General features: G+C 36.7%; 1 protein-coding gene across 3 annotated transcripts; it reads left to right on the forward strand.

The window, feature by feature from the left end:
* Window positions 1-30294: 30294 nt before the first annotated feature.
* On the forward strand, window positions 30295-104636 carry LOC121030650 (xin actin-binding repeat-containing protein 2-like). 3 transcript variants are annotated; one of them, XM_040475277.1, is made up of 9 exons: window positions 30295-30455; window positions 54719-54879; window positions 59490-59627; window positions 81585-81695; window positions 82273-82345; window positions 83273-83403; window positions 84053-93362; window positions 95267-95400; window positions 102752-102861. In XM_040475277.1, exons 2-8 carry the CDS (start codon window positions 54823-54825, stop codon window positions 95359-95361), a joined length of 9915 nt encoding a protein of 3304 aa, XP_040331211.1. In that variant the 5' UTR covers window positions 30295-30455; window positions 54719-54822; the 3' UTR covers window positions 95362-95400; window positions 102752-102861. The 3 variants fall into 3 exon arrangements, with proteins under 3 accessions (XP_040331211.1, XP_040331212.1, XP_040331213.1); XM_040475278.1 differs by having other exon boundaries at window positions 54719-54830; XM_040475279.1 differs by lacking the exons at window positions 30295-30455; window positions 84053-93362 and having other exon boundaries at window positions 54723-54879; window positions 102752-104636.
* The last annotated feature ends 26284 nt before the right edge of the window (window positions 104637-130920 follow it).

Below are 130920 nucleotides of genomic sequence, written 5' to 3' on the forward strand. Positions count from 1 at the left end.
TCCTTCAGTCTAGCCTACTCTAGAACAGTGTGCTCTCAACCAGGCGTGACTTTGCTCTCTGCACAAGATTTGGCAATATCTGAACACACTTTTGATTGTCATGACTATGGGGGGCAGTGCTATTGGCATCTAGTGGGTAGAAACAAGGAATGCTGTTAAACATCCTACAATGCATAGAATAGGCCCCCATAACAAAGAATTATTTGGCTCAAAATATCAATGATGCCAGTGTTGAGAAAAACTGCTCCAGAGGTAGATTGAGATTTTCACACTGCAGGCTTGATTATGTCATGTGTGCATATGCACACATGTATACACATACATATACACTTGTGTAAAATTTTTCAGTAATTCCCTATTTGACTAAGACCACAATAGTTAATATGGCCCTCCAGATACTTCGTATTCTAGCTTCTACCTACCCCTACAAGTCATCCAACATCTTGTTCTCTTTCAGGCACCATGCTTCAGCCCCATTTCTATCCACTGAACTACCTCCCAATGTAGAGCATTTGCATATGTTGTTCTCTCCACCTGAAAAGTTCTTCACTCAGTTAAGCCCCATTTCTCCTTCAAATATCAGCTGAAGATCTTTTCTCCAGGGGAGTTTTGCAAGACCTTGCTTAGTAGTTTGGTTCCCCCATTTGAGGCACTCAACGTTTATATGTCTTTCTTTTCTGACCTGTGTGTAGTTGCATATTTACATTGATTTATGTGCTGTATTACTCTTTGTCTCCCTCACTAGACTCGAAGCTACAATGTTAGACATTTAGTGACTAAACTCTTTTCATAACATATGAGAAAACTTAGATACATCAAGTAACAAGAACAAGGCCACACAGCTTAATAAACAGTGAAGGGGAGGCTTAAATAGAAGTTTTCCATCATTAACTACTACATATTTTAACTCTAAAAGGATGGTTTTTCAACATTTTTTTTGGGGGGGGGGACAGAGAGAGGCAGAGCATGAACGGGGGAGGGGCAAAGAGAGAGGGAGACACAGAATCGGAAACAGGCTCCAGGCTCCGAGCCATCAGCCCAGAGCCTGACGCGGGGCTCGAACTCACGGACTGAGAGATCGTGACCTGGCTGAAGTCGGACGCTTAACTGACTGCGCCAACCAGGCACCCCATAAAAGGATGGTTTTTTGTATTTGTTTAAGCCTGTAGATTTTTACTCAAAGTAAATCCTTTGTGGAAACTGCATAAAACAGATTAAAAGAGATGAAAGCAGATCACTGCTGTGATTAGAGACAGCTCAATTCAACCTCGTCTAAGAAGATCTTTTATGTCCCTACACAGACCGCTCCTTACCACTTGACATAAGGAACTTATTCTAAGGAACTTGCCACCGAATCACTTGGATTTGAAGGTCGAGGCTTAGGAACAGGTCTACTGCATTCATGTGTTGACTCGCTCTGGGGTTTTTACCACCTCAGTATATGATGCACTCTTGGTGTTTGTGAATTTGAAGTTGAGAATACCAATATAGCAGAAGTTAGTGTCATCACTGGCTGAGATATTTGCTTCAACCACTTCATCAAATTATATATTTCTGTATGAAACAGAAAGGTGGTCTTTTCATGTCATCAATCGAGTCCATGGACTATATTTAGCATTCCATCTTTGGTCAAAACAAAAATTTTCTGAACAGGAGTCACTACTTTTAGGCATCTTCATTTTCTCTTTATTTATCTTATTTTATTTTTACTAATGCTAGGAGTTGGGTTAAATTGCTAAAACAAAAGCAGATGGATACTGTAACCATTTCTTAGCAATCACTTTACATGACAGCAGGAGAGGATACCAGAATGAACTAAGTGAGGACTCTGCCTGTTCACTAGCTAAGCTTAGAGCTCATACTCATGCCATGCATGTCTGCAATTGTGTTTCAACAGCATAAACGTCACTACAGTTATGAACCTTTGGGTTTTTTATAATAGTTGAAAACACAAATGTTAAGGGCAATGCCCTGAAATAAAGGAAACTCCTTTTTCCCTGTTTTTCTCCTGTGAATGTTTTTAGTTCCAGTTTAGGTTCACAGTAATGAAGATAGTATGCATCATATATTTGGGAGGTATTTGAAGATGAGATGATTAAATGCATACCACTATTGTCTAATTATACATTGATATATATATTTGATTTGATAATGTATATGTAAGTGGGTATGAAAATGAAAAAACATAAGCATGCTAAGAGGTTCTTTCCAAAACCCTTGCCTTTTCATTCATACCATAGACAGAGAAAATGTATCTACTCTAAGAAATGTTCTAGAGTTTTTAGCTGTTTCTCAAACTTATTCTTTCAGTGTATTTTAAAAGTAAAAAAAGTGAAGAGCAATTCAGCACATCATTATTTGAATTGCTTCTGTTTAGAAAATATAACTTCAGGGGCACCTGGGTGGCTCAGTCAGTTAAGCATCTGACATCAGCTCAGGTCATGATCTCGCAGTCCGGTCCGTTGAGTTCAAGCCCCTCATTGGGCTCTGTGCTGACAGCTCAGAACCTAGAGCCTGCTTCTGATTCTGTCTCCCACTCTCTCTGCCCCTCCCCAACTCACATTGTCTCATTCACTCTCAAAAAATGAATAAATGTTAAAATTTAAAAAGAAATATATAACTTCATATACAAAAATGTAAAACTTATGAGTAGATATTGAGACAATTTTCAGTATATTACTTGTATATATATACTTTTGCTTCTTGAGCTGTCTTAGATCATTTATTAGCTTTTTACCATTTTTTATGCAAAATGGTCTGATTGACTTGGTTTTATATTATATTACTTAATCCATAAAACAAGGAACACTAGCTTCCCGTATTTGAAATACACTTTATCCTTTTTCCTTTGTGAAATGTTTCTCTCTTTGATGTTAAATTACTATCTCAAAGAAGTAATTTCACAATCTTTATGAATTGCCAAACTGTACTTACTATATGGTGGCCAAATGGGTTGGTAATTTGGGAGCTCTGTAATTACTAAGATTATCATTACAGGGTGAGCATGACATTAAAAAAAAACTCATTTCCTTCTGTCTTAAGCATATAATGTCAATATTTTGCTATTTTTTTTGAAGTCCCTCATGGACATTTCTCATGTCTTAGGAAGTTGCATCTATTAACATATATTACATTGTATTGTGACCCTTATTTCCACTTTCTGTCTTTTATGAGAGAAAAAAAAAAGCCACATGAAAGGAAAGCTAATTCAGAAGTGGAACTAGTGGCAGGAAAGTAAACTATGTGTCAGATATATGTTTGCAGTTCTTGGCTAAGTTATCAAAATTTTACCCGGAGCATATTAGAAAACATCACTCATAGGAACACCCCTCCTCTCTCATCATTGCCTTCTAAACCCCCTGAAAACCACATCTGTTTCCCACTGATAGCTTTTAACATGTATCCCTTTAATGTCTTCTAACAGGAAGTGGAAATTGAGAGAAGTTTATGTTCACCAAAATTTAAGAGTCACCCTGGGAGCCAGTCCGATGATTCTGTGAATGATTCAGACAAGAAAGGCGAGGAAACATCTTTTGACAAGATGTCACCTGAAAGTAGTCACAGCCACATCTTGGAAGGTTAGCACAATATTTTGATGTGATTACTTGGGATCATATATTGTACAACGTGTTAATAAGAATATATAAAAGCTTCGTTTTAAAAATTAATAAGAAAAAAATGAGAGAATATAGCTCAAGAAACACAATTTAGGAAAAACGGTAGTATAATTAAATGTTTCTATCTCTATTTGCTTTAATTTTTAAAACTAAATAGATTTAATTGATTTTAAACCAGTACAAAAAGCATTTTCAGTATTAGGCTTTTTGAACAATGCATTTGACCATCATCTGACTTCTCCTTTTGTGAAAGAAAGGAAACATATTTGTGTCTCTGTCTGTGGGATAATAAAAGGATAAAATATAAGTTACTGTCAGTGGCAAAATTAAAGAAAAATAAAAATGCCTTCAGCATCTCTTTTTTCAGCCAATTAAACTAAATGTGCTTAATGAATTTGGAATACAAAGTGACATGAGAGTGTCATAATTTAGGAGAAAACCTCATAAATTTGATTAATGTTTTACAAATGTCATTAAAAAGTTAATAGCTCATATGTTAGAAATTGCACTATTAATATAATTTTCAACTATGACAGAAGTGCAAAGTATAAATAATTTATTGGAAAATACAGATACCATTTATCATTTCTGATTAGTAACATTCTGGATTTTTCCATTTTAGCCAAGTAATGCATATTATACTATTTGTGATATTTGTTAAAGATCATGATTAGTATAGCTTTTAGAATGTCATTTCGTGTGTGTGTGTGTGTGTGTGTGTGTGTGTGTGTGTGCATACACATATGTATATACATAACTGTGAAGTTTCCAGTCAACATCAGCAGTGTGGAATATAATAGGCAGTTCACAATTTGGGAAAGCCAATAATGCTCTCCTTTAAAACCTTGCTATTAGGATGCCTGGGTGGCAGTCAGTTAAGTGTCCTACTCTTGATTTCGGCTCAGGTCATGATCTCACTGTAAGTGAGATTGAGCCCTAAGTCAGTCTCTGTGCTGACTGTGCAGAGTCTGCTTGGGAATTTTTCTCTCTGTCTGCCCTTCCCCTGTGGTTGTGTGCTTTCTCTCTCTCTCTCTCTCCCTCTCTCTCTCTCTCTCCGTCTCTCTCTCTTTCAAAATAAATAAACTTTAAAAAAAACTTTGCTATTCAAAGTGTCCTCTGTGAATCAGAGTATCAGCATCATCTGAAGGCATATTAGAAATGCAGAACTTTGGGCCCCACACGAGCCCTATCAAACAATAATCTGCATTTTAACAAGATCCTCAGATGATTCATGTGCACATTAAAATTTAAGAAACTTTAAGCTAGGCCCCTCTGGATAATTTACATATGATTCAGCCCATTCTGATCCCAATTGGTTAAGTATTGTAATTTGGAGTGGGAGGTGAGTGTGGGAAGAATAAAGGGGGAGTTTGCTAATGATGAACTGGATGGACATGGATTTCTAAATACAGGTAATTTGGGATCTCAATTCTAGTTTTCATTTGCAGTTCATTTTTGTATGCCCAGTCGATATCCTCATATGATTAGTATCAATCTTAAGGAATTTATTCCATGTATTTCAGGCTTGTGATTAAACTTTAGGAGCACTCGGCTGAATGCAAAAGAATTAGATTAGCAGAGGCCAGAAAAGGGAATTTTTAGGGATGATTTATGTTCGGATGATGTTGACCTGCCGAGATCTTACCATAGGGAGGCAAATATGAGGTTGGCAAACTGACCGGTGTTACATGAGACAAAAACCTTCACTCAACCTGCCTCGCTTCTGTCCTGTGTTTTCTTAGGTTCTCATGCAGAGATTTTCAAAGCCTCTTTATTTTACACACTTAAAAAGATATTGTGGAAGGTAATCATTATTGAGTGTCAAGATATGACTTAAATTTAAGAGTGACCTCAGATTTAAATTTCCCAGTATGTTGAAAGTATCAAGAGCTAACCTGAAAAACACAGGTTATGAGTACTGTACTGGGGATGAACACAGCAGCTAACTTTACTTTTATCTGTACAAGGCACAAGAACTATATTTCTATGTGTCACTACTTGTAAAAGAAAGAAATTTCTTTCATTATGGGATCCTGTTAATTCTTCCATGGTGCCCAAAATTTCTACCTTAGATGGGACGATTATGAACCCTTTGAATGCAGACAGTTAGCTTCGACAGGCTTTATAATAAGCTTGACAAAACCTACACAACTAAAAAGTGTATCGATGTTGCTCTTCTATTGCAAAGAGAATTTATTCCAAGAAGACAAACTTGTGCATCTGAATAAAATGAGGTAACAAATATGTCAGAGTATGTGATTATACGAGTAATTGTGATGGCCTCAAATACTAAACATCTTAAGGAGCCTCAAGAGTTTCATACTTGAAGGCAATATTTATTTAGAGCTCTTTCATAAACAGTAGAATCTTAAAATGAAACTTAAAAAAATCATTACAGTGTAGCTACCTAATGTCCTGCCTTCCTAGAGTTTAGTAAAATCCACATAAATTGATCAAAGGATGCATCTCAGGACTCAAGAATAGCAATGGCTGTGGATTAGTTCCTGCCCCTTATCCTCAGCTGCAGGTCCTGGGTATCTGCACAGAAAGGCACTGGGATTCCCCCAGATTTCTTTCTACACTTTTCTTACCAATATATTTGTGTCAAATAAATCGTAGTGCTTCATGTGCATGTTGGTGCATTCCATTCACATTTTCTCTGGGGTGTATTCTAATTGTTAACTGTTCCAATGATGCTAGGAAGACTTGGCTCATTTGAAATTAAATGTCAAGCATGAAAAATCCAGAATTTGACAAATCTGGGTGACGTAATAGATACAAGAGAAAAAATAAATTAATATAAATGGTTTTGATTAATGCTACCACAGTGATATAAAATGTCTGTGAAATTTCCTTTAGATATCTAAAAACCAGTTAAACTGGAAAGTGATTATTGGGAGTCTTAGATACTGATTTACATGGTTTGATCTACTTAGGTTTGATCCACCTGTATGTAAAGTAAAAATTTATTTTTTCTGCAGAAAACTTCTGAATCAAAGGATGCTTCACATAGAACAGGTGATTGGTCAATGCTCATCAAGTCTAAATGTTTTAATGGGACAATTACCTACTTTTCACTTTTATTCCCTAAATCATAAGTTTAATATTAATCTTCTTAGCCATCAACATGTAAAATGCTGACAGATTAAATATACATTAAAGTCATTCTTTCAAGGCTTTTGTAATAAACTATAGAAATTACCTGCTGTTTTCTCTTTTTATTCTATTCCATTAAAGCAGATCCATTCTTTATTCTTGTAATGGCCATTCATCTTCCTTGGTAGATTTTACATATCAAACTGAGGGTCCTGTTTTGTTTTGTTTTAATTTTCTACTACTCTCTGAGTAGTGGGATCTTTTCAGCTATTAATGTTTCTGAAATACTGATGGATGTGCAGTATATGTATTTGTGTGTCAACTATTGTTGTTTATATATCTTATTTTTTTCATTTAAAATCAGACATTTTAGAGAAATATTTTCTGTATTATAAAAGTGTTCCATATGCCCAATGTTCCATATGCCCAATAGCCACTAACCACTGGTGGCTATTGAGCACTTGAAAAATAGCCAGTGCAACTAAGCAACTTGTTAATTTTATTGAATCCTAATTAATTTAAATGTAAATAGTCACCATTTTGGACAGCCCAAATTTAGCAGATGTCATTTCTCCAAATAATTTATCTACCCTTTTCATAGGAAGAACTTCAGATGCTGGTTGTTCATTTTAAGTTAACCTTTCTCTGCAAATTTATCTTAATTAAAATGTATGTGAATTGGTATAAAGATAATCCATGTTTGTAAAATAAACAAATCAGTAGCAATAATCCACATATTAAAAAGATTGCCTTCAAAAGATGGTGATAGTCTCCTTTCTATGGTATTTCCTAGTGATAAAGAAAAAAATAGTTTCGCCTGTGTTCCCTTTTCAGCATATTAAAAAACAATGCTACTATCATAGGAACAGATATATCTATGCATTTTTCCATAACATCTTTTTTTAAAAAATGTTTATTTATTTTTGACAGAGAGAGAGACAGAACATGAGCAGGGAGGGGCAGAGAGAGAGGGAGACACAGAATCCGAAGCAGGCTCCAGGCTCTGAGCTGTCAGCACAGAGCCCCATGCGGGGCTCAAACTCACAAGCCGTGAGATCATGACCTGAGCCAATGTCGGTCGCTCAACTGACTGGGCCACCCAGGCGCCCCTCCATAACATCTTTTGTAGGGCTTAATTTTCTTGGGAATATGAATCCTTACAGGTGAGGAAGCACACCATTTTCTTAATACCTAAAGTCAACACAGTTAAATGAAATGCAGTAAGTGGATACTTTAAAATTAACAGAACTGTTCCTTTAATAAAAAGGGGCTTTGTTTGAAAACCTGTAAATAAATCAGACATTTAGTCACAAAGCCACCCTGGTGAAGGCCATCAGCACCACTTGTTCAGCTCTGACTGATTGTTCTTTCTAATGAGACTCAGACAACAGGCTTTAGACTTAGTCTCTGGACAAACACCACCATGGACCCAAGACTCCCAACCCAGTCTTCTGCTTCCAGACTTGCTTCCTTACCCATCCATACCTTCCTTCATGCCCCAGACAATCTCCTGTAAAACAAGCCATGTTATTTTCATCACATAGGAGATTTTTCATTAGTAGAAATATTGTCAGGGAAGTAGAGTTTAAAATAATTCTGAGGTAATGCCCTTTACAAAGTGAAGAATCCTTTTGTCATATGATATGATTGATTGATATGATATGATATGATATGATATGACATATTTCATCTGTTTACTCAGTTTGGGGGTGTTTCTCTCTCTTAAAGTGGGTTTTACCTGCAGTTTACAATGACTCCCACATGTTCCTGTTAGTTGCTTTTATAGTCAGTGAGTCAAAACAAATTCCAGAGTTAAATCATGGGTTCTACTGGAAGGGGCAGCTGGGAGTTTGCTATTCTGAGGAAATTGTAATGAAAGGTCTATTCATGAGGTCTTTCATACGGAAGCTATAAATCAGCACCTTGGAATGCTGGAAAATTTCTGTTGATTAATAATAAAAATCCCAGGAACTCATTTTGAGCTTATGTATGGTCATACTTAATTTTAAAGCAGGATGCCATCAAAGAAAGAGAGCAACAAATATAAATGTCCCTCTTGAAACTCATTCATTCATTTTCCTTCCTTGCAACTGGAAAGAACTGTTATTTTTTAAATATGCTGATTATAGAATCAGAATGTATATCTATTTGTAGAGAATATTTTTGATGTGGTATTTTTATTTGTCCATTTATTCATTCAGTAAATATTTATCGAGTGCCTAAGTCTGCCAGGTACTAGTCTAAGTGCTTGGGGACATCAAAGAATAAAACAGACCAAAAAAAAGAGAAAAAATAAGAAAACCTCTGCGCTTGTGTAGCTTGTACTATAACAGACAGAAACACACCATGAACAATAAAAATAGTTCAGAAGTAAATTACTTACCAGAAAGTAATAAGTACCATAGAAACTACAGACTGTGATAGGGTGGGGCACGGTGGAGGTTTGCATTTTCAATTAGAATAGCCATGATCAGACACAACAAAAATGTGACATTTAAACTAAGACTTACATAAAGTATTTTCCCTTTTCCTTCATTCCTAAAAGCACACAAAGCCATATTTTTGGTGTGCTCAAGACAAATATTTTTGGGAAAATTTGGGGCAGAATCCTCCCTAGGTGATCTTCTTCCTCATAATTGGAACAACTGTATTGCTAGTTCCTATGCAGTTCCTTGAAGCAGAGGAAGGGTATACATCAATAAACCCCTGATACCTTACCACTGTCTCCAATGCCAAGTTATGAAACTATTCCTCCTTTTGTTCCTCAATATGTGCCTTGCACATTTGGGGCATATTTATTGCTCTGTTCTGTCTCCAGAGGACAGACCCAGACAGGAGGCAAGGAGTTCAGGGAGAATGACAGGGCTGGCTGAAGAGCTGGGAGTCTATACATGGGAGCCAAACAAGGAATTGGTTATTCTAGGGCAAGGGACTTGAGAATTACCTAATAGGTTTGAAATTAGAATGTTAGTACAAAGGTGAAACACAAGAACCCTGCATCTTAAACTGAGTTTATGATTCAATGTGTTTATCCAGGTTGGCACAGCTCATATGACCATCAGTGTTCCAAAATAAAGACAACGTTAGAGGTTCACGAATGCAGTAGGTCCATACTGGACAAGTTTAATGACAGGTGTTGGTGATGCAATCCTAGCTGAGTTTAAGGATAAAACACCCTGTCACTAAGGATTAGCACGTGACTAAGAGAACACATTACTTTGAGGCAATGATTTTGATGGAAAGGAAGCAAGAGTGAGAGAGAGAGAGGAAGAGAGAAGGAGGAAGAAAGTGAAAGGGACAGAGAGAGAAACAGGAATGGAGGAAGAAATGAAAGAAGAGAATGAAAAAAAGAATAAAGCAGTTCTATGAAGATTTTGAGAGGTAGCTAGAATATGAAAGAGCTGTTTTTTGGTGTCAGAAACAAACACAGAGTAGAAGCAGTAACAACATCCATAATTTCAGCAAATATTTACTCAAAAGGAAGGGTGAAAATTCCAGGTAGAGCTAGCAAAATCATGAGGAGGCATTGAAAGGAAGGAATCTGGGGTGGGGTAGGGGGAATAGGAGTGCTTTCATATGTTTGATGCTTAGCAATTCAATAAATGTCAAAAAATTCAATAAAAAATTGAATAAATTCAATTCAATATCTCCATCAGATGGGATAAGAGAAAGTTCTAGATTCTAAATTGGGAGTAAAACAATTCAGATTAATTACACTCAGCTGCCAGACTAAGAAAGATGTCAGGTTTATATGAAAAGGGAACACTTGAATTTTATTCTTTCAGAGTTGATTAAAATGTTCACTGACATGTTGTAACAATGTTTACAAAACTGAAGGAATGAAATATTTGGCTATTTTTCACCATGATAGGAAATTAACATTCTAGGGGCAATCCTCTGCTCTAGATATCCCCAGATATGGGAAGAGGGGGAAATACCACTAAGTGTATTGTCTAATTAACAATTTTTTTAAACCCAACTTTCAAGGTAGATGAAATTTGTAATGTTTTTGTATTTTTAGGTTTTGAGCCAAATACTTTTATTAAAAATGTGTATTTTCTCTGCATAATTTTTATGGATATTTAATATTAAAAATACCTATTTACTTGAAATCAAAATTAAGTATACTTAACTTATAATCATAACTTCTTAATCCTGATTAATGCAGCTCCACATGCCCTTTAAAATATATAGTGTCCATGATGAATTATACGAATAACAACCTATTAATAATAAATGTGAAACACAAATAATAATAGCACATGAAACTTCCTCTTTGTGAAGAGCTACATGTTTCTATATTTGACTTTTTATCCACATCTACAAATATGGGGATGGGGCTAAAATAATATTCTATGAATAAATTCTGCATGTCACAGTTAGGATTCTTTATTTGCAACTTCCAAATTGATGAAATACTATACGACGCCTCAATTAGAAGAGTACACAAAGTCCTAGCCAGAGGGTCTCAGGAATCTTAAAGACTACCAAAAACTTTGTATTGCCTAAGACAAAGGACCAGTTGTAAAAAAAAAAAAAAAATCCATTCTTACCAAACTCATTCTGTTTAATAGTTTATTTGTTATAATATTTCAGCACTTAACATCCTAGATACTTCCAGATTATTAGTGTATATATAATCATTCTCTGGGGACTTGGTTAGAACATTACTTTTCATATACATCAGAGAAGAATTCAATACAGCACCTCCAACTATTTTATACCATCAGGTCACAATACTTTTGACTCACTGATTAAATTTCTTTATTCTCCATTCCTAATGCTGACATACTGCACTGTGGGAGATGGTATCAGAACATTTGGTTCATTACTTTTATTTATATTACAGATATTAACATTTAATGTTAATTTATAGTGGATCCATGTTGGTAAATGACTAGTAGAAGCAAAATATAAATCCTCTCTGGAGGCATATAACTTCAACTGGGGCCTCAATAAAATCCCAAAGAGAAAGTTCCAGTGAACATGAGCTTACAATCAAAATCACAAATAGATAAGAAATAAGGTTACATAAGAGCCAGCAAGTATAATAAAGCAGGACTATACTTACATAGATATCAGGTATGAATTGGAGATTCCAGAAAGGGAACTCTGTAACCTATGGAATTTAGTTTGTAAAACATATAGCATTTAAGTTAGTTGAAAATGTATAGACTAGGGGCACCTGCGTGATTCAGTCTGGTAAGCATTTGACTTCTACTCAGGTCATAGTCTCATGATTTGTGAGCTCAAGCCCCATTTCAGGATTCTTTCTCTCTCCCTTTCTCTTTGCCCCTTGTGGGATTCTCCGTCTCTCTGTCTCTCTCTGTCTCTCTCTCTCTCTCTCTCTCTCTCTCTCTCTGCCCCTTCCTCACTCATGCTCTCTCTCTCTCAAAAAAAAAAGAAGAAAGAAAGAAAAATTTATAGTCAGTAAACTAGTACTTGGATAATAGTCTGTCAAAATAAATAAATAAATCCTGTGTTTCATTATACACAAAATCCTTTCCAGATTTTGTAAAGTGCCAAACATAAAACTCAAAATTCTAGGAAAATTATAGAAGTATATATTTATACTTTCAGAGAGAGAAAGGAATTCATAAGGAACACTAAAAACAGAAACCAACAAGAGAAAATATGAGATCAATATCATAAAAATACTTCCGTTCTATGAACAATATATTAGAAAATAGTTTAGCATATATAACCAACGAAACATTAATTCCAGGATAGGAAGCATCTACCAAAGAAGAGACAACTAAATTTCAAATTGGGCAAAGCGTGTGAACGAAAGCAAAACTATAAATGGATAATAATCATTTGAAAATGTGAAGAGCACTACAAATAAGAAAATAAAATTAACATAATAAGGATCCTATTTTTCACCAAAATGAAGAAAAAAAGTTGTGTAACAATTTGCATTTTACGATATATAAAGAAATAGACCCTCTCACGGCGCCTGGGTGGCTTAGTTGATTGGGCTTCTAGCTCTTGATTTCAGATCAGGTCATGATCTCAAGTTTCGTGAGATAAAGCCCAAGTCAGGCTCTGCACTGACAGCGAGAAGCCTGCTTGGGATTCTCTCTCTCCCACTCTCTACCCATACCGGCTATGTACTTGCATATATGTTCAGGCATGCTCTCTCTCTCAAAATAAATAAATGAACATTAAAAAAGAAAGAAATAGACCCTCTCATATGTTGTTGGTGATAGTACAGAAATGGTATCATCTATTGGAGAGACAGTTTAATGGTGTTAATTAAAATTCAAAATGTCAACCAAAAAATTCTATGTCAATTTTTATCTATTTATGTAAAAGAAACACTGAGCATGACTATAACGATCAATGATGGAGGAAATTTACTGAAGTACTGATTTTATAAGAGAAAAATTGGGAGTGCCTGGGTGGCTCAGTTGGTTAAGCATCTGACTCTTGGTTTCAGCTCAAGTCATGATCTCACAAATTCAAGCCCTGTGCCAGGCTCTGCACTGGCAGCACAGGAGCCTGCTTGAGATTCTCTGTCTCCTCTTTCTCTGCCCCTCCCCCACTCATGCTGTCTCTGTGTCTCTCTCTCTCTGTCTCTTTCTCAAAATAATAAATAAACTTAATTAAATTTTTTTAATTAAAAAAGAGAAAATAGATACAACTTACATGTCTATCAATAGGGGAATGATTAAATAAATTATGGTTTACCCATACCACAAAATATTACACAGAATTGATAAAAATGGGATAGTTCAGTTGGTACCACATAAAAAGCTTTGTAAGATGTAATTAGATTGTTGTGCTATTATGATGTTTTACAGCAAGAAAACATTGTTTATGTATTCTAAAATAGTTTTTTAAGTTTATTTTTGAGAGAGAGAGAGAGAGAGAGCATGCGCACGAGTGGGGGAGGGGCAGAGACAGAGGTGGGGGAGAGAGAGAATTCCAAGCAGGCTCCACACTGTCAGCACTGAGCCTGATGTGGGGCTTGAACCCATGAAGCTGGGAGTTTATGACCTGAGCCAAAACCAAGAGTTAGTGGGGCGCCCCACTAACATAATTTTTTTAAAAAGAAAAATCCTTAAGAGTATGGCAACTTTCTGATGAAGAAAATTAAGATATTAAAATTTCTATAGTACTATGATACTAAAATTTTTATAGTCTACATACATATGTGCTTAAGAACTATAAAAACCTGTAAAAAAGTTAAGTTTATATTTTATAATGGCAACATAAACAAAAACTATTATATTAAAATATGTTCATTTGGGCAGTGAAACTGGCCTTTTGTTGTTTTATTCCACATATTTTTATTTTTATTTTTGAGAGAGAGAAAGGGCATGAATGAGTGAGGAGCAGAGAGAGAGGAAGAGAGAGAGAATCCCACACAGGCAGGGCTCGAGCTCACCCAAACAGGGCTCCAACTCACGAACCATGACATCATGACCTGAGCCAAAGTCGGATGCTTAACTGACTCAGACACCCAGGCACCCCCTCCACTTATTTTTAGAGACCACCGTTGTTTCAATTTCTGTTCAGTTTTGTGGCAGATTTTTAGAGATTTCTCATTTTAAAATAATAGTGAATAAAGTATTTTAGGAGAGGTAATAAAAAATCATATAGCTTGAAATAAAATTTATTTTTGAACACAACTCAATTTATGACTTTGAGTAATCTGAAGGACAAAATCTAGATTCTTTATTTATTTGTAAATGAGTGGATTCAGTGTTTATTCATTTACCACTAAGCAACTTGGATTGGGTCCCAGTGGCTATAGGACTTTGTCTAATTTTTTTGTGTTTCAACTGGCTTCTTAATAAACAATTCAGATATATTAAGTGATATTGGAAGTTGCTAATGGCATAAAGAAGACTTATTAAACATAAGCCAATAGACTGAATTTCTATTGAGGCCAAGCCAAAGCATAGGATAAGAAACACTAGAAAATGAATTCTGAGGCAGAAAAAGTTTAACAAAAGAAAATATGTCACCAAAAACAGATTCTCTAGGGAGCATAGACATCTATATTTTGAGGGAGAATGTAAACACCAATTATGTGTCAGGCATAGGCACTGACAATGCAAGGATGCATAAAACATCGTCTTTGAACTCTTAAGTCTTATGATCTGGTCCAGAGTTTCTCAAATCACCCTCCTAGCGGGATTACTAAAATTCAGATTTCTCTGTGCAACCTACAGTATAAAGCAAAAATGTAGCTTACTCTCATTGATTTAGACTGTCTGCATATCAGTGCATTTTAATAAACTTTCCAAGTACTTTCTTTGCACTCTGATCTAGTCTGGTAAACAGTATCATCTTGGATTTTTGTTTGCTAAGGGAAATGCCACTGAATTCTAGCATCTCATCTGTACCAAGATCTATCCTGTTTTTGGAGAGAGGCTGGAGTTGGGCTGGAGTGGGATCAAAGTTTCAAGTTTTGGATACAGGCCAGTCAACATGGAAATAACTAACAATATAAGGCATATAAACATGAAAAAGTAATGTAAAAATTCAAATGAACAAAAAATTTCTTTAGACAGAAATAGGAAAAAACTATTCTCAAGTAAGTCCTGGGATCCTCCCTCTTTCTCCATTATAGTTATTCGAGGACACTCCCATTTTATGCTGGAGTGTTTGTGTCAGTGAAACAATGTTGCAGCATCTGGGTGGAATTAATTCACTTAGCACTAAATAGTTGAATATCACTTTTTTCCCCAAATTTTTATTTAAATTCTAGTTTTATTTAAATTCTATTCTATACATATAGTATAATATTTGTTTCAAGAGTAGAATTTAATGATTAATCACTTACATATAACACCCAGAGCTCATGACAAGTGCCGTCCTTTTTTTTTTAATTTTTTTTAAATGTTTATTTATTTTTGAGAGAGACAGTGTGAGTGGGGGAGGGGCAGAGACAGAGGGAGACGCAGAATGTGAAACAGGCTTCGGGCTCTGAGCTGTGACGCGGGGCCCAAACTCACGAACCATGAGATCATGACCTGAGCCGAAGTCAGATGCCCAAACAACTGAGCCACCCAGGCGCCCTTGACAAGTGCCCTCCTTAATGCCCAAGCCATTTAGCCCATTCCCCCCACCCAAGTCCCTCCATCAAACCTCAGTTTGTTCTCTATAGTTAAGAGTCCCTTACAGTTTGCCTCCCTCTCTGTTTTTTTTTTCTCTTCCCCTATGTTCATCTGTTTTGTTTCTTAAATTACAGCTGTGAGTGAAATCATATGGTATTTGGCTTTCTCTGACTGACTTATTTCACTTAGCATAATATACTCTAGTTCCATCCATGTCGTTACAAATTTCAATTATACATTCCTTTTTTCCTCTTTCTTTTTTTTTCTCCCTCTTTGTTTCATTTAGACAGAGAGAGAGAGCTGGGGAGAGGGGCAGAGGAGGGGAGAGAGAGAGAATCTTAAGCAGACTCCACGCTTGGCACAGAGCCTGACACAGGGTTCGATCCCATGATCCTGGGATCATGACCTGAGCCAAATTCAAGAGGCAGATGACCAACCGACTAAGCCACCTAGGTGCCCCAAGTATTCATGATTATGTGTGTGTATATATATATGTATATATGTATATATGTGTGTATATATATATATATATATAGTATTCATCAAATATATATCAAAATAGAGTAGTTCTATTTTTAACTTTTTGAGGAATTTTTGAGAAATCTCCATACTGTTTTCCAGAGTGGTTGCACCAGTTTCCATTCCCACCAGCAGTGTAAGAGGGTTCCCCTTTCTCCACATTCTCACCAACATCTGTTGTTTCCTGTGTTGTTAATTTTAGCCAGTCTGAAACATGAGAGGTGATATCTTATTGTAGTTTTGATTTGTACTTCCCTGATGATGAATGATATTAAATATCTTTTCATGTGTCTGTTGGGCCATCTGGATGTCTTCTCTGGAAAAGTGTCTATTCATGTCTTCTGCCCATTTCTTCACTGGATTTTTTGTTTTTTGGGTGTTAAATTTGATAAGTTCTGTATAGATTTTGGATACTCACCCTGTATCCGATATGTCATTTGCACATATCTTCTCCCATCCCATAGGCTGCCTTTTAGTTTTGTTGATTGTTTCCTTAGTTGTGCAGCTTTTTGGTTGAGTATCTCTTTAGACTAGACTCAGAAGACACAAATACAAGACTATAATCTTGCTTTCGAGGAGCTCCTCTTTAGAAGAGAGATATGTATACAAAAATATTGACATAAATGCTAATAGAGCTACAAAATCACTATTCATTTATTCAAGCAACCAATTCATGTAATAACTACTGGGTACCAGGCATCAGCTACACCATGGTGAACAAAAACATGGTTCTTGCCCATATGGGATTTCCATTCTGGTGGAGAAGCCAGACAGTAAATACGTAATCCCATAACAAATAGGCTATTATAAACTGTGGGAGTAAAGGAAGAAAATTGGGTGCCTGGGTGGCTCTGGGATTACTAGGGACAAAAGAATCATTTAAATATAGTATTAAAATTCAATTTTGAACTGGATTTCAATAGGATTAGCTCTTGAATCTGTCAAGATATTTTCTGTATTGTTTATGTGTTAGTAAGCTGTCAGATGATTGTAGAGATGATATGAACTCTCTTTTTCTGCTGTCATATTTGTAAATCAATTTACAGCAATTCCTGAAGGAAGCTCCTATGCCTGACACTTCTTGCTGTGAGAGGAATGTTTCGACCATGTACTGTCATTTCATTCAGCTCAAGCTTGCTTTTTTAGATCAGCTGGGTACTATTGCTTATGGTTTTTATACCACTAATTTATATATTTATAATTGTTTACTTCCTCACAGCAATAGATTTGATATGTTTTCTATGCCCAACATACATACTCTGGACATGAATAATAAGAAGATAAGTCAAGCTATAGTTAATCAGGACTGGATAGACAGTATAATAGAAACCTCAGCTCTAGATATGTGAACAGCTATTTCAATAAGAGAAAGTAGTCAGTGGAAAATTGTTCACCTCTTTGATGTCCCCCTATGTAATCACTTTATGAAGTACAGGATTCTACAAAATAGAAAATGCTGAATGGCTTAAAGGAAGATTGGTGTTCTGAGCCACTGGCATTTGAGTGACAGATAAAATGATCCCAGAATGTCTTCTTCTGATGTTCCCTCAAATGCAACCCCTCCCTCAAATGTACAACCTCTACTTAATCTATATGATGATTCTGACATGTTATACACAGTGTTATGATTTGTCTTTTCACAATTATGTATCAATATGTGTCCTATACGTGGAGGATATATTCAAAATACTTACTGAATGAATATATTACTTAATTTTGAAATACGTAGAATCATCAAACACAGCTGTAATTTGTGCACATAGGAGAGTATGCTTTTTCACATGCAGACTCATGTGATAAAATTGTTGAAAATGTAATTTGGTGATGGGCAAATTAAGCACAAGTTAAATCATGTATTTGGCACATTAAAAATTGTGCAACCTTAAGAAGGTTACTTAACTACTATAGCCTTTAGTTTTCTACTTTTTAATACAATAAAGGTAATAATAGTATTTCTTGGGCATGTTGTGGGTATTACCTGGAATATTACATGAAAAGGATGCTGCAGAGCACTCAAAATGGCACTAGTTTCAATGGGAAATTTAGAACACAGATTTTATTTGCCAGCTAGGGAACATGCCTTCTATAAAACTTCCATAAGATATATTTATAATTGGAGTGAACTATTTTAAAGCAGCTCTGTAAGACGTTGGTTTCCAAGTTCTTTGAATCAATAAACAACTGTAAGTTAATCAAGCGCAGGGCAAGTTGTACTTGCCTACTCAGTGCCTAGTAGACGCACAAGGAATGTTGTTTGTGTAAGTACATGATTTCCCACTTTGGGGCAAGGTAATCAGCTATGGACTGTGCTTCTGAAACATAAATTTAGATGATAAGCTCAGAAAAAATTTTGTGTCAAATAGCCACAATATCCCATATTTCTCCAACCTATACAATACTAGAAAATAGTAGAATAAAATTTTTGGGTTTTGGGGACAGGGGATTAATAAATCTATAAAAAAAAACCTGAGTTGTTTCTTATGTATATAGACAACAGAAAAATAAGACATAAAAATATCTGGCCACAAAAGTTCATATACTTGTAAATATGTATTGTCTGATGGCAAATGACAGCATGTATTTGAAAAAATTTAAAGAGGGTTTATTGCTTTATTCTTGTTATAAATCCAGTATTTGATTTTTAGGAGACAGAGAAAGTTAAAAAAAATGACTGATATTCCTACTTAGAGTGAAACAGGGGTATTTCCTCCTAGTTTTTTTCTCTAAGCATATAGAAATATTCATTTTTAAAAACGTGCTCTACTAAATGTGTTGTGGTATTCTATATTCTAGATGCGTTGTGGTATTTGATTATGCTTCTATAGTTACAGTCTTTGAGTTTTTCAAATATATAGTCTTTTTTTTTTATTTTTTTTTTCAACATTTATTTATTTTGGGGACAGAGAGAGACAGAGCATGAACGGGGGAGGGGCAGAGAGAGAGGGAGACACAGAATTGGAAACAGGCTCCAGGCTCTCAGCCATCAGCCCAGAGCCCAACGCGGGGCTCGAACTCACGGAGCGCGAGATCGTAACCTGGCTGAAGTCGGACGCTTAACCGACTGCGCCACCCAGGCGCCCCTCAAATATATAGTCTTGTGATCTGTGAATGATGATAGTTGTACTTCTTCCTTTCTGATCATTATGTCTCATGTTTATTTTTATTGTCCTATTACACTGGTAAGACTCTCCAGTATGATGCCAAAATAAAAGAGGAGACACCTTTCGGGTTTTTTTTTTTGTTTGAGTAAGCTCTGCACGCAGTGTGGGAATTGAACTCATGACCCTGCCATCAAGAGTACATGCTCTACCAACTGAGCCAGCCAGGTGCCCCCATATCATTCCTAATACAGACAGAGCAATTGCTTTTTTGTCATTAAATGTGCTATTACCTATAGGTTTATCTGTATGTGCTATTTGTGAAATTTAAAATTTTTCCCTTTATTTATTTATTTTTTTTGTACACAAATGTTCTTAGCTACTTTATTCAGAATAGCCAGCCCACACTGGAAATAACCCAAATGTTCCTCAACAGCTTAATGGATAAGCAAATGGTAGCACATTCATGCAATGAAATACTACCTAGATAGAAAAGAATAAACTGCTTTTCTTAAAATGAATTAGAGACTTTTACAAATCAAACTTTTGTACTTGGTAGTTGGACAACAAATTACCACAAACATAGCAGCTTAAAACAATACCCATTTATTAACTCAGAGTTCTGTAGGTCATGAATGGGTATTGACTATTGTTAAGTATGTTTCTTCAGTTATTGAAATGATAAATAACTTTAATTTTTTTAATTTTTAATTATGGTGAATGACTTTATTTGCTTTGGTTATGGAAATAGATTTGCATCTTAAGTAAAAAAACAAAACAAAACAAATGTGGATATTGGGTATATAATTCTATTTGTATAAAAATGAAAAGCATATCATTTTATATATAGCATGTATTTATGCATATTATAAACACATATGTATGCTTTTATATACAGAGAACATTTCAGAATACATGAAAATTTTAACAGCAGTCTATTGTGTGTATGAAAAAGCATTGTGTGTCTGAGCTAGGAGAAAGGGTTTATTTTATGCTTAATCTTATGCTGTGTGAAATGTTGACTATATATAACCTTGAAAAAATACCTACTTCTATTTCTTGTTGTTATTTATTGCATTTACACTTAAGTGTTTTATTGGTTTGGAATATATTTTGAATTAGAAGGTGAGACTTTGAAATAATTTTTTTCCCCAATTATTTAGTTGAGTTTCCAAATTCTGTTCAGGAAATATCTTCCTTTTTGTTTCACTTACTGAGCTATGTTGTTTGATTCAGAATGGTTATTTTTATTCTAATAAAAGGGATGTTGATTTTAATGCTAATTTTACTGCATTTGAATTAATATATCTTTGTAAATTGTAATTTTTGTTGGAGCTAGTATGCCATATTCATTTATCAAGTTTTTTTTTTCACCTCATTCTTTTGTTTTTCTGTTTGTATTTATTCTTCTGATGAAATTTAAAACTTGCTCAACACCTTAAGGTGCTTACCCTGACCACTCAAATTAAAGTGTTTACTTTTCTTTTTCATACTACTGATTTCTTCTCCTTCATAAACATATCCTACTTTATATGTATTTGTATATTTACTTTGGCCCATGGATGTTTTGTTTATCTTATTAACACTGTATCTAGCACAGAACTTGACATACAAGTGCTCCATAAATATTTGATGACTTATTCACTCAACAAATGAATGCATGAATGTTTAAGTTCCTCAAACTCAAAAAAAAATTCAACTCAATTTTATTTCCCTTGCTTCTCTTCACCTTCGTTTTTTTAATTTTTTTTTAATGTTTATTTATTTTTGAGAGACAGAGACAGAGCACAAGCAGGGGAGGAGCAGAGAGAGGGGGAGACACAGAATCTGAAGCAGGCTCCAGGCTCTGAGCTGTCAGCACAGAGCCTGTTGCAGGACTTGAACTCACAAACAGTGAGATCATGACCTAAGCCAAAGTTGGCCACTTAACCAACTGAGCCACCCAGGTGCCCCTTCACTTTCGACATTTACAGAATCTATTTTAATCTGTGCTTAGAACCCTGAATTATTACATTCTTAAGATAAATGTCACAAATATAAAAATATATTCTTTCCTATATACATTTTTTCAAAGATTTTTTTTGCAATTATATTCAGTTTTGTAACTGCATTTACAATATTTGTTTGGTTTTAATTCAAATAATAAGTACTTTTATACAATAAATTTTCTATTCTTCTATTCTTAACTTTGAATCATCTTTGGAGGATTGCAGATATGTCTTAGTTTCTTCCCCAGTGAGGATAATATTAAGAATTTCCTTTATCTCAGAATTTTTTTATAATTTGGAAAATATCTCTATTTCCCTCATACATAAATAACAGAATCTTGTCTATGAGGAGAATTCTTCATTCAGATTTATCTCCACCATAAAAACAAAAGCAAAACACCTTATACACAGTTATCTACTCTATCACAGTATGTAATGTCTTGGTGAAGAACTTTGAGACTAGCTTGTCTTTTTCTCAATTGTTATTTTTATCTTTAAAATTCAAAAATTTAGGGGCGCCTGGGTGGTGCAGTCGGTTAAGCGTCCGACTTCAGCTCAGGTCACGATCTCTCAGTCCGTGAGTTCCAGCCCGGCGTCAGGCTCTGGGCTGATGGCTCAGAGCCTGGAGCCTGTTTCCGATTCTGTGTCTCCCTCTCTCTCTGCCCCTCCCCCGTTCATGCTCTGTCTCTCTCTGTCCCAAAAACAAATAAACGTTGAAAAAAAAATTTTTTTTAATAAAAAATAAAAAAATAAAATTCAAAAATGTATAAGGGCATATCCAGGTGTCTTCATGAGCCTTTGGTTTTTGTCCTCTCAGATCCTTCTTCAGCTTGAAAACTTTTTAGGTTTAATTGTATATGTCCTTGCTATTTTTCCCCTTCTTCCTTTGAAACAGTTATGTTCCTTTGATCATGTCTCTGTCCTTCATATCCATCATTATCTAGGTCATCATTTTTCATCTTTTGATTTTGCTCCTGAATACAGGAATATTTCTCAAGTCTTTCTCCACTTCAATGATTGAATTTATTTTTTTCGTAAGTGCTCTTTATTCTCTCAAATGCTATTTTAACTTTTCTCTTAAATTTTGCACTTTTTGCAACCTATTTTAGCCCTCATTTTTTCCCCATTCTTTTGTTTAATCCTATTCTTTCTTTAATAACACCCTGTAACAGCTTTGTAGAAGCTTCTCCTCCTGAATCTTTTTGAGCACATCAAGAATATAACACATAAATTCTTCAGCCATTTCAAAAATGAACTAATTTTAAAAGCTGTGTTATCAGTTTACCTCATCAGGTCAGTGCCCCTTATTATCCCCCAGCAGGGCCTCTTTATGATATCTTGACCTACTAATTTTACTTGCATTGTGTTAAGATTGATTCAAGCTTGGTATTTCTTTCAGATAGATCAGGCAACATTTTTTCTACCACCACTGAACACTTGGCCCTTATAGTTTCTTCCTTTTTTTTAAACTTTTTTTCTTCTGAACTGTGTCTGAACTCTTTTAATTTTTGGTCCTATCCAAACTTGCTGAGTAGTGGTTGAAATTTCTACCCCGTACCTTACAAGACTAACAGGTTGTCAGATAACAATGTGTAAACTTTCTTCTGTATAGCAAAAAGTGTGAAAAATAATACAAAGTTCCACCATGTACTTTCTAAAGTGCTTCCTTAAGAACCTGAGGACCCACTTCATCTTCTCCCTTCTATTCTGAGACACGTGGTACATGTCTAGATACATACCGAGAAGGGTAGGAGTGGAGATGAGTTAGGATAGCTTGGGTTGGTCCAGAAGATCTCTCACATGGTACTGAGGGAAGAATTCATAGTTTTGGTCAGAGCAACATGAGTCAAAGTCATTCTCTGTTATTTGGGAGATCTATGTGTCCTTCTGATTCAGAGGGGGCTCTATGCAATGTGTCATCGAAAACTGAGAGTCATGTTCATTCTCAATGATAACCAATATTAAAAATTCTGTAAAAAACTTCAGCATATTATCCCCCCTCCCTTTCTCCTCCTTTTCCTTCCTTCCTCTTCATCATTTTCTTTTTGTGTTCATCTTCTGTCTTACACAAACACAAAAACTTACAAATACTCTCTCTCATTATTAGCAATTCATACTATTTTGTGCTTTTTCTTTTTTACTATTTTAATTAAAATTTAATAAGAAGTCTATCAGAAATATCTGGTATCCTATCATTTTTTAACCAGGTAGTTCCCTAATTATAACATCCTTTTTTTTCTGAATCAAATTTATAGATTCCCTGGAGTTCTGTAATTCATTCCAGTCTCTGTTTAATCTAAATTGTATTTAAAAGATAACAGTGATCCACATGCCAAAATACCTAGGAAAGAACTTTTTTCCCTTTTATGCTGAAAGCCAGGTCACTAGAAATCTCCCTGCATGTGTACTCCAGTGGTGAGTCAAGAGAGCCCACATACGGCTTATTGTTGGGTGATTCCATGTCTGTGTTTTCCTTGAACTGTCCCAGATTGTGCTGTTGTGCTAGCATGATTATTAATAGTGCTCCACTCTCAAAAGCACCCTGGTTTGCATGATAAATCATATGATCACCCTACATAAGACTATGAGATATGATTTAAATATGAGTCATACATGCCTAAAGGCCTTATTCATGGGTCCTTAATGACATAATTTTAAGAGGATTAAAATTGAACAGGTGAAAATTACAGTTAATTAAATTCAGCTACAGTTCAGTTACTAATACCCTAATTCCGTTTTCATGACAACTGAATGGGGCATGTCACCAACGGTATCCAAAGAAGATTGCTCAACCCTAACTGATGGTCTTAGATAATAATGCACAATTTGAAATATATATATATATATATATATATATATATATATATATATATATATATTTCTTTAACTCTAAAAATTCCAGTATTTTTTGTTCTTCAATTCTAAAAATCTTAGATTGATCCCCCCCCCCTCATTTATCCGGGGATTACATCTCAGATTACTGAAGTAGAGTTGTCCCAACTTTAAAGTCTTCACTCACCCATTCTTCTGGTCTCTAGAGTGTCCACTCATAGTTCACTTTGCTACCATGCACAGTGAAGGCCTTGCCAGAGCCTACCCTAGGTCCACTGCAGACCTACCCTATGCCTAATCACAGTATTTATTAGTATGTGAAAAAGATGATTTAAAGTATATCATCCAACATACATAATAGTGATTGGATAGAACTTTTAGATTAAGGTCAGGATAAATAACATATCCCAAATAATCCAGATATTTAGAATCAACAGAATTGAGTCCAGTCCCCACTTTTGCTGATCCTTAACTTTAATCTTTGGAGGAGTTACCAAACTTCACTCATCCTCAATTTCCTTATGTGAAATGGAGATAACACCAGTATCTTGGGGTTGCTGTGACCATAAAAGAAAATAAATGTAAATCACCTACTTAAGTTCCTGGCAGAATTCCTTTATTAAATGTAGATGTTATTGTTAAGGGAGAATTAAAGGAAAAAGAAAGATTCACAAGCTTTCCTTGGAAAACTTTAATATTAATGAACAAGAAAAGAAAGTGAACTGAATGAATTCCTAGATGATGTCTTTTTTTTTTTTATGTCAAAGAGAATAGGCTTTCAGCCACAGATGGTAGTACCAGCAAAAGTAGAAAGGGGAACAAATTCAACATGAGTGATGAGCACATAGAATTTTGAAATCCCTTAACCAGATATATCTTATTTCAGGGTATCAAGAATACCTGAAAATGCAGAAATATAGGTCGACCTAAACTCACATATGAGTTTCCCCTGAGAGGAAGGTCTTTAGTAGTAGTATGACTTTATATATTAGTGGCTCTGTTCTGTTCAATATCCTTTATCATAGACTTAGATAAGACATATATTGCAACTATAAAGAGACAACTGTACTGGATGACAGAAGCAAGCAGAGATAAGGGAGTGGCACTATTGCCATCCACTTAGGCATAAACTAAAAAATACAAGAAACTGTAGATGTGGCTTATCACTAACATGTGCAAAAAAGAAAAAAAAAAGACTTAGATTTTAAGGGACTGTAGCTGTATGACTCAACAATCTCATATTGCCGTAGAAAATCTAGTAAGCACTTTTTGTTTTCAATATAAAATATACAAACCAAAGCTTTCTATTCCTTACCCATCTGTCTTTTAGATTACCAATCTTGTCATTTGCTGCCTCCAATCTGTTAAACTTTCCACTGAGTTATTAATTTCTCTTAATTGTATTTTTAAATTCCAGAATGGCCATTTCTATATTATTTTGTAATTTAAATCTTATTATAAAATTTTCCACCTCTTCATATACTTTGTATGTTATTTCCTATAATTTCTGAAATATGTCTGTCATTATTATTTTAAAGTTCTTATCTGCTAACTCAAATAGCTACAACATCTTTTCCCTGGGTTGTTCTCTCGGGTACTGGTGGCAATGTTCTGTCTTTTCACATGCCTAGTATTTTTTTTAATTGAAAATCAGTCATTGTGTTTTCAAAAACAAAGATGAAAAAGTTCCAGATGATATTATTTTCATCTGAGAGGTTCAGCCTTTCCTCTGCTAGGTAGACAGAGTGGAGGGAGAAAAGAGGCTGACTACCTTAATTTAGGATTTCATTGAGAATCTGTCACATCCTATATTTGTTCTACTTTTCAAAAGTCTTCAGCCTGGATATTTATCCTCACACCCTGTGAAGCTTCAAAATTTGATAAATGTTTTGAGGGGGAGACTGGCAGTGTTTGAGTGTAGTCAAGCCACCAATCTTATCACCCGAAGCCTGATCAGGTTCCAAAATCTTTTCTGTTTCATCTGTCTCCTGTCTTCTAGGGTGGAAACAGGATCCTCATTCCATCTTTAGCTAAGTCCATGCTATTAAGCACTTCCAGGGACAAAGAAGTTATTGCAGATTATTTAGAGTCATTTCTTCTTTCCTTTGAGGACTTTCAACTGTCTTGTTCTAGAAGATCTTGTTTCCAAAGTATCATGAAAATGTAGGCTATTCCACTTTACTTCTCTGTATTTGGGCTTATGATAGTAACTTCTATCTTGTGAAATGTTGGAACTTAGCAAATGTCTTGGGGAGAAAACTGAATTTGAGGTCCCACTACTCTCCAGTTTTGTCATTCCAGGCCGGTGTGACTGCCAAAAGTTGTGTTTTCCTGCCCCCCAGCAGCAGTGCTTTTTCTGGGCTGAGCATGGATTCTGAGCCTCTAGCTGCATCCAGAATCAACAAATAACCTCCAGGGGTAGCCTCCTACCCTCAGCTCACATTTGAAAGGTTCTTGCCTTTCTTGAATTGTACTCCCTCTGGTTCTTATTGTTTGGCTGATTCCTGATGCCTTACACATATACGTATTTTTTTTTTGTAATTGATCCAGCTTTTTAAATCGTTCTCAGTGGGGGCACTGGTCTTATGCTAATTACTCCATCTCACTAGGAGCAACATTCTTATGTAGGTTTCAGTTGAGTACAACACAGGTTTTAATAGGTATAGGTATCTAGGCAGTGTGAAGATAATTTAAAGTGTGTTTGTGTATCGGAGAGGCAGGAAAATTTTCCACTTCAACTTTTTAAGATTTATGAGACAAGGAATCACCTTATGAATCTTTCTACCTGTCTATCTACATCTCATCTATCTACCTATATATCTATCTCATCATCCCTGTTTGTCCCCATTTGTTCATCTGTCTACCCACATGTTCATCCATCTTACTTTCATAGTAATTTCATAATAATTGATTCGATTGCTATCAAAGAATTAAAATCAGTGTCTGAAACAACCAAAATAGTAAATAGTAAGAATCTAAGTGCTTAGGGGCACCTGGGTGGCTCAGTCGGTTGGGTGTCCGACTTGGGCTCAGGTCATTATCTTGCGGTTCACGAGTTCGAGCCCCACATTGGGCTCTGTGCTGACAGCTCAGAGCCTGAAGCCTGCTTTGGCTTCTGTGTCTCCCTCTCTCTCTGACCCTCCCCCTGTTCATGCTCTGTCTCTCTCTGTCTCAAAAATAAATAAACATTAAGAACATTTAAAAAAAGAATCCAAGTGCTTATATTTTCATTGTCTTCATGACTAAAATGAATAAACCAAATTGCATGATAACTACTTAGTTCTGTAACTGCAAATTTTTGCTTGATCTTAGGTTAATTAATTTATGCATGCTACTATAGATCTTTTTTTCAATTTATTTATTTTGAGGAAGAGAGAGAGACCACACATGCAAGCAGGGGAGGGAGGGGCAGAGAGAGAGAGGGAGGGAGAGAATCCCAAGGAGGCTCAGAGCTGTCAGCACAGAGCCTGATGTGGGGTTTGATCCCATAACCCATGAGATCATGACCAGAGCCAAGATCAAGAGTTGGATGATGAACTTACTGAGCCACCCGGGCACCCCCAGATCTGACATTTATTGCTCTTATTCCATTACCAACTATTTTATGATGTTCCACCAAGTTTTCTTTTCTTATCCATTATTTTTTTTTTCTTTTAACAATGTATAATCATTGTGTTTTGGGATGATTATAAGCATTAGAAAATTATAATGAGAAAAATATGAAAAAATAATTTTATTTATGTGCATGCATTTAAATCAAATATATTCCTTTGCTGAAAGGATTAAAAGAGGAAATTTGAAGAAAGGTTATCTTAAGTGAAATATAAAGAACAGTTGAAAAAAATACGTCACTCAGTGGAATGAGAAAGCAGGTAGTTTGGAATAAGCAGGGAAAATGAAGAAGCTATAAGTCACATCTTTGCGGAATTAACAGCATTTGGAAAGAATAAAACCACCATAAGCATCACTAGCATCTATATGCAAATATAAGAGTAAAGTTGACTGTATACACATTGGAGGATCCATCTCCTCATAACTTAAGTCGAACTATTGTGATTTTAGATCTAGTGCTGTTTTAAGTATATAGTGAGATAAAGTAATAAGAATCACTTTAAAATAAATATTTTGTCCTAGATTTAGACTGAGGTAAATATTTTATATATGTTATTTAATCTCCAAAGCAACCATTTAAAGTAAATAAACTTAGTCATGTTTAATCACAGATAAGTGAAGTGAAGCTTACACAACATAGGAAACTTGCCAGGTCAAGAGTTTGGTGAACACCAAAGCTGTGTTGAAATCCTCTGTTCTAATTTTTTTTTTTAACGTTTATTTATTTTTGAGACAGAGAGAGACAGAGCATGAATGGGGGAGGGTCAGAGAGAGAGGGAGACACAGAATCTGAAACAGGCTCCAGGCTCTGAGCTGTCAGCACAGAGCCCCACGCGGGGCTCGAACTCACAGACCGTGAGATCATGACCTGAGCCGAAGTCGGACGCTTAACGGACTGAGCCACCCAGGCACCTCTGAAATCCTGTGTTCTAAATCAGCATTGTCTGTAGGATTTTCTGTAATAATGGAAATGTGCTGTATCTGTACTAATGCATAGTCACTAACCACATGTGGCAACTGAGTACTTAAAATGTGGCTAGTGCCAGGGTGCTTGGGTGGCTCAGACAGCTCAGCGTCGGACTCTTGATTTGATTTCTGCTCAGGTCATGATCTTGCCATTTGTGGGTTCAGGCTCTGCATCCGGCTCTGCATTGACAGTGCTGAGCCTGCTTAGGATTCTCTCTCTCTCCCTCTCTCTCTGCCCCTCCCCTGCACTCTCTCTCTCTCAAAATAAATAAATAAACATTTAAAAAATGCCACAATGAGAAACTGAATTTTAAATTTTATTTAATTTTAATCAGTTAAAATTTAAATGGCCACATGTGCCTAATGGCCACTGTACTGGACAGCACAACTCTAAAATAATTGGACTATACTGGCTCCTGGCCCTGAAGGATCTTGTGGAGCATACAGGGATACCATTTTAGAAGGCTTTTCTTAGAGTTAATTAGCTGGGATATCACTCCTTGACTTTTAATAGAAATCAATATTGCACATGGAAAAATGTATATACTGGTTTTTCTTAGTAAATAATATGAGAAATAGCTCACTTGTAAACATTTTGTACAAAATAAACAGTATATAACTGTTTTCCTTAAGTCAAAGGGAAACATCCTCTCTTTTTGGGTTTGCTGTGATGCCATTAATATCCCACTTAACACTGCACTAGGAAAATAATAGAAGAGAGATAGGGGAAGCTGGTTATTTTATATTTACTTAGGAAGTATTAGGTATTGGCATTATGGAACCAAATAGCAATGCTTGGTGACTTCTACTTTCTTCCAGGTCAGGTCATGCTGAGTAAGTAAGGCAGCAGCAAAGGACATTCAATATTATTATCTCAGGAGCATGTGAGGTGACTCCTTCCCCTGACTGTTCTTCCTCATGCCAAGTGATTTTAAGCTAGAATGTCTTCTTACCCCTTCTTTCCTCACTTTTTTAACCAAAAGAGCACTTTCTTTATTTATACAAACACTACAATAGTGTTTTGCCTTGCATATGAGACCTCAAAAGGCAAACACTTTCCATATCGAAAAACATTTTCTAAATAAAAGTAATGCTTCCTCTTCCCGAGGACACTAATTCCACCAGAATACACTGGAACTTTTTCTACATGGTGTATTTTCATATTCTTGCCTCTTGAAAGATTAAAATTATTTAAACCAATGGGAGTAATTCAAGGCCTTTAGTCCCTCCTTTTCCTCATTGGTGCTGATTATTGTTTAGGCTTTGTTTCAAAGTTGAGAATTGGCTTGATGGCCTTGGCTGCGGAAGGGGTTTTGATTGACTGCACATGTGTTAAAACCATGCATACATTACCGAGGACACTGCGAGCCAGAGTGCCCTCAGAGACACACTTCTGAAAAGAGTAGTTGACTCAGGCCCCACCTAGACAGAGCTCAGTTCCTAAAAATAGGTGCCAAGTTGCATCCTTTAGACACGGGGCTAAAATAAATTCAGCCGTCCCATCTACTTGCTTGATAGACCCTTCAGTGGAGCCGGCCTCCACTCCACCGACCGCTTTCAGGGGACTGGGAAATTTGCTGTATGTGAAACAAGGGAGGAAACTCGTCTGTGAAGATACATGACATTTTCACGAACTCGGGGTTAAGTCTATTACCAAAGGTATGTGCAATATAGTCATTGATACATACCCACTTCCTGGGTTGGAATATGTTACAGATCAGTGAAGACCACAGGTCAAATTGAACTTGTTATAAAAGAAAATATTCAGTTGTATTTTGTTTTCATGACAATATTTAACATTACTTTATATTGTTAAATTTAAGGCTTCATATATTACTCTCTGCCAGAGAGTTAGCATGTTTCATATGTAGTGTTGAGGAATAATGAGCCAAACTTGAAACTAAAAAGTCATGAGTGAAAACTGTAATTTATAGCTAAAAAAGAAAACTGAAAAATTAGTGTATCTTTTATGACTGTAAATTAGTAAAATACACAATGAATATACCAAAAAATATAAACTGTATTTCTTGGAATTTGGTGAGGGGAAGGGAGAATTTAAAATATCTTCGACTGTTGCAGCTTGCTCAGAGGAATGGGTTGAAAATTATTCTTTCTCCAGCGTTAGTTTGATTTTGTACTTCATGCCCGAGCTAGTCTCATCTCCTTTGGGAGCATTACTAGGCGTAAGGATTAAAGAATCAGGTTCTTCGATGTTTTGCAGAATTAAGGAAAGCACTGCCAGTTGGATCTGCCAGCCCTAATTATAGTAACTACAAACTTAAAGAGAGAAGACTGAGATTTTACTTTAAAGGCATCATGGCCTATATACTGTTTCAGATGGATTTTTTCTGTCTTCGATTGCCTGTGAACACTTTAATTTGGTCCTGTTGCGCCTTAAGTGTTTAGATGTTAGAGACTGAAGTGATTTGGGACAGGCATTATAACAGAATATCTTAAGACACCAACTACAAGCAAGGACACTTTAAGATTACATAATACAGGGTTTAAATATAGCCAGCTGGTACTAAACTGAAAGATATTTATTTTTACCAGAGCTCCATTTGGTCACTGACAAGCTGTAGGTTGTTTAAATTATTGGAAAATTTCATGTGCAGAATGCCAAAGGAGTAAAATATTTACCTCAGCTACATTCAAAGCCATGATTTTTAATATGAAAGAGCACCTGTTTTGAGTGTTTTTTTTTTTTTAATGTTTATTTTTGAGAGAGAGAGGTTGCAGGCTGGAGAGGAGCAGAGAGAGGGGAACAGAGGCTCTGAAGCAGGTTCTGTGCTAACAGCAAAGAGCCCAATGTGGGACTCGAACTCACAAACTGTGAGATCATGACCTGAGCCGAATCGGACACTTACCACCTGAGCCACCCAGGAACTCCCTGGAGTTTTAAAGATATCACCATTGAGTGGCAAAAATATTGGATCAGAAATGAGGAAGTCTTGAGTTCTATGCTTAAATATTCCTCTACTTCTCTGCCTCATCTTTGAGTATTTGGCCTTCTTAGTATTAACATGTAAATGAACAACAAGTCCCATTTTTTTTTAATTTTTTTTTTAACGTTTATTTATTTTTGAGACAGAGAGAGACAGAGTATGAACAGGGGAGGGGCAGAGAGAGAGGGAGACACAGAATCTGAAATGGGCTCCAGGCTCTGAGCTGTCAGCACAGAGCCCGATGCGGGGCTCGAACTCACAGACTGTGAGATCATGACCTGAGCCGAAGTCGGACGCTTAACCGACTGAGCCACCCAGGCGCCCCAACAAGTTCCATTTTTGAGAGCATTTTGGATGTCTGCAAATTTGGCAGAGTGCCAGCCATTTGGGAAAACTGTAGTCCGGAGTTTGGAGTAAATGTTTCTGTTTTCATCTGATGTTGGGCATCTTTAAGATATAGCCTCCTTTACCAACCTGAAAATTAAAAGTAGGCATTCATTCTCCAGTGAACAGAGAGAGCTTTGCTTCAAAAGATGTTCATGCAAAAATGTTATCCCAGGCCTCAAGTCTTCTATAATTACAGAGGAAGAAAGGGTTGGTTGCCTTTCCTCTGGTTTATTTTTGGTAAAAAGCCCACAAATTTCATAGATCATTTACAGTTGTCTACCACTGATAGCTGTCACTATTCAGTCAGCTTCCCTGCTCTGTCTCTCATATTTACCACAATCGAACAACTTATGCACATCAGTATTCTTTTTACTTGTTTGGTAAAATATAACTTATGATGAGATGATTTGGGGTTAGACTCTCCTAGTAAGCTTGGTACTGGGAACGATTTCCTCTCCTCTCTCTCTCTGTTTCTCTCTGTCTTTCCCTCATACAGATACACAGCTCTGGGCACTAAGAGACCATTTTGTAAGACCTGTTTCCTAGCTGGGAGTCATGTCTAGATTCAGTAATTTATAGAGCAGGGCAGACACTTAATAAGTTCCTGGCATTGTAATGCCAAAACTTTGATTAAACAATCTGTGGGGGACAGAACTTAATTGACATGACATGGTCCTTTTTATTTGCTTCCCACCTCCTATCTGAAAGCATTCAAAAGTTACACTTTGAAACTTAATTAAGTTGTAATTTGTTTATTGTTTGTTTTGCTTCTGAAACAGACACTTCTCATTCAAATTACAGTCTCATCCCTTGCAGAGTGGTGGGTAACTTCAGCTTGTTCTGATTCAGAAACGACTTTTGCAGAACACTGATTTATTCCATATAGATGCATGGTCTTTATAGGACTGTGTAGATATTGTACTGGTTTTTTTCCTGACAACAAATATGTGGTGTTTTCTGACACCAACCAATTCTCCAATTCTCTAAAACCAACTCAGTATACAATTTAAATCAGTTTTCATACTAACTTGCAGAGTTAGAGGAGACCCCAGATCGCCCCCCACTTTCTCCACTAACCCAGGAACAGCCAAATAGAAGCGATGCATAGGGCAAAGTGGGGCAGCAGACAGTGGCATAGAGCACCACACTCTCTCTGGGCTCCATACCTGTCAACACATTCACACACTTGGAAGCTCACCAAACCCTGTTGTTTAGGGATTTTATTAAGATGTCATTGTGTAGGATGATTAACTAAATAATTGGCTATTGGTTATTAAATTTGATTTCTAGCCCTTCTCCCCTTCTCAAAGGTGGGAAGTGGGGTTGAATGTTCCAACTCTCTAATCACTAGGTTGTTTTTCTGGCAATCAGCTCCTATCCAGAACTCATTTCTACTTTCCCCCAACCCCCACAGAAGACCCAGAATCATCTCATTAGCATACCAAAGACACTGCCAACCAAGAGATTCCAAGAGTTGTAGGATCTGTGTGCTAGAAGCCAGGGACAAAGACTAAACATTTATTTTTTATTATGTCACATATGTCTACAAAATCTCTTCTCCTTTGAAATGCTACCTGTGAACTCCAGAGTAAAACTTTTATCCTATATACTTTCCTAATCATTGGAATCCATCACTTGTAAATTTAACTAACCTGAGTATTTTTTATTTGTACAGTATAATCAGTAAAAGCACAAAGGACAACAATTAGACAAGGAAAAAAGCAAAGATTTTATTTTCTTGAAAACATTGAAAGTCAGCAAATGCAATGATTACTCGTATCTCTTTAGATACAACAGATGATGGTGTAGCTATATTTAATGACTCTTTATGAGCCTAAATGATGGCATAAAAATAATCTGCCAGTGAGCAGTACAGTAGATAATCCAAATTCCTGGTAGAGTAGCTGTACTTCTTAAAATATTGTCAAGAATAAAATGAATTTATTACACAGAGGACACAAAGAACCTCAGTGACTATTGGTTTAACACGTTTAAGTTCTAGATAAGAAAACTGAGGCAAAGGAACATTAATTAGTAAACTCTTCTTAAGCACAGAGAACTAGAAACCAACTCTTTTGACTTTTATTTCATGCTGTATGTCATTCCACAAAGCTTTATGCCATTAACATCAACCCAATCCCACTGCACCCCCATGACGTGGGATATCTTTCCAGGTATACCTTGATAAAGTCCTTTTTTTCCAACAGTAGGTTTCTGTTGCTTTTTATTTTGCATTTCCTGTTCTCAGAAAATTATGAAAAATTGTGTAAAAGGAGACCTGGTCCACATATTTAGTTAAAATTCAAAATATGATGGCTTTATTTTTTAATTTTACTAAGCATTTAAGTTTGCTCATCCTCTGTGTTAGAAGAACTCTTCCCCCACCCCCACTGTCTTGTCATTGGCACATGATTTTTCACTGCTCTTTTTGGCAGACCTTCAAGTAGATCTGTCTTCTACATTCTTATAATTGTATGCAGGATATATCCTGCTGCCTGGTGAATTGAACACTTTAGATATATCTGATGGTTCAAAAGTAAGTAATTGCCAAATTGCTCTAGACATACACATGATTTAAGATAAATATAATATTAAAAGAATTTATTTTGGGAAATATCTCTGTACAAGATCCAATAGCATCTTCCTAAAGAATCTGAATAGATCAGCATGTGTATTTCTAAATGTGTCAACGTGGTAGTTACCAACACTGAAGAGCTAAAAAAAAAAATTCATATCACCATTAATTTTACAAGCAAAATCCAGCATTATAAATGATTTCCAAATATGTTCTCAGTGTTCTTCATTGAAAGTTCGATGAATGTGACTTAACATAAACTAATGTTTGATTATCATTTAATGTAATTTTTAATTCATAGGAAGTTAATTGCATTGAAATAAAACGTAGGTAGAATTCACATTATAAAGTGGCTGGGTTTTTTTTAGCTATGTATGTTACATTTTGATAAGTAGAGTCCCATTTCCTGATGAATTACATTATAACCTCCTAGGTGCTTTATCACTGTCTATGTTGTTTACGGTAATTTTGTTTGTTTGTTTTTAGTCTGTACTGTCATAATAAGAACTCAGCTTTACCTTATCTAGCCAGGAAGCCTTTTTGTCAAATAATTCCAGGTTCATAGGGAATGGTAAATAAGAGCTTGAAGGAGACAATGAAAAAACTTTTTGTAAAGCTAAGGGCCACCTTTTAATGTATCTGTTTTTTAAGTTAGAATTTTTGATTCTCCACACAAGGGTTGTACTGCTAAGTTGGAATATTTCTGGGAAGGGACAAGAATAAAGTGAGTTTTTTCACATGATTAAAGGTTGTCAATTACAGCTACAAGCTCTTTATAAAATTCACTGCCTCTGCTTCTGTTGGATCCCAAGATACTTCCCTGCTACAGGGAGGAAGTCTGCTGGTTTGCTATGAGGGTAAAGCCCAGCAGCAGTTTTCAGGTAGAATACAGGGGCTAGAGGTAGGGATGCTAAAGGGGCAAGTAAGTGACGGCCATCAGCAGCCAGCTTAGTTCCTTCTGTCCTATGAACCCTTCCAGATGCTCAGAGTGGGAACAGAAGCTCATTACAGCCCCACCTTCTTCAGGAGAAACTATGCTAGCCCTCTGAGTCCCAAAGCACTCAAAATCGTATATTTTTAGGAATGTAACTGTATTAGTGCATTCCTGCTTCAGTCACTGACTCATTCTGGAGTGGGAATAATTTCAGGATGCATCATCATCCATCTGTTATCCAGAACTGGACAACAGCCCCAACTTTGACTCTGTAAAATATCAGAGAAATGAAATGTGAAAGGAAGGCATGTATTTGTATTCAAGTTACATTTTTTTTTCCTGAAAAGATCTAGTCCGGCTATTGCAGTTATCAACCCCAAACTACTATTTATACTTTCTAATAGTCCACCCTTTAAATAGAAGCAATAAATTACCTCAGGCTTCAGTGTTCACCTCTTTTCATTTACCTCACCATTTCAACCCAACTGGCCCCAGTTTCTTGACTGTGTCATTATAGTACGTTATTACCATTTCTTTCCATTATGTTCCATTATGCTCATATTTATCTCTATATATTATTTTTTATAAAGTGTGGTGTTACTGGTGTCTCCATATTTGTCTTCCATTTCTTTCATATTCTTGAAGTGCATTTGGATAAATAATAAAGATAATAATAAATAATAAAGATAAATAACAAATAAATAATAAATAAATAAATAATAAAGATAAATAAAGAAGAGTAGTCTTCAGACAAGAACCAATAACCACAATATCATCCAAAATGACATTTCTTTTTACTCTTTGCATAACATTGAACCTGACACAAAATTTTGTAAACATTTGTATCAAGGAAGTGTCAAACATCCTTACGACAACAACGACGACAATAATAATAATAAACATAAACATTTTCTACAGGATACTTCTCCCCTGGATAGATTTATGTTAAAAGTTCCAGGAGCTGATATGTAAAACTTCATTTTTGATATCATCTTTACATTTTAATCAATCTGAATAGTTCTTGAAATCAGAAAGATTTCTCAAGTGATGCAATATCTTCTCTCTCTTTGCCTTTCCTCTTCCTTCTTTTTTAATCTCATTTCCATTAAAGACCTCTGGAATATATTCCTTAGTGTATTATCCTTAAGATGTATGCAGTGCCCTCAGTTTACCAGAATCACAAAAACACCATCTCTGAGGGCCAAAAGAGGTTCCAAATGAACCCTAGATAACACTTTATTGGGAAATCAGAAAATGCTGTCAGGTGAACCCTAATTAGTTGAACACAGACCTTGAAACCAGACTGCCTGGGTTTGAATTCTGGCTCTTATACTTACCACCTGGGTGGCTTTGGGCAAATTATTTAATATCTTTGTGCTTATTTCCTCATCTGAAAGTAGAGACACTGTTAATATCTATTTCATAGGGTTGTTTTAAGGATTAAATAAATTAATATTTGTAAAATGACTACAATAGTGCCTGGTACATGGTAAGTGTTGTATAAGCCTTTGCTGTTACTGTTGTTTTTGTTATTATTATTATTATTTAATATATGAGGCTAGTATAACAAAACCATTATCTCTTTCCCAGAGAGGAAGATAAGAAAATAAGGTACCAAGTTTTCCTAGATGCTGAACATTCAGAAAAACACCACACTAAAAACTGTTTCAGAGAGAAAATCATCTACCTGATTTAATAGGTTGTTCTGTTGTTAAAGTCATCCTTACCTTTCAGAGATGCACTTTTCAGCTCAAATTAAATTTCTGTCTTCTCTGGAGTTGTAGAAAGCTGTTAAGTGCCCTCTTTCTATTATAATAATTCCAACACTTGAAACTAATAACCTTCCTATTGTTCTTGATGTCAACATCACATTTCTTCAAGAAATTGAACTCTTCAACTACCTCAACCCTAATGACTCTGTCTCCTTTCTGATAGAGCTGCTCACAGCCACTTACTGGACCTTTTCATTACTTTGACTTAGTTCTTGGACTCTCAAAGTATTCTCTTAGACCACAGTTTTCTCTGTTTTCAACTAAAACTGATCTTGGCCCTCAGCATAATCTTCCTATCTTCAACACATCCTGCCCCTCAGCTTCTCTACTTTTCTTTGCCTCATCTCTCTATAACTTGGATCCACTTGCAGTGTCTGAGTAAAGATGGAAGGAGAACACTCACTGAGGGGGAAGGCACTGAAAGATGGGGCTGTAGGGACCAGACTGTTTACAAAGGGAATCTGAAGCAGCAAAGGCCAACAAGAATCCAATAGCTGAAAAGAAAGCAAAAGATCACGAGCCAATGAAAGGTGCAATGCATCAGATTTGAGGAATGTAGCTAAGCTATTAATAGGAAAAGAAATGGCAAGGTCAGAAGTAAGGAGGACTAGAAACAAGGTGGGATTGGAGCCTGTGATGGACATCATGCCTGCATTTCAAACTCAGGAGTGTTGGATACCTGGAGTTAAGGGCTCCTGAATCCAGGCTTCAGGGATAGGTCTAAGATCTTAAAGAAACATGCTTTAGACCTGATGCCCACTCACCTGGGGCCCCATTGTCAGCTGCAACAGTAGAGTTTTCGTTGACCCCTCTCTGTTTCATTTGTCCCCACATTCTTGAGCTAAATTTATCTCACCAGAAACCAATTCAACATTTTCCCCTGATGTATTATTTGTACTCCCATTCCCAGGATGCCTCTCTCATTATATAATATATAATACATAATATATAATATATAAATATTGACTCCTTATCACATTTCCCATTATTCCCGAGAACCCCAGATGTTCTCTATTCTAATATACATCTGGAAAATTTGAGAATAGAAACAGGTTTGTGAGTAATGCTTTTTAGAAAAGGGCTATGTTGAATTTTAAAATGTTTAACAACATAAAATTAGGGCTTAGATAGTCACTAGAGATATGCCCTTGGTGTAACAGAGATGAAGCCGAGAGCTGATGGAGTGTGTGTGGTGAGACAAAAACAGAAGACTGGGGATGGAGCCCAGGAAACTAGATATGGTTGGGTGTCAGGAATTTTTCAGGAGACTGAAAATGATAGAGCAGATGCGTCTGGTCTAAGCTACTCACCAACTCCATGCTCAGTTTATAAAGAATAAGGCAGAGCATGCTGCCTTATAAAGAATAAGGCAGAGCATCAACATTTTTAATTCCTCCTTCTGAGATACTTTCTGTAATGGCAAGTGTCAGGCTTGGTGAGGTTTATGACGTTTTCCTCAGGCCCTGCACTGCTGGTGAATGGGACGTAGGGCTTTCTGTCACATCTGCTTTTCTTGGCAACCTTCCATCTCAGAAGTGCACTGGGACACCCTGAATACCTACTGAGGTCCTTCTCCTAGATCTCAGAAAGCAAATAGGATACCACTTGTGATTAGATGTTCCTCCAAGGAAAAATGTGAGTGTGCATCAGTGTGTCTGCGTGTTCTGCCTGTAATCCTGCTCTTAGCCCTCTGGCCTGAGAAGGCTAGTTCTTTTCTTCTGGACTGAACTGTGATGGAGACATAAATATATCTGGAATTTTTTAGCTACAAAATTTTTCTAATTGCTTTCTGCAGATATGTAATAACAGAAGAATTCCTGGCAGAAATTGAATTTGGCAGAAAGCCCAAAGTTGACTGGTTTTACTTTCCAAGCAAACATTCTTGTGCAGTTCTAATTTTCACTTGCTCATGCGGTGTCCTGTGGAGCAGTTTTGGTGATGAGCTGGATTTCATTGTGGGAGACTCACGGGTTCACAGGCAAGAAGTTTATTTTTGCTCCCTCCTGGAAGCTGTAATCCCAACTTTCACATCTCCAGGCTGCTTAAATATCTTCTGTTGCAGAATTAGGAACTTGTTTTCTACTCTTTAAAAAGAAGTAAAAGAGAGAAAGTAACAAAATCTATCAACAGGAACTATCGAAAGATGGGCACTGGATCTTGCACTATTATTTCAAGACAAATTCATTTGATAAATGCTTAATGGTCATCCACTGTGTATACGTTGTGATGTCAAACGTTAAAACAAACAGTTAGCTGTTTTCATCTCGACTGTCCATTTATGTCTTGGGAATCTAGGAATTTTAGTTCCGAATAATAATAAAAATGCAATAAACACTTCTGCAAGAATGTTAGGAAAGGCTCTGCCACTCATCGTTACGGAAAGCACGAGCAGATCATTCTTAGAAATGCTTTAGACTCCTCCTACTCCCAAATAGGGCACATAAAGAGCATTTCTGGCCACTTTGTGATGGCCATTTTGTAAACTGATGAAGCTAAGAGAGACTGACTGAAATCATGGTAGATACGGTTATGCAGGCAAACAAAAGACTTAAGAGATGGAAACCGGTGCTGAGCTCCTGGCCAGTGGTTGATGGCCTGCAGTTGTGGTTACATGTCTAAAATTTTTAAAATAGTAATTGCTGACAAATAAGGAGTTGCTTAAGTTTACAGTCTGAGTTCTTCCCTATCAGGTGAGGTGTCCTAATACAGTGGCAGGTCACACTAAGCTGAAATGACTTGTCCATCTGCCCAAGACTTTTGGTGTCTAAAAGAAATAGTCTGGGGAACTTAATCCAATTTAAAGCTTCATATGGAATTTTACAATGAGGCCCAAGATATAATTTTAAAATTGCTTCTTACAATTCACTCCCCCCGACTTCCCACCTCTCACCTTCTCTTACACTTGATCTAAAATACCATTGGCCTAGGAAATCTTTTGTTTGCAAGTTTTAATTAAATTCTTTGTTGTTCACAGATGTTACTGTCTTTTTTTTTTTTTTTTTTGTTACTGTTTTAATGTGCATAGAAAAGAGCAAGTTTTAATCTGGATAACATTTAAAGAGTGATTTTTACACTTCACCCTTTAAAAACAAGAGTGAAATAAGCAGCATAAACTGAGTTGCTCCACTTATGGTGCACTTAGAGGATTAGGTTTTGACTCTAAGGGAAAAGAAACAAATGCCAATGCCAAATTTTTAAAGATAAATAAGTATAAATAAATTAAGGGATGATGAGACTGACTAACTATGTACTTCATGTGTATCTTAAGCAGGGCAGACTATTAAATTACTTCCCCTCTTTGGACTGTCCCTAGTACCTGCATAGCATTAGGAAACTGACATCATCTTTTTCTTTTGAAGTTACAGTCCACATTTATATGCAAAGGGCATGTAGGTCACGTTAATTGTTGGTGACAGAATAACCTAGGACCCGACCGATTCAAAGTTTTGATACATTAAAATTATTACACTTTATAAACATCCCTGTTCTATATTTAAAAGACTGTTCAAAATATATAGAGCATTTTTAGCGCCCCCTACAATTATAGGGACAGTAATGAGAAAGTAGTTGTTACGATACAAACATTTGAACAAGATGCAAATTACCTTTCAATTTAGAGCACATTAGTAGAACCTATAGCTTTTGTAAGAAAAACATGGATTCATAACATTTCTTTTTTTTTAATGTTTATTTTTGAGAGAGAGAGAGAGACAGAGCACAAGTGGGGGATGGGCAGAGAGAGACAGAGACACAGAATCCAAAGCAGGCTCCAGGCTCTGAGCTGTCAGCACAGAGCCTGATGTGAGTCTCAAACTCAAGTTGTGAGATGATGACCTGAGCCGAAGTTGCACACTTAACCTACTGAGCCACCCAGGTGCCCCAGATTCATAACATTTCTGCTGAACATTAGCATTTTTGTCATCTTACCCAAGGTTAAATGATTAAAGCCCACATCGTTTTGAAAGTATTCATTTTCTTAGAAAGTGGAATTTTTCTAAGAACATCACTGCTCTGGAAGACAGAATTTATTTCCAGAGGAGTCAGTTATTCACCAAGCAGTATGTTACATTATTGAAGCATTTTCTCTTTTCCCTCGACTGCTTAGCTTTTCCAAATAATGTTCAGTAAAGAAAGTACGTAGAATTAGTGTGGTTTCCCTTTTTTGATCAAGCCTATCGGCCATTAGTTTTAAAAGAAAAAATAACATATCAAAGGATACTGTAGTTTGTAGACTTAGGCAGAGAAAGCACTTTTAAACAAAGACTTCCTTAAGGTCATTGAAAAGAGTTGGTGTAAATTTGGAGACTAAATTTCTGTAAGACAAAGGCTTAAATATATTTTATTACTCAAAGGAAAAGGGTGATTAGTAGGAGAAAAGCTGCCACAGCATCAGTTGTCTAAATTGGTAAGAGTCAGAATTTGATGATTTGGGCTTTCTTTTAATATCCTTTGTCACATGCTAACCTTAGAAAAGAGGTGAGAGTTAGAAAGAGGGCGAAGTATCGGGGAATTCCTAAAAACAGATCCAGAAAACTCTGGCTGTTCCAGAATGCAACTAGCACAGAAATGAGTTAAAGTCATAATCGGGAAGTAATTAACTTCCCTACCTCTGCCTCCTACAAACAAACCACTTAAAGATGGGCACACCACGGGATGTTTCTCAAAGCTGCAAATTAGTAAAGGTTCAGCATCTCCATTATATTACTGTGGCTCATTTTTTGACCTATTGAGTGTCCTCAACATACTTGGAACTCAACAAAACAGTATACATGAACTAGCTTCATATGGATTTTTACAAAACCAATGAGAGAAAAAATGGACCATTTTAGGGAAGACAGATTCTAAGCTAGTATGCATGACTCATCTCCATCTACCAACAAATTGCTCTGACCTCAGAATGAAGTCACTTTGTGTAATGTGGAGGTCCTGACAGTTTTAGAGGTGCTGATGGACATGTTAACTAGTCTGTTCCTGCACTGCCTTTCAGAGGCACACACATTTGCTGCTAATCACAGACTGACTTTGATGACTATCTCTCTGTGGTTAAGAAGTGATTACATTTGCTTGCCATTTTTCAAGTTCTAGCCTAACTAAAACAAACAAACAAACAAACAAACAAAAAACAACCAGAAAGAAGATGGAAGATATTCTCTTCACAAAGGTACTGCCCACTAGTAAACGAGCCACACGTAAAGGAGACTTGGAGATGGGCAATCACAGGGAGTTTGTGAAAAGGAAAAGCAGTAATGAAGCAGTGGGAATAAAAAAGGAGTACTTTAGAAAATAGTGAGGAAAAGTTGTATCAAAAAGGTAGCAACTCAAGCAGACATGGAATAATGTAGAATGACATGAAATTTGGGGATTTTCTGCAATAGAGACTTTTGGAAGAAAAGGATGGAATTCAATTTAAATAAAAGGAATACTCAAGTAGGAAGAATACCTACATTCAGATTAAATGAATATAGCAACACCTCTATTTAGGGATTATTTAACACCTAAATAAAGGTACTTAGTAGAGGTATTTAGTAGAGGTACATAGCAAGGCAAAGTTACCTAGCAGAGCAACAGTGTAATGGATCACAGGTGAGAAAAATCCAAGACCCTTCTCCTTGCCTGTAGCAGGCAGCCACAGGGCAGCAGAGACTCAGGGAGTGGCTGCATCCTCACCACCTGGCTGGTCCAGACCATGGCTCACTGCACCATGCAAACCGTTCAGAAGTTGCATAGGGAAATGAAAAATGTTAAATAACTGACTGATGGTTTCATGGCTTTACCTAAATTACGTAGAAGAGGGGAAAATGTGGGGAATGTTTTTTTGGAAGGAAACAGTTGATCTGTATACAAGGGTGGTTTTCATGAGCTTTACGTTTTCAGAGGACTGCCTTGTTGCTTGCTGGTGAACCAGTTCATGAGCTAGTGTCAAGATACAGTTTGAGTATCATATTCATTGAGTTAGTAATTTCTTCTCCTTTACATATTTTCTCCATGCCTGTGGCCATATGAGTAGGGTTATGCCATCTTCTTTGCTTGAATCTCATTGTGTAGTTCCATTCCTTCATGATTTACTGTGCTCTCTTTGTTTCAGGAAACGTGGTAGATACCAGGTTTATAAAGAGGAATGGAATATCCTTACAGAAGGCTTTAGATTTAGGTGGATCAGAGTCAAGTCCTATCCTTTCTCCTTATAGCTTTGATCCTTGGGAAATTTCATAACTTTTATTATTCTTAGACTTGTACCAGCTCAGATTACCTGCATAATTACATGCAGGAGATATAATAACACCTAGGGTGACTGGCAGCTAGTGACCATTTATTATTTACTGTGTGCAAGATATTATGTAAACTACTTTATAAGATCTCCTTCAGTCCTCACAGGCAATCACTAGGTTCTGTTATCATTCCCATGATAGAGGGAAGAAGAAAGAGGCTTAGAAAAGTTAAGCAATTTGCTTAAAGTCAAAAGTGAATGTCAGAGATAGAATAATATTGGGCCTTCTGGGTCCAGAGTGGATGGTTGATCTGCGTGTGGGTCTGCCTCCTGATGGATAAGAGCCCAAGACAGAACCTGGAGTAAAACAGGTTTACAAAATTAACTTAGCTCTGTCCTGTGCTGGGGGAACTTGCATGTTGGTGGAAGGTGACAGAAGCCCAGTGGGAGGTGGGAGGGTGGGCGGGGATATGGCAGGCAGAGGAACTTCAAAGATACACTAAAATGTAATGTCATGCAAATCGAAGTGTAATTTTTAAGTGGTGGGAGAGCACAGTGGAGGGAGCTACTCACTGCCCAGGTTAAGTGGGGGAAATCTAAAGGGAAATTGAGCCTGTGGTGGGCTACAAGTGGCTCTTTAACCCCATCAAATAGGATTGAGCTTGGTCCATCTTATGTCATCTCCATATAAACAAATATGGTTTTGGGGGTGGGGATGTGGAGTGTGTGCCACCAAGTTCCTCAAGATTCCCCACCTAAAGAGAACTACATTTGGTGTGTCTTCAGTCAAGCCAGCTTCCTTAGCAGGCTGAGCCATCTGGGAGCTGGTTTTATTCAGAAGTCAGCATGTTGAAATGATGCAACCTGTTGTATTGCTGTTTTTAGAGATAAGGCCAAATCAACACTTCTTAGAATACTGTATTTCCTGAGAAGCTCTCTGGTTTTTTTCTTTTCTTCTCTCTTCAGTAGAGCAGGACTGAATATAATGGTGATTAGGTCATGCCCAGCCTTGAGCACTGTGCTTGGCTCATGGTAGATGGGTGGTAGATGTTTACTAACTGCATGACTAAAGCCTTAGGAAGAGAGTTTATCAGATACTTTTATTGTATACTTGGGATGCAGATTCAAACAAGAGGACACTGTGGTGGAAGCAGGACACCACCTGCCATGCCCTGGAGCAGAATTGATCAAGAGAAAATTAGAGCAGTGGCCCTTGCTTTGCATTTCTCTTCCCTTGTAGTCAAGTCTGTCATTTCCCTGTTTGCGTGGATCGATACCTAACCCCATCTCAAGTTTGATCTCTGTAGTGACCAAAGAAATATAATTGAGGAATTCACTTCGATTTCTAATTCTAAACCCAAGCTTATAAGGATGAAAAAAGAAACAATTAGAGTCATAGAAATTCAACTTTATTGGTTTCCCCTTGACTTATCCCTACATGCGCTAAAATAAATGTTTAGAAAGGATTTGTGTATAGATGTTTAGGAAGCAGAAAGGATTCATAGCCTTAATTAAAATGTATTTTATAATAAAATGTTATATTTTAATTAAAAATATTTACATGAGAGACTGTGTAGAGTTGAACAGGTAGTTCAGAAATACTTGAACTCAATTCCAGGCTCAGCCACTTACTAGATGATTTTATCTTTTAAATGTTACTTTCTTCATCAGTTGAATGGAAATAATACCACCGATCAGATACGGTTGCTGTAAGAATTAGATGTAAAATGTAGGTGTATAAGAATACGTGCAAAATGCTTACCACATAATCAATACTCATTAACAGGCAGTTATCATTGTTATAATGCAATATACGTTTGATTATGCTAGGGAAATGTCTAACATGAGACCTAAGTTGTAAAACTATGCACCATTGATAGGCATTTAATGGTTCTAATTTATTTGACCATTTCAAAGAAATTTAAGTCATTGTATTCAATTATTGATTTTTTAACTGGGCAATTCTTTAACTACACTAAGCAATTAATTTGAAATATTTAATAGCAATATGATTAAATGTCCAAATATACCCAAAACTGGCAATATTACTGTACTAATAATTATCTAATTTCTGACTAAATTCTATTTGTTCTTAACTGCTTTAGTACCAGAAGTACTTCTTGTGAGACGCTAGGAGCTGCACAAAACAGGACAAGTCTATATGATAATACATTACTACAATTAGAAACGGCAGTTCTTTTACTCAGAGAGATTAAAATCTAAATGGACATTTAAACTTGTCTTATCTATAAGTAGATGGGCATTTCTTCTTTGGGGCATGAAGAATAACTTCAAAGATGTTTCTATCACAAGGTGGTTTGTGTATATAAATCTGTGTGATTTGGGGGGCCTGGAACTAAAATATGACTTAAAAAGGATCTACTGGAGTGCCTGGGTGGCTCAGTTCGTTGAGCATCTGACTCTTGATTTAGCTCAGGTCATGATTCCAGGGGTGTGGGATTGAGCCCTGCGTTGGGCTCCACACTGAGCGTGGAGCCTGCTTGGGATTCTCTCTCTCCCTCTGCACTCTCCCCTATTCATGTGCGCTCGCTCGCGCTCTCTCTCTCTCTCTCTCTCTCTCTCTCAAATTAAATAAATAAATAAATAAATAAAGATGTTTAGAAAGAATCTACCATGTAGTAAATTCTGACATGGACAGGTGTATGTACGTGTAGAGTGGATGCTTGCATTAGCTTCCTATTGCTGCTGTAACAAATTACCACAAAAGTAGTAATTTACAATGGCACAAATTTGTTATATTATTGTTCTGGAGCTCCAAAATCCAAAATGGGTTTCACTGGGCCAAAGTGAAGGTGTTGGCTGGGGCAAGCTCCTCCCAAAAGGTCCAGGGGGGTGGAGGGATCTGTTTTCTTGCCTTTTCCAGCCTCTAGAAGCTGCTGACATTCATTAACGCATGTCCTCTGCTTTCAAAGCCAGTAATGTACAATCTGCACTGCCCCCCTCACCCCCTCTCTCTCAACCCTACCTCTGCTTCTGTCATCACCTTTCCTTTCTGACTGACTTTCTTGCATCTCTCTTTAACTTATGAGAACCCTTGGGACTATGTGGAACCCATCTGGATAATCCAGGATAATCTCCCCATCTCAAAACTCTTAACTTAATCACATCTACAAAGTCCCCTTTGCCATGTAGAATAACACATTCACAGATTCTGGGGATTAGTATGTGAACATTGTTGGAGGACCAATATTTTGCTTTACAACATTGCTGAATCTTCTGTTCTTCCTCTCACAGGCAACTGGATGTACAGGATCTCTTCCAGTATCTGGTGAACTGGGAGAGTACTGGTTAGGGAAGGGTGGAAGGGTTAGTAAGGAGGCAAAAACTAATTCTTTTTCTTACCCTGAGAGATTATCTGTTTTTGTTAATGTATAAAGCATGGTAATCAAATGAACTCGAATGAATGAAAAACTTGGGGGAAGGTGACAAGTGTATACACAACAACACAGTGCATTTGGAGGGAATAGGACCATACGGAGGCTAGTTTTAAAAATGGAATCTGGTTCACTCTGCTCATATACTGGATGGATGCCACAGTACAGTTTTTGTGCTGTCATGGCACACACTTTCACTCGTTTTACTCCTTGCCCTTCCTCTCCATGTATTTTTTTAAGAACTATAAATTAATGCAAGATTGTGCTGTACATTTGCTCTTTCATTTTATTCTCCATCTACTTCTTGGTTTTATAATATTCAAATGAGGGTAAAATATATAAAACTCAAATTGATTACAAATTTGACTTGGCAGCAGCAATATGAATGTTTAAAAGAGATGAATTTTATTATTAGCTGAGGGATATGCAAATATTGAGAATTACAGAAAACTTATTCATGCTAATGGCTGTGAGCCTGTGCTGTGTCCATCAGTATGATATCCTGTACACGAGTCTGAGCTGGATTATAGATCATATGTTTAGATTTGATAGAAGTTAGTTCATCACTCTCCCAATTTAGTTCTAAATCAATTTTCCAAGTACTAAACAGTTGACTTCTTTATAACGCATCCAAAATACAGCAGGAAGGCTATTGATGCATCACTGAAAGTGTGTTTGCCTTATTGAAGCTGATATCTGTGTTTGCACCAGCTTTGTGGGCTTCTTTGTGGCCCACCAGCTCACTTTCTTCCTGGCTCTTAGTTTGGACTAAATAAAGATTTATTGGATTGACTTTAGACAATTGCAAAGAAAAAAAAGTTAACTTCTTGTTTATTTGCTTAAGAGTTCAAATTACTATTAAAACTTGGAATTTCTTTTGAGTCATAATTATATACTGGGTTAGCTCTCTGGGACTCGTTTCTATATGTTTTTATTATATTCGCAATAGGAGTCAGTTCATGACAGAACAGTCTCCTTGTTGTTTGAAGTTCGCTTCACCTGTTTACTGGGAGTGTTTGGGTTTGGTTTTGGTGTTTGGACACGTGTATTCCTTGAGAAGTAGCACAGATTGTAAAGTCACAGAACCTAGAGCCAGACTGCCTGGCTTCCCCTTCCAGCTCTGAAATTCACCAGCCACCTATCTTGAGCAAGTTTTGCAAGCTTCCTGTGTCTCTGTTTCCTTATCTGTAAAACGGAGATAAAAAATAAAAATAGTCTCTACCTCATAGGGTGGTTGAGAGCACTAAATGGATTAATGTCTGACACGTAGAAACCATTTCATACATACTTGCTATCATTTTTTATTTGTGAATCATTCTTTTGAGGCCTTTATTTTCAGTCATGTCTACAATTTTGTTTCTGACTTGTCAGTGTACTTTATTGAAAAAGTAACACTTTTACCTTATTTATTACAGTTGCCCCTCCACTTTTCCTTTTGTCTTATAATTATTTTTGTTTAAAAGATTTTTTTGTTTATTTATTTATTTTGAGAGAGAAAGAGCATGTGGAAGCCAGGGAGGGTCAGAGAGAGGGGGAGAGAATCCCAAGCAGGCTTCACGTTGTCAGTGCAGAGCCCCATGGGGGCTTGATCCCACAAACCATGAGTTGGTGACCTGAGCTAAATCAAGAGTCAGATGCCTAACCGACTGAGCCACTAAAAGATTTTTTTACTTTAAATTTTTTATGCTTAGAAAGTCCAACTGAAATCATTTGCTACTTCTCTAAAGATTTTTTATCATTTTAAAAACCATCTAACTCTTAACTCCATCTAATACTCTGTAACATGCTGTGACATGAGGAACTCTTTGATGCTTTCCACAAAATCATTACCCAGTTTCCCCAACATGATTCATTGGTAATGCTGCTGTCTCCTCCCTTTTGTTCTTCCACATAGTCACATGGCCAGCTCCTTCATGTTTCAGGGCAGATGTCCCCCTTCTGAGGATGCTTGCCCTGACACCTGCTTATTGATACACCCGAGTGGATTATGTCCTCTCCCGTAGGCTCCCAACTTAGCTGGTACAAACCTATTAACTCTTGGGTTATAATTTCCTGCCTCTCTTTCCAACTAGATTGAAAGGTGCATTGTGAATGTATCGTATGCTTACTGTAGATAACCGATAGTTGTTTAATGATAATGAGTAAATATATTAAAATATGCCTTCCTAATTATATAATGCAAATCATTTCCTTTTGAAATTTCATATGGCAAAGATGGAGGGAGATATGTGAATGTCACCCACAGCAATTAGATTCCCATAAAGCTCTCCTTTTTCTTATTACTGATAAGAAATATGTTTATATTTCTTATTACTGATAAGAAATATGTTTATATGTTGTTGTACTATGCTAGTCAGCATGTAGAGGTCTACAGGGTTACAGCTTCACAGTGGGATTAGTATCTTCTATCTGTTGAATGGCCCTCTATCTCATTTAGTACACTTTGTCTTTAATGTTATTTTGCATGAAAGGAATATAGCCATGATGACTGTTCTTCATTTTATATTTGCCTGTTACATTTTTGCCCAATATTTTCTTTTTAAATGTTGTGTCTTGTGTCTTGTTTTAGGTTTATTTCCTGTGAGCGGCATATGGTTGGATTTGTTTGTTTGTCTTTTGGTATGGCGTTTGACCTGTGTTTATTTTCATGACTGTTATATCTGATCTTATTTCTACCTTCTTGTTTAGGTATTATATGGTAAAACCCTTTCTTTCTGACTGACTTTTGTCACATGGACTGTGTTTGACTTTGTGTTGATGCCTCACATGAGTACCAAAGTGGATTCATATAGACTTGAGCTCACAGAACTAAAATTTCAGTAACCAGTATCCAATTTTCTAACTGATTTTAGTGTTTAGTGTTATAAAGGGGGCATCTAAGGATGTCTGAATTTTGTTTTTTCATCACAGAAACTCTTCACATATCTAGATAATTGTAGAACTTTTCTCTCTCCTTGTAAAACATTCAAGTTTTACAAGGATTTATTGTTATATTGGTGTTTTAAACTTAATTTTATTTCTGGATTATGGTAAATAATTTAAATCTATGCCCAAATTTTTATTTTCAGCAATTTTTCCTCAAATATATATGATATGTTCTGCTTCCTCCCCCAGCCTCTCACTGCAGTGCTGTAATTGTAAGGTTTGGATTTTGCTCTCTGTTCTCTGGCATCTCCTTTCACATTGCTATAGCATATATTATTCTATTTACTGCCTTCAGTGTGTGTTTTAATTCTTCTAAACACTTTAATACCTCTGGTTCTTTTCTCATCTCTGGCAGCTTTCTTTTCTTCTGATTTTACCTCAGCCAGGTGCCTCCTTTAAATCAGACACAGCTAATATGAGTTTCATAATACCAGCAACTGGTCTGTCAGTGAAATACAGAGGTCAAAGTATCCTAAACTTTATTCTACAGACTTCCATGTAACCCATATTGGGTAGGCAAAAGGGAAAAGAAATAAGGTGACTCACAAAAATTTAAACGGTATTTGTGCAAGCCAGTTTTGAAGCATCTGGTGTTTATATCTATCTTTTATCCAATTATATCCATTATAGTATCATAACATGGTCATCCTTTCCATAAAACTTGATCCACCACTAAAGTTTAGGAATGTACCTCTCATATTTTGACAGGAAGAAGAAATATTACATTTAGAAAATGTGCTGAGATGGAATCTTGCTTTAGAAATAAGATCATGACAAAGCACTTGGCTTTGCGAACTGTGCCACATTGGGTATTTCTGAATAGACATTTTTCTGACTTTGACCATATTTTTGAGCAACACACTGATCCCAGAATTATGTATCAAACCATTGACCTTTATCTCCAAGTTCTTACTCTTTGAAGATTTTAGGTTTATATATATAACTTGTTACTTCAGATTTTAGACAATTATTTGTTTAATGGGAAATGAAGATAGATTTGTTATTTGTTAATGTTGTAAGAGCGAGCATATCCTTTTATAAACCACAGAATTCCAAATTTAAAATTTCCTGAACAGCTGGTTAGAAGAATGGTTTATAATAAGTGTAACAATGGCCCTTTTGAAATGTCTGTTAATACTAGCCTGTGCATATTTCTAAGAATTCTTTCACTAATAATAGAAGCTGTGAAATTAGAAGAAAATCCAAGATTGTATTAATTACATTGACTATTTCTCATTGTTTTCTACACCTGACTTCTTAAAGCTATTATTTTACTCCAAGGAAACACAGGATGCATAGGATGCCAAGGATGCATAGTCATCCTTCTGTGACTGACTACAGGCATGTGAATAATTGGTCAAGAAAGGAAGAGCATTCTATCTTATATTGTACTACTTTGCTTTTTTTTTAGTGCTTTAAACACGGACTTACCATATAAAGTAGAATTCAAGAAGACATAACAAGTTCTGTAACTGGGCAAATTTTATTGGTTGATTGATTTAGTCACTTTGTTTTTAAAAACTGCAGAGGAAAAGCGCATGTTTGGAGAGCGAGAAAATAGATCTGTAGCCACATGATTTAAGTCTCGTGATTTAAGAAAATAGAAAGTGGATCTATCTGTAGTATATTACAAAAAATAATAACATAAGTATTTTTCCTAAGAACCTCAGAATTCTTATAAAAGACATTCTTATCCTTGGTGTGTTATAGTTTTCACGGTAACACCTCATAATTTTTTGTGTTTTGTTTTCTTCCAAAGTGCTTACTTATTATATGTTCTTTCTGCTTTATAGGATTTATTCTATTATGCAAAGAATGAATATTTGGGGTAGATTAGCAATTATTTTCTCATCAGCAAACAAAAGAAAACATTCAATATTTAGGGTGCAATGGAGTCTATGTCCAGCTATGCCATTAACTCTGGAGATTTGGGAGAATTCACTGAACTTCTTTGGATTTTCATACTCATCTGCACAATGAATTACCACTAAGCCCCAGAGACAAGTCACTTCTAGTACAATGATTTTGTGATCTTAATATTTATAATGCCTTCTAACAGAAATAGTCATTTGAAAAGTTTATTTTTCCCTTCCTTTTTCACAGACCACTTTAGCCTTATGGCATGTTCTTACATAGTCTGATTTACATACTTACAGGTATGCAAACTTCCCCCTATATTTCCATAGGTGTTTTGTGACAAGAGCATCTTTATTTGTTCTTCTTTGTCACCTCTCTCTTTAAAGGTTCCCTAAACTCATTTTACACTGTTCTCCAATCTCCATTGCATTCAAGTCTTCTCAAATAGCACAGTAGGAGATCAGGGGACAAATGTCCCTGTTTTTTTCCTCACTTATCCCTAGGAAAGAAGCTGTCTTTTCAACCTTAAAAAGTTACATCCACTGTCATCAGTTTCAAGATAGGAGCAGACGGAAACACTGCCTTATAGTACACTGGGCAGGAAGCATCACCTTGTTTTTCAGATGAAGAAATTGATAGGTATTAACTTAGAAGGTTAGGAAACAACATGGACACGGTTTGTTAACTCAAGTAAGTTTTCTACTCCATGACTACCTGTGTGGGCAAAGTTACACATAGGAAGGAGAAAGGGAGAGATTAAAATGTAGTATCTTGTCTGTGATCAAAATGAAAGGCCATAAGGCAATGGAATACAAATTTCTTAATAATCAGGTCACTGATTTCCTGACCATTAGTCTTGGGCATTTCGCAGTAGGATGAAAAATGATAAAACTCAAATATTTGAAAAGTAAATACCATCTGTAAATTTTAGCAAAAATAAACTGTGACTTTCTGTTAAGATAAATAAAAGAATGACATCTTTTATGAATAATACACAAAATGAAATTTGGGTGTTAATGTGGAAAAACTTTAGGGAGTCATGTTCAATAAAATCTATATAGTAATCATTCACAACAAAGTAATAATACAGTTGAATATAAACTGAATTTGTCTGTGCAGATAGATAATCCACAGGGGAAAATAGAGATGTATTTTCTTTATCATGTGAAAGACTTTCAGTGGTATGGGAGAATGTCTTCTTATCGGAATCAACTGAAGGAATGTACTTTTGTATGAATGTGAGGTTTTGAATGACAGGTGAATTTCAAAAATAACTGACATTTGTTATGAACAAATCAGTGTGGTACAATCATAGCATTCATAATCACAACTTTGTATTCCTGTATATTTTGTATTTTTGAAAGCATTTTAAGTAAAACATATTTACAATTTTAACTGAAATATATGAAAATGTTTATTTGAATAAGAAGTCTCTGTGGAAAACCAGATACTCAGGGAGCCAAAACACAAATGATTTTTAATTTTTTCTGATCACATAGGTTGCTCTCAACTGCTATTGTATACATAAACCTTAACCAAAGGGATTCTGTAAGATGGTTCAATGTGGGAGCTGGGGGAGGAGGTATGAAGAATAGAAAAGAAAAGAAACAGCTTGGTTATCTGTTACCTGGGATTGTTTGGGCCATGGTTTACAGTGATGAAATCAAACCAATCCAAATAAAGTATACCAATGAGCCCTGTTCTACGAGCTCCAGAAAATACCAGCCCTAAGATGAAAGGCAGGGGGTGCATGAATGAGTAATGAATATATATGCATCCATGCATATGCATGTGTATATATGTGTACGTATATATACACTGATTGGTCCCAGAAAAAACCCTTGCAATGATTTTGGAATTAGAGCTCTTTAACAGTGAATAGTAAACCATCAAACAAAGAACACTGGATTAAATACGAAAATCTAGTTTTGAGACCAGCTCTGGAACATATAACTAAAAAACTGTGGAGAATCACATAACCACGGAGAGCCCTTGTCTTCCTTTCACATAAGGAAACATTTAGACGTGTTTTCCTATGCCAAAAAGGAGCTTGTTAGATTAGGTAAGACTATATGATATTTAGGACCTTTCTGTTTCTGACAACTGTTATTCTGTGATCATGCAATCAGTCTTTTGCTCTGTTTCCAAATATGTAATTCCTGTTACCCTGTATTTTTGTCAAGTAGATGGCTTAAATGGGGAAATATCAGGCCATCTGAAATGGGTGACTGACAAAGCTTTTTCTAACAGTACTATTATTTCTTTCTCATGTATTACAGGTCTCTATGAATAAAGGAAATAAATCCACAGTCTATAATTCTCATGGCAATTGCTTATTTTGGCTAGATCCATCTCCTGAGTGTTAGGGGTGGGGAGACAAGCAAAGAGCAATTTTTAGACATTCTAAAGATTTGGTCCACCCATCACATCTGCCTCGAAGTAATTGTGTGATCATGGGAAAGTTTTTTAACCACTGTGACTCTCCATTTTCTTATCTATAAATTTTAGAAAATAATAGCACCTACCTCATGAGGTTGTTAAACAAGAGAAGCAAATGAGAAAATGCTCTTACTGCATTTAACCTAAATTCAACCCACGGTGCCTCAGGAATGTTCATTATTAACATCATGAAGCTCTTAATAAATCACTGTCTTTCATCAGAATAATCACAGGAGTAGGAGGAGAGACAATATTTTTGTTTGATGTTCTCATAAGCATATGCTTCTGTAGAGGCATTTTGTAGCTTTGCTTGAAAGCCTGAAGAAAAGAGGGAGACTGTGGAACATTGCAAATACAGTGTTGTGAAATGATGCAGTCTGTTTTATGAGAGCAGATATTTTAAATGCCTTTACTGTTCATAAGGTGATGGTATTTTCTTTTCAAAGCCTGAAACACATATCTGAGCGTGCTACATTTGTTTGCAGTGACCGTTGGCCCTAATAAGCCTGCCAGTGGGTTTGCAGAAGACAGTGCTGCACAGAGCGAGGGTGTGTCAGACCTCCAGGAGGTGGTGTCCTTGAAGGAGCGGATGGCGAGGTACCAGGCTGCTGTTTCCAGGGGTGACTGCCGCAGCTTCTCTGCCAATGTAAGCTGCTCCTGGTGGTTTTGCATTAGGCAATGTGCTTTTTGTCTGCCCTTCGCACACTCTCCTTACACTGTAATTCAAGAATACCACTGGGTGGTGGGATAAAGCAGAGAAAGCACATAGTGTGAATCAAAGGCAAGGATGTGAATTGAAGCTTCAGTGCTGCTACTTACTAGCTGTGTGAATTTGGACTACTATCTTAACCCCTCCCTGAGCTTCAGTTTCCTTAACTGAAAAATGGGAGTAGCCATCTACCACAGAGGATCTTAGAGAGAAGTCAAAGAGATAATTTACGTGTAAGCCATAAGGCAGAGTATAAATGTGTTATTATTGCCATCATTATCATTTAACCTATAGCTATTCTCCTCAGGAAGGTTGGGAATTAATTTCAAATTTTAATAATGTGGGTCTGCATGCCGCCCTCCTTGGTCTCATGTCTAGTTCATTTAAATTCACTGGCAGTATAATTTTTTTTTTGCTTTTCTCATTTCTCTGTATGCACTAAATCCATTAGGAGTAGCTTAATCAACATAGAAATGAGGGAGATTAGCAATGTAGGCACTCTGCTAAACCAATTATGATTATAGGAAACAGCAGGATTCAGTAGGACCACCAGTTTTAGAGCCAAAGCATAATAAAGTCATATTCAAAAGAATTTGTTGGGTTCTATCATCTGTGGCCTTCAATCCACAGGGTTTGATGAGTCATTTTATTAGTAGCAGCTTTATAGCTTAATGGAATATAAGGTTACTCTTTTATAATTATAATCTCCAAATTAGCAAAGTTGTTCATTTAACCAAAAGAGAAAGAGAGAGAAAGAATAGCCAAGAAGGGTGGCGTTCTAAAATAGCTACTCTTAACATTCTTCTTTACAAATTATTTAGAGACAAGGCTGACTGTGCCAAACTCATTAACAATATTGTAATTCTAAATGACATTTAAGTTTTTACATAGTCATTAAAATCCATTTTAGATGCAGCACGGATTTTGAATGAATGTACAGAAATCACAGAAGTAGCTAGATCTCTTCCAAAATAAATAGTATCACTCCAGTGCCTCCTGCCAGTCCTCTTAGATAGCACCCCCTGCTGGATCATTAGGGAACTTTACTACAAATTAGTGTTCTAAATTGGAGAAAAGATTCTTGGGGAAACAGACTGATTTTGAAAGTACCTAGTGAGAGAGGGGTTATTTAGTAAACAATTTTTTTTTATTTTGGAAGACTTTTATCTTACAGGCACTTGGAGAATACACCATAAGACAAATTTGTATTTATATTGTGCTAAAAAACAGAATATTTAAATCGGGCACTAAGAAAACTAAATTATCCCACTATTTAATACAAACACACAAAAAAATGTTAATGCTATCATGAAGGTAGCCTACATATAAAGAATTTAATAACGCTTCTCTGCTTGTTTTGGCTCAGGTCATGATCAGGGTTGTGAGATTGAGCCCTGCATTGGGCTCTGCACTGGGCATGGAGCCTGCTTAAAATTCTCTCTCTCCCTCTTCTTCTGCCCCTCCCCCTGCTCTCTGTCCAAAAAAAAAAAAAAAAAAAAAATCATGGAAACTGCCATTAACAACATTTCTGTCTACACAAAAAACCCATTAGTTTATGTGCATAATCTGGAAGTCTCTGATTCAGCCCCAAACTGAATCCATTATATTTCAGTCACGTTGAGATCAGTTTTTGATGATCCTAGCCTCAGCCAGATGGCATTTGGTTGAACCTAAATAAAAGTCATGCCCATGGAAAGGCAATGGTGTGCAGAAGCACCCTAGAAGAGAAGAGAGAGGTAACATTTGCTAAGCAATGAATTAAAATGCCAGATTCTGTGCTATGCAGTTTTACTTCCTTTATCTTTTTTAGCACTCACAAGAAATATGTGGAAAATACATTGTTTTCCCAGTTTATAAGAAATAAAACCGAGGTTCACAAACTCTGGTCTAAGGTTTTAAGTGTCAGAACCGGGATTAGAATTACTATTTGTCCAATTCCCCAATTATGTTATTTCTACTATACCCTAGAACCCAAGGCCAGTTCTTTGCAAAGAAAATAAACTATTGTGTAATGTATTCACCTAGCTAAGTGTTAGGTAGCTAAATTACTTTATTATTAAAATAACTTAATTAGGTTCTGTGTTAGGTATTTAAATCAGTTTGTCAATAAAATGGCTTAATTATTATGGGCATACCCATTAGATTCCAAATCTTATTTCTGAGTCTGAGATTAAGAAACATTGAATAAGGATCAACATAAAAATGTTTAATACAAACAATCTAAGTTATGTGGTCATTGACAATAACACGGGTTAGTTGAAATGTACAGTGCATGGGGCCAAACAAGGCAAAGGCACAGGGATGCTCTCTCCACCTGAGCAAGGAAACATCACTTTAGCTCGTGACCACAGACCGCTCCTTGAGCAGGTCCTGCCATCTCACATATGTAAACCTTCATTTACAAGCTGAGCTGAATAAAGAAACCATATCACCACCACTGAACTACAGCTCAATGGACTTCCTCACTTAGGTGGGTGAGTGGCAACAATAGTGTATAATAGTTGTACTCCTGGCAAAATAACCAACTGTATGCATTTTTGCACATGTAACATGGTCTGATTCCAAAGCGCAATGCTAAAGGAAAGGAATGGGTATATTTGGGGTTTTTTAATCCATTTGGTAGATGAGAAGCAACATGTTCAGTATCAGAACTGATATTTTTGTGAAAATGCACTTACCAGGAAAGTATTCAGTCATTAACATAATTACTGAGGCTTATTAGATTAATTTGCACATGATTTGGACATTGTTTATAGTTGTTGGAAAGAGTGGGCTTTTTCTTAACAATAATTGCCTTAATTTCCACAATTTAATGCTCTTATATTATCTATGTCTGATCAATCAAGGAAGGTCATTTATGTACATTAAATGGCAACGGGGAAAGGTACAAGAAATATCATGGCCTTAAATCACCCTTTCCCTTCTTTATCTTAAATTTCAAAATAGATGCCATACTTTCTCATGACCTTAACATGTATCAAATGGCCGTAACTGGCTGGGATTTATATTTGAAGTTTGTTGCAGAATTTGATAGAATATATATCTAAAACATATAAATATACATTTTTATCCCTTCTTTCCATACAGCAAATATGCATATTCTTAAATATTGGATAGTTCACAGAATTAGGGCAAGGTTATGAACTTGCTAAAGCAGCCACTTGAAATTGCTAGTAATTCAGATAATCCTGAGTACTAACTCACTCTCCAATATTTTGGAATTTAGGAAAACCCACGATAATAGTTGTATTTTTAGTATAAGTTTGAGAAACTACATATTTGGGTAGAGATTCCAGGATCCCTGGAGTCCACAGTCCATGTTATGGGAGCCTCAGTCACAGGTATCCAGTTACTTTCAGGTCTCAAGGCTTCAAGGTTATGTCAGGACTGGGCCAGACCTCAGGAGACCTCCCTGTAGTTTGAAGGGTTGCTGAATCTCTTCCCAGTTTTAAGCAGCCCTCCAAGCTTCCTAGAGGAGGGCTGGTTGGCATGGGGCCTGTTTGCTTGAGAGTTATCATCCCATCTGGGTTAGAGTGCCTGCTAGGCTGAGGAGTGTGTTGAATCATCAAAACCAAAGCCCTTAAGTTTCTACACTTCCCACAGGGGCATGAGATCTGACAAGGCTCCTCAGTGTTTTTCAAGTTGTTCCAAATGATGCCTATTGAATTAGGCTTCCTATTCTGCAAAATGTCAATGATAGCCTAGAATTTTTCTGACGTTAAACCCTCTGATTCTCACACAATACTACAAGCTGAGTCCTGGGGTATGCCAGTCCTGGACGAGTTGTTTTTCTGCCTGCTCTTTAGTACTAGTGATTAAGACAAACAGCAGTCATTAAAACAGACAGATAGGGCTTCAGATTTCAGCTCCTACACACACCCCAGCTATGAGAACTTAACAAGTTGTCTTACTTCCCCAAATATCAATTTCCTCATCTTAAAATGAGGCTAAATGCCCGTATCTCACAGGAGTTGGAGAAACATCAAATGACAAGATATATGCAAACACATAGAAATCACTCAGCACTAATATTAAGTAGTTGTTATTATTACTGATATTGACATTTTTGCATAAGAGAAAATTATTTTGTTCATGTTTAGTGATTTAAATACATTTTGGAATGAGTCAAATGTTTTAAATATTCTGAATAATGTGTTGCCTATGTAGATGTTTAGGATTTTAATGACAACCTTACTGTGGGTTAAAATTGAATCCATTATTCTAATTTCTACTAGTCTGAGTATTATTAGAGAAATACATTCTACAGGTTTAATCTCCAGATATCAAAATCTATCTGAGATGAGGAGAATTAACTCAATATTTTTAAGTTCCCTCTGACTTTATCAAAAGACTGATAAATGAGAAAACAACACAGAGAGATTATTTTTATTAAAGTTTTCTATAAGGGCCTACTGAAATAACTGTGTATTGTTATATTTTTTAATATACCACCCATCAATAATTGTCAGCTATAAAAAATAATAGCTTGCAAATCCCATCTTGAGCAGATCTAAAACTGAATCTTCCCTTTTCTTAAATCATCTTAGATGATGGAGGAATCCGGAATGTGCACAGTGCCTGGTGGTTTGGCCAGAGTGAAGAAACAATTTGAGAAGGACAAAATTGCTTCTTCTTGTAATACCTTGTCTCAGTACCAATACCAGCACCAGAAAAGATCTGAGCAGGTAATACTACTACAGGTAACGGATAAATCACATAGGGTTGAAGTCCTCTCTTCCAGGGCCAATGTAGAAAGCCCCCTCTTTAGTGGCACATTTATTTTCATTACTCATTAACAAATATTGTAATTTTAAAATGCTTCAGAAAATCATCTTTAAAGCATACCACTGTACTGATTTCCTTACTCGGAGCATTTTTCTAGGGAACCATGCTGGAATATTTTTCTTCTCAGCTTCTAATGTTTCCTGGGTTAGTCAACAGGTAAATAGAAATGTTGAGAGCAAATGTTTATATTGAGCCTCTGCTTCTAGGTTATAATTCATGATAAACTATCTGCTGGTTGTTTGGACAGATTAAATTTGAAGCATTATTTAGCTGATTATTGTGATGAGTTTTCTGTTTTCCTTAAAATCATCAAGAATTGAGTAGTAGAACCCAGATGTTATATAAAACTGCATAATGCAACTTCTACATTTTATCTGATATAAAAGATTTTTTTTCCCATTTCATTCCTCCATTATCATATATCACCAAATATTGTCATGGGTTATGATGATTTTTGAATGGGAGAATCCCAGTAATAAAACCCATTAGACTTAGCTCAGCACTTTGAAAAACAGTAATTGCACTGTGAACAGCCGTATTTAGGTCCATGTTTTCCACGAGGAAGAGAGTAACTGGGGTACTTCTAAAATTTTGTGGTGGAAGATAAAAGGTTGTTTTTTGTTTGTCTGTCTGTCTGTTTGTTTGTTTGTTTGTTTGTTTGAAGAAAAATCCCTAGGATATTTGGAGTTACCTAAGTTTTCAAAATGAAGGCAATTGTGTGTGTATCATATGTGTGTGGGGGAGGGTGGAAGAGGTAGGGGGGAATATAACAATAGAATGATTACAAATCTGATATGTAAAATAGTATTTGTTTTCTTTTTCTGGCTCTGTCTGAAAAGTAAAAAAAAAAATGTGCAGTCTAAATAGCTCAATAAATTTATGGTACGATTTATTTTAACTTTGCCTAATAGAAACAAAATGTAAATAAGAAATTAAGATTGGATATAGTTGTGGTCCAATATGTAGGCATTGCAACATAGGAGTCTTTAAGTGAGTCAATTGTGTGTTTACTTGAAACTGATCAACGATACAAGGTGTAGTTATAATTAACAACTTAAGTAACAAATTCCACATAGAAATGAATTATGTACAGATCCTTTATTTTGCAGGGAAATATTGTGACTGAGTGTAAGGGCTATGGGACTTAAAGATCTCAGGTTAGAGGCCGCCAGACCAGCTAAGTAACACGGACCTACAGCCACCTTCATGGTGCATGGCCGTAGATGATTACTCACGGCCCCATTCTCAGAAGACCCCTGCACTTAGCTTAACGTTCTGCTGTCATCATCTTGAAATTCTTAATAATTTTTGAACAAGGGACCCAATTCTGGCATTCTCATTTTGCACCAGTTCTGGCAAATTATGTAGTCCATGCTACACAAATGAAATTCATCACCTCTCAACTCTCAGTTTATGATCAATTAAGATGGGACAACTGATGAGAGATTTGTCCATCTCATGAGGTTACTGTGGAGGTCTCATATGACAAAGAGCAGCTTCCATGAAAGTATTTCAGTATCCGTGAAACTTGAAATCAGATAGGACTCCTTCATACTGCAAGAGACACAAAGCCCAGCCCAAAGTGTCATACACCAAAAGGAACATCACAGATTCACAAAAATGCAGTCTTGTGGAAGGGAGATTTGGTGTCAGCTCCGGTAGCTTACTAGAGCAGCTGGCTTGCACCAACTCTCTGGTTATTAAATTTTTAGGAATGTTGCAAACCAGATGATATCACGTAAATAGCTTCAAATCAGCGATAGTGAGAATACTTATACTAGAGAAATTGGCAAATGCAACAAATTAGGGGTATACAGTCTTTCATTCTCTCTTCCTTCTTTTCTCTTTTTTTTTCTTGAGAACCCATTGTTAAGTATGTATTTCCTTACCATTAATGTAAGGGCCCAACGTATGTCCATAGCATAGTAGCTAAGAGTGGGTCCAAATCCTTACTCCTTCATCTATTAGTTGCATAACATTAGGCAAGTTCCTTGATTATAATGTCAAGATTATAAATGTACCTACCTCATAAGTCTGTTAAGAGGATTAAATGAATTATATTTGTAAAGTGTTTAAGACTGTGCCTGGCCCACTGTAAGCACTACACAGTGTATCACCTTGATTATATTTCTTTTTTTTTTTTTCTAACCTCACCTCCTCTGAGTTAGCCTCATTCTCACCCAGGTTTCCCTCAGATAATAGTAAAAAAGATGCAGAGAAAAAGTAAGATCCTTTTCTCAGAAGTTTCAGGAACAAATCTTACTGCATCTAATTGGCTCTAAATGAACACTCATGCTTTTCCTAGAACTAATTGCTATAGCCAGGGGATGGTGATTGGTGGAAGCCTCTGTACCTGTTTACCTAAATGGAAGTTCTCAGCATTCAGTTATCAAGGGAGAATACATGGATACTGGGTAAAAGCAAAACCAAACAGCAGCAACATATAAATGTTTTATGGATATATAGATACACACACACACACACACACACACACACACAGGCTCCTCGCAAATGTAATCTGTTATTATAAACTGTAGTCTGGGCTCTAGCACATGAAATATTAATGCATGTGAGTCTAATAAAAAATGTACACTAAAAGGCTGAATATCTGCAGGACTCTGGGCCTATTGTGACCTCTCTGAACTTCAGTTTCATTATCTACTTTGAGACATGCTAATTATCCCCAATAATTCCATAAGGAATGACTACACCTAGGTCATAATGCTACGTAATATAAATAACATAAAGGAAACATGTTAGAATAAATGAGTAAATGTCTTTTATTGAAATGTATGCAAGTCTGTAGGAGGATGAAAGAAAAAAGTCATCTGTACCTCAGAAAATGAAATAATTTATAATCCTTATTATGTGGATCCTGAGAAACCTAACAGAAGACCATGGGGGAGGGGAAGGGGAAAAAAAGTTAGAGAGGGAGGGAGGCAAACCATAAGAGACGCTTAAAAACTGAGAATAAACTGAGGGTTGATGGGGGGTGGGAGGGAGGGGAAAGTGGGTGATGGGCACTGAGGAGGGCACCTGTTGGGATGAACACTGGGTGTTGTATGGAAACCAATTTGACAATAAATTTCATATTAAAGAGAAGAAATTTGAGATACATGTCAATTTTGATTAGAGAGAGGAAAATGTAGAAAAATCATGTATTAGATACTCACTTAAACTTTTAAAGCCATCAAATGCATTCTAAAACCTGCTTCTCTTATCAGCAGGGATAGAGGACATTCACAGGTAGAGGCAGATTGTTGATTCGGTTTTACCTAAGCTGTTGTCCACCCAGATGTTTTCAGTCTTTGTTTGTTGAAAGTACTTGACATTTATCTCTCTGCAAAATCTGTCCCTGGCCAAAAAAAAAAAAAAAATTTAGCATGTAAAAATTAATATTAATTTGAAAATTAAGTTTGATTAGAGTTAAAAGAAAGAACATTTGTTTTGGATTTCTGACAGTAGTCAGGGTCACAATTAGTAATCCTATAAGGTGTAATAATTAAGTTCAATCTGCCTTTTTCCTTTCTAATGTACTGAAGTCAGATGTTTCAGGGTAATTAGCTATTTGGTAACCGTGTGTCTGAGAAATCAGCAAAGGGGCTAAACAAGTTTAGAAAATTAAAGTGTCTCTCAGATTAAAGATCCCTTCTGTCTGCTGATTGATCAGACTATTTTATCAACCACCCTTTATTCAAAAGGGGTTCTGGAGGCACCTGGGTGGCTCCGTTGGTTGAGTGTCCAACTTTGGCTCAGGTCAGAATTTCATGGTTCATGGGTTCGAGCCCCACACGGGGCTCTGTGCTGACAGTTCAGAGCCTGGAGCCTGCTTCAGATTCTGTGTCTCCTCTCTCTCTGCCCCTCCCCTGCTCATTCTCTCTCTCTCTCTCTCTCTCTCTCTCTCTCTCTCTCTCTCACTCTCTCTCCCTCCCTCTGTCAAAAATAAAAAAATTTAAAAAATTTAAATGGGGTTCTGAAATAGAAAAAAAGGAGGTATAAAATATAGGAACATTCATTTCTGCCAGACATTTAAAATTTGAGATAATGTCATATTTAGATATGCTAGATTTGTCATGCTTTATGGTTCTAGCTGTTTAAGTTAGCAGCATCACTGCTAGCCTATGGAGTATCCTTATGTAAATTAGAAAAGGGAGCCACTCTGGACAATCAGACCCGCTGAGTGAGGGAAGCATGGGACAAGGGTTCAGCTTCTCAAAAGAATGTGTTGGGGAAACTTTATGTAATCCATTCCCATATTCTTAAAACGGTGCCTTGAAATATGCTGGAGAAGGTATTAGAATACATGTGTTATTGGAATGAAACTGCCATCATCTCTTTCTGAGTTCACTTTCACTTGCCCATTCTGTGGTTTCTGTCTTTTCAGGACTTTCTTTTTCTTCTTTTTTTCCCCTTTTTTAACAGCTTTATTGAAATACAGTTTGCATACCATAAAATTCACCCACTTTGTGTGTACAATTCAATGGCTATTTAGTATATTTACAAAGCTGTGCATTATCACCGCAGTCTAATTTTACAACATTCCCATCTGCCCCCCAAATAAACCTTGGACCTATTAGCAGTCTAAGACATCCCCTTTTGTGACATATTTTCACACTCAAGGTTTGACCTTCATCTTCTCATATGAATTTCTTCTTTGTTTTCTGTCCCCTATACTTATGCAGTACTGAGTAACTCTGTGCTTATTAATTTTGAAGTCCTGGAAGCCTTTACTTTTCTGGGGTTGCTTGGTTTGCTTCAGTTTTGTTTTCTAAGTGGCTTAAGTAGGAAAGAGCAGATGGAGCTCCAAAAATTTTGGAAGTAATCGGTGCAATACAGTGCTTAGGTAATTGCTTTTATGTGAAAATGGCTGCACTAAAATCCATGTCAAGAGTGTGAAGTATTCCTGACCTTTGCTCCCTATGGCCAAGTCTCATGTGGACAGGAGGAAGCTGCAACACAGTGTGTGTCTTTCTACATATATCTGCTGTTTCAAATATCCTGACAAACATTAGCACTTGGTAAAATTATGTGGATTTGGAACAATCCCTAGACAGTTTTAGGCTGACAGAAAACATTTTTGACAGCTTGTGACAGATATAATCTGACATCTGTGTGTTTTAGACTCTTTAAAGGTGACCCATAATTATTTTCTAGCAGACTAAACATATTTTTTATCAGCAAAATGTCCACATTGCAAAGCATTTCTCATATAAGTGCTTTAAAACTACCTTTAGCTTTCTGCCACGTAATAATTTTTCAAGGTCATGGATTTCTATCATCAGTACCAACCTAACCTAGATCTCTATCAACACATAAGGTTGTGATCAAAAGCATGTCTTATATTGTCTTTTAATTGGGTATGCTATTTTTTAAATAACCATTGCAACTTAAAGTAATCTCACTTAAACTGAGAAAGCTTGAGTAACGCTTCAGCCTGCTGGTTCTAGAGCCAGACAGCCCACGTTATCATCCTCAGAGTTAGACATCTGATCTCTTCTATAAAATGAGGATGAAGTAACAGGTGTGTTTTAAGAATAAAATAAGTTGGTCCTTGTAAAATTCTTCCTAAAATGTCTGGCATATATGAATCGTTCAATAAACATCAGCTATTATCATCAGCAGTATTGCCACTAAAGCCCAGAAAGCATAATCAAGTGGTAATTATTCTCAAAGGAGAATATGATTCGTAAACATTTTATGTGCATGTAAAGAGACAAAGGAGAATGACATTGTTCTTTGCCTCACACCTCACACGCCTCAGCTTTTTTTTTTTTTCTTCAGTTATTTGGTCCTTGGAGACAGAATCATTTCCCAGGAGCTCATTAATAGTAATTAAAGATTAGTTTAAAATTAACATCCCTCTGAATGCTTTGGGCATATGTTGCTCTGGAGTAGTCAGTAACTTTAGTGCATATTTTAAAAATTGTAATAGCAGGTCTCCTTTTGAGGAAAAGTGCTTAACCCCCACTATAGGAAATGACAAGAGGAGGGGATGTCCTGGAGAGCAAGGAGAGGAGTATGTGCAGAGCATATGTTGCGCAGGTCCGCTGCAGCCTGGGTTGCCATTATGAATAAAGCCTGTGTTTCAAATGGGAACAAATGAAGAACATAACATTTGCTTTGGAAGACTGCTTTATTCGCAGTATTGTGACACGATGTACTGAGAGGAAAATATAATTAATATACGAATTGAATCGGGGAAAACAAACAAAAAGACTATCCTGCTTGAATAAATGAGGAAAGGAGAAAGAGTGGGGGCCGTGTTGAGTTGTTCTGCTTCCACGATGGCTGTGATTTCTCAGCTTGTTCTAGCTAATGTGTGGAAGGGAGAGGGAAATATTTGGAAGGGGTGGAGCCTACTGTGTGACATTTTCTGGTTTGTGCACTTGAAACACTCCTCCAATTGTCTGAATGAAGGAAGTATAGCAAGTAGTTTTGTTTTTTTTTTTCACGATACAGTGCTAAGAAAGATCTACAAATACTAAGAAATAAGGGCTCCTATTTGCCAGAAAACTGCTTCTTTCCCTTTGACACCAGCCAGGGAATCATCCTGACCTTTCTCCAAATAGGCCAACCAATACACATAAAGTTCCCACAGGCAAACCATTTAAACTATCTTATACAACTCTTTCTCAGGGCCTAGTTCTGAGTGAGCTTTGATAATGGAAAGAACATAATGAGATTAATTTTTGAATGCTGACTCAGAATCAGAAAACTGAGTGTTTGCTAAATAAAGCAAACAATAAAATAATGGCCTCAACCAAGTGAGGTCTGTAACCCACTAGCAGCCAGGCCTGCACAAGCTGGTTTATGCAGAATTCAGTTCACTGGAGTACTTTATTAACCAAAACATTCCAATTCCTGACACCATACAGCAAACGAGCTTTGCTCTACACTAATTACTCAGTTTCCTTTTCAATTCAGCAAGAAGTAGAAATTCAATCTCTGATCCACTTGTGGGTTTGGAATGCATACTTCATAAATGGATTTTTTTACCTCTACTTTTGCATTCAAAACCCTGTTATGCTCAAGATTGCCCGTTTTATTACTGCTTTTCGCACCTGTGCCCTGGCCTCTGCTGCCTTGCCACATTTCCACTGGTGGCCTTCCCATTAACTCCGTCTCCATCTGCATCTCGTCTTTTCCTATCCATGTCTTGGGGGAATCCCATTGTTTTTTCCTCAGAAATCGAAGAAAAAAGAATTATATTTTGTAAAAAAATTCCTTGCTCAAGTTGCAAAGTAAATTAACTGCAGTGAGTACTGCTTGCACCAACTCTAATGAAAACAAAAGCAAAAACACAAACTAAACTCCAGAAGAATTTGTATTTCTCAGGATGAAAGAAAGAAAGGCTTTTCCTACAGGCTCCAACCAACCCTGCTTCCATAAGGCCTACATGAGCGTGACTTGTCCAGAAGTGCATCCCACACTCCTTATGAAGCCGCTACTATCCCCGGCTTCCCTCTTTGGGGGAACAGGGGGTGGGTTTCAATGAGTCCTCTGTCTACTGGTTTCTACATCACCCAGAACCAGAAGCAGGGCATCTTTTCAGAGCCCTTGGCTTGTTTCCTCCTACCTCTTCTCTGACTAGATAAGGATTTAGAATCACATCATTCTCGCTATTAGGCTGGGCCATGGAACCTCTGAGGGAACTCAGGTTACCTAAGTCACCTAAGTACTAAGGTTAGTACACTGGAACTCCCCAGGCAGCCCAGGTAATTCTGATTAAATTGTTCTGGTGTGTGGTCAGGGATCAGGGAATGGTATAGTTCTAAAAGTGATTCTTTCTTTTTTTTTTAATTTTATTTATTTTGAAAGAGAGAGAGAGAGAGAAAGAGAGCACGGAAGGGGCAGAGAGAAAGACGAGAGAGAGAATCCCAATCAGGCTCTGCACTGTCAGCACAGAGCCTGATGTGGAGCTCAAACTCATGAACCATGAGATCATCACCTGAGCTGAAACCAAGAGTCAAATGCTTAATTGACTGAGCCACCCAGGCACACCCACCCACCCTGGGTGAATCTGATGTGCAGCAAAGAACATGGTAGTACAAACCTGGGCCAGGATTTGTTATCCCAGAGGTGACTACTCCCCTCTTTGTTTCTCATCGGAGGCTTCTTCTCTGCCCACCTCACTCTTCTGCAATCTGATAGCAGGACCCTCCTATTTATATTGACATTTCTCTTGAGATGCCTACATCTCAAGTCAGAGAACAGAGCAGGGACTGTGGAGAACAGAGAAAGCAAGGGCTGAAGGAAATCATGGTGAATATAATAAATGTCAGCCAAACAACCAATTTACTCATACCGCCAAGTCCCATTAGCTCCTTCGTTAATGGCGGACAATATTGAAATGGCATTATTTGTGTATATACAAAGATATATTTGAATATTTAAAATAACCTAAATAATTTAATGATATAAATGAACTATGGAAAGATATATCAAAACTTTTAAAATAAAATGAATGAATTTATTAGCTTAGACCACATTAATGTACCAATAATTAATTAAAACTGAGACTTAACTCATTACTGTCATCTTTTATCAGAAAATTTTAATTTTACAGGATTATACGCAATCTGTACACCTAATATCTCTTCAGTTTGTGCCTTTGCTATTTCTATACAAATATTATTTTCTGAAAGACACAGGATTTAATTATAAAGTGATAAACTGTGTTAAATAATGCAGTGAACCTACTCATAGTCAGTTTGGCTCCTTACAAAACTAAACCAATGAGTGTTCTTTCCTGAAGACACAAGGAGTGCCCATAAAGTACAATAAGACTATTGTTTGTGATCTACTGACATGAATTGCATTACTTTGAAGCCACACACTATAACTCTCAACCTCTGCTGTCCCTAAATGAAGTTGATGGCAATTGCTAACTGTGCTGAGGCATGACCATAAAGTCTTAGTCATGGTCCCTTTGCAACTTCCAATTTCAGCCTCTTTCTGCAGAATCTGTTGGTCTATGAGTTCTCCTTGTATCACAGAGAGGGTTTCACTTCTCCCTCCCCTGTGGCAGTATTGCAGGACAGGGAAGTGCATCATTATAAAGGGAAGCTCATTCTAATCCCACACTGTGAAGACATTGGCAAAATGTTTGCCTGGGTCCTTTGTGGAAACTGTCTTCTTGGTGAAATAGTGCATCTGTCCAGTGCGTGCATTCAGCCTGGGATCCTTTATTATGCTGTTAATAACTAAATGAGCTAATCCCCCTGGCGACGTGGAGGGGTTTAGCAATTTTATCATACGGAGGGGGCCCTGGCACTACTTCTCAGGCTGTCAGAGCCTCAGTGGTGAGTAAAAAACCCATAACTAAGACTGAGTTGCAAGCACAGATTCAAGTGCTTTAAAAAAATCCTGACTTGGTTGCTTTTCTTTCTACGATTCATCTTACTCATTCTCCAAAATAGAATTTGTAGGAGCAGTGTTTACCCCTATTATTGGAGTACCATTTCCACAGCTCCTCTTCTTCTTAATGGTTCTGTGGGTTTTCTGTTTCTGTAAAGCTATTTGTTCTTATAGAACCCATTTTCAATTTCATTTGCAGAAGACAAGTGCACTTACAGATACACCCTTCACTCCTTTCAAGTAAAATGAATTGGGATTGCTTTAGGGAAAAGGAGTGGTATTGTTCTTATCTCGGGGCCCAGGGTTGTTGAGGGAGTGTCACCTGGCCCCTTGCCCACAAAACACAAAATCACAGCCCAGAGTTTCATGTTCCCAGTGATCCCCAAAAGTATGTGATGTTGATGAAGATGTAAAACACAGACATATTGACACAGAGGAATTTTATGTTGTCTTGTATGGGAGGTGGTGGACAGGGAGGGAAAGCTGGAAGAAGGAATGCAGTTATGTGGCCCCTCCTTCAATTTGAAGTCTCATATTAGTTTAAAGATAGAAATGTACTCTTTGTATAATTACACTTAACAGAATTCTCAAATATAGAAACAATATATTATACTAGTTAAATTTGCTTTATTTTTAAATTGTTAGAATGGCAAGCTACAGAATTTTAAGTTCATAGATTTTGCTATTTTTTGAGAAGCAAGGAAAATTATAATAAAAGAAACCTTTAACATTATAGAACCATCATGCTTGTAGAACTTTGTAGAAGCTGCAAAATGTTTTTTCCACATAGTCACTTGTATGAAAATGGGTGCTTTCTGTAAGCACTTGGCATAAGGTATTATTAGCTCTTTCTACTTCTGGGCCTAATATTTCTCAAAATAAACCCATCCTCATGAATCTTTGAAAGTGATTAGATTGAGTCAAGCTTGTCTATTCTTTTGCATGTTCATTTATTAGTTTGAAAATTACAAATTATCATAACCCCCACCGAAAAAAAAACCTGAGAAAATACAAGCCTGAGAAAAGGAAGAGACATTAAAACATTCTGTTCTGAGTACCATGCTCTTGCAGAGGTACTATCTGGGATATTGCTTGGGAAATTTATTTTTTCTAGCTTCCATGCAGATCTCAAGATCACAGCACATGGAGTAAGATTACATCTTATTCTAACAGCCTTTTTTTGTGTGCTTATTCTTTATCCCTCTCTGTCCATAGTCATCTACCATGGATTCATCTCTTTAGGAATCAGCTGAGGCTACTTCATTTCTGACCCAACCAGGAGGACAGGGCGCATTATATACCAGCCACCAGATTGATACCAACAGGGGGAGCCAAGCGCTCAATCTATCTTCTTTACCCTGGTGGAAATACCAGGAGGGCTAAAGACATTATCCTGCTACGGCTTTTGAAATTCATTGTCTTCAGAGAACAAATGGGAAAAATTGAATACTAAAATTCATCATATCACACGATGTTTAGAAATATTTGGGGGAGATTTGGAGGAACTTTGATGAAGTCAGTACTTTAGGCTGGGGTTCAGTTTGTGGGACTTTATCATAAATATTTTGTGCTATTATTCTAAAAATAACAACAGTCCCCCCAAATTATATTGTCTTTGTTTTTTTCTTTTGGAGGATCAAACACAGGAATTTTCCCTTTTTTCCCCTCAACTCCTTTTTTCTGGGCCTTTTTCATTACTGTGGAGGGAATTATGATATTGACAAAGTATACCATCTGAGTAGAGAAAATAGACAAAGAAAAGTAGCAATAATTTGTGGGGAGGAGGGAGTATAAAAAGTTATCCATGAGAAACTTATAGACACACACAAAACTACTTTTTCTATATTAGAACCAAATGTAAGTATGCTGATTTGTTCCTCTAAAAAGAGTGGTGAGATAGACAATATCATTTCTCACAAAATGCTTGTTAAATCATTTAATAATCACGGCTCTGTGTTTGGCACTTACACTCAGTATAATCTCTCTTCTTATAATCTTGAGATATGTGGTCAAGTATTTATCTTCCAGTATTTCATAGACCACTATAATTGAAATGTTTTAAAGACCTGTCATTCCTTTTTATCAATGACTGTTTGCGTCTCATCTGCCCTGATCCATCCTTACAGAACAAACCTAATCTGCAGTTATGAGCCTCCAGCAAGTGGGTAGGTTTTCTGTCCTTTGCAGTGCACTGGTATTGATAAGTTTAATTGGGAGGAAATCCATTACAGATCAAAGAGTATGTCCTTAAATTTCATTTCATCCGATTTTTTTTCTATAAATTATAGGAGTTAAGTGGCTCAATTTTTATTAGTTGTTGATATTTTTTATGTAAAATGAAACTACTTAAGCATATACTTAAAGCAAATAGTCTGTGGTCCTTTTTAATAAGAACCTCTTTTCAATTTTGAGACCCCTCAAACTTCTGGCATTGATTTTTTTATTTGTTGAGTCTTGGCACTTGATGACCAATATTATACTAATAGAAAAGATGGTTCACTGAATCACCAACCCTAAAAGAAAGGAAAATGTGTAGTTACCTGCTATAGTAGCGAAAAGGAAGTATATTTTAGTGAAAGACCCAGTGTTTTTTTTTTTTTAAGAATTAATGCACAATACAAATTACTGCAGTTGATTATTAATTTTTGGATTCTTTGAAGACATCTCAGAATTGTGCAGTTCTTCAGCATAGTTAACTGGTTGAAGATAATGCCTCTCCTTTCTTCTTATCCCTACTTCAAACGCACTCTAAGCACATAATATAAGCAAGTTGAATACATCACTTACTGCTTTTAGGTGTTAAAAACATTGGTTCAAATTAGCTGGCTGATGAAATTCTTACAAAAACACTATATTCATGGTATATGTTTATTGTCTTTAAAATTTTGCATAGCGTTCTTCCTTCAATCTCTTTTATTACGTTCATGTGTAATCATCATGTAGAATTAGGAATGGTAGAATTTTAAATGACTTAGACATTATACAAGTGTGAAGAGCCTTGCACATTTCCTTTGTGTACAACACTCAATCAATGGTAGCCCTTCATATCTATCTCCTTCCGTGGTTCCCCACTCTCTGTCCAAGCAGACTACAAATGAGGCTTCTAAGTGAGTCTGAAATTAGTTGTGACTTATTTACCTGATTTGTCACTTGAATTGATGACAAACACCAGCCATAATGTAATATTCCTATCTGCCACTTCAATCTCTTTCCATTCCCCATATTGCTAGTAGATATATTTACCAGTGAAATTGCAACTAGTTATCCTTTTATTTTTCCCCATTTTTCCTTATTTTGAAGAAAACCCAAATGATCAGAATAATTCATTTGTAACCATAATTAATAATTAACCGACTTTGGGGCACCTGGGTAGCTCCGTTAGTTAGTGTCCAACTCTGGATTTTGTCTTGAAAGTGAAGCCCCATGTCAGGCAGAGCCTGCTTAGGATTCTCTCTTTCTTTCTCTCTCCTCTCTCTCTCTCTCTCTCGCTCTCTCTCTGCTCCTCCCCCACTTTTGCTCTCTCTCTCTCTCTCACTCTATCTCTCTCAAAATAAATAAACATTTAAAAAAATAAGAATTACACTGCTTTTTTTGCACAGAAATGCAAACAGAAATGCTTGCATCAGAGCCAAATCTGTGTTATTGGGCTTCTTCCTTTTATTTGGAATTTATATAAAAATTTGAAATGTCATTACTCCCAATGAACAAGACTGATGGCCATAGAGACTCAGAGAGATAGTAAAAGAAGGAGGCAGGTTTGTATACCATGAACTCTTTATGACCTCTTAGCAGGCAAATTGTACTGTCTCAAAGTCATCCTACATGTACTTGTAATGTCATATGGAACATACATTGCCAAGAAAGAGGCCCAGTTCTATTCCATTATAAGACATAGTGTTTTCTGTGTTATCTGTTGTCAAAAGTAAATACCTATACTTGTGTTTTTAACTGGTTTCCATTTGGTTAAGAAGACCTCAGTGTTCATAAATAATACTTTTTTTAGCAGAGGTAATGGGCACTTTTCATTCTTTTTGACATCTGAAATTCCTTCTATACTTGGGAACTCCTCTACGCAATGAGGCAGAAGCGGCCTCCACTAGAGAAGCTGCAAATACCGTACACTTATTCTCCTAGACTGGCCGGATTCTGGGATCTATGAACTAGACTGCACCAATCAGATACTCCAACTGAGACTTTGCATAAAGAAGTAATGAAATGACATCAGAAGCAGGGACTGTGTTGGAATTAATTTTAATTATGGCTGGTGGCAGGAGATTAGCTACATCCAATTTCAAGAAATAACTATTCTAGAAGCAGCATCCATTATATAGTATTGATAGCTTTGGCAATGAACGTGTCTGGTGTTCAGTGTCAGCAGCATGGGTGCATTCACCAGACGGTTCTGCAGCATTACTCAGCTCTGTTACCATCTATAAAATCTCCAAGTCTTATTTTTGGATATCTTGGAAATTCTATAAATTCCACTCCCCACTTCTGCCACCCAATGTCTCTTTACCAAATTACCTTTCCTGTTTCAATCAGTCAGACTCTGATGGTTGAAACTGAGAGTTGTGATGAGATAAAAAGATATGTAATCTACAAATATTAACATTTCTTAATTTATTGTCTACATGAGAGTCATACAACAGGACTTTTAGGAAAGAGTTAAGTGTAGTAAGAAATGAGTAATTGTAGATGAAATCACTATGAACTGACTGTTCACTGGGTATCAGTTCATGAAGATGAACCATAGAAAAACTGAATAGGTGATCACAAAGGCAGTCTCTGGCCATGTCTCTGTAGAGTATTTCCATGTCCTAGCAGCCAGAATGATTTGGCAGAGTCATAATATGCACAGGCACTTTTTGCTTATCTCTCTTTTAATAAACCACCCAAATCCACTATTTCTCTGGTGGGGAAAAAAAACAAACGTATGTATTAGAACTTGTTTCTTCTTTAGTTTCTGGGCTTTGTTCTGTAATGAAAAATTCATGGTGAGGTTCGATGGTAAAATTCACAGAAAAGCCATAGACAACCTACTTTCATCCCATACTTTTTTTTTTTTTGCCTTGTTTACTGTGTAAATAGCTGACACAAAGTAAGTGTTCAATGAATGTCTGTTAGGTAAATATAGCACACACTAATGTAGCACTCATGAGCCAGGTGTTCACATATATTAACCTACTTCCTCCTCACAATAACCTTCTGAGACAGGCACTGTTATTATTCCCTTATTAGTCCTTTGTATTTGGGGGTAGGGGGAAGAGGACAAGAAATGGACACACTGAAGATCTAACTAACTTGCCCAAAGAAAGTGAGCAAACGTGGTCCTAACTCAAGAAGAATGACTCTGGAGTCTGTGTTGTGTGTGTGTGTGTGTGTGTGTGTGTGTGTGTGTGTGTGTGTGTGTTTTATTCAGCTCATAGTCATTAAGCACCCACCATATGTCAGGCACAAAAATTCAATGATGAGTATATTATTTTGCCCTCAAGGGGCTCACTATATCAGAGAAATAGGCATATAACAAAAATTAAAGTGCAATTATTCTGTGATAGAAAATATAAATGAGGTTTGTTGGGACACAAGGAGGTGACAGAAATTACTCTGAATGAAAGATGGTTAAGGAGGACATGTGAGAACAGAGAATGCTCCTGCTGAGATTTGAAATAATTTTTTCACGAATATAGAATTGCATTCTAGGCAAAAGGAAGATCTTACACAAAAGGTAAAAAGAGTATGATATATTTGTGAATACAGTGAGGCATAACTGAGGCGTGAAGTTGGAGATGCAGGTGAAGCCCAGATAATAAAGAAATTCTAAGTTATGTTAAAGAACTGTTACATTTTTCTAAGACAATCAAGAGCCATTGAAGAAACTTAAATAGGAGAGTAAAATGAATAGATATGCACTGATGAAACATGTTTCTGGCTAACTAAGACTGAAATAAAGGGGGTCAAGTTTAGATGGAAGAAGAAAAGTTGGGAGACTACTGAAATAGATTAAATATAAGGAACTTAAATGGGTCAAAAGTTTAGGCTAAAGAGGGCATGGACTCAAGAGATCATTAAACATAGAATTGGCAGGGCTTATAAATCTCTTGGATATTGTTGAGAGAGGGTTGGTAGTGAAGAGGTAGAATTCTTCTGTTTCTTTATTTTGGTTTGCATTAATTAGCAGATACATGTAACCTCTGGTTTTCTTTTTTCTTTAAAATATTTTCATTCTTTTTGCAAGTTTTTTATTTATAATTTCACTGTTCCTTGAGACTCTAAGATTTAGCCTCTTTTATCATACTTTTGTGTTTATTTATATCCTAGTGCTTCTTTGGTTTTAAGATGCTTTATGTCTATGTTGATCTGAAATATTGTATACGTATATATATCTTTAACATACATCTACATAAAACTTCTAGAGGGCATCCTTTACAGTAAATTGAATGTTTATATGTATCCTGCTTTTTGAGTTTGTCAAATAAATACTGTTATTTATATAACTAATATGTTTGATGGCCCAGTTGAGAGTGTATCTTTTATATGTCCTTTTTATGAATCTTCAGCATTTTTGGAAACAGGAATATGGCTCTATAAATAATATTTTTGGAAAGAAGAGGCAGTCAGAGTTCTTGCAGTTAAAGCTGGCATTGCTTATTCAGAAACCTCTTTTTGAAGTCAAATATTTCTACTTTTAAGTTTTTCTATTTAAAAAGTTAGGTTTTGCTCTTGGTAGCTAAATAAGACAAAAGCATAATTATTTTCAGTGAAAAAAAAGGTGAAATTAATTGAATACTTCTCCCAGATTGATAATACTTCTCCCAGATATTTTTGTAATAAAACTACATAATTCATGCACCTGTATATATTACAAACCTTGCCTCAAGAGAATTTCAAGCTGAGACTTTTTACTCTAATATATGAATATATTTTTATATATTGTACAGATACAGCAATAGATGGATAGATGATTGGTAGACATTTAAGTACATTGATATATAATTATAGAAACTTTTATTAAAACAATGCTGACAATGCCTAGTACAATGTGATGGAGATCATTGGTACTCAAGGGCTGTTGGTTGAATAAATGCATAGGTGAAGCTATATAAAATCAAACATGCTTAGGGATGCAATGATTTCCAAGGAGAAAGTCACTACCTTATCTTAAAAGATTTTTTTAATATTTTGCATTAGGATAAAGTATTGTCTTTCATTGATCATAAATATCTCAGCTTGCTTTCTTCACGTCATAGTAATTCTGCTCAATGTATTCTGTTTCTAGATGATGCCTAACAACCCTTCAATTTCATTAACTCAGAGAATACTAATTCACTAAAAATAAATACATCCGTCCATCCATCCATCCATCCATCCATCCATCCATACATACATACAAACTAGTCTATTTAGCACCATGAAGATCATTTTATAAAAAGGCTATCTGAGAATATATTTTTCTGTTTTGAAAGGTTCTTTCCCTTTCTGTATGTTTGTTGCCTTTGTGCATTCTTTGTTTTCTTGGTACAGGCTTCTCCTCCTAAGATGCCAAATACTCCTTATGGCATCACAGCACTGCCATGTTCATCCATAAATGTTCTGATCACTTGCAGTGTTACCAAGGGGCCTCTTTCTGAGAACACTTTGTAAAGTGATTGACATGTTATTGTTATACACATCAGCTTCAGTAATTCTACCAATTATGAAATGTTCAGTATCAAATACTGTCAGCCAAAATACTAAAAAATAAAATCAGAGGATTATGTGGAAAAAGTTTAGAATCTCAATTTTTAAACTAGATTTAAAATTATAAAATTTTTACACTCTTGGAAAAAAATATGACTATTTGCCTATGCACTTACTCCTTGATATTTCAGGGCAAGGGGGGAGGGATCATCTACTGTCTGCCAGATGCTAAACATTGAGATTTGAGGATACAGGAGTTTAGTTAAAGGAGAGATTCATATTATAAAATAATGGCTATAAAATGTGATAGACAGGTAATAAAGATATCTACAGAGAGGATGGAAATACAACAAAAAAAGAAGCAGGAATACGTAACTCTCTATAGAAGTTTTCTAACAGAAAATAATTTTTGAGTCGTGATTTCAAAACTGTATAGTGAATGTGGAAAAGCCTTAACCTGAAGCTCAAACCCTAGGGAAATCAAATTTTATATTGTAAATTTTTTAAACAAATTTTTATTAAAAAAAAAAAGAAAAACTCATGGCAGAAGAAACACATCTGAATTTGAATATATCCAAATCTAGAGAAGCAAAATATATCAATAGAAATTGTTATGCTCATCACTTAAAAGGAAGAACTGATTATTCTTTCAAACCTTGAATCCATTGACATTTTTGCTAACATAAATAGCACATTTTTGGTATTATGTCTGACAAAGATACAAATAGCATTAAAACATCATAACTATTTCTAGATTTATTAAAAATGAGATTAGTGGTGGGTAAAATAGCTAAATTATTGGCATTGAGCATGAACTTTTTTTCCCACCATAGTGAGGCAGTTACTATGCACTATTTTGCCAAACTTGCATCACATTTTGTTTTATTGGGTATACTCCTAAAAGTCACAATAATAATGAGTCACCATAAAAAAGTTGGTCCTACTCTTTCTTTACTCATTGCGCTAGAATGAGTTTGAATTTTTAAATTTTTTTTAATGTGTATTTATTTTTGAGAGAGGGAGCGCAAGCAGGGGAGGGGCAGAGAGACAGGGAGACAGAACCTGAAGCAGGCTCTAGGCTCTGAGCTGTCAGCACAGAGCCCAACATGCAACTCAAACCCATGAGCCATAAGATCATGACCTGAGCCGAAGTCAGAGGCTTAACTGCCTGAGCCACCCAGGCTCCTGAGTTTGAATTTTTATTGGTACAAATGTACGACATTTTTTCCGATAATGATAGTAAGTTGGGTAGGCAGGATGTGATGTCTTTCCTGTGCTGGAGAAATCTCCTTAGAAGAAGTATATATATCAAGGGTAGCTTTTTGTAAGATACTTGTCTAATATGTGAGCCAACATCAGATTGGTATGAGCTATGCAAACATCATATTATTTTGTGGTTGTGCCACATTCTCTTCTTTAAATTCCAGTATTAGAAGACATGTATCATTCCTTTTTCTATAAATGGAGGGATGAAATGAAAAAAAATTAAGTGTAATTTAGTGACTTACCCAATATTATGACATACCCAGTAGAGGAGGGAGTTAGTACAAAGTCCCCATTTCTGATTCCTGGTTAATCCATCTGTGAACAACTGCATTTTTGTCTCTTGCAGCCTGAGCTATATTTGAATTTAATATTCAGGAACAAATTTTATTAATTGTTTTGTGTGAATTTATGTATGGTGTTCTTGCCAGAATTCTTTATTACACTTTATTTGTGTAATTTGATTTCTCCTGAGCATCATGATGACCCATTATTTTACCTAACCCTGTACTTTGTAGACACAGCAACTGAGAAGAATGGAAGGCATATTTAAAATCCAAACTTAACTAGCTGCAAAATATGAAACACAGTAATGATAGAAATAAAATCTTGGCATATTTTAAGATAGATTGTATATAAATTATAGCAACCTGGGGGCAGTAAAATTGATATATGGACAGTAACATACCAAACTAATGTAGCAATTACAGTTCTATTTAGTAATAGCACATAAGTAGAAACTTCCAGCTCTAAACAAAATTTATGTACCCTTGTACTCTTTATGTTGTGTCATCTCTTACAAGAAAACATACTTAGATATGATAGGCATGGATTGTTTTTACTCAAGTAGATACACATTAAGTATAAAGTGCCCAGAAAATGGTAACTTTCAAAATATTTCAAAATTACATCTATTTACTGTTTTTTACTCCCAGTGCTTGCATTTGTCTTACATACAGATTCAAATCACCAACTCTACTCATTCAACCTGATGATTAGCAGCAAGTATAAGAAGCTAAAATTTCTATAGGTTCCAGGCAAGGTTGTCGTTGTTGTTGTTGTTGTTGTTGTTTTAATGTCAACTTGGTGTCACTTATTAGTGAATAATGTGAACAGTGACCAACTCAAAAGTACCTGTCCCAACTAAAAAGGTTGACCACTACTTACTTTGTTCCAGCAAGTAACTCCCATGTTGAAATGTGAACCCAGTGTTGCTGGATCTTCAAAATTTTCAAAAGCAGGCAGAAATTTTGATTGTTGTAGGGATTAACTAATTCCAGTTTTAAAACACCAATAAGCATGTCTCTGGTCCATAGCTTCTCACCTGGAACTAAGTAGAGACATGATTCTATAGTAATGGATCATGGTGCCCTTCAGTAAGGATCTTGGTACTGTTCAGGTTCCCACTGTCCTTTGCTTTTTCATTGTCTGTTTAATCTGTATCATAAGAAAGCCATAGAATATTTCCTTTAGGGGCACCTGGATGGCTCAGTTGGCTAAGCGTCCAACTTCAGCTCAGGTCATAATCTTGCGGTTTGTGAGTTCAAGCCCCACATTGGGCTCTGCATTGACAGTGAAGTGCATGCTTGGGATTCTCTATCTCCCCCTATCCTGCTTTCTCTCTCTCTCCCTCCCTTTCTCAAAATAAATCAATAAACTTAAAAAAAGAATATTTCCATTATATCTTCATAGATGGAAACGCTTGTCACAGTTGTAAACAATGATCATGAAAAGACCATGCATTTTTTCTCTTTGCAGCCTTCAATGATTGTTATTGTTCCCTGCAGCCCAGTGTTATTGATCTCCTTAAATAAAACTTAATTATGCAGAGCTTCCTATTAAATCAAATTTTGATTATTTGAACTTAATGGAAAGGATATGGATTATTTATTTTCTATACTCCCTCTTGAGAAAGTAAAGTACATGATTTGTTTGTTGTTCCATCTCATTTCTAGAACATTCTCTGGCAAATAGAGTGTTGAATGAAATCAATTTGTTAATATAATTTTGTGATTTTAGTCATTCATTCATTAAGTAAACTTTTCCTTAAGAATATCCAAACTTTTTTTCTTAATTCTCCTTCCTAGAAAAGTAAAATAAGATTGGATCATGCTATATATCTCTAGGCAGATGTCTGATTGCTGCTTGGTTAATCAGAACGTTTACCCTGTATACCAAATACCCTTAGAGGGAAAAAGTCCACTAGCAAAAAAACAAAAACAAAAGAAACAAGTTAAGTTCTCATTAATTAATTATAAACTTATTTTTAGTCTAAAGGATTAGAATTTGACTGCTCAAAACTATTTAACTTTGTGTAAAAAAAATTAGTGCTCATATTTGATGAAAAATAATGGACCTTGGCTCACCTGACTATTTTCTACAAAGACAAATTTTTAAAAATTAGACCTCAAAAACAGTATTTGATGGTCATGTAGATATCAAGATAAAAGTGAACTTCCAACTTCAAACAAGTTCAAATTCATGTGTTCTTAGAATCTCTTCATATCCTTATTTTTTGAAGTTAAGATTTTTAGCAATATGCCAAATGACTCATATCAATCAATCAATCATATACTTATGTCAGATCACATTCTATAGTAACAACAGGGCTGGATCACCAAAATTAATAGGAGCATCAAAGTATCTGATTCAGCCAGGGTCGCCTGTGATAACTTAACCAAAATCAAAAGTTGCCCCATGCATGGAGAGAGACATACATACTAGCATAATATGGTCTGTTTATGTTGGTTACATTTAATGGTTATATTCTTCATTTGAACTGTGGATGTGTCATCAAACTAGATGGCAAACTTGGAGACTAGAATGTCTTTCTGTAAAAAGTTTGGCTGAAAAGTCTTTCTGAAAAGTTGGCTGATAAACAACAAAATACATTTGTTTTCCATAAGGATTTGCATTTTTGTTTTGAGATTCATCTTTCTCATATTATAGCTTACTAAGGGTAGTAAGCAGAATAATGGCTCTTGAAGATACCCATGTCCTAATCTGCAGAATCTGTGAATATATTAAGTTACATGGCAAAGGAGAATTAAGATTGCAAATAAAATTACAGCTGCTAATCAGCTGACCTTTTGACAGGGAGAGAGTCCTGGATTACCCAAATTGGCCCAATGTAATCACAAGATGGAACAAGGGATTGGAAGAGAGAATCAGGAATGGAAGTGTGAGAAACCTGAGCAGGAACAGGGCCGTGAGCCAAGGAAAATAAGCATGCTATCTAAAACTGCAAAAGCCAGGGGAATAGATTCTCCCCTAGAGCCTGCAGAAAGGAATGCATACCTTCTAACACCTGTCACCACCCCCAGTGATATCCATTCAGGGATTCTGACCTATAGAACTGTAAAATATATTAAGTTTGTGCAGTTATAAACCAATCACTAAGTTTGTAGTAATTTGTAACAGTAGCCAAGAAAACTAATACACTGAGGAACTTTAATTTTTTTCAGAAGACTGTCACTAAAATTGCATTAATAAAAAAAAAAAGTTAACATTTTCAAACTTTTATTAAAACACGGTGTATTTCTTCATTCATTTCCTTTCAGGAGATAATCCACAGCAGCCAAGTGGACATTTCAAGAAGCAGCCAGGAAATGGAAAGAAATGAACAAGCAGCCTCCAAAGCACACAAAAGTGACGTTCCTGAAACAGAAATGGTAACTACTTAGAAACACAATACTTTCTCATTTCCAAAACTGTGTGGAAATTCTAACCTCATTGTAAACAATTGCTTTTAATGTCCTTTATGTATTTAATACCAATATACATCAGCATCTATTTCCCCATTTTGGCACTGATGTTCTTTGAAAAATAAAATGATCATGCTAAAATTTTAAGTGCACTTTAGTTGTCAATTTATATATGTTCTGTTATACCATGAGCCCATGTATTAAAACAAGGGATAGAGGGGCACCTGGGTAGTTCAGTTGGTTAAGCATCTGACTCTTGATTTTGGCTCCCAGGATCATGGGGTCACGCTGAATGTGACCCTGCTTAAGATATTCTCAATCTCTCTCTCTCTCTCTCTCCTCTGTCCCTCCCCCCTGCTTGCTCTCTCTCCCTCTCTCTCAAATTAAAAATTAATTAATTAAGGGATAGAAGTTTAGTTAGCATCTCTCAAAGTGCACTGACTTCTTGAATGAAAATCACTGTGAAATGAAGAATATATATGCAGTACTAAAATAACTGACTTCTTAAAAACATTTATTTATTTAAAATTATCTTTAAACACAGGCCTCTCATCTTGAAAAGCACACTGAGGAAATAAACCAAGCTTCTCAGTTCCATCAATGTGTTCAAGAAACAGGTGAGAATCTGGTATTATTTGACCCCAGTATGCCTTTCTCCTACTCATGTGTCTGGGTTTGAATGGAGGACTTCCAAAGCATAATCCCTCCCACTAAGTACATTTAATAACTATGACTCACAGTCCCAAAGGAGACAAAGTAGTATTTCTATACATAATTAGGTTCTGCCTATGGTAACAGATGCAATAAGCTTCTAAAATAGTTCACTGCCCATCAGTCTTATGAATTCATCCTAAAAGCCTAGAAGGTGATACGCCAGTCATCTCTGAATTGCTTTTTGCCTCGGGCACCTACAGTAAAACTTAATGTTTATCAAGTTCCCTAAGAACAGAAATGTTATCTAGATTGTATTACTTTCAATAACAGATTTTAACACTTCTAAATTCAGTTTTCAACCTACATACATGAAATTAAACTATAGACAAATCTGTACGAGTTTGCATAAGACAGGTACAGGCTGTCTTGCCCATAAAAGGGGAATGAGAAGTTTTGTTGCCTTGAAGAGCTAAAAGGGAAGATTTAAGCCAATTGTGACCCAATCATTACTTGAGTCTGTCTGTATTTTGGCTTTATTTTGGTTTTGCAAAGGAAGCAGGTATTCCTTTTCTGTCCTTCTGGTGTGCTTTTCTTGTTTTATAACTTATATTATTTTTTCCTAAGCATGAAAGTAAAACATGCTTGTAGAAAACTTGAAAAATATATACAATTAAAATAACAGTTCCTTCAATTACAACTTCTTGTCTAGAAATAACCACCACCATTGTTCTCCCTATATTTCTTGACACTAACTTACATAATGAAATGGTGCCATATGCATATATTTGTACCTTGAACCTTTTCATTTAACATATATTGTGAGAAGCTTCCTTCTCAAACATCATGTTTATTAGTTACATAACATCCCTGGTATTCTTTTCTGTTTGCAGTCATTGATACACCTGAGGATGAAGAGATTCCAAAGGTTTCAACAAAGTTTTTAAAAGAGCAATTTGAAAAGTCTGCCCAGGAAAAGGTCCTTTATTCTGAGAAAGAGATGACCCCAGCCAAGCAGATTAAGGTAAAACAATATCTCTATATGGAAACATATTAAATGTAAAACCAGATGTAAATGCATAGCATTTTCAAATTATTGAATGTTTTATGTGGTTTTTCAACTAAATCTGGAGCCATTACTTTTTTTCCCCCATAAGGAGAATATTATTCTACATGAGAAAAGCAGTAGAGTTAAAACTTTTCTCACTAAAAAAAAAAAAATAGGGAAGAAAAAATTATATATGCTCTAAAGTTTAATAACTAGCATTAGATAAAATAATAAAGTCAATTTTAAATGTCAGATACTCTGCTTAAAATTCCCAGGAAAACAAAATAATTCTCAAAAGTACTTTAAGACTTTTACTGTTATCCCTCTAGATTACTCAGCACAGTATATTAAGTAAAGGAGGAAGAAAAATCAAGATTATGTGTAAATGTTAAAATACTGACTTGTTGATGTATTGAATGGGGAATAGAACCCTAAAAGCACAAATGAATTATAGGAAAGATAGTAACAAAACTGAATATTGCTTCTAAGTAGGTCTTTAAAAGGAGTCTGTCTTCTGCTGTTTCCAAAGGAGATATCATAGCAAGTGGACAGGTAAGGGACAGTGCCTAGGAAATCTTCACCACTACACCCATTTTTATAAGATTTGACTTTCTTTCCCTTCAAGATTGAAAGTGAATATGAAGAGAGTTCAAAACCATCATCAGTTGTGGGTCCCTCTTCTACTTCTTGCACTTCGACCAGCCAGAGGAAGGAAACATCAACCACAAAACATAGCACCCACAGTGCCACTTCCTCAACTCTAGCACAAGTTAATGCCACCCCTACGGGAAAGACAGAAGAATTTCCTCCTCCCCCACCTGAAATATTTCAAGCTCCAATAGATGCGACAGCATTTTCCCAGTCCCCTGAATTCCCCAACCCTCCTAGAACACCACCAGTACCCAAAGAATTATATTCTAAGCAAAGAAATTTGTACGAATTAAACCGTTTATATAAACACATCCATCCTGAGTTAAGAAAAAACTTAGAAAAACATTATATCAGTGAGGTTTCTGAAATTGTCTCTAGTCAAGTGAACCCAGGGAGCTCAGTTTTAGCAGATGTGCAACAAGCCCGGTATGTTTTTGAAAATACAAATGACAGTTCTCAAAAAGCTCTGAACTCAGAAAGAGAACACTTGGAGTGGGATGAAATTCTGAAGGGGGAGGTGCAGTCCATGAGATGGATCTTTGAGAATCAGCCATTAGATTCCATCAACAACGGCTCTCCAGATGAAGATAACATCAACGGGGGCATTGCTGATCAAGAAATCATTGCTGGTGGTGATGTGAAATATACAACGTGGATGTTTGAAACCCAACCCATAGATGCACTGGGTGATCATTCTTCTGGCATGGAAGAAAATGCTGAGAAAATTCCTGAACTAGCCAGAGGAGATGTCCGCACAGCCCGATGGATGTTTGAAACAAAGCCATTAGACTCAATGAATAAAATGCACCAAGGTCAAGAAGAATCAGTGGTAACCACCATAAAGGACATCACCGGTGGGGATGTCAAGACTGTGAGGTATATGTTTGAAACTCAACATCTGGATCAGCTTGGACAGCTTCATTCAGTGGATGAAGTTCACCTTCTGCAACTCAGGTCTGAACTCAAAGAAATTAAAGGAAATGTGAAGAGAAGTATAAAATGTTTTGAAACTCAACCATTATATGTTATTAGGGATGGTTTAGGTCAAATGCTAGAAATTAAAACTGTTCACAGAGAAGATGTTGAAAAGGGAGATGTGAGAACAGCACGTTGGATGTTTGAAACACAGCCCTTGGACACAATTAACAAGGATATCACAGAAATTAAAGTTGTCCGAGGAATATCCATGGAAGAAAATGTCAAAGGTGGGGTGAGTAGGGCAAAGTGGTTATTTGAAACTCAACCTTTGGAGAAAATCAAAGAAGACTCAGAAGAGGTCATCATTGAAAAGGAAACAATAATAGGTACAGATGTCTCCAGAAAGTGTTGGATGTTTGAAACACAGCCATTAGACATTCTAAAAGAAGTTTCCGATGCAGATCCTCTAAGATCTGAAGAGATAATAGGGGGTGATGTACAAACTACTAAGCATCTATTTGAAACACTTCCAGTAGAGGCTTTAAAAGATAGCCCTGATGTAGGAAAACTTCAAAAAATTACTGCCTCTGAAGAAGAAAAGGGGGATGTTAGACACCAAAAATGGGTTTTCGAAACCCAACCTCTGGAAGACATTAGAGAAGATAAAAAAGAGTACATACGAACAGTGAAACTTGAAGAAGTTGACAGAGGTGATGTAAAGAATTACACACATATCTTTGAATCAAACAATTTAATTAAATTTGATGCATCACATAAAATACAGGTGGAAGGAGTCACGAGAGGTGCTGTAGAGTTAAATAAATCACTCTTTGAAACAACACCACTATATGCCATTCAAGATCACCTTGGAAAATATCATCAAGTAAAGACAGTCCAACAAGAAGAAATCCTAAGAGGTGATGTACGGAGTTGTAGGTGGCTCTTTGAAACAAGGCCCATTGACCAGTTTGATGAAAGCATTCATAAATTCCAGATAATTAGAGGAATATCTGCTCAAGAAATACAGACTGGAAATGTGAAGTCTGCTAAGTGGCTATTTGAAACTCAACCTCTTGATTCAATTAAATATTTTAGTAATATGGAAGAAGTAGAAAGTAAAACTGAACAAGCTACAGATATTGTTAAAGGGGATGTCAAAACTTGTAGATGGCTTTTTGAAACCCAACCAATGGAGTCTCTTTATGAAAAAGTTTCATTAATGAGTGACTGTGAAGAAATTCGTAAAGGAGATGTCAAAGCCTGCACTTGGCTCTTTGAAACTAAGCCTCTTGATACCATAAAAGATGACTCTGAAGCAACAGTCAAATTGCAAACTGTAAAACAGGAGGAGATCCAAGGTGGGGATGTTCGTACAGCATGTTTTCTTTTTGAGACAGAAAATTTGGACAGCATACAAGGAGAAGAAGGAAAAGAAATCAAGGCCGTGGAAATGGATATCCAAGCCGGAGATGTCTCCAGCATGAGGCATAAGTTTGAAAATCAGTCCTTAGATTCTATAAGTTCCAGTTCAGAGGAAGTTTTGAAAAAGATCAAAGCCCTAAAGACTGAAGATATTCAGAAAGGCAATGTTTTAAATTGTAGGTGGCTTTTTGAAAACCAGCCAATTGATATGATAAAAGAGAGCCAAGAAGGTGATGAATTAGTTAAGACAGTGACAGACATACAAGGTGGGGATGTAAGGAAGGGGTGTTTTATTTTTGAGACTTTTTCTTTAGATGAGATTAAAGAAGAATCTGACTGTATCAGTACCAAGAAAACAATTGCTGAAGAAGTAATGAAGGGTGACGTAAAAAGCTATAGAATGCTCTTTGAAACCCAGCCACTCTATGCAATTCAAGACCGAGAAGGGTATTATCATGAAGTGACAACAGTTAAAAAGGAAGAGGTGATTCATGGAGATGTACGAGGAACGAGGTGGCTTTTTGAAACAAAACCATTAGACTCAATTAATCAGTCAGAGACTGTGTATGTTATTAAATCTGTCACACAAGAAGACATTCAGAAGGGAGATGTTAGTTCTGTCAGATACAGATTTGAAACCCAGCCATTGGATCAGATTTCAGAAGAATCACGTGATACCGTGTCCACTGTAGACTATATTCAAGGTGGAGATGTAAAAACAAGTAAACAACTTTTTGAATCTGAAAATTTTGATAAGAATACATATATAAGAACAGTAAGTGTCAATGAAATACAAAAGGGCAATGTTAAAACATCTACTTGGCTGTTTGAAACGCACACTATAGATGAACTGAGAGGAGAAGGGTCAGAATATGAAAATATCAAAACCGTCACCCAGGAAGATATACAGAAAGGTGATGTTAAGCAGGCAGTATGGCTTTTTGAAAATCAAACTTTGGACTCTATTAAGGAAGCAGATGAAAGCACCACAAAAATCATCAAGGAAGAAATCCCTCCTTCTGATGTCAAAACAACTACATGGCTCTTTGAAACTACACCCCTTCATGAATTTAATGAAAGTAGGGTAGAGAAGGTAGAAATTATTGGCAAGAGCATTAAGGAAACATTGGAAGAACTCTATTCTCAAAAAGTTATTGAGGCTCCTGGAATTATCATTGAAGCTGATGAAGTTGGGGATGTTCGAATGGCAAAATACAAGCTAATGAATCAAGCCTCTCCTGAGATACAGAAAGAAGAAATTATTAGGGTTGATCTCAAAAATATAATGGTGAACCTACTCTCCAAACGAGACTGTACAAAAAGGGAGATTTTGGTTAGTGAAGAAGAGAAGGGAAATGTTAATTTGACCAAAACTCAATTATTAAACAGATCAACAGAATTTCATGCTGAAAAAGAAGAAATAGTGAGTGGTGATGTACAACAAGCAATAAAAAACCTGTTCTCTGAGGAAAGATCTGTAAAGAAAGGCATTTTAATTCAAGAAGATGAAAAAGGAGATATTAACATGACTATCTATTGTCTTCTTCATGAAAACACTGGTGACACAATTGAGCGTGAAGAAGTAATAGGGGGTGATGTGAAACGTACCATTCATAGTTTGCTATCTTCCATATCAAACAATAAAATATCTGAAAGGGCTAAAATCGATGCCTCTGAGAGGGGAAATGTTCAGTTTTTCACAACATGCATAGAAATTGGAGCTTTGGATTATCTTAAGCAACTCCAGACAGGGTCAAATGAAACACTAACAGCTGGGAAACAAGAAAGAGAGGAAGAAATAATTGGTGGTGATGTGGAGGGCACAAAACTGTTACTGAAGAAAAGGCAATCTCGGGTTGAACGTACTGTTAACGAAACTGACATCATCCCAGGAGATGTGCAGAATACAGTTAAGGTTTTTATGACAGAGCCTCAGACTACATTTTGCAAGACACCCAAAGAAGAAATTATAAAAGGTGATTTGAAATCAACCCTAAATTCCCTCAACCAGGCCATAAGTCAGAAAACAGTAGCTAAAACAGAAGAAATTATAAAAAGTGACATGCTGGCCACATTCAAGTCACTTAAGGAATCAAGCCACCAATGGAAAGAATCTAAACAACCCAATGCCATCCCTGATGATATTGAGAAAGCTATTGAATGCCTTGAAAAGACTGCAAACACAAGGACAGAAATCCTGAAAAAGGAGCTTATCCGAGATGACCTTGAAATGTCATTAAGGAATCTGAAAAAAGCACAGAGAGCTTTTAAAGACGTGGATAAGAAAAGTGTAATGAAAGAAGATGTGAAGGCGGTGATGGTAGGTTCTTCAGAAGAGCAGAAAACAAAGATTCATCAGATGGCCGAACAGAGGGACAAAAAAAGTGTTCTTCAGCCAAGACCAGGACCTTTTGAACCAGCAGCCAGGTGGCAAGGGGGAACAGATACTTCCAATCAAACTACAGGCAAATCTTGTCATGGGAATTTAATAGAAGAAAGAACTGAACTTAATCTTCCAAAAGCCCCAAAAGGCACCATAAAGATTGTCATAGATCGTGAACAAAACAACGACGCTCTTGAGAAAAACCTTAGAAGACTATCTAATTCACACCACAAAGCTAGTAAAAATGTGTTGGAATCAGGGGACAAAATGGGTGTCTGGATGGATACCACAGCAGAGCAGCATTTTGGTGATGAACATATGAGCAGACAATTGACCTCAACTGTGTCAGCTAAGGAAAATCTAAAAACTAAGGAATCAGAGACAGTGAGAGAACAGAAGAAGGATGCGGTCTTTAACTCTACCCAATCTGTTGATAAAACAATTGGAAGGCAACAGACTCAAACTTGCGAACTGAGAAATGACCACCAGAAGATTGAGTCTTTCTCTGTAAAGAGTCTAAAAAATACCAAACAGACTAAAATATCAACAGATAAACAAAGCCCTAAGCCCAGTCCAACCCAGAGTCTAGTCAACAAGACAGTTGTGGAAACTTGCGAAGTTTCGGAGGACTTTCAGAAGCAAACTTCGTTAAAGCAAGAAATACAATGTTCTAGTAAAGGTATAAGGAAGAACATGAACCCTCAGCCAATTTTGCCTATAGATCAAGATATATCAAATACAACGGAAGTAAAAGTCTCCCCAAAAAGCCACAGTAAATTTAAGGCAAGTGACAAAAAGCAGGCTGATGTTCATCTGAAGAGTCAGGACTTTCTAATGAGGACAAATACTTCCACAGACTTAAAAAGGGCAATGGAAATGTCCTTTAATTCAATCAGCTTTAACCCTGAAAATAATTTAAAAGAAAGTGAGTGTTCTCTTCCACCTCCATCTCCACCTCCTGCTCCACCTTCCAATGCGTCGTCCGAAATTGAATTTCCTCTTCCTCCTCCACCTCCTTTAATGATGTTGCCTGAAAAAAATGTTTTTCCTCCCTCACTGTCCACAGAGATGATAAAGGCTGAATTTGAAAGTTTCCCAGGCCTCCCTCTTCCTCCACCACCAGAAGATGAGAAATCTGAATGTCTGTCAATGTTTCCGCCACCTCCCCCTCCTCCAACCCCATCTCTTAAATCATCGCATCTCCTTCCCTCCTCTGTTCAAGAAAAGCGAAGTGGAGCAATCATACGATATTCCCAAGAAGAAGCCTCAAGTTCGCAGCAAACTCATTCTCAGGCTAAAGTCCTAACAGGAAAATCGGGAGTAATTTTGCCACCTCCCACATTCCCCAAACCCAAATTTTTCAAACAGATGGAAGATAAAAAGAATCATGGTTCCCCAAGAGGTGAATTGGAAAATTCCCCACCAGATATGGAATGTAAAGCCACTCCCTCGAAGGATCAGAAAAAAGTAATAATGGTGACTAGCAGTGAACACACAGAGATGAAGCAGAACTTATCTAGAAATCTTGATGAAAGCAAACAATTATCTATGGACTCTAAAAGATCTCTCTCACAGACAGTTCCAGAAACTTCACAACCCAAGGAAAACACAATAGCACCTCTGGTAAAATCGCATTCATTCTCAGCAGGCTCAGGACAACAAAGTCCAAAACCTTATATGAGAAAATTTAAGACACCTTTAATGATTGCTGAAGAAAAGTATAGACAACAAAGAGAAGAGCTTGAAAAACAGAAACATGAGAGTTCTTGCTACAAGATAGTCAAAACAGAAAGCTCAAATCAAAATATGTCAGAGTTGAAAAAGGAAGTGCTGTTACAAAAAACAAATGAGGTGGTTCCCCTACCCGGAATGGACTCTCAAAGTCATTCTCAAGTACTGGGAGTGGGCGCGGATAACCCGCCTTCCACAACACCAGCGGTGACGGTTGCTGCCGAGGGGCGCCAACGTGCTCTACCAGCCTCAGAAGACAAAGATACCATGGAAAAGGAGGTTTTACAGAGCTCGAGGGACACGCTACAATCTATATCAGCTTGTGAAATTAAACAGAGTCACCAGGAATGTAAGACACAACAAGCACAACAGAAGTATGTGGAGGAGCAGTTGCACTTGCCCCAAAGAAAACCAGTTTCCCCAAGTTTCACAGTTAAGAGTACCAAGCTTCCAACTGCAGATCACAAATTAAATGAAACAGACCACATCTATGAAAGCCATAAAAAGCAATCTGAAGTTGATGTTCAAACCATTAGCAAACGACAGTACCAGAAAACTGAGAAAACTGAAGCAAGCACTGAATATAGTAATAAGCAATCTGTAGCTGAAAAATATTGTCAATTACCTAAGAAGGAGAAAAGAGTAACAATCAAATTGCCTACAGAACCCACAGGGAAAAGCCTTGAAAATAAACTCAATATAGTTCATGAGAAGCAAAGAGAATATAGAGAATCTGAGAGCGGGAAACTTCCAGGAAACGAAAGAACAAATCAGGAAGCATCAATGACTGGTCCAAAGGAAGAGAGACTAACAGTGGAAAGAAAACAAGAACATTTGAATAAATCGGCACAGAAGGTAGTCAAGCAAAAGGTTACTGATGTACATCTTGATTCACAGACACAGAATTTTCGGCAAACACAAATACAGACTTCCGAAAGTCAAGTTGAACATAAAAAATTGCCCGAGCCGTATAATAAGCTGCAGGAAGAAAAATGTCTTGGAGTCAAGGGCATACAACAGAAACAAGTCTTTTCTAATACTAAAGATTCAAAGCAAGAGATTACACAGAACAAATCTTTATTTTCCTCTGTGAAAGAATCCCAGCAGGATGATGGAAAATGTGCTATAAATATATTGGAATTCTTGAGAAAACGTGAAGAACTACAACAGATTTTGTCTAGGGTAAAACAGTTTGAAGCAGAGCCAGATAAAAATGGCCTTAAAACATTTCAGACACTGTTAAATATTATTCCAGTATGGCTATTAAGTGAAGAAAAAAGACAATATGGAGTTTGCATTGCTATGGAAAATAACATAGAAAAAATCAAAGAAGAAATAACGCATATTAAAACTCAAGCAGAGGAAATGCTTATGTCCTGTGAGGATATAATTCAAACAGCCATGATATCCTCCAAAGCAGGAAAGCAGAGGCATAAACCCACCAGCCTTAACGAAACGTTACCTAAAATGCCTAATGTTAGTGAACAGCAAGAAAATACGATTGTAGAAAAAACAGAACACTGCCAAGTAGCAACTCACCATGAAGCAACTGCTCACAATCATGTGAAAACCCATCAGGAAATTAAATTAGATAATAGTAAGATCTCTCCTCCCTCCTTAAAAACACGCCCACCGTCACCAACTTTTATAACAATCGAGTCTACTGCCCGGCGAACAGAAACCTCTACTAAGGATGAGCTCTCTCAGTCCCCTAAAAAGGACAGTTTTACCGAACCATCGCCAAGAACTCCCATGGCACAAACATCTAGAGTTGGCAGAGCAGATGCGTCCCCTCCTCCGCCCAGGAGTCGCTCTGAGCAGCTTGTCAAACTCAAAGACACCACTGCAAAGCTGTCCAGAGGGGGCGTCCCGTGCACATCAGGAACCCCGGTTCCGATTGTGGAGAAAAGGTCTGAGATCATCGCGTCTCCTGCAACACTTCGTCGTCAAATTAAGATAGAAACCCGTGGTAGGGACTCTCCACCCACAATCACAATACCTATAAGTGTAAACCATGTAGATAGTGGTTCCTTCAGAGGATCCATGGAAGCTCAAGAGGAAGTTAGGCAAGTGGAGAAAAGGGCGACTTACTTTCACAAAGACGCTGGGAATTCCGCGCAGCGCCTCCTGCCGGACACTGAAAGTTTTGACGCGGTGGAAGTCATCCGCAAGGTCGAAGGGCCCCGCCGCTCAGAGCACACGCAGAGGTTTGAAGCCGCCAACCAAACGGTCCAAATGGCTGAAAATTTCGTGAGTGACCATGAAAATGAAATAAACAGATGGTTCAGGGAATTTGAAGATGGCCCAGCTTTTGAAGCAAAGTCAAATAGAAGAGTTTATACCAATGGAGAAACAAACCATAATATTAAACAAGAAAGTCATTCGTTTTGTAAGGAGGAATTTGGATTAACATCTCTAGAAAATACGAGTTTTACAGGCTTTTCTTGCAACCATCCTAGAGAGCTACAAGAAAAAATCTCTGTCAAGCAGCCCAGCGTCCGCTCTGAAACAAGGACACTAAGTGAACATTTCTCAGGTGTGGATGCATTTGAGGGCCAAGTTGTTGGGTCGAGGATGACGGTCTCTTCATCACATAGCTCAGAAGCTGGCAAATCTGGCTTTGACTTCAAGCATGCCCCGCCAACCTATGAAGATGTCATCGCTGGCCATATTTTAGATATTTCTGATTCACCTAAAGAACTCAGGAGGAATTTTCAGAAGGCATGGCAGGAGAGTGAAAGCGTTTTCAAAAGCCTGGGCTGTGCAACCTCAGATGCTTCTGCCACTGAGATGAGAACCACCTTCCATGAGGACTCTGCATTTATCAGTGGTAAATGAGAGTGTGCAGAGTGTGAAGATTAACCCGCTTAAAGGCACATGTTCCATAGCTAGGATGGCTTGCAGTTAGAAGGGTGCTTGGCAATAACCAAAAACTAACAGCTTTCCCTGGTGGAGGGTCTCCTTCTCTTTACAATGCTCGCTCGCTCTTACTGCTTTCTTTTCACAAAAGCATCTAACACAGGATTCATCTGCACTGTGTGAGAATAACAACATAGATTGATTGAGACCTGTATTTGTCAAGGTAAATAAGACGAGGTAGAGCAGCAGATACAATCATTGTTGCTGTGATAGCATTGACAATTATATGTAACAGTGTATTTATTAATAACGGTACACAAATAGCACATTATTTATATTTTTATTAAAAGTTAATATTTTATCCACTTGTTTAAGACAATATGAGGTAATATCTATTGACCTACTATTGACATATTTTTGACTGCCAGATTTGAGTGGTGTTGTGTTTGAATTCAACACAGCCTGCTAATAACCCAAGAAACAATTTATACCCTTCATGTGTGCTTTCATGATTTGTATTGATTGATATCTTTGATGAAAATATACATATGGAATTAGACCTTTTGTATATAGAATTATTGTTATTAAATTGGATGAGTTAGTGTTTTCTAATGGCACTATTTTTATTCTATAACTAATTTCATTTCATCTTTCTTAAACTCCAAATGATAGTTCACTTGGCCTCATTCACACATGAACATGGACAATACATTTTAAAAATTTGACTATATTTAGAAGGAGGGAAATTCAAAACACATGGAGTTAGTACATATTTTTAACATCAGAAACACTTTATTTCTTTTTATTTATCTGCATTTTACAATTAATGAGGCTTTACAATAAAAAGATTTGACATAATTAATGTGCACCATTAATGTAGTCCATTCTTTTAAACAGATTGAAAGGAATAGGAAGTTTAAAAATAAAAACTGCTGAAACCAATAATTATCCCTCTATCATATTTGCAACATATGTGTCTAGTTTATCAGATTAATATGACTTCTTAATGTGCTTGCTTCTGGCATAATCAAGCAAAGCTGTCCAATTAATTTCAAATGCTCAGTTTCTGTTAAGATAGCTAAGAGCATGTAGAAAAGACAAAAAAGGAAAAATAAACCCACCCTGTGTTAAATATAGAAATATGTGTCCTACCAAATAAACAAAGGAGATCTCTTACTAGCTCAAATTGAGCATCGAGACTCTAAAATACACACTTATTTGTAAAAGGAACCCTGAACATATATACCTTTATATATAACTTATATGAAAGCTTAGTTCGTCTCATGGGATTGTAGGGAGGATCAAAACAGTACTGAGGTGAAAGTCCTATGTCAGTTTTGAACCACTGTCTAAGCACTACTGTGATTCACAGGAGCTGGCATCCACCTGAGCACCGCAGCAGGGGGCCACAGGGATGATATAGCCAGGGAAGAGGTAGGGAACATGTAAAAGGCAAACGTGAGAATCTGAAAAGCCCTACAATCTAAAGCCATTTAGATTGAGGAGAAATGGCCCTGAACGTCTCAACATATTCAGGAGTCTTGCTGTATTAAAGTTAGGAAAAGTTGTCACAGAGCCAACACGAAGTCATCAAGGAAATTATTTAAACAAATAAAATATCCTCAGCTTTAAGAGCTATGTAGGCACTCTGGAGAACTCTCTCCAGGATGTTTTAAAATGTGAAAATGTTGGGCATTGATGTTCCAGAACCTCACACCTGATGGTAGGATAGTTTCCACAGAAGCACTATTAGGACAGGAGTCTTACGAGCTTTTACTTTAACTGCATGGCTAGTCAATATACTGTTATTTGTTTTGGTTTTGCAGTGTGATTGAAGACAGCATCATATAACCTTTGGTAAATTTTTATTTTTAGAAGCTGCTGCTCCAAGACAAGGCAATATGTACACTTTGTCAAAAGACTGTTTATCCAATGGAGTGCCTAGTAGCGGACAAGCAGAGTTTTCATAAATCCTGCTTCCGATGCCGCCACTGCAACAGTAAACTGAGGTAAAATGTTCTGAGGTCTGTGGCACAAATGCTGGAGGAGCCTACAATATACTTATAACATCATGTCTCTAGAAGATACAACATTTTCTAGATCTTGCTGTCATCAGTTAACACAACTACAAAAGGGGGTGTTGTTGGGTTCTTTTTTCTCAGGATGGCAGTGACCTTTTCCCTTTTGAAATATTGCTTTCTTAATCAAATACAGAAAGCTTCCTTTTGTCTAAACCTGGAGATCACACAGATGAGAAAAATCAAGAAATTCTGTACAAATAGGCATTTTTGAGTTACCACTTGAGTCGGAAGTCTGGATTCTACTTTCAATCTTATTATATTTTACTTGAAAATATATTTATTAAAAATATTTTTAAGTTTTTTTATTCAAATAGAGAGAACACAAGCAGGGGAAGGGCAGAGAGAGAGAGAGAGAGAGAGACAGAGAGAGAGAGAATACCAAGCAGGCTCTGCATTGTCAGCACAGAGCCCAATGCAGAGCTCGAACCCACAAACCTGTGAGATTGTGACCTGAGCCAAAACCAAGAGTCGGTTGCTTAACCAACTGAGCCACCCAGGTGCCTCATTAAAAAAAACAAAAGTAATGTTTATTTATTTTTGAGAGAGAGAGAGACAGAGAGAGAGAGAGAGAGAGAGAGAGAGAGAAAGAGAGAGAGAGAGAGAGAGAGAGAGAGAAAGCGGAGGATGAGCAAAGAGAAATAGAGATAGAGGACCCAAAGAGAGTTTCTACACTGACAGCAAAGAGCACAACAACGCAGGGGTTGGACCCACAAACTGTGAGATCATGACCTGAGCCAAAGTCAGATGCTTAACTGACTGAACCACCCAGGCGCCCCTTATTTATCTATTTTTGAGACAGATAAAGTGCGAGGGGGCGCGGTGCGGGGCAGCATAGAGGGAGAGAGAATCCCAAGAAGGCTCTGTGCATCACAGAGTCCAATGTGGGGGCTCAATCTCACAAACTATGAGATCATGATATGAGCCAAATTAAGAGTTGGACACATAACCAACTGAAGCACCCAGGAACCCCCAACCTTATTTTATTTTAAGTAAGCTCTGTGCCCCACTTGAACTCAAGACCCTGAGATCAAGAATTGCATCTTCTACAGACTGAACCATCCAGGCACCCCTTAAGTCTAGATTCAAGATCATGAGTCAGAAAACTTGTTCTGTAAAGGGCCAGATAGTAAATATTTTCAATTTTATAGGCCATACTATTTCTGTCACTACTCAACTTTCCAGTTGAGTGGAAAAGCATCCACAGATAACTAAATGAACAAGTGTGGCTGTAAACTAATGGGCCCAGTTGTATTCCAGTAAAACTTCATATACAAAATTAGGTGATGGGCTAGAGTATACCTATGTCTGGGTATTGTGTCTAAATAAAAGAAGAAAAAATAAGAATGTAGAGTATTGTCAGTGTCAGGTAAGATATACTAGGTCTTTTTTGTCTTTTGTTTTTTGTTTTGTTTGTTCCTGTCTGTTGCAACAGAAGCACTGTATCAATACAGTAACAAATGCATTTTAATGAATGTGGCATTTGGTGTGGCTATAGTCTGAGACGCTGAAATTGTAATTATTTTGCCAAATCCAGTGTGTATCAGGCTATATCTTTCCTGACTTAAACTGACAATGTCAAACACCCTTTACTGCAATGTTCTTTTTCTTTGGTTTCCATGACGCCAGAGTATAATAGTTTCGTCCTACCTTCTGGGTGTTCCTTCTCTGACTCCTATGTGGGTGACTCTTTTCTGTCCATTACTGAAATGTTAGAGTTCCTTAGGATTCTGTTATGGCCATTTATTCTTCTGTTTATATTCTTTATATATATAGTTTACTGCATCCACTTCCATGACTTTAATCATCATCCATGTAGAATAACTCTGAAATCTGTACAGTAGCCCAGTTCTCTTCCCTATCAGATGCTTATATCTCAATGACTAGCATTCGTCTCCAATTAGATTTCTCACTTGTACACCAAATTCAATATGCCCCATTATTTTTTCTGTCTTCTGAAATTCCTTCCTTGACTTCTGGTCTGTATGCTAGTCTCTCAATAAATGACATTAACACTAACTCAATGACTGAAACATGAAGTTACCTTTCAGTCCTTCCTCTTCTTCATTCCCTATACCCAAGCAATGACCAAGTCCTATAACTGATATCCCATAAATGCCTCTTGAGCTGTACATTTTCCTCCATCACCACAGCCCAGGCATCTTCCAAGCAAGTGTCATCTCTCACCTGTACTAATGCAACAGTCTTTCTAGCAAATTAGCCTCCCTGCCCCCATTATCTCTTACCTCCATTACTACCAACAACTTGCCCCAGTACATGCTCCATGATGTAGTGAAAATGATCTTTCTAAAATGCAAATCTGTTTAAAACATATGATGGTTACCTCTGTCAAAGTAAAATTATCATCTTACTATGAATTAACAGGCAATTCAGAGTCTTACCCTAGCTCCTTTCCTAACACCCCTTCCTCCCATTGCATGTTACTTTTCATGAAATCTGAATTTCAGTTCCTCAAAATCATTATCTTTCTCATATCTAGTTGGTCCCAAATGTTATTTCCACTCCTTGTAGGAGTTTTCCCATGCCCCCTCTCCAGCTCTTCACCAGGCTAATATCCACTCATTCTTCAGACCTCAACTGAGACTTTATATCCTTGAAAAACCCTGCTTTGATCCCCACATATGGATTCAAGTGTCCCTCCTATGTGCTCCCGGAGCATCCCAGTGCTTGCCCCATTCTTAACACAATCTAATGTAACTGCTTTCCAGCTGTAGGAAATGTGTTAATGTTTGACTCTCACACCTAGTAAAGCCCTGACATTTAATAAGGACTGAAAAATATTTGATGACTGATATTTTAAAAAAATTTTTAGTGATTTTTTTTTTTTTGAGAGGGAGAGAGAGAGAGAGAGAGAGCGCATGAGTGTGAGGTGGGGCAGAGAGAGAGAGAGGGAGACACAGAATCTGAAGCAGGCTCCAGGCTCTGAGCTGTCAGCATAGAGCCTGACACAAGACTCAAACTTACAAACCATGAGATTATGACATGAGCCAAAGTTGGATGATTAACAGACTGAGCCACCCAGGTGCCCCCAGTGACTAATATTTTTTAAAAGTCATTATACCAAAAGCCACAAATATAGAAAAAAACAAATCAAATGTATGATTTAATAAATTATTATAAAGTGAGCGCTTTCTAACTAGTACCAAGGTCAATAAATAAACATTGCCAACAGTTCCAGAAGCTCCTTCCATGTGCCTCACCCAAACACAACCAGTTCTCTCTCTCTGAGTAAATAGTATTCTTTTTAATAGTTTCTTCCTTGCATTTTTATAGCTTTTTTATCCAAATATGCTTTCTTGGATATTATACTTTAGTTGTATTCATTTTTTAAAACTTTGATATGTCTTTTACATCTTTTAAATCTATAGGGTTTTCTATCCATTTCTTTCATTCCTTACAATTTATTTGTGAAGAACCTGGAATATTTGACCTGTAGAATTATCCAGTCTGGATTTGCTGATTGCTCACTTATCATGTAGTTCACATACTCCTTTCTCCCCTGTGTTTCTGAAAAACCGTCAGCTGAATCTAGATTCTGATTTAAACTAAGATTTGATACCTTTTTCAAGAACATAGGGAGTGTTGGCAAGAATATAGTAAGCACATAGTGTCTGCTCGTGTCTGGTTTTGCAATCATAGCAAAAATGAAATCTTAATACCTATATGCATTAATTGATATTTACAAAATGTTCATATTCTCATTTTGTTCTTTATTTTTCATTATTAGCTTGACTACTTTTACAGGTGATTCTTCCCCTCATCTACTATGTGGTCACTTGGTGGTACAGTTGGTGAAGGAAAGGCAGAATAAATACATAACTTTTTCCCTTTGTTTACCTGTTTTGCCAATGTATCAGTTACTTATTTAACAATGTAATGAAATGGTTCCTTATCTCCTAAGAGGTAACGAATTTTAAAATATTCATGATATATTTATAAACTCATAGACTTACATATGTTTGCTTGGTTTTAATCAGATGCAGTTATTATCATTTCTGAAGCTCAAATCATTCTATCCCTGACCTCTTCAGGTTCTCTCTTCAGTCCTTTTGACAAGACCTAAGTACTCTCTGATAGTTTTCTCATTATCTGGTAGGACTAGATGTTCCATACTCCTTTGATACACTTACTTCCTCCAGATCCAGGATCAGTCATTTCCTTTTTACTTTTTTTTTATTTGTGAGAAATGGCATTTTAAGATTATAATCTCAATGCTCTTTCTACTGGGTTAGTTACTATTTTGAAGCTTTCTTAGTGTTAAGAGCTAGTAAATGTTTATATATTAAAAAAAATATATCATGAATTTGTAGGAATATCTCAAATTGAATTCAAAACTGCATTGCTTTTGTCGTAGCCTCTTTTCTATTCCACGTCTGCCTCCTCGCTTTCACTTCAAGACTTCCGGTTCTCAAAGACCAAGGAGAGGAAAGAATTAGAATATCCCATATTCAGGGGCACGTGGGTGGTTCAGTCGGTTAAGCAGCCGACCCTTGATTTCGGCTCAGGTCATGATCTCATGGTTTGAGAGTTCGCGCCGGCATCAGGCTCACTGCTGTCAGCACAGAGCCCACTTGGGGTTCTCTGTCCCCTCGCTCTCAGCCCCTGCCCCGCTCATGGTCTTTCAAAAATAAATAAAACATCGAAAAAAAAGAGTATCCCATATTCACTTGAACAACAGTTTTGGAATAGCAAAACTATCAGCACCCCTAATTTGATTAGGAAAACTTAAATGGCATTTGCTCCCCATTCATCCGCATTCCATTCTTTTTTAATTGTGTTGTGTCTTCATTGTCATATTAAGCAGCCATTACATATCGCACCACCTCCCTCATTGCCATCATTTCATCTTTAGTTTATAGGCTTTATATTTATATGTATATAATGCTTGCAACAGATGTTTATGTTGATACTTCCGTAGCTATTCTAGTTATGCAAGCTTATTTTCTAGTAGATTCCTCAGAAAGGCTGTTCTGTGATCTTGATAATGGAAAGTCAGTCTTGCTGAAAGAAAAATCATTGACTTACACTTTCTTTCACTGAATATTTTAAATGCATTATTCCATTTTCTTTTGGCATAAAGTGTTGGAAATGACTGATAATAATCTAATATTTTCTCTTATAAATCATATGCTTTTCTTTTCTTTTTAGATAAACACAAAGGATGTTTTTTCTTTTTATTTAAAGTCCAGTGATTTTACTAGGATATTTCTTGATGTTGGTCATTCTGGGTCAAATAGTCTCAGTTACCTAGTGTGCCTCTTTCAATACATAGTTTCATACCTTTTTATATGAGGAAAGTTTCCTTAAACTATAGCTTTTTAGCATTTAACCTATCACATTACTTTATTTTCTTCTTCAGGAACTTCTGTTATACTTACATGGATATTTTGTGCCTGTCTTTATTAATTGTTCTTCTCTCAAATCATCTTTTTTTAATTTCTGGTTGTAAGTTTTCATCCTCTTATTCTCCTATTTCTCCTCTTAAAATATTTTCTATTGTGTTTATATGCTCTTAATTTCTTTTAGTTTAGTTTCTATTCCTGATTTTTTTTCTTTTATTTCTGATTTTTCCCCTGATTTCTCACACCTCACCTCATTTATGACATTTTTCTTTTTTTTTAATTTATGACATTTTTCTAATTACAATTCATGCTAAACTTTCAAGCCTTTTTATAATGTTTAATGTCTTTTCACTCATTTTTAAAATTTTGATGTTGAGAACATGTTTTTCTAGCATGTTTTCATTGTCTGTAGTGATATGAAAAATTCTCCTTACTCTTTCATTTCTTATAATAAATCTGTATGATATTTGGCCTTAATACTTTTCTGTGGCTCATTTTCACATGGCATTAGTTTTCCCAAATCTTAGGAGGAGGCAATGTTTAGGATGGTTTTCCCAATTTCCCAGTACTACCAATTCCAGTTTTCATACACTGTCCAAAAAACCACAATGGCTTGAATTCTGGGATTTCCTGCCTTGATTCATCTCCCCCATGTTAGTCGGGACCTTCTCTTTCATTTCTGTCATCATTATCCAATTACGTTTTGATTCAATTCATATTTTTGTTTTCAGTGTAAAGTGTTATCCTAAGAGGGGATCTCAGTTGGTCAATTTTGAGAGCTTTAACCTCTCTGGCAGACTTCCCTGCTATAGGGCCCTTGCACTCACTGGCCAATGAAGAAGGTAAAACCCCACCCCGTTTCAGCTGCTATTCTCTGACATGTGACACTTTCCAGAAAATACTGGCTATTTTGTGGTTTTATATTTTCTGTTTTTTTAGACACCTTCCTTGCTTCTTCTGCTGTCACTCATACAGATGCGACTCTCAGGCTAGTCTTAGAGTTTTTGGTTTGTTTTTACCTCCTTATATTTTGGGTTTGGTGAGGATACCTTGTCACTTACTTTTGTTGCTGTTTTTTTAATGTTTATTTATTTGTTTATTTTGAGAAAGAGAGAGCATAAGTGGGGAGGAGCAGGGAGAGAGGGAGAGGGAGAGGATCCCAAGCAGACTCCATGTTTGGCGTGGAGCCCAATGCGGGGCTTGATCTCACAACCATGAGATCACAACCTGAGCAAACATCAACAGTCAGACACTTAACTGACTGAGCCACCAGAGCACCTATCACTTAGTTTTGTTATAAACTTTATCCATGGGCTTTAAGTTTTGGTATCTAATTCGTGTATCTGTATTTATGTGGAGACTCAGTGATAACTAAAAAAAAATGATGCCTCTGACTAAATTTGATTTTAATTTTAACAGGCACTCTATTTGTTGATCTCCCCAAAGAGGCCAAATAAACAATTGCATAGGCAACCTTTCCAATACATTCAAAATCTAGTTAACAAGGAAATTTAAATGGTTGATTTGTGTGTGTGTGTACTCTTCAGGATTTATTGAAAAATGCAGCCCCAGCATAAACCACTGAATTAACAAAGGTTTAGTCTTATCATTTTACACCATCTATATCCATATATGTATTATACTATAATAGCTATTATACCAGTACTTGACATACAACATGAAATTCTAAATACTAAACATGAAATTCTAAATAAGACATGTATCATGTTGAATGTTAGCAGTAACCATTATCTAACAAGAACGTTCAATTAATAAGTACATTCCTATTGCCAGTAAATTAATTGTACTGAATCTCTGACTCATTCTTGAAATAATTAATTTCCTAATTCCGTATGAATTTACAGTATATATATGGAATGTTAAACATTTTTTCTTTTTTTTTTTTTTCTTTTTGGCAGTTTGGGGAATTATGCATCACTTCATGGACAAATATATTGTAAACCTCACTTTAACCAGCTTTTCAAATCTAAAGGAAATTATGATGAAGGTTTTGGACACAAACAGCATAAAGATCGATGGAATTACAAAAATCAAAGCAGCTCAGTGGATTTTATTCCGAATGAAGCCACAAATATGTGTGAAAGTAGTGTGGAAAACACTGCCTTACTTGGAGATCTTAATAAACAGTTAGATGATAGTAACAGTAGAGGACAAAGAGATGATTTGAAAAAATTCAGGGAGAGGGGAAAATTAAAAATCATTTGGCCCCCTTCCAGGGAGATGCCTAAGAAGACCTTCCCCCTTGAGGAAGAGTTCAAAATGAGTAAACCTAAATGGCCACCAGAAATGACAGTCCCTACATCCTCTGAATTTAAAAGTGAATCACTAATAGAACCCGTTAAAACTCTGGGAAATAAAGGGCAGGAGCAAGGTAATGTTTCTTTCCTGCAGCCATATCTGCAGTCCATCCATATGTGTCAAAAAGAGGATGTTATAGGAATCAAAGACATGGACATGTATGAAGCAAGAAAAGATGAGACGAAGGAAGGAAATAAGAATGTGCAAGATAAGCTGAATGAGGCTGAAGATACAAAGAATAAGAGGAGAAGTGAAATGGATCTTAATGACAACAATAATGTGGTTGTGCAGAGTGCTCAGAAGGGGAAAAATGAAGAAACTAATGAACCTGACGGTGCAGAAGTTTTACAGGTTGCTAACACTGATGATGAGGTGGTGCCAGAAAATTGTAAAGAGAATTTGAATAAGAATAATAATAACAATTATGTAGCAGTCTCGTGTCTGAGTAATTGCAGGCAGAAGACATCTATTTTAGAATTTCCTAATCTATTACCGTTGTCAAGGGAAGCAAACTATACCACAAGTGAATTTCAAATTGAAAATTTAGAAAATGCATCTAGAATCTCAGAGTTACTTGGTATATTTGAATCTGAGAAGGCGTACTCGAGGAATATTCTAGCCATGGCCCTCGGGAAACAGGCTGACAGAGCTACTGCTGGCAGTCCCGTGCAGTCTGCCCCCAAACTGGGTCTCAGTGGCAGGTTAATAGTAAAGGAGGAAAGATCCTTAGCCTCTTCTGATACAAATATCTTAAACACCAAAGGAAACCATGCAAATAACAAAAATCTACACTTCCTTTTTTCTAATCCTGTGAAGATCGCTGCTTTTTCCAAAAAGAATGAGAACATTTTCGAACGTGACTTAATGGAATCTGTAGATCAAATTAAAAATATGCCATGCTTGTATTTAAGAGAATTTGGGAAGGGCATCAAACGTGGGCATGGTGAAGCAATAGTAACAGCCCAGGTTAATGGGAATACAGGTTGTGATGCTCCAAGCAGTGCATGTGCAGCTAAGCCTTCATTTCCCAGAGTGGAGGTCCAGTCTGAACAACTCACCGTGGAAGAGCAAATTAAAAGGAATAGGTGCTACAGTGACACTGAGTAAAACATCTCTGCCCACTTGCAGTTCACACTCAAGTCTGAGACACACTGATGTCTGAAATAGACTTCGATAACCTTCTGTTGAACTTGTAAATTTGATGTTCAGAAATTTCATGTCTATCACAATGGAATTTTCCTTGCATTAAGCTATACAGTGTTTTCCATAATCGGTTTGAATCTACTTTTATTCTGAATGTAATGAAAAGATGAAAAAATATGGCTCTGTGTTCCTGTCAAATGGCACTTAAGTATATCTCTGTTTTCAACATGCCAGATAACATCACTGGCGAGATTCTGTGCTGCTGGTATTTATTATAATTCTTATACCTTCTCTATAATTTCTGCTGAAATAAAATTAAATCACCTGAGATGCGAACCAAAATACTTGTGTAACTTTTTTCCAAATATATTGAGATTTTAAGTATATACGTTTTCCATAATTTGGAAACTGTCTTTTCAGGGGCAGGAGGTATTTAACACACACACACACACACACACACACACACACACACACACACACAATCCTGGAAAAAATAAAATACTAAATCAAAGCCACAGTATTATCAGAAAATATAAAATTTCATTCTCTTGTTTGCTCTGTATTTTTAAAGATATGATGATTATGTTTTTTTAAAATAATTGCCTATATTAAACTATCATGGAATGTCTATAAACATTCAATGAAAAATATCAATTTTTCTTCAAAATAATGTGGAGTCCATTCTTAGAAATCTACTGAATGACAAAGATTTTAGAAGTTACTTAAATAAATTATGCACATTGCATTTTTATTGCTTACCATATGTAATCAATAAATATACAAATCATATTACTACTACATTTTATCAGGGTTTTTTTTTTATCCTATTGGATGGATATTAAGTTTTTCCATTGTAAAAACAAACTTTGAAAAATTTGTCTTCTGAATTTTCTGCTGATTTTGCCTTTTTGCAAATACATTTAGTGATGCTTAGAGGAAAAAATAACATGAATGTAAATAACTGGCTTCACATTAATTTGGAGTGTTCATATGCAAAAACAGGTCTTATCCCCTATTCTCCATAAACACAAACCACTGACTTTCTATTAAGTATGAAAACAATGTAATTTTGAAAACTACTTTTTCTTAGAAAGTATAACAAATATTGCTAGTATGTTGTCAACAGATATCAAAGACTTACTATTTTTTTAGGGCTGTCATAACAAAATATACACATTGAGTGGCTTAAGCAAAATAAAGTTGTCTTCTCATAATTCAGGAAGTCCAAGATCAAGTTGGCAAGTCAGTTTCTTCTGAAGCCTATCTACTTGACTTTCAGATGGCCATCTTCTCTCTGCACATGGTCTTCCCTTTGTATGGGTCTGAGTCCAAAGTTCTTCCTCTTATAAGGACACTAGTCATTTAGATTAGGGTTCACCTTAGTGACCTCATTTTATTTTAGTTACTTCTTTAAAGACGATCTCCAAGTATAGTCCTATTCTGAGATTCTAGGGGTTAGTACTTAAACATATTGATTCTAGGAGGGCACAATTCAGCCCATAACAGCAAGAAACCACATTATACTTTTAGGATTCTTTTTTTAAACATATGCCTATTAATATTATGAAACAACTTCTCAATTATTTTTCACTTGGGATTATATTACAGAACTATGTCATATCTATATTTATGCTATAAAAATAATATTTCCAAGAAGACAATTCTTTTCCAAAGGAGTGAAGATAGGCCCATGATGGACCAAATGCTTTACCAGAGGAGGCTATGTAGTGGCAGAGCTTGGCATGTAAGGGGCTTTGCAATATTTATTTGAGCCTGGGCCTTCCAATGAATCTTGTAAAAATGTTTTATCCCCCAGAAAATTGTGCTGAATTGTCTTTTGCAGCTTCCACACAATCAATCCTTCTGACAGATATGGGGCTTTGGGCAGCACATTTTGGATTAGAACAATGGTTTTCCCACAGTGCAGTAAAACTACAGAATGCACCTATTCCCAAATGTGCAACCAACATGTACATCTGGCAATTTTCTATGAACATCTCTAGAGTAATTTCTAAAGGCACATTAATTTTTTAAGGACCTGAAAGACAGAAAAAAGAATACTTTCTCTGCTCTCTTCTGATAGTTTACTGACTACTGGTGACTATCCAATTGAGGAGGAGAAAATTTTCCCATTGCCAAGAAAATGAACTTAGAGAAAGATTATCACAGATGTTGAAGTGAAAGAGAAGTGAAATGCTTTTTTTTTTTTTTTCTATCTGGAAATGCTATTGAGAACCAAGGGTGATTTCCAAATCTAATGTAAAAGTTTAGAAATCTGCAGGTATTAACAGTAATGTGAAATCTTATTTTATAAAAATCGAATTTACATGGAGATCAGAAATAGGCAATGGACATAATACTCAGATTCAAAATAAGAGCTTTGAGAGCATATGAGAGGTGCTGATCAGTACAGAGCCTCAATCCCCCGGAAATTAACTCTAATAGAAAACAAAAAATATTTTTAGATAATCTAAAAGTAATTTAATCTCAGCTTTTATAGAGTCCTTTGGAAAGGCTAATTTAATCTATTTAACAAGGTCCATTTACTGTGGATGTTTTCTCCTAAAATACTGTGAGAAAATTTTAAGCTTTAGGTATTTATATGCAAATTAAGTGATAGAGGAAAATTAATAGTAGTAGAATATCTACAGTATGGTCATCATCTTTTGCTATACTACCTTTTTGTAGAAAGTAAATTAATGGATAGAAAGCCTGACAAACACTGTGGTATCATCCAGTCAACAACAACTCAACAAATATGGAGCCCTTGGTATTAGTTGGCAGAGTGATTTAAAAAAAAAAGGATATATCATGGCATCTCCCATATCATCTCCCAGACTATAAAAGGGGCATTCAAAAAAAAATTAATCACATTTGAAACTTATGGATGCAGAAGGGTATCAATACAGGAAATATATAGCCACAAAGAGTTCTCTTAAATTGGAAGATTTCAAAATAATAGTAAATAAATAGGTGAAAAATTTCCGGTTTAAAAGCTAAATTGTCTTCATTTTGCCATAGTCACAATTTACTTAGATGTGATTATGTGTTTGTAAATTCTATGATGCACAGTCAAGATCCTCCTTCAGGAACAAAGGAGTTACTTCCCCAGATACCAGAAGCGCTGCCCACAGAAAACCCTCAACTTTCAGCCCCCTACCAGGATTGCTTTAGCTAAAGATACCACTTACCCCACATGGACTGTGCTCAATAAGTGATCAGTGAAAGAAAACTCAGCAGAACTCCGAAGGGTCACGCCAGTGTCAAATATCCCTGTAGGGTTGGCTGAGGCCTCCACGGAGACGCCATCACCATCAACTTCTCTTATATCCAACCCTGCTTTGTTTGTATCCCTTCCTTTCCTTTGATACCAAGAGCACACCCTGAAAAACCTCCTTCACATTAATCTCTGTCTCAGAATCTACATCTTTCAGAACACAACCTGGACAAGCTGGACTCTTGGGAGTGGCCTAAGAAAGCAGATACTGGTATATTTTAGAACTGAACTATTTGCTACCTGGCTGACAATGGGCATAAGATGGCTGTGCAGTTGTTAAAATTCTCAGCTGTCATAAACTAGGATGCCTACATTGAAGCAAATGCATAGCTGGTGCCTTGTGTCAAATATTTGAGACATGTAGAAGAAATAGCAATTACAATGAAAATTGAATTGAGGGGCGCCTGGGTGGCTCAGTCGGTTGAGCGTCCGACCTCAGCTCAGGTGACGATCTCGCGGTCCGTGAATTCAAGCCCCGCGTCAGGCTCTGGGCTGATGGCTCAGAGCCTGGAGCCTGCTTCCGATTCTGTGTCTCCCTCTCTCTCTGCCCCTCCCCCGTTCATGCTCTGTCTCTCTCTGTCTCAAAAATAAATAAATGTTAAAAAAAAATTAAAAAAAAAAAAAGAAAATGAATGAGTACCAATTGCTAACCCCTATCACTCTGGGGGGAAAATTAACAAAAATATGGAAGTGTTAATCAACAATTAAAGCCTAAATATAATTTCATTGTAAAAGTTGTTTAGCTCCATAGAAGGATAAAATCCCTTGTATGAGATCAAGCCCCACATGGGGCACTGATCTGACAGTGTGGAGCCTGCTTGGGATTCTCTCTCTCCCTCTCTCTCTCTGCTCCTTTCCAGCTCATGCTCTCTGACTCTCTCAAAATAAGTAAATAAACATTTTTTTTTAAAAAATCCAGCCCCTTCTAATGTGTTGGTCCTCCAAGCCTGGTGGATCCAGTCCACAGGCAATGTAGAAATTTTGGCTGTGGGCACCCTACTTCATGATGCAGATGGACCCCAACCCTGACCTCATGGAGTCTAAAGTACAGAAAGCCTGTGGAAGGCCCAAGAGCCATTTATGCACTTTAGCCAAGGAGTTACAGGAAAAGTTTACATTTGCCAGATACAGAGGGAACAGGGATGTATGTACTGGTTTTGCTCTGAGCTCTTTGAATGCAACGTGGTTTGTGAGGTTGCCAGCATGTCCTTACCAAGCACAGGTTCTTTTCAGGAACAAAGGGAAGGTGTCCAGCTGTGCTTGGATCCATCCATCTCATTATCATTTTAACTTAACATTGTTTTTGATAAACGATGATTTAAAACGTTCAAAGACGCAGTAATTGGTAATGACCACTACTGTGTCCACCCTCTAATTTACTGCATGTTTTATAAGATGGTGGCAGATGTTTATTTATTAATTATCATGATGTTCCTTTCATCCCCATTAAACCATTCCCTCTAGGAGAAAGACTGATTAAAGGATATTTCTGATGAACACATCTTTCCATCATCTTTATTTGCCCATATAGAAATTTTATCAAACAAATTGATTAAAAGTGAATTTCAAATTAATTTACTATTTCCTGAACTCTATCCAACCTAAAATATTTATTGTTCAATAAAAACTTCAATGATTTAGTAACAGAGATGATATATAAAACACAATGCCATCAATATCTGAGAACAAATAATGAAAAAAATGTATTAAATGTTATGCCCTAGTTCATTAATTGATTTCTTTTAAGTTTTAATTTCTACATTTCATACTCTAAGTTTCTATGTTTGTATGTGTGAATGTTAGTGTGTATGTGTTTAATAGTTAATGTTCAAATTATGAAAACACCAATGTCAGCAATTTTCAATGCTGTTCAGGCTGTTTTTAGAAAGCCAACATGTTCAATTTTAACGCCATCAAAATCATCAACTCTGAATACATATTCGTCATAAGTTAATAACAACATTAGTTGGATAAATGTTTATTATCAAATGGATAGCATTTATGTTATAGGTTGTAATGTTCAGATTATGCATTTTATTCCTCTGAATTTTGTTAATACCTGCATTGATCTGTGGTTGTTGATATAGTGCTTATGAACAAATGCACATCCATTTACATAATTTCCTATAACCATTTACAGTTTCTCAAAATGTTTGCTAATCTCTTTTATTTCTTCATCTATACTATTCCTAGTAATTTTATACATGCCCAAGACTTCAATTATCTTCATAATACCGATGACTCCCAAATGTATATCTAGCTCTCCTCTGAAGCTAGAATCATACAGACAACTACCTGATAGTTTCTCTTGGACATTTAAATGGTACCTTAAATCCAACACCTCCAAATCAGAGCATTACTCACTCCTCATTTCCAACCTCAAACTTGGCACTCTTCTAGCAATTCATATCTCAGACACCATTATCCATCCAGCTACTAAAACCAGAAAACTAAGAGTATATTTTATATCCTTATTTCTTTCACCCATTCCCAATTAAAATCTTTCCCCAAATCCTGTTGACCTTTACTACTTAAATATTTCTCTCATCTTTTTTCCTTACACATATCACATTTGCAATTGTACGTGTTTTTGTTATCTGATTAGTGCCCATGGCACTCTATCCCACATCACCCCCCATACTGACTGGAAGCTTTACAAAGACAGGCACTGGGTCTGATTTTACTCCCCATGTTTTCCCAATTCCCAGCAAGAAGTTTGACATACGGTACGCATTTGGTAAATTTTGTTGAAAGAGCCAATCACCATATAAATCTAAAATTTGAGCCACTGTACATGGAGTAACATATAAAAATTGATAAGGGGGGCGCCTGGGTGGCTCAGTTGGTTAAGTGTCTGACTTCGGCTCAGGTCATGATCCTCAGTCCGTGGGTTCAAGCCCCACGTCGGGCTCTGTGCTGACAGCTCAGAGCCCGGAGCCTGTTTCAGATTCTGTGTCTCCCTCTCTCTCTGACCCTCCCCCATTCAAGCTCTGTCTCTCTCTGTCTCAAAAATAAATAAACGTTAAAAAAATAATAAATAAATAAATATTGATAAGGATATCTTCTGGAGTGATTTTTGGATTATATGCAAAGTATCCACCACAGACCATGGTTATATAACATGTAAAAACAATACTTGGAAGAGACTGCAGTTGTGCTCCCAAATTGCATATCTAGATGCCAATGACACCCTTGGGTATATGTCTAGAAAAATGGCTGAATGGGTAGGTTTCATTATTACAAATAGGACTCAGCAGATGTTACAGGAAAACGTATTTATTAAAGATTGACAAAATTAATCCAGTACCTAAGGACAAATTCATTCATATAAGTACACACGTACAAATACATAGACAAGAATCTCTATTGGCCTTAAAATGTACATTTTCCCAAACATTAGAAGTTAAACTTTTCTGCACAATAATTTCTGTAGGACATTAAGGTTGGATAGTTAAAACCAAGATGTGTAGACATTGAGTTGCCCAAGATCACATGTTTAAGTATTGTGACCCAAAGACATAATAAAGAAGTCACATACCCTTTCCTCCACCCAAGTAGTCTTTGTGAAAGTATTGTGATTGTGCTATCATGCATTTAATTTTTATTTTCTGGTTTATTTTTATGCTTTTTCATTTATCATTGTATATGATTATACTGTTTATATATATGCATATATCTTACTTCTACATATATGTACACTTATGTGTGTGCATACACATGTATATGTTCTAGAACCAAATGAAACATCCATTGCTTAATTAAGGTCCTACTCATGATTTGGCTGAAAAAAAATAAAATTTGTTAATTTTTGCACGTGAAACATAATTTCAGTCTATTTAGAAATTTAATATATTGATCATTTTAACAAATTTAGATAATCTGTAGAGTTCATTGGCTTGGGAAGGTTTTTAACAAGAATTAGCAACAACAAGAAAAAAAAGAGCTCTGGATTAGGCATTAATTTAACCAGAAATTACAGATAAGCAGGGAACCAATTGCCATTAATTAGAGAATGGCTACACATGTCTGTACAAAAACAATATAAACTAATGGCAGGTAACGTTCATCTTTTGCTGTGTTCCAAGATCACCGCAAGGGTGAGCACCGTGGCCCTTGATCTCATTTAACAGTCCCAAATACCCCATGGGTACAATATGAGATATGGTTTTATTATCCCAGGTGAAGAATCTGTGGATTAGGGAGTTAAGTTACTTGACTGAGTTTACCAAGTTACCCAGCTTTTAAGTACTGAGACAGGGACTGAAATTAGTCCTAACTGACCCAATAGCTCATTAGATATGGTTTTCCGCATCTTTCTGGCTTCCCAACACTTCACTGTGTGTGTAAAAATATATACATGAAATGTTCACATATATACATATAAATATAAGTATGAGTAAGTAATGCACCTATGACTGTATTATACTGAAGATGCATAGTCATAATGTATACACACATATTTTTTCTGTGTGAGTGTATGTGTATACATATACATATCTATGTGTATATGTATGTTTGCACACAGTCACACACACGTGCTTGCATGTATATTATACCATGAGTACGACCAGGTACCTATGCCCATACGTTCCAAAGACATTTATAATGCAAAGTAGGAAACAAAAAAATAAGATTATTTATTGAAAATGTCATCAACCGCAGGGAATGGAAGTGAAAGAAATACATCAATCCTCCTGCCTACCTTAAAGGCAAGCAGAAAGCAGAACTGCTCTTTTTAAATCAATGAAATTAACAAAAGCAATTGAATGTGGCAGAGAGGAGATGTCAGGTAGGAATCAGCACATGTGGGACCTGAAGACTGTGAATAACTTAGAGAAAGACATCAATGCCTCTGCTGCTAGTGATTACCTCACTCTCCGTGTGGCTGTAAAACATGGCAGCACTTGTCCTGGTGCCAGAAAATGTCAGGACATTAAAGGTTCAGCCCTAGTTATGTGAAACAGGACAGGGAGTATTTGCCCTAAATACTAAGCCTTTTAATTTTCAAAGTTCTGAAATATTTAAGCTAGAAATACTCCCAACACTGGAAGATGTTTAAATGGCTACTTTATAAAGAATAAAGGAAGAGCATGTGCCTATTTTTTAATTCATAAGAAAAGTATTAAATCACTAGCATTTCAAAGAGCCCACTTTCAATTACCCATGAAGAGATTGCCTACAGAAAATATTAAATTCCAGGCTGGCGTCTCCAACCTACCCAGACCACTGCCTTGCTTCCACCTTTACTGTGTCCTCAGGGAATAAGAGCGAACTTCAATATCAGCAGAAGTAAAACATAATGGCCACATTTACCGAATAATTTCCACTGATATTTTTATTCCGAGGCAGGAGGAAGAGAGTTGTAGCACAAATGGCATACGGATTTCGTCTGCTTCGACTTTCAATGGCAATCTTCGACAAGATCCAGCTGAAGACTCCCCCATAAGGTCCTCCCTTTCATCCTTTCATCTCTCTCCTGCCCTCAGGGTATGCAGCCACTTATACCCTCCCTCCCGCCCCCCACCAGTTTTTCCAGCTTTTTTTCATTAGTTAAGGCATCCTGTTTCTGTCTTCCTTACATTAGCATAGGATGAGTACTCAATGAATACTTGATAAATGAACGAATGAGTGAATGGCATCAGTTCCTGTAGGCAGCAAATGACAGCACTTTGCAGAAACATCTTCAGTCCCTCATCCCCAAACATAGCTAATAATAGAGGGTAAGGGGATAAGAACAAAGGAAGGAAAAAACTTATAAAGAATGCTTACATTTTGCCAAAGTTCAGGTTTTTCAAAATAAAGATCTGTTAACATCCATTTGAGACATTTTAAAATAGATGAAATACCTCTTAGTCTCATGATTTTGTAATCGAGGTAACTGATGTTCATTTGGCTTGACAACACATTTCTGAGATGTTATCATCTCTAGGCAAAGAATTTATGTCTTGAACAGGTTTAACTATTTTCCCAAGGTTACCCATTTAGAAAATGGCAGATTATAGTAAGTTGTGAGAGGCCATGGGGACACTGGCCAAAAATTAGTGTGCCTAAATTAATCTGGGAGATTTGAGAAGTAGAGATATATGGGGAGTAATAAGGGAGAAAATTATCCAGAGAAACATCTTAAAAGGATGTTTTGATTTTTGTGTTTGTTTCTGTTTTTGTTTTTTATTTTTTCATTTAAATGAAGGTGGTAATGAACAGATGCAGGAAAGTAAAGGGCATAGCAGCATAACTGGAGCTTCGTCAATGAGGATAGGTAAACAGATTAGTTCAGATTCTAGCACTGAAACCTCAGAAGCAAAGAAAGTAGATGTAATGCATTGGTAGTAGTAACTCTAGGTGTAACAGATAACCCCTGAAATCTCAGTGGTTTAAGACAAGAAAATTTTAGTTCTTGCTATATCATAATCCACAGTGGGTTGGTGAGGACTCTCCTCCATAAAGTCCTTCAAAAATGAGGGTTCTGTCTTCCTCTGAGGCCCTGGAATCCCCTCATATGATGGGCAGAGAGTGAGAAGAGAATGAGGTTCACCAGTGGGCCATACCTAGCAGTGAGGTACTTCACTTTTCCTATCTGTCATGGTCCAGAACTCAGTGGCATGGCCACACCTACCTCAGGAAGCCTGAGAAATAGAGCCAAACTCAGGCCCAGGAAGAAAATTAGAATATGCATGTAATTGAACCACTGCCACAATGGAAATCCAGACTTTCAGACACCTGACCACATCTGGTTTTAAATACCTTTTTACTGAATATTATTCTTCAAAATTTATACTTGTATGGCTTAAGCTTTTCATTTAGAAATCCCCCATAGATATTTTTATATGTGTTAATGAATCTAAGTTAAAACAAACATGTAGACAATATCTGGGAGGTTCAGCAATTTGTTCAAGGATATCTCAAAAGGCCAGCAGCACTCAGACTCAGGAGTTAGCATCAGGCAGAGACCAAGTAGGCAGGCACTTCACAGCACAGAACTTAAGGGTAAGAATGCAGGCTGGGAGGTTTCAATCAAACGTGAGTCCTTGGAAGACCTGAGAGTTCAAAGCAGCCCCCAACCATAGAAGGGTCAGGAGGCTGCCCAGGTGGGAGACACGTGGTAGGAGAGAGTCTACAATAATGACTCAGCTCTGAGAACTTAGAACAAGCCAAGATAGCCCCAGTGAGAGCCCTGGGGATAAGACTGACTTGGTTACTATTCTGAGTCACTTGCAGGAGATTTGCAAGATGCCATGCTGGAGACTGGAGAATTGCTGCTAAACCTACAAGAATGCGGAAAGCAGAAAAATGGAGACAATAGAGAATGGTTGGCAAAGAGATAGCTCTAGCTCCAGATTCTGAGGGAAAAGGGGACAATTTCCAAAAGTCGATCATTAGCATTTTTAGATAAATGTGCTGGGCAAAAAGCCTTCTAAATCCAAACACAAATGGTTTGGCATTGGCAGTATCTACTGCTTTGCATTAGCTGTGACCTCTGCCTTTTTGCTGGAGTAGATTATGAGAAATCCCACATTTTTGGAGGCAGGCAATGTTGTATGACACACCCATGGATCACACATGTTACCGCAGTTACCACCAACTGGCTCTGTCCCTTCCTCCTTCAAGGATGGATACTTCTTGGCCATCTAAGACAACTGAATTTAGCCCTATAGTTTTCTCTGTATATTTTGTGTGTTCCCCCATATTTTTCTTGCAATTATTCAAATCTGGTGCCTCTATAAGCTTATGGATACAAAAATCTGGGGATACTTTGGCAGGTATGGCCTTACCTTCCATGCCGGGCTTCTTGCGTGTCAAAAGATGATTCATATTCTGTTCTTGTTAAGAGAACGAGAAAGCGGTCTCTTAGAGCCTGGGTGCATGGAGCAGAATATAGATAATGTTAACATATAAATGGATAAATTATTTTTTTTCTTTCGAGTATTGAAATGCAATTATATTTATAGAGAAACCTGGCTTAGATGCCTAATCAGACACAGGTGTTTGCTAAAGCCTACTTGAATTCTAATTGTTGAAATACACCTTGAACATATTAACTAACAAGTTAATTCAATTCTGTTGGATATGAAATTACTAGCACCTACTCTGAGTAATAGATTGAAAGAATTTAGGGAACACAAAGGAACAAATTCTTCCTATTAAAGAGGAGTTGTTTATTTTTCCCCATCAAATAAACAAGTGACTTATGATGCACTAAATAGGATATATAATTAATAGACTCAGGTGTCACCTTATTATAGAGTTGACTTTTTCAAAGCTGATTTTAAAAATAAACTGTTGATCTGTCATACCAAATGAGCTTAGATTTTTGAAAAATGTGTTGCTCTGTATCTATAGGTGTAAAATGTGTTGTATATAAACTTCTCTAAATGCTGCAACAAGTCTCTCATACTACACTTTTAAATGTTACTTAATTTCATCATTATTATGGACAATATACAGGAAATGCAAGTTTCTCTTTTTCTTCTTTCCCCAATATCAAAAATCTCAGAAGCTAAATTATTGTTGAACTTTTTTCCTTTCTTCTGGATTTCATCCTCCTGCCTCTTCAGGGATCTTGCTCCATCAATTATACTTCCTGTTTCCCAGGACTTCTATCTGTCCATTTTCCCATGTTCTGATCACTTCTATCTTAAAGGAAAACCACACTTTCTAATGATGCATCCTCCATTACCTACATTGTGTCTCCTCTTTTTCATAATGGAGCTTCCCGAAAGCGTATTTTTTTAGTTGCAGTTTTTCCCCCTTATTTTGCATACAGAGCTCTGCCAACTATAAACTGGAATCACGCGACTCTCACTAGTGACATCCTCATAATGGAGCCTAAAGACCACTTTCAATCTGTCTTTGATTAAATTTTTTTTTTTAATTTTTTTTCAACGTTTTTTTAATTTATTTTTGGGACAGAGAGAGACAGAGCATGAACGGGGGAGGGGCACAGAGAGAGGGAGACACAGAATCGGAAACAGGCTCCAGGCTCCGAGCCATCAGCCCAGAGCCTGACGCGGGGCTTGAACTCCCGGACCGCGAGATCGTGACCTGGCTGAAGTCGGACGCTTAACCGACTGCGCCACCCAGGCGCCCCAATCTGTCTTTGATTCTTGAAGCTTCGATACGGCTCTGTTTCCAGGTCCTATGAGTTCTTTTCTTTGTCCTTCTGGCTCAATAACTGTATTTTCATACCCTTTATTGACCTTCCTGGATGTGGTGATGTTTTTCATTCTTCCCTTGACATTTGGAACCTTGGTGCCTTTCCTGGTATTTGGCTTTACCTACCTCCTCTTTAATGTTGGAGATCTTTCCTTCATGCAGGGTTCACTGACTTCGTCCCCCATCTGTGGACCCTGAAATTCTTCCTAAAGCTGGTTATTTCAAAGTAGCACTGAAATAGCCTGGATCAATTCACTTCATTTTGCTGCAGTATCTGACACTGTTTACTATACCCCCTTGAAGCCATCTTTGACCTTAGCTTTGCTGATACACATCTCTCCTGGTTCTCTTGAACTCTCTAGTGGTTCATTCTCTGCCTTTTCCATGTGCAGCTTCACGTCTGTCTGCGGAATTTAGACTTTTCTTTTTAGCCCTCTTGCCTTCTGTCATTATACATTCTGCATGTTCACCTTGTATGGATAATCCCAGAGCTATGTCCCTAGCTCTAGAGGCTGGACCTCCCTCTTGAGCTCTGGCTCTTTGTTTTTAATTGTTTGCTCTTCCACAGAGACATAAAATACAGCAGGTTGAAGTTCTCCACAAGCATTCCCCTTTTGTGTATGTTTGTATATCCACCTATTGTAATGTGTTAATTGAGGGGGATGGCCCCAGACGGAATTCAACAAACTCGTGATCATCTTTAATTTCCTTCTCTATTTCTTTATCTCTATGTCTTCTCTCTCTCTCTCTCTCTCTGTTCTCCTTTTGCTGTCTCTGGGACTCTGAGTTAACTCATATCTCGTATGTGTCTCTTAAGATCAATTCAAGCATCATATCATTTTGAAAGCATTCTTCTCACCACCTTGACTGACTAAGGTGCCTGTCCTCTACACTTCTTATTGCCTTCATACATGGAAATATGGCAAATTGTCAAATATCTTGAAGCTGGGGAAATGTGTCTTTATCATGTCTGTATTCTCAATTATAAGAATATAAGCAGGTAAAAGCTAGACCAGAGGCACTGACTTGGGATTCATCTACACAAAATGGATATGGATATGGATGAAATTGCCTAAGCAGAATATATAAGGACTGATGAATTGAAAATATCAGGATTGTGCATGAGCAGGAAAATATGTTAAGTTTTCAAAATAAATGATTGAATTTTGTACATAGTACCTATGAGCCCAGGATTTAAGATGCTTGATGCTAACAAATTAATAAACAGCCAAAACCAAATAAAACAGAAGCATGAAAATAAATGCTCAACAAGTAACATAAGTCAAAAAGAATAAGTACAACCCAAAGGCTTTCCGAGATTTCTGCTCTGTTTTCACTCTCACAAAATAAGAAACAATATTTGGGGGAAATATTTAGATACAAGAAGAGGAGAGTTAGATAAGATATTGGAGAGGGGGAATAATGACAGGAATATGATGTTGATTATGAAAATTGGAATAGGATAATTAGATAAAGAATAACTGTGCTGAGGTAAAGGTGCCCAAGGCATGTGGGACCAGGATTAAGACAAGAGTAATCAAATTTCCAAATAATACAGGAAATACGATATTGCTTGTGGCATGTTTCCCTTTCATTTTTATGTGTAGACCATGAATGTTTTGAAGTTGTATTAGTTTTCCATTGCTGCTCTAACAAATAACCACAAGCTTAGTGGCTTATAACAACACAAATTTATAATTTTACATTGCTAGAGGTCAGAAGTCCCTAGATGGAGATATTCCCAGGACAGAGTGGCACTACTGACACTAGGATAGAATCTCCTTTCTTGCCTTTTCCAGCTTCTAGAAGCCTCATACAATCTTTGACTCACGTGTGTCAGCATAGTAACAATACAAGATAATTACACCATCTCAATATCTTACATGTGCAAAGTCCTATTACCCATGCAACATAGTTAGGGGGGCTGAGGATAATGTGTTTGTCTTTGGGGAGGACATTATTCTGGCCAACTCAGATAGTCAAAAGGCAATAAAAGTTAGCTAAATGCCTGAATTTCATTCATTCACTAACATTTGAGAGTCTATTTTTCATTAAAATAATCCCTTACATTAAGAGCTTCATGTTTTTTAAGGCATTTTCACATTCATAATCATACCTGAGCCTTCATAACTCTGTCAAAGATAGGGGAGGGAGCTATTATATTCATTTTATAGATAAGTGTATGCATGTGTTCATAAGAGTTTAGTGGGTTGCCCCAAGACACACAGCTAGTGAATACCACTTGCTTTTTTTCTAACTATAAACCTAGTGTTCTTTCCATTACTCTGTACATTTTCCTTGTGAATAAAAAAAATAAATACAGAAAAATTCCTCGATTCACCAGACATTTTATATTTGACACACAAAAAATAAATAAATAAAAGGAAATTTAGATGTTGATCCATCGTTCCCTTTTTCCTAAGTATATTCCTCATTTGAATGGAACTGCATAAGTTGAACGCATTTCTGCTCCTTCCAAATTTTGGACTTAGGACTGAAGCACAGAGTGACCTAGGAGGCACAGGAAATAGCCACTGTTGTAGACTTGGTACTCCGCTTGTCTCTCTCCTATAGGTCTAAAAATGCACAAAAAGGGGTAGCAAACACAAATGCCCATGAAATCAAGCAGGACTTCTATATATGATCAGGATTGATTTCAGAATGGAAGCTCAGTCATAAGTAGTAACTGACACTCACCTTCCATGACAAGAGAAGAAAGGGAGCCTGTAGCAGACTGGAGTGTGCCTCATTTATCAGAAGGGGCAACTTCTTCTCAGTATAAGACTACTATTGTTTTGGAGAATGTGGATACAGTATTGACAGAGAGTCCTCTTTAAAAAAAACAGATAAGCCAGAAATTTGAATTTTTATATTAAATCTCCCAAATATTGGGGTTAGCATTTTAAATTGTTTTAAAACACTGAATGACCAGAGAAAACATGTATGAAAACCAGAGAAGGTCCACAGTGGGTTTCTAGCTTGACTTCTAGCCTGAGGATGTTGATAGTACTAGACTTATCTGCTCAAAAAGTGTTTGGAAATGAAAGAATGAGAAGGTGCTTAGTGCTCATCAGGAGACACAGAAAATGGAATATTGTACAGATTGCCTTTTACACTTTTGAAAAACTGGTATCTGCTCCTTCATATCTCCTTTTCTAAATTTTATTGATGGAAACGCCAATGGTAGTATTCATAATGATTTCAAAACAAAACAAATACAAGAAAAAGGATGCAGGTGCAGCAATAAGGCAATATTTTTTCTTGATAGTTTTCTAAAAAAGCACTCATAAAAAATGGCAGAATTACCTAAAAAGGTTTTGGTCTTAACGATGTGCCGAACAATTCTGAAACTTCAAATCCTTCACTGGAGTAGCTGTGTATTCTAATGTTCCAACCCAAACATCCGCATCATTTTTAAGAGATAAGAGCAACATAAAAGAGAAATCAAATGAATTCTATACACCAAGCTAAGAGGACATTTAGAATTGAGTGAGGATCCTCCCTGGCAGAACTGCTGGGCAGTCCGGGCGGATCAGAGCAGGGAGGCACCCAGCAGCTCAGGTGCCAAGGAAAACGTGGATGACCTTGGCAACAGCCGTTTGCTGCCATGCAGCAAAAACAAGCTAGAAGCCTCGTAAGAATTTAGTTGGTAGATAAGCGACAATGGCTTCAGGTGGCAAGAGCCGGCAACTTGTAGGAAGAGGACCATTTCCTGGTTTGTAATTTTTGAAGCTGTAGACAGAAACGAGCGAGGTGTGCGGTACTTCCAGCTGTGGAAGCTAACTTTGAGTGTGTTGGTCTTGGTGAGCAAGATGTTCAAGGTGCCATACTTCAGTAACAGTGGGGTTGGGAGAAGTCTCCACAACCCAGAATTTTGAGTAGTAGATGTTGTATAAATCAAGAAATGCCTCACACAAGATTTAGAATTGTATAATGGTGCCCATCCCCCCCATTTTGATATAATTAAAATAACTTTCTTTAAAAAGTCAATGCAATTTCATAATCAAGAGATAATATTTGCTATTTCCAGGTGTAGAGTTCTATAACTTTCATCTCAGGATTCATCATCCCCCCAAATGATTTCTTTTTAGTTTCATATACTAAGATTTGCTCTTTCTGCTATAAAGTTCTATGAGTTTTTATAGAGAACAAACCGATGGTTGCCAGAGGGGAGATGGGTGGGAGGATGGGTTAAATACGTGATGAGGATAGAAGTGCACTTGCTGTGATGAGCACCAGGTGTTGTATGGAAGTGTTGAATCACTCTATTGTACACCTGAAACTAATATTATATTGCATGTTAGCTAACTGGAATTTAATAAAACTTTAAAAAAGTTTTATGAGTTTAAAAGCATTTTGCCACACAGCCACCATTGTACTGTTAAAAAAAATAGTTTTACCAACCTAAAAAGTTCCCTGTACTTCATCTATTCTGCACCCCTCACCTTGAACCTCCAGCAACCCCTTGCATATCTGCTTAATATCTCTATCATTTGTTCTTTTCTCAAATATCATACAAATGGAATAACACAGTATGTAACCTCGGCAGACTGACTTCTTTCACTTGGCACTATGTATTTAAGATTCATCCATGTCTTTGTTTATCTTGATAGCTCAAATATTTTTACTTTTCCTCACTGAATAATATTCCATTATATGGATTACTACAGTCTGCTTATTCACTTACCTATTGAAGTCCCTCTGGTTGCTTTCAATTTTCGTGATTATAAATAAAGTTACTACCAACATTTGTATGTGGGCATAGACATTTTGTGTGAGCATGACTTTTCAAATCAGTTGGGTAGATTCCTAGAAGCCTGTTGGTGTGGTTTACCATACCACCTAACAAAGCATAGCAATGTTTACCCTTGTAAGAAACTTGCCAAACTGTCTTCCAAAGTGGTTGAATCATTCCATGTTCCCACCAGGAATGAATGAGAACCATGTTCTTACCAGCTATTTTTGGATTTTAGCCATTGTAATATACGGGCTTTCACAAAGCCTACAGTAATGTGTTCTTCATTGCTATGGACTAGTGTCTTTGCAGTATCTCCCATTATTCTCATTTCTAAGAAGGTAGTTTTTAAGTGTGCCACTGTTCACTGGATTTGAGGGCGGTAGATAACTAGTTAATGAGAACATGCAGCACACATATATCTTGGTTTTGAGGCAGATGCACTATCTGGTTGGGAATTAGTTTATCTTCCCGACCATAGTGAGGGTTGAGTAAAACTAAAGAAGGGAAACCTGTGGGAGAAACTGATGAGCTGTATACTAAAAGCATTTCTTTTTCCTCTGGGTGCCCAGTTGGACTGCCATTCCCAGACTCTCTTGCAATTGGTGTTGCAATGTCATTGAGTTTTGGCCAATAAAATGTCAATGGGAATGACACATGATACACCTGAATAGTCCTTCTTGTCTCATATTCCATCTTTCATCTGTATGTTGATTCCCAGAATCATACATAGCTTTTGAAAATTCTGTGTTAAAAATGAAAGACACTGAATGACTTTCTGGAGCAAATCCCTTTGTTTCTCTGCTTCCCTATACCAACAGGACAAGAATGAGTGAGAAATAAATTTCTGTTATAGTAAGCCATTGATATATTGGAATTTATCTGTTGCAGTATAGCTACCCTAACAAATACCCTACTGAAGACGCCCATAGGAAAAAAAAGAAAGAAATTGAAATGGTTCCTGAAATTCACTTGCAATGAGGTAACATATCTGCTTTAGTAGGAGAAGTATGAGCAAAAACTGTAGGACTAGGTCAGTCTTTGAAAGAATGGATGGAAGTTGAGGCAAGTCAACCACCTAAATTTTGTGATAATTTTATGATAATGCTGCTTTGTTGGGGATTTAATTAATAATAATGATAATTATCTATATAAGTAATAAATATGGAGCCATTATTTTCCAGATACTAAACTAAACACTTAGAATCTATTATCCCATTTAAATTTCAAAGTCCCTCTAAAAACTAGATATTACTATTATCTGTATTTTACACAAGTGAGGAAACTAAGGCACAGAGATATAAGTAACTTGCCTAGGTCACACATCTCATAAGAGTAGACCTGGAATTTCAACTCACTATTAAAAAATAGTTGTTGTGGGGGCACCTGGGTGGCTCAGTCGGTTAAGCGTCCGATTTCAGCTCAGGTCATGATCTCACAGTCCGTGAGTTTGAGCCCCACTTCGGGCTCTGTGCTGACAGCTCAGAGCCTGGAGCCTGTTTCAGATTCTGTGTCTCCCTCTCTCTCTGCCCCTCGCCTATTCATGCTCTGTCTCTCTCTGTCTCAAAAATAAATAAATGTTAAAAAAAAATTAAAAAAATAGTTGTTGTTTCCCTAAAATCCCCATTAATTACTTCGTTCTATTTCTTAGAAAGTAAAACACTTTAGACTTCCCTGCCATTACCCATTTGACATAAATTAAAACATGTGTGGAATGATTGAGGTTTTGTGGTTGAGTTTTCCAAAATGATCCAAACCATCCTTTTGTTAAACACACCTTCCATTGATCACCCAAACTAGTACACGTCTCGTAGTACTACTTAATGTCCAGAAAACCCCATAAAATCTCTTACTTGTGTTTATGTCTTTATATACTAGCCACTCCTTTCCAGTGAATATAGACATACAGATTAATGACTTTGTGGCTAATTTTCATTAGTTTCTCATTAAAAGTCAAACAAAAAAAGATACATGCACATATTTTGGTCTTTCTTTTCTTCTTTTAGCTGATCTAAAACTGTGCTTCATGCAATTATCCTATTACTCTTGAGAAAATCATGATGTGCTTCCCCCAGAAGTTAAAGCCCAACAAAGAGGATCTATGGTCTAGTGCCAATACCAGCTGTTGGAAATTATCTTCCAGCTCAGATTCGATCTGTTGCTTTTAGATTACAGGGTCTCCTGTTTAATTCTCAGAAATAACATTTTTTTTTCAAAGACTAAAAAGACACTAATTCGTTACATTACAGTACTTGATTTAATTTTCTGTTAAGGGATTTCCAAGTTGTTACAACTGCTTGAAACTTTATGTAACACCTAATAGGTTGTCCTGTTACAATATCTTGGTATACTTGACCAGAGGATGTAACCCTGTGGTGCTGTTAGAGAGGATTAAGATTGCATGTGGTTTAGCACTGGATTTATTCAAGGAGATTTACACTACAGACTTAAAAATCACAGGTCAGTGGCTTTATGAGACTTGCCCACCCAGAAGGCAGTGGGGGAGATAGTTAAATACAAGCAAAATAAAATATGTTGTCATCTATCTTTCTTATATATATTAACATTAATTCTAATTTAACATTTCTAGAGTACCTAAAGGCTGATAGAGATGTTACAAATGTATCATGTTGGGAATCTGACTTATCTTACCCTGTACAGCCATGTTTTGCAATGTCCTTGTTATAAATATTTATAATTAATGTCTCAATTAGAAAGTCCTTGATAATAATGAGAATTGCTTCTCTAAGAATGAACTCCTCAAGTCAAGTACTGTATACGTCTAACTGGTGAGTATAATGAAGGGAAAAATGAATATAGGGCATACACATTAAATCTCAATCAAAGTACTGAAGGATACAAAAATAGAAGCCACTATTAATATAAGTTTTTTAAATTAAATGGATTTTTTATTTATAGACACTCCCATAAACTGTTAACAATTCATATTTTGGGGGTGAGACAAATTGTCTATAGAAGAATAGAGCTATAAGTATTTTAGAAAGGACTGCGACATAAAAATCTAGACTATAAGATTTCTAATATTCTAGTTTATGTAAGCTAATTTTAAGAAAATTTTGAAACGTGAAACCGGAGTTCTACTTATGATTAAATTAATGCTAATAAGGAAATCCGGGTTTTCAATCATTAAAATTTACTTCCACTTTCTCTCTCTAATCACATGTAGAAGTCCTTTCTGCTAGAAGCTAAAGGCAAATGGGTAGGACTGAGTCCACATGCAAAGGAACTTACATTCTGTGGCATTAAGCTCATAAACACATGCTCTCAACTCCTTGATTCATATTAAAGCTTCAAAAATTCTTGACACAGCAAGGGCAAAAAGTATTTTCTTGGGTATTTTTATATAAGGCTTTTGACACTGAAATGGGCAAGTCTATTATATTATTCCCTGTGAATGTAAAAGTGTTCCATTGTGCTCACTGGTCTCCGTGTAATCAACATGCAATAAAACAGAAGTAGCAATGGCTTGCATGCTTCACTTACCAACTAAACAACACAGCCCACCTGCCCCAGAATTGCCAGGTAAGCCAGTATACTAGCAGATTGCAAAGAAAATATTGAAATATGCTTGTGACTTAGTGTTGTAGACAGACATTCAGAGCAGTGGATTTAAAGTATCAATCCTGTTATGAGATATTATCCCACTGTTAAACACACACCAAAGGTTACTGAATATAAAGTATGCATGCAGCCAACTTCCGGAGTCATGAAACATCGAGAGAGAAAAAAAAAAGGATAGCTAAAGGAAAAACACTTTCAGTTTATCTTGCACTATAGGTACAAAGACTAAGGCAGGCTTTCAGAACAAAGAATCAGTTTTTAAGAAAGAAAAAAAAAAGCTTTACAAACTTAATTTCTCGAAAGTAATTATCAAGCTGCATGGTAGCATAAAGTCCTATTGATCCAAATTTCTCTTTCTGTATGAACTTCACAGACTTGCATGACTTGGCATCAGTAAAAGCTAATGATGATTCATGCTATTAGCTTCAGCAGCCACAGTCCCTAGGAACTGGGCTTTGACCTTTTATTAACACTTTTCTCCCAGCCAGATAGGAACCTTCTCCAGACACACTTCCTAATCACCTTAAAACACCTGGAGAATTAGTTAAAAGCCTGACTGGGTGAGGGGTCTGGATGCTAAGGGAAAATGGAAATTCAGTGTAAGGAGAGGACACATTCTATTGTGTAATCTGACCAGAAGCCCTGGGAACCCTGAAAAATAAAATTACATGTTAAACTTAAAAATAGTCACAGTTACGAGAAGGATGTTAAACGTTACCAGTGGGTTTCAGCTGTTAGCAGAAACCCCCGCCCGCTTCTCACCCCAAAATCCCCATGCAACATTTATACTTTTTTTTCTTTTTTTAACGTTTATTTTTGAGACAGAGAGATACAGAGCATGAACGGGGGAGGGTCAGAGACAGAGGGAGACACAGAATCTGAAACAGGCTCCAGGCTCTGAGCTGTCAGCACAGAGCCCGACGCGGGGCTCGAACTCACAGACTGTGAGATCATGACCTGAGCTGAAGTCGGGCGCTTAACCGACTGAGCCATCCAGGCACCCCCGTTTTTTTTTTTTTTTCTTGAGCAAACATTTATTCAGCTCCTAGCACTATGCTAGGCATCTAAATAGCATTTTGTTGTGGTAAAGTAGAAGTAATTAATTTTTTAAAATTAATTTTTTTAGTGTCCTCTGCTTTAAGTGGATTCTGAAAGAAGCATTGATTAATGAAACCATGGAGAACTGCCACACAAATGACTTGAAAACTCTACTCCTCTCCTTATTTTTCCCAGCTCCTACTGCTCCTACCACACAGCACCCACGTACTTACACACACGCACGTTTCCTTTCCATTTTTCTACTCCACAATGGACCAATATAATATACAGCTGCTCTTCAGTGATTAAGGTTAACAGGGAAAAAAGAAACTCTTTATTAAAAGAGGTTGGATTCTCTTATTCAAGCAAATAGCCTACTTAAAAATCATAATAATTGAAAAAGATGGAATCTATAGGGTATTTAAATAAATATCTTTTCTTCAATTTTGATAATGCCTTGATTTCTACAACATACATACTCATTAAAGGATTGCATATCTGCAGATGATTTTGTTTTAATAATAATAATAATAATAATTTAAGACTTTGTCCACTGCAGTTCTTTATGTAGCCTTCTGCATAAATCGACTCTACTTCTATTTCAAAATACTGAACTTAAAATAGCATAACTTTTTCCTAAAATATAAAAATACACCCACTGGACTATTTCTGTGTGGAACCAATGGTTTTCATCCTAATGCCCCTATCATAACTGTCCTTTCAAAAGAAACCAGGATCTCAATTAATCCATGATCTCTTGTCAATACTTATAGTTAAGTTGATGTAATTCAACTTTCAGTCTTTTAACAAACTTATCTTTCCTTGGATTCTACAATACAAATTACTTTTTATTGTCTTCCTAGATTTCAGATTAAATTTTGCCACCATCCCTCCCCCTCCCCACCCCCCAAAATCCTTACTTTCTCTTAATTATTAATGGTCTCCTAGGCTTGTTGATCTGTCTACATTTTATCATTGAATATCTTTTACATTCTCTCAGTTTCAGTGACACCCTCTATATTGACATCTCCCAAATCTCAGGAGAAAGGTATCATATGGTGGGAAAAGTATTGGGTTAGGAATCTGAACATTTGTTTGGTTTGGAGTCTCTGTTCCCTATAAAATTTTGATGAATGACTTTATTCTATTTACGTGTGTGTGTGCGTGTGTGTGTGTGTGTGTGTGTGTGTGTTTGTGAGAGAGAGAGAGAGAGAGAGAGAGAGAGAGAGAGAGAGAGAGAGAAAACTGGTCCTAGTATAAAGTATATTTATATTTTTAAAAACTGTACTAGTTGTGATGAACTAAATAGAATCCAATCCATTCTGGGGTTTTTGAATCTTGATTTTGTTTTAGTCTTTTAACACAAAATATTTAAATAGTCATCTTTTAACATAAGTATGGGCAATATCCATTGCTATAGATGGTTTAGAATTTTAAATATGAAAAGAGACTTTATGTGGTTTAAAAGTTCTCTAATTGATTACATTATTTGGGGAAATAGCTTTATCCCAGGCTCAGTTGACATCCAATATTAAATGATGGGTCGTCCTTCATTTAAATTAAGGTACCGGCCTTTAAACTTGCACATTTCAACCATATTGGAAGTGGCATAGTGAAGGAACCATGGGAAAAACATTCCTCTTGGACAACATCAACAAATAAATGAATGTACCTGATAGTCAATTTATCACAAAATTGGTAAAATAACCTTTTTGGAACTTAATATGTTTCTCTGTAGAAATAGGTATCACATATCCATGATGAATAGGCCATCGTGAGAATTAAAGTAAGCTCCATTGGAGAGAGGGTAATTACATCATTAAAGTTCAGTGCTCTACCTTTTGGGAAGGGCTTTTCTGAAGCAAGCCACATTGTGGCTTGAAGTTTCAATTATAAATCAATCCTCACATCTGGGAAAGGCAGCTATACATTTGATTTTGTTGTTAATCTCTATTCTACAGATATGGAATTCTGGGAAAGTTTCAGTGACCGACCTGCAATCACCTAGTCATAACCAGATCTGAAACTAGGCCGATTTCTTTCCTTTTTATCCAGTCTTCTGCCTGCTAGATTTAGCTTTTGTCAGAACTACTCCAATGAAGTATTCAGTTTCTATTTTTTTGATATAGATTTTTGCATGAATTAATATGAAATTATTTTATGTATATCAAGAATAGGTAAGTGGTTATTGATTTACAGAGTGCCCAAATTTCTTCCTCCACTAACAAGATGAGTGAGTTCTCTCACTGCATGAGGAGAAAAACAGACATACATAAGTAGGCCAAAAAAAAAAAAAAAGTAAATATAATTTATTTAATTCAACATAATTACATAATAAAATGGTCATATAATTAAATAACATTACACTTTCTATCCAACACATCTCCTGAAATTCATAGTAATGCATAAACCAGCATCAGCAGGGATTCTTTTAGCTACTTTAAATTTTTTTCTTAATTTTTCTTCTGTATAGATTTGAAATATTTCATGTTTTTCACTGTTAGTAGGTTAAGTGTGCAGGTTTGTTTTGCTGAGAGCTGCTTATTCATCGCACTATATTCATAGCAATGAATATTGCTATTATTCATAGCATTATGAGATAGTACCTTTATGTCTGTATGCATGTTACTGATTTTAACTTTTTTTGCTTCTGTAATATAGTCATTTGATGATCTTAATCACTAAAGAATATGGAATGCAGGGCCTGTATATTTTTAGGATTAACACTGCACAATACCAGATAACATGAAAAAATAATATACTTGAAAAATAATATATGTGTCAGGGTACAGAGAAGTGGTTACAAAAGTTATGTAAATATTTGTATATGCACATCTCAGGGTTTCTAAGTAGCACACAATATTCTAAAGTTTGGTAACATCTTAATATTTAACATTCTTTGGTCAAGACTAGTCTTTTGATTGAACATAATTCTAAACTTACCTTCTATCAGAGATATTTCTTAACTGCCATTACAATTTTCTAATTTTAATATTTAAGTTTTAATATTTCTGCATTTTGCAAATACCAACTCTCTTTTCCACATGAAGTTTGAACAAAACATTTATTTTTTTTTCTTTTTCTACCAGACTTCAACTCCATTGTGTTACTGACTACCTCGTGTGGTTGATGGGGGTGTTGAGTTTTAGTTACACAATAATAATAACAAAAATAAATGATAACAAATAATTATTTAAAAAAACTAAACAATAACAACTACAAACATTCTCTAGATTAAAAATTCACTGTGATGTAGTACATATTTCTTGGTTTAGCCTAAAAAATAAACATCAATACCTGTTTTAGCACAGTTGGTTCCTTAAGAAGAAATGGTCTAGCTCCCAGATTAGACTGGCCTAATGACTGAAGGTGGAGCAGTGGAGGGGGGGAAGGCGCACAAGAAAACTGGGAAAAATAGTTTTGATATGCATACATTTTCAGTATACTAAAAGATGGCAAAACATAACTCTGCAATCAAATTTTCCTTCTCATAAAAATTTAGGCAGGGTTTATTTTGGGAATCACAGGATGCATGGAATTATCTTAAAAGGAAGGTAAATGAAGAAAGGAGTGATTATTGCAAAAAAAATCACTTAAAATATAATTAGAAACAACAGCAGCGTAGCTAATACATACTGATTCCAACTATTTGTCAGACAGTCATGTAGCTGATTCATGCACTTGGTTTTTGACCTTCATGACAACCTTGTAAGAGAGGAGTAAGAAAAGTTCACTTGAGGAAAGACCCACACCTATTCAAGTCTTCATGTAGAACTTACTTCCTTTTTTGTTTTGTTTTGGTTTTTTTACTGCAACATGGACCATTCCGATGTATTTGCACAGAAGGGACTTAAACACTCCCCAAAGAAAGACCACTACAGTTTTTGTGAAAGAGTGGTGAGAAAAAAGATTTTGCCACCTCCGTTTTCTTTTTCTTGCCTTGCTAAACCTAAATGACATCATTTATCTGGTGTTTGTGTCACTCACACACATACATATTGTATCATTCGTGTGTGATTCTCCAAAGAAAAAGAAAAAAAAAAGGCAAACCAACTAGGTTGCCTTTTTAAACTCTTTTTTGCATTGCTTCTCGAGGTGTTTTGTTGAATGGTGGGAAGGTGGGAGAGTTTATTTGGAGGGAAGATCGGGAAGGTCCACTCTACCTACAACTTTGAGAACATTTCTCCCTGCGCCTCTTGCATAGCTCAGGCACACTTCTGGGCTGATCACTATTTGGAGCGGTTCGGAGGCTCACGAGTACCACTCTTCTGCTACCAAAGCTGCCAAAGGGAGAAGGACGGGGGCGCTGTCTGGTGACTGTTCGCGTGATTCCTTCAAGGCGGCGACCACCTCCAGGGATCCGTTCTCCCGCAACGCGGGTCGTACTTGGGTCCCACGACCGCTACACGGGGCTGCCAAGACGCTGTACGTCCGGGCCGAGGCTCTGGGGACAGAGTCACCCCGGGGCGCCCTTTGCGGCCAAATCACGGGCTCCCGGCAGTCCGAAAACGCCCCAGGCCCACCTGGGCGGGCCCGGCCGTCTCGCAGCACCTAGGTCTCCCAAGCCAGGAGTCCCCCACCCCGCGCCGCTCGCGCGCCTCCCCCATCCCAAACCCCAGCAGCGACGCCGCCGCTCCCGGAAACAAGCCTGCTGAGCAAAGGCGGAGGAAAACCTTGGGCCTTCCGCTCTGATTGGTCTCCCCCCGCCGCGCGGGGCGAGGCAGCGATTGGCTGCCGGGCGTTGTCAGTCGCTGAGGCCAGAGCCTTCGCCGGGGAAGCGCAGCCGGGCTCGGGTGCTCCGGCTGCCGCCGCGGCTGCTCGAGCTGGTGCAGCTGGGCGAG

The sequence above is a fragment of the Herpailurus yagouaroundi genome, unplaced genomic scaffold, assembly GCF_014898765.1.
Source record: "Herpailurus yagouaroundi ecotype Mexico unplaced genomic scaffold, PumYag 140, whole genome shotgun sequence".
NCBI lineage: Eukaryota > Metazoa > Chordata > Mammalia > Carnivora > Felidae > Herpailurus > Herpailurus yagouaroundi.

Bases quoted from the DNA above. Each gene is read 5' to 3' on its own strand.
- LOC121030650 (XM_040475277.1), top strand. From the start codon at position 54,823: ATGGCGAGGTACCAGGCTGCTGTTTCCAGGGGTGACTGCCGCAGCTTC. The intron at 59,628-81,584 runs GTAATACTACTA...ATTTCCTTTCAG, and splicing joins ACCAGAAAAGATCTGAGCAG to GAGATAATCCACAGCAGCCA. The intron at 93,363-95,266 runs GTAAATGAGAGT...TTTTATTTTTAG, and splicing joins GGACTCTGCATTTATCAGTG to AAGCTGCTGCTCCAAGACAA.